Here is a 117,473-nt window from a genome sequence, read left to right on the forward strand (position 1 = left end):
TGTCAGGTGTAAATGGGAGAGTGGATAAGTGGACAGGTGTAATACTGATGAGCACTTCTCCTCAGTCTAATATGTCTGTATAATACTTGGCAATGCTGATCCAGCCTCTACAAGATTATCTCTGATCACAACAGCACCTTAATGTCAGTTCCTAGAATGTGCACGAGGACTCGATTTACTCAGAGGATGGATACAGGCAGAAGTAGTCGGTAAATTTACTAAAGAACTGCTTTTAAAGTGCCCATATAACACTGTTTTCTGATCTCTGTTATCATGTTTCCTCATCAAAAACATACCTGGAGTTGTCTTTGTGTGTAATATAGAGCTTTTGAGAAACTGGTCATGATATTGTCAAACTTTTTTCATTCCTGTCTCTGAAACTGAACATGACAACAAATATGCATATAGTATGCACCAAATTAAAGTTGTTTGTGGTCCCTTCATTCTGTCTTGTAGAGAGATTTTTTTCTTGTAGAAGAGATTTTTTTTTTTGGGTCGCCTTGTCATGATCTGCATGTCGGTCTGCAATATACAGTTCTGACACATGAGAGAGCGAGTGACAATTTTGTTCCAATATTGCTGGTTCAATTATATGTTGAAAAGAAAAATAAACAGGCCACATTTAATGTCCAAATAGGCGACTTATGGATCCTTCAATTACTGTTTTTCATTGAGTCATACTAATTGTTCAGAGAGACACAATCACTCAGTCAGCAATAAAATATCTTCATTAATGTTTAATAATGGTAAAATCAAACTTTATTTATTATTTAACTTTATGTTTATTGATTTGGGTCACGAAGGTTTGTGATTTTTAAAATATGCATCACCAGAAAAAAAGTATGGGAAACACTGTTGTACAGAGTTCAAACACAGGCAGTAATTCAATAATTCTAAAATCAATCATTAAAACAACAAAAATTAATTATATTTTTACGAGGATTGTATTTTTTTAGCTTAGGGATATACAATAAATGTTTAGTCTAACAGTGAGTGGACATTGTAATGGGGCCTCTTAAGATCTGGCCTTAGGTTTGGGTCAGAGTGACAGAAGAACCAAACCCTGTAAATGAATACCGGCTCGAACATCCCCCTGGCTTAAAAGTCCCATTCTCTCGGTTTGAACGTCCCCCTCCTCCGTCCGGGCACCCCTTCTCTTGGGTGTCACACTGGTAACTGCTGTGCCCGGGAGAGGGGGAACATTCTCACCGGTCTTTAGTCGACCGTGTCTTACACCGTGATGTGTTGTGTTAGAAAATCAGCTTCTATCCATCCATCCATCCATTTTCGTCCGCTTATCCGGGGCCGGGTCGCGGGGGCAGCAGCCTAAGCAGGGACTCCCAGACTTCCTTCACGAGGAGCTGGAGGACTTCTATATCATAATAAAACTAGAAAAGCACTCAGAGAGCGCAGACCTCCGCCAAGGACTACCCCCATTTTTTATATAAATTGAAATAAAATCAGTCTTCTGGATCAGATCCGGATCAGCCTTTGGAATATGAAAGAGGATCCCATTGTCCATCCCTGAGTCAAATTTCATGGGGTTTGATCAATAATTAACCGAGATATTGAGAAACAAAATTTTTGGCCCCATTTACCACAATGTTAACTAAAATTTCAAAGTGATCCAGAATCCAGGATTTCTTCTGGATCACCCCCAAAATGAAATCAGTTCTTCCTTTTCACATTTCCAACAAATCCTGAAAATTTCATCAAAATCGGTCCATAACTTTTTGAGTTATGTTGCTAAAAGACAAACAAACCAACAAACAGACAAACAAACAAACAAACAACAAACAGACAAACGCCGGCAAAAACATAACCTCCTTGGCGGAGGTAATGAAATGTGAATGTAGTGAGACTAAATGTCGGGTCTTGTTTATGTCATTTTACCGATCTTTCTGAAGCGACACACATTTTTTCAGTATATAATATTAATATAATCCTCATTTGCTGGCAGAAGTCTACTATGAAATTGTATTTTAAGGCATTTTTTCTTGTTCCACTTGTTCCTATAGCATCTGTAAATGTTGATTTGGGAAGAAATATTAATTATTTCCTTACCTGCTTTGCTATGAACATAATTTGTAAGAAGTGCAACACAAGAATCTTCAAAAGCTACAGAATTTGTTCAAAAATCATTATTTTAGGAAGGTCTTAACTATGCGCTTTATTGAAATATGTAAGATAAAATCCTGAAATAGTTGCGGCACAGTTGAGACCACATAATTTTTGCATGTTTTTTTTTTTTTGTATGTATGAACAAATGTGTTGAGATATATTGTAACTTGCGTGTGGACAATATATATAATGACATTTTTTTTTTATTTGATTTTTTTTTTTTTTTTATATATATGTATACAGATTAACTAACTTTGTTTCATAAAGGGTACAATTCAGGGGGACTTTCTACCTGGTTCCCCTGTAAACACTGCTGTCAACTTGGCTCAGTATCATAAGAAAACTCATTAATATGTGAACATTATTAATTGATTTGGGTGATTTTTTTTGTTTTTAAAGGAGGTTAACTAAGGGACAACTTGAAAACACACACTTACTGACTCTTCACGGTTTAATTTTCTTATTAATTTTGTGAAACCTCAATAAATTATGCTCATTTAAATGTATAAGGATGAATTTCTTAAACAAAATAACCCACAGTTGCATAGAAATAAACATGAGGCAACAGCACTATATCATATTATGTAAGTATTACTCAGCATCTGCCTCTGCCTCTGCCTCTGGTTTTGAGGTCAGAATATCGTCCTATACAAACAGCTTAGATAGGATTTCCTCTTTGTCGCCCCCTCATGGCCATCCCCTGTAACAACATCAACTTTACGACCTTTGATGATTTAAAGGGCTCATATTACGATATTTTCTGTGCTTCTGTTTGGAAAATTTCATATCCATAAATCCACATTCTCCAATTCCAGACTGCTTTTAAAAAATCCTAGATATTTAGAATTATCTTCAAACATTAAACAGTATTTCTAACAATAAATCTAGAATTTGGATACGATATCGCGATATTTCGGTTATTGTTACATCCCTAAGAGACTATAATGAGGATCCTTAAATAAACAAAGATGTCATGTGGTAATACAGGAAACTCTCCACTGTGTTTTTAAACTCCACACACCTTCACTAGAATCATTTGGATAATTTCAGCCCTGGAATTGCCAAACTACTTAAACTAAACTTAAAAGGAGCTGTTAACTTGGAAACTACCACTTCATGATAGGGCTGGGTATCATTAACAAGTTACCGATACGATACACATCTCGATACAGTGAGCTTTTGATTCGATACGATACATTTCAAAGCGATTCGATACGGTTCAGTGAAAATAAAGGTTAAATCATGGATGTGATACTAAAAGTCTTTGTTAAACCACTTCTTGTGCAAAGTTTATATGAAATAAAAACATTTTAAGTCATCAAAACAGTGAAAATGTCAAATGTGTCGCATAAACAAGTTTCCTTCCTCTGAACAAGCAACAAAACTGAGCTCTGTAACAAAATAATTTAGTAAAATATAAGAAAAAATTACTCTTGGCGATATATCGATACAGCAGGCCATGATATCGATACTGTATCATCACATTAAATGATACGATATAGCGATAGTTTGATATTTTTGCAGTTACTCAAACGTGTGAATGAAAAAAACACAACTCCAGGTCTGTTTTTGACGAGTTAACAACATTAAAGTTCAATTAAAGCCAATTTTGCGACCTTTAAAGTTGTGAAGACCCTCACAATTTGAGAAAACGTGATGAAAAGTTCACAGAAACAAAGCAGATTTAGTAAAATTTAATTATCTACAATTATATTTCCATACAGGTGTACAGATCCATTTACCTTCTGAGTGGCTCATAAATTGATAAGTTACACAATATACAGAAGCAGGATGCTAGAACTGGACAAAAGTTGCAAAAATATCTTTACATCTGTCGACTATTTTGCAGCATTATAGAGCTGTTCAGAAATCGAAATGTGGAGTAAAAACATGCCAACGTGAAGAGATGCAGGTGCAGGCAAAGACTTGGGAACTAATGGAAACTGTGGTGTGAACTTTAATGCATCAACTGTAGAAGCAGCATCGCAAAATGGATTTATGGAGTTACAAAAATTTAATATTTTATAGCTCCCATGTTACGCTGTTTTCTGATCTGTGTTATAATGTTGTTTCCTGGAGTTGTGTTTTGTTTCATTCACACGTTTAACACACAAACCCTGTGCGTTTAGGCTGAGTTCTTCTAAAACTCAAAAAACTCTGTTGCAAATCTGGATAATTTCAGCTCTGGAATTGCCAATCTCTACTGAATTTAAGGCAAAAGGAGCATCACAAAGTGGAACAGAGCGTTTTGCGCTTTGGAGATGAAGACAGAATAATAATAAAGAGTTACTCAAATATGTGAATGAAACAAAACATAACTCCAGGTCTGTTTTTGATGAGGTAACAACATTATAACATTACTTAAAGGTCACAAGAGTCAACTTTGCATAATATAGGACTTTTATAGGATTTTAAATTAGTTGTAGAATCCGTGTATCATTTGTTCATTAATTTTTCAATATAAAACCAAAAATAAGACAACAAAAAAAACAACAATTTTCTTCATTATTTGTCTCCAAAACAAAAATGAAAAAACGGATAATGATTTGTTTTTTTCAGTTTTCGATTTTGTGTTTAAATGAAGAATGGAAAAAATGGATAACGGCTGTTTCCCGTTTCAGTGACTTAAACTGGGATACTGGACTGAACCAGGTCCGGGACCAGACCAAGACCAGGACCAGAACAGGACTGAGACCTTGACCAGGACCAGGACTGAGACAGTGACCAGACCGTGATCAGACCAGGACTGAGACCGTGACCAGACCAGGACTGAGACCGTGACCAGACCGTGACTGAGACAGGGACCGGGACCAGGACCAGGACCGAGACCAGGACCAGACTAGGACCAGACCAGGACTAAGACCTGGACTAGGACCAAGACTGAGACCGGGATCGAGACCAGGACCAGACCGGGACTGAGATTAGGATCACACTGGGACTGAGACCGGGACTGAGACTAGGACCAGACCAGGACTGAGACCAGGACTGAGACTGGGACCAGACCAGGACTGAAAACATTTTAGTCCTGGTTCAGTCCTGGTTCAGTCCATATGCGACGCAAAAGTCCGGCATCGCAGTTTAAGTCACGGAAACGGGAAATTCATTTAAACACAAAATCGAAAACTGAAAAAATGATTTGTTATCCGTTTTTTCATTTTGGTTTTGGAGACAAATAATGAAGAAAATGATTGTTTTTTCATTTTCTTATGTTTGGTTTTATACTGAAAAACGAACGAACGAATGATACATGGATTTTGTTGCTACATTAAACTTCATCCAGGTGACGTCATACTTTGCTGCTAGCTTTGTTTTTGTAAATAAACAGAATAATGACAATGAACACTGTAGAAGTAAAACGTAAAGGGCTGTTAAGAAAATACTGTCACTTAAGGGTCCAACAGTTTCCTGGGACTCCCTAAAAACTCTGCATTTCGTCCAGGGAAACCATGGCGACCCACTTTCACACAGTGTTGTCCTATTCACCTGCCGTTTTTGACAAGAAAAGACTCATTTAAACCTAAAATTATAACAAAAACGCACGCAGCATCTTTTTTTTTTTTACTTTCCGTTGATGTGTCTGACCCAGTTTTCCCTCAAACGCAGTTATACCGAACAAGAGACGTTTTTTTGATAGCGGTAAAGCTCGCAAATGTTGATTTTTGACAATCAGCTTAAGGTTAGCATCAGAGTTAGATTTAGGAATGTCTGTGAACCTTAATATTTGCTGTAATTTGATCTGCTGACTGCATCTTCGTGGACTAAATGCGTTCGTCTCCAGTCAAATGAAGCTCATCGAGGCTAGGATTTTACAGGCGCGAACTTGGAGCTGCGTTACATATCAGAATAAAATGAAACAACTGAGACCCAGACGTGACATCGTACTTAACAACCCCATAACAATTTAAAGTATAATGAGAGAGGAATCAACTGAACAGCTACGGTGAACATGTGAACAAAAATAAAAGAGCGGCAGAGGAGAGTCGCGTTTTCCAGTTTTCCAGTTGTGTATTTTCAGTCAAACTCAAAATGTAGAACCAGACTGTAGCGTTTTCTCTTCAGTGCTCCTATAGTTAGTCTTCATTGTCTTCTTCGTCCTCATCTTCGTCGTCGTCATCCGTTTGGTCCCGAGCGTCCAGGTCATCTTCATCCTCCACCTGTGAACACAATGTCACAGTTTGACTCAAGTGAAACACACAAACACAAAATGCAGAATTTAGGATATAAAGAAAGTAAAGGTTTAAAAGAGCACATATTGCGATATTTTCTGATCTAGGTTGTTCATATTCACTTTAAAACCTGATAATTTGACTTAAAGGGCCTAAATTATGCACTTCTGACTATTGTTTATTGACTATTTAAGCCATGTTATAATGTTGTTACCTTGTCAAAAACATATCTGCAGTTGTGTTTTGTTTCATTGACACATATCTGATCCTTTGTTATTACCCTGCATTCTATTGAATATTCGATAAATCCGAGTCAGTTCTCCCGACAGCATGTCTGTCTACATCTACAAAGCTCAAAGCGCTCTGCTCCAACTTGTGATGTCATGAAGTAAGTAAGTAAATAAGTAAGTCAGTAAGTCTTTATTTATATAGCTCTTTTTCACAGACATATGTCACAAAGACGCTTTACAGTGCATTTATAGATTCATTATTCTTTTTCTCCACACCCGGTGATGTTAAGCTACTATTGTAGCCACAGCGGCTCTGGGGCATACTGACGGAAGCGTGGCTGCCATGCCATTCGGCGCCATTCGTCCCTCCGCCCACCACCATCACTCACGCACATACCACTTTTATACTAGGAAATGTGGGTGAAGTGTCTTGCCTAAGGTCACAACAAGGACTGGCACCTCACTGTGGCACCTGATTTTCCCTCCAGTCTCCCATCCAAGTACTAACCAGGCCCGGCTCTGCTTAGCTTCTGAGATCTGACGGGATCAGGCTTTGACAAGCCGGTATGGTCACAAGTTTTAGTTTTAAGTTAACAGCTACCTTTTACTTTTTTAAACATGTGTGACTGAAACAAAACACAACTCCAGGTCTGTTTCTGATGATGTAACAACATTCTAACATGGCTTAAAGCTGACGAGAGTCAATTTTCCATCATTTAAGACATTAAATCTTTATCCCTCAATCATGGTTCATATTAACTTGTTAGTCACAGATGGACAGAGAACTGATTAAGGGGGAATTTTTTTTAACAGCTTGTTGCTAGAGGTGAGTAATAAGAGTCTGTGGTCATACGAGAGTGACCAACTTAAAAACTGTTTATGTTCTTACTTATTTAACAGCATAAATCATCTCACTTATTGTCGTACCATCTAAGTCAGTCCTTTATGGTCAGATTGTGTTAAAATGATGACTGATGAACTTATTTTAATTCTATTTTTAACCTGTCGTCACTAAAGCCACTAAAAACTACCTGAGCTGGTAGAGCTGGTTCCTACGTCGTCTTCTTACCAACACCGTGCACTCAAGAGCTCATTCATAAATAATCAAGTTTATAAAAAGATACTGCAGAAGACGAGAGCCGAAAAGCATCTGAAAAACTAACCATAAATAAACCCCACACAAAAACACGTCATGATTCTAAAAATAAGTAGAGATCAGGTTAGTTTCAGTCTTGTCAAGATAATTTTGAACTTGATTTCGATACTAAGAAACAGAGTCAATACTGGATACAGATTCTGATATCACAATGATAGTAAAAAACAAAATCATAGTACTTTTTTATATATATATCTTTTACCATGTGGCATTATATCTGTGTAATCCCTCAGTGGTCCAGGTAGGTTCCAGAGTGGTCCAGTTTATGTGCTGTTAAACTCGGGTGATCAGGTTTTCAAAATAAAACACTGAAACATCCCTGGTTTCTTTATGTTTTTGTAATTTTTATGCAGCTTTTCTGTATTTTACCTAAACAAACTACAATTTATGCCTCTTTTTACCGTTGGCAGGGATCAAATTGGTCAAAAATAGGGACACCTGGGACAGTTCTTGTATAAAATTGGGAAAAATCAGTGGTTTTGGATAAATCTGCCGGGACAGGGGACACAGGGCTCAAAACTGGGACTGTCCCGGGTAAATGGGAACATCTGGTCACCCTATCTCAGGGGTGTCAAACTCAAATTCACAGAGGGCCAAAATTTTTATTGAAAAACAACATCCGCATGTTTTCTCCTCTTTCGAGATATGTAATGTTAAACCTTTTCTAATTAAAATGAATATTTAATAATAGTTTTGTTTAAACATTTAATCCAGTACAAGCATAATATAAAATAATAACAAAATTTTAAATAATCTCTCTATAGCCTATCTGTAACCAGCGGGCAGCTCTAATACATATTTGAAATGATCTCGCAAGCCAAATTTGGTCCCCGGGCCTGAGTTTGACATGTCTACCCTATCTTATACTTGTTCTGATAAAGCTCAATATCATTCTAAAGCTATTCAGGAAAGGTTCATTTCTGCCCTGTGACTTTTTATTATCAATTCCTGCTCAAATGAGTATCTAGTTTCAGTACTAGTTTTAGTATTGATTAGTATCTGATTTTTGATACTTTTGACAGTCCTAGTCTGTGTTTATGTACCGTCTCTCCCAGGTCCTTGAGTCTCTGTCGGAGGTTGTGTATCTTCTGGTCCTGGTCGGCGAGCAGCATGAGGAGGTCGTCTTGCTCTTTCTTGGACTCCTGTAGATCTGTCTGGAGTTTGGACTTCTCTGTCTGCAGGATCGCCACAGAGCTGGAGGCTGACGCTAGCTGCTGCTCCAAGTCTGCCCGGCCCTCTGACAAGCTCTTGAGCTCCCCCTGTGGCAGAACAGAAGATACACAAATTAAAGGTCCTGCATTACACAAAATCGACTCTTGTGAGCTTTTAGCTGTGTTTTAATACTGTTACCTCATCAAAAATATACCTAGAGTTGTGCTTTGTTTCATTCACACAAGTTTGAGCAATCCTCTGTCTACATCTCCAAAGCTCAAAATGCTCTGTTAAAAACCAATGTCCAGTAATTCCATACGGTTGTAGCAAATATTAAAGTCCATTTTATGTGCAAAATGCAAAAAATACATACAAAAAAATCACAAAAAAGGAGCACAGATACAGAGAGGTGAAGCCACTGTGTCTTTGTGTGCCGCAATTCAAACATAAACAATAACATAAACATAAACATAAATTTGTTTAGTATAGGGTGACCAGACATTCCTATTTACCCAGGACAGTCCCAGTTTTGAGCCCTGTGTCCCCTGTCCCAGCAGATTTATCTAAAACCAGTGATTTACCCCAGTTTTATACAAAAAATGTCCCAGGTGTCCCTATTTTTGCCCAGTTTGACACCTGCCAACAGTAAAGAGAGGCATAAATTGTCATTTGTTGAGGTAAAATACAGAAAAGCTCCTTAAAAATGACCATGAAAAGAAAATGTGACTATACTGACTCACATTCATGGGTTAATTTTCCTTAATTATGCACTCGTCTCACAATTTTATTAATGCAAACCACCCAAAACCAGGAGTGTCCCAGTTTTTTATTTTGAAAATCTGGTCACCCTAGTTTAGCAGAGACTGACAGTTCCAGGGCGGAAATTATCCAAATAAAAAGAAATTTGAGATGCTAATGGTTACAGGAGCGAATATGGAGCCAGCCAGTTATGAATACGATTTTTGTAACAGACAAAATAGCGAAATAAAAACACAAAGATCATGTGGAGAGGGTTAATACGAACATTTTAAGACCAAAAAGACGAGGCTCACAGCAACTGTTACAGACAGTGAGCCTAAAACTCAGTCTAAATGTGCATTGTTTGTGTATTAAACATGTGTGAATGAAACAAAACACAACTCCAGGTCGGTTTTTGATGAGAACATAGTGTAATAAAAGCCCTTTAAACCAGAACTTTCCCTTTACTTACCTTTAGTCTCTCTGTCTCCGACGTCTGTGCAGCGAGTCTGTTTTCCAGCTCTGTCACTTTGGCGCGGTCTTCTGAGCCGTCACTGCTTTGAACTGTGTCTGACGCCTGGATGAAAAGAGACAAAATTAATATTATTATGGTCTCCTGTTAAGATAAGTTTTAATAAAGATTTGCCTTCAGTTTCATGTGTTTTTACCATTGTGGCTTCAGCTCTTCTCAGCAGCTCTTGTCTCTCCGTCTGTAGTTGGCTGATTTCTGTTGACTGAGCCTGAACCTGACTTCTCAAAGCCTCCAGCTCCTAAAATATGAGAGTTAAATGTCAATAATATATAGGATTGTAGTCTAACATGTGTATTAGTTGATTAATAATGTTATTTAGATAAGGATTCATAAGGGACAGCACAAAGGAGAAGTTTTGGTTTGGTTTGGTAGTTGGTATTTATGTAAAGATGTAAAAAAGAAGCTCAAGATTCACACATTTAATCTGTTTCCTAGTATTTTTTCCTACATAAATAGTTGTTTGTTGTTTTTGCATGGACTCCCCCTGCAGGTGTAGTCTTGTAAGTGCAGTTTGGGTCAGATACACAGAGATACGCAATAGTTTTGAGAGCTTTTGCCACACCCTCTTTTTAATCAACTAATCAATTTGCAGGACATGTCTTTAGTCAACCAAGAATTTTTTTAGTCGACTACAGATAGACCCATCAATAGAAATTTGGGGGCCCGGAGCTAGAAACTTCACATGAGCCTCCATCTAATATAAATCAAGGGGAAGAGGGTCTAAGTTTTTCTCCCCTGACTACAGCCCTACAATCAAGTACAATACAAGTCTGGATAATTGACACAAACCTTGAGTAGTTCTGTGTTGTCAGATGGAGCGTCTGGTGATAGTGTTGCTTCTGATCTCTGGGTGACAGTGAAAACCATGATTAATACATGTACAATGGAAATAATATCAACACTTTTTGTTATTTGCTGTATTAAGGGGAGTATTTGTTGTATAGTTATAAGATGCTTGCTAAATCAATGCTTTTTTGCCAAGAGGGTGTACCGTATTCACACTATAGGGCGCAATTAAAAACCTTTAATTTCATCAAAAAACAACTGTGCACCTTTATAATCCAGAGCACCTTATACATTAATTTATTGGGGTGTCTTAGTACGACTTTAGTAAACTACAAAGCCGCACCACTTCCAGCATTACAGCTCCCGTAGTCGGAATCACAGTATGTATTACTCCGCGATGTTCCTTTTTAATATCAAAATGCATCTGTCAAGAGACACGCTGACAACGCCGACTTTAAACTCAAGACTATTATAAAGTGAAAGTGTGAGCTGCGTGGGAACAGTGGATGAGAGAAGGAGAACACACATTCACCAAGACAGAGAGACAGTGCCGAGCGACTTACACCACGATCTGCCAACGGATCGTGGACGCCTGGGCTAAGGATCAGTATCAACTGTGGTCCGAGCTTTCACCAAGACCAGAATCATCACTGAACTGCCAGGGAACAGTAACCACACTGACCGGATAATGACGAGAGGGATGCGGGCGTGCTGGACGCCGGAATCACCCAACTGTTTGAACAATTATGAGTTATTGTGAATAGGCTAACAATTTAGCGTCTCAGACAGTTGTTGAACAAAGTTGAGAGTTATTGTGAACATGTTAAATAAAGTTTGACTGACTTATCTAACTGTTGTGTTTCGTTTAATGCGCCTTATAGTCCGGTGCGGTTTATATGTGAAAAAAGTTTGCAAATAGACCATTCAATGACAGTGCGCCTTATAATCCAGAGTGCCCTATAGTGCAGAAAATACGGTATTTTACTTCTATGGGGTATTAACTACTAACACATAACATATATTTAGATCACCATATTACCTTTTATTGTTTTGAAAAGTATATTTTCTGCAACGTATTAACGTATTGTTAACATGTTTTATACTCTGTGTTTTATATGTTTTATATTCAGCGTGCTATCACGACACAATCAGCATGCTAATTGTGCACACCGCACATCGCATCACGTTTGTCAAGTTGTTGTGTACAAGTTTTGTATCATGTTTTTGTATATTTATGGAAAATTGCCATGTCGGAGCGTGGGCGATGAAGGCTTGTGGGCGGAGCATTGCACAGAATCTTACAGCTAATCGTAAGGAGAGTTTGAATAGGGCCCGGAAGATATCACCAAAATACTTAAACATTACTTAAACAGCCTTAGGACTTATATTTAAATAAAGATTTCCATATTCACTCTTATTTGACTAACCAGTGTGTTGATGAGTGAGTCCTTGTCCCCGAGCTGAGTCTGTAGGAGAGCGTTCTGTTTGCGGAGCTCCTCCACCTCGTCCCGAAGCTGCGTCATTTCCTCCGTCTGCTGCACCCCATTCACCTGAGACACGTCCCCCTGACTGCTCGACTGGCTTTGATTGTCTTTACCTGCAAATATGAGACACATACTTTAAAGAGTGGGTTTTAGATCACTCTGTTGCCATGTGTTGAAAACAATTTATTAACACGTCATTTTTTTGTACAGACTAGAGCTGCACAATATCAGAAAATTTGGCAATATGGTTAAGAAGTGACATATTGATATTATTAATATTTCTGACGATACTTTTTGCCTTAGTAATTTCAGTTATAATAAAACAAAATGCTTTAATTTACTAACAGGATTAAATTACGGCTAACTATGGACTCAGTAATGAAAATCATAAAATCTGCTTTATTTAACATATTGACAGATGAACAACCTTAGATAGATAAATAGTCTAATAGTCTAAGTGATAACAGCCTTCAGTTGAACCCAGACAAAACAGAGACTCTTCTTGTTGTTCCAGAAAGTGAAACTAAACAACTAAAACAACTTAAGAAATCGAAGAGTATTTTTTGATGATGCAGTATTTAGTGAGTTGCTTAGAGTGGTGTTCTAAAGACATCGCTTTTTCCAACTGCGAAACACATCTAAACTTTGCACGATGATTTCTAAAGCTGAGTTAGAGATGGTAATCCATGCATTTGTGTCCTCGAGACTAGACTATTGTAACAGTTTTTTTTACGTGCCTCAGCAAGAAGGAACTGACATGATTGCAGATGGTCCAAAACTCTGCCGCAAGGTTCTGACCCACACCAGTAGAGCACAGATCACTCCAGTATTAAAATACTTATATTGGCTCCCTGTTTTGTTTCGTGTCCACTTTAAGATCCTGGTGCTGACCTTTAGGGCCCTCCATGGCCAGACTCCCGCTTACATCATAGATCTGATAAAACCTTAGACCTTCAACAAGCGTTCCCGTCCCGTCAGGTTTAGAGCTGCTATGACTGATTTTATTTTATTATGAATGTATCTTCTGCTGTCTACGTTATTGATCTCCAAATAGATCAGATTCTTGGCGTTATTACAATAAATCAGAGGTGAGGACTTGCAAGTCGTGACTTGTACTCGAGTCAGATTTGAGTCACTATTTTTAAGACTTGAAGTCAAAGACTTGAGACTTACTTGAGACTTGCAAAACGACAACTTGGTCCCACTTCTAGTATAAATTGAGTATGCTGTGATATATTGTGTAGCCCCAGTATCGATACCTGCTCAAATGAGTATCTAGTTTTGTATAAATATTCTTAGTGGTGATGGGGACAAACCTAATTTAAGCTTGAGGATGTTGTACTGGTCCTTGTGCTGTTGGATCTGGGAGACCTGCTGTGTGATCGTGGTCTGGAGCTGCTCGTTCTGAGTCGACACAGAGGCCACCTGCTCCTTCAACTTCTGGATCTCAGCATCCTGGAAAACATTAAACATAAATCAGATTTGCATTGGACTATACTGGCACATTTATTCAAAGAGTTCAGTGATGCTCACCTGCTCTCTGATTAGTTCTTTGTACTGAGTTACAATGTTGTCGTGCTGTTCTAACGTTTTCTTCACTTCCTCTTCCTTCTTCTCTTCTTCACTGGATTTGTGAACGGCCTTCGTTATCATCCCTGTGAACAACAATAGATTAAACATTCAGATCAGCACTAGGTAACATTCCCAGGGGAAAGGTCTGCTGCCAAGATGTTAATTCTTTTGCTTGAAATTTTCCAAAGTATGGCATTAAATCCATCTACCTTGTCACAAAATTGGAGTTGCGACCCCAATAAAACACAGAATAATGCATGTTTTCTAGGGTATTTTAGAACAATAAAACACAGCTAATGAAATAAATGCTACAGAAAAAATAATGCCATACTTTGGAAAATTCCAGGCAAAGCACGACCCTCTATTAACATGTTAAATACTTTTCACTTTCACTCTTGATGCTCTGAGTCTAACTTCCCTTTGTTCTGTGTGCTAAGTCACTCCCCCTTCCCTAAAACCTTGTAGAAAGTTCTTAAAAGTCAATTTTGGCAAAACACCCCCTTTTAATGACCATACTGATATATCGATTATATGAAAAAGTTGTTACTGACCCTCCAGATCTTTGACTAGTTTGGTGAACTCGTGGTCAAACAACATTTGCTCTGGAGAGGGGAACACGGGCTGTGGTTTCTGCGCCGCTCGTGAGTACAGCTCGTGTTTCGTGATAAACCCCAGTTTCTCTACAAAGTTCTCTTTTCCAATACGCTTTTCTATCAGCTGCTTTAGCTTCTCTCTGGAAAAAAAACAAAAATCAAAATTAGACACATTATCATAACTTATCTATAAGATCTGTAAGATAAACCGTAAGCTCATATACCATATTTTTCAGACTATAAGGCGTACCGAATTATAAGGCGCGATATCAATAATGTTGAATTCTCTCGTCTATTTTCATTCATAAAGTGCACCAGATTATAAGAAGCATTAAGTGAAACAAACTGACGACACTTGAGACTGATCCCTTAGCCCAGGCGTTCACGATCCATCGGCATATCGTGGTGTAATTCGCCCAGCGTTGTCTCTCTGTCTTGGTGAATGTGTTTTATGAATGTGAATGTGGGTGGATCATTTAAATTAGTTTTATTTCCTACAAAGAGACCTCAAATATACATTGAGTAATAATGTGTTTAATGCAGCTTTGCACATTTGTTTATGTTTTACAGAAATTAAACATAAAACCACATGGCTAATTTGCATAAACTATAAGCACTGAAAAAAACAGCTCACTCCTTGTGCGCTGATGCAGTCAGCTTCTGTCGGACACTGCAAGGCTCCTGACTACAGTAGCCCTAATGCTCCAATCAAGCGGTGCAGCTTCGTAGCTTACCAAAGTTGTACTAAAACAGTCTCACAGATTTTTGAGCACCGTGTACCACATAAAATCAGTTCGAGGTCAGTAAGCACAACCAGAATTAATACATAAGGCATACCAGATTATATACTGTTGATTTCTTGAGAAAATTAAAGGATTTTAAGTGCGCCTTATTGTCTGAAAAATATAGTATTAACACTTTAAAGATCCCATATTACATTATATTAACTTAAGAGATTCAAGCCATGTTATAATGCTGTTATCTCCTCAAAAACCTGGAGTTGTGTTTTGTTTCATTCACACATGTTTGAGTAGTGATGCTTTAGTCTGTCTGCATCTCCAAAGCTCAAAATGCTCTGTCCCACCATGTTATGTAGTGGTAGTTTTCAAGTTAACAGCAAAATTTTACTTTTAGTTCAGTAGTTTGGCAATTCAAGGGCTGAAATTATATATGTGTATGGAGTTTAAAAACACAGTGGAGCACTTCCTCAACTCCAAAAAAAACACAGCTCCAGGTATGTTTCAGACGAGGAAACCACATAATAACATAGATCAGGAAATAGCGCAATATTTGCCTTTTAAGACATGCACGGTTTGTCTGAAATACACAATCGTCATATACAATCCCTTCCCTTCAAAGAACTAGTGTGTACTTACTTTGTGTAGTTCTCTAGTGAGTTGTCGTTGTAGTAGATGCAAATGCCGAGAAGCAGAGCACACAAACCCTGTACGAGCCTCTCATCCTCTCCCAGGTTCTCTGAGATCTGTGCTGTCAACTGTTTCATTCAAGTTAAGGATGTTTGAAGGGTCATGTTAATAAAGGATGGCCAAAAGTATCGAAAATCAGACACAAATCAATACTAAAACTAGAATTGAAACTAGACACTTATTTGAGAAGGTATCGATATTAAAAAAAGTCACATTCACTGGACAGAAATGAACCTTTTCTGAATAGTTTTAGAACAGAACAAGTTTAAGAGCACATAGGGAATATAAAAAAATACTATGATTTAATGTTGAAAACCACATTGTAGTGTCTAAAGAAAGTGTGTTTTTTTTAATAATCATGGTACTGAAATCGGTATTGAGTACAGAGTCTTTTTTCGAGTCTATTTCTTACTATTGAAACAGAGTTTGAAATTCTAGTATTGTGATTTGTTACAACACTATGATCACATCTTAAAGGTCCACTGCGTAACATTTCTGCTTGCTAGGTTACAGCAGTACGCTACATAACAACTCAGATGGCGCAGAGTCAGAATGATGGTATTTTTGAGCAATAAAAACACCCGTAATGAATAAAATCTAGATGGAAATGTTTGAAGCCATACCATGCAACATCCCAGGCAAAGCGATAAGATCTCCATGGAGACAAGCAAGAGAAAAGTTGCGCCGTGCACCTTTAAACAGCACCTTATCTAGTGCTTTGTTTACTTTAATTAAGGATACGAATGGAACGTTCTCCTGGTTGTGTAGAAAGTGTGTGACGGCGATGGGACAGTTGCTGATCCAGGTACAGAGCAGCATGAGGAGCCCCACTCTGGTCTGAACTTTACTGCCCTGAAGAAGACAAAAGAACAAATGTCAATCACACATCTAAAAGAGCTCATACTTGGCTATTTTCTGATCTACTGTATGTTATAATGTCATTTCCTCATCACAAACAGACCTGGAGTTGTGTTTTGTTTCAATCACACATGTTTAAACACACAAATCCTGCATATTTAGGCTGACTTCTTCTCTCAAATTGAAAACACTCTGTTCCACCTTGTGATGTCATGTGGTAAAACAGGTACTGCTCCATTGTGTTTTTAAACTCCACTGACCTTTACAATAAACATTTGGGTAATTTCAGCCCTGGAATTGCCAATCTCTACTGACACTAGTTCATTTATGGAATAGTCTTGACAAAGATATAAAAGAATCAAGTACAATGACGGCATTTAAAAAACACATAAAATCCAGTGTAATGTGCATGTATGAAAAAGGAAACTAAGTTATGGTGCATAAAAGTGAAGATTTGTGTTTGCAATTGATTAATATTTGTGACTGAAATGAAATGTACTGATTTGAAATGTTGTAAAGTAACTATCGGTGTTGATGTTTTGACTGGAAAAGTTGTCAGATAACATAAGATTACTCTTCTTTCTGCTCCTTTTCATTCATTTCTTGTATGTTTGATGTTGTGAAACTGTTAATGTCTTTTTATACATGATGAATGAAATAAATGAACGAAAGGCAAAAGGAGATGTTAACATGAAAACTACCGCTTCATGACATTAAGGTGGAACAGAGCATTTTGAGTTTTGAAGATGTAGACAGACTAATAATAAAGAGTTGCTCAAACATGTGTGAATGAAAAAAAAAAAACACTAGTCCAGGTCTGCTTTTGAGGAGGTAACAACATTATAACATGGCCTAAAGCTCAAAATAGTCATGTTTGTGTAATATAAGGCCTTTAAAACTAACCAGGTCCAACGAGAGACACATTATGACGGCAACATGTCCATTTTAGCCTCATGGTCAAAACACATCTGATCATGTTTTAGTTTCTAGTCTTATTATTTAGCATTGCATTATACTGTACACTACCAGTCAAAAGTGTGGGCAAACTTTTTAATTTATTCTTCTTTATTTACATGATTATTTGCATTGTAGATTCTTCCTGAAGGCATCAAAACTATGAATAGACATATATGGAAAGTAGTAAACAAAACTCTTTGCTTTCAACGCTAGTTTGAATTTATGACATTTCTTGACCCTGACATGATGCAGCTGTGAAGTGAAAACTTCATCTACAACAGGGCTGTCAAACTCAGATTCATAGAGGCCAAAATTAAAAACTGGGACTAATTCATGGGTCAAATTAAATATTTATTGGAAAATTTCAACAACATCTGCATGTTTTTGCTTCTTTCAAGATATGTAATGTTAAACCTTTTCTTATTAAAATAAATGTTTAATAATAGTTTTGCTTAAACATTGAATCCTGAACAAGCATCATATAAAATAATAACAAAATTTGAAATAAATAATGTATCTATAGTCTATCTGTAGCCGGAGGGACAGCTCTAATACATATTTGGGCCAAATATAATTATATTGCAGGCCAAATTTGGCCCCCAGGTCTGAGTTTGACATGTCTGATCTAGAAGCTCAGTGTGAGAAGGGTAAGGATTTGCAGCTCTGTCAACAAAACAAAGGGTTGATACTTGGAGGAATTTGAACCAAAATATAAATATTTTTGTTATTACAGTTTTTGTAGAAACGTAAAGAAAGGTACATTATGTAACTTTTCTGGCGGAGGCTCGGGCAGTTGTTTTCCTCTATGGAGATGCTATTGCTTTATCTGGAATGTTTCACAGTATGGCTTTAAACCTTTCTATCTTCATAGTGATCATACTAGTACAAAGTAACAGGTCAGATCTGTGGAGAGGCAACCTCGCTCACAATCAGAACGCCTGTTTTTGTAGGTATTTTTAAGCAATAAAACCACCTGTAATTGAATAAACGCAAGGTAGAGCTGTTTAATGTCATACTGTGGAACATTCTAAACAAAACTAAGACATACCCATAGAAACAAGCAGGTGATGGACTCTCTACCAGGAAAGTTATGCAATACACCTTTAAAAGAAAAAAAAAAAACATTGAATGAGAGTGTGTGTCCAAACTTTTGACTGGTAGTGTAGATCTGACTGTTTTAGTGTGTGGCCTTATCAGGACATGTAGCATTGATTGTATTATACTGTATGTAACATCAAATATTAATAAAAAAGGTACCAGAATTTATATAACAATGTACAGCTTCACAAACCAAGCTGCTTTAATGTTAACAGAATAGATAAAAAAATGTCCAAACTGTTAGTTATTGTTATAAAAACGATAAGCAGAACATGCATGCGTGTGTGTGAGCTTCATTTCATCAAAGCAGAAGCTAAAACTAAAACAGCACTGCAGCAGTTTCTTTCTTCTTGACCCATTTGTATCAATAAATCATAAATCATCTCTACATTAAAAATAACAGCACATGCAAAGCAATAACTCTGAAATAATACATATATTTCTTCATGCAATTTCATAACAAAGGATAATGTTGCTTCTTTGGTCCAAACGTCTCCATGGCAACGTGTTCATGGTCAAAAATCGGTCCGTCTCATGGAGTTTGGAGAGCCATTTATAAAGCAGCAGTGTGCGGTCTACAGCAGTGAAGCAAATCTAAGGCAAACAACATGCTTAAAGGTGCACTGTGTAACTTTTCTGGTGGATGGTCCGTCAAACACTTTTCTCCGTGGAGATGTTATTGTTTTGTCTGGAATGTTTCACAGTATGGCATTAAATGTAACGCCCCGTCCACACTATTTTCGAATTTTAATCGTTTTCATTGCAGATGCAGTGTTCGTCACACTAATCCGATTGAAAACGGCTCCAGAGACGGAATGATCTGGTGCAGCCAGCTCCCACGACTTCATCTTAGTACGGATCTGCTCCAGCACTGTGTGGATGCCTGAAAACGCTGATATGGTGATGTAGGTCTATGCACCGCGAAGTAGCAAATTCACCGCCAAAACACTAAGAGGCTAGAATATATTCATATATACGGCCTATGTGTATGACCAGCAGACATATAATCTCTGAAAAGCTTAATATGAACCTTCTCCAACGCGACAGAAGAACAGAACAGACTCACCATCAGCAGAACACCCCTCTGTCACAGAAAGAACATATAATCCACTGAGTTGTGTCCTTCAGTCCGACTGAAGCTGAACCGCATCAGCGCACAATAGCGAGCTGTTTTGAGGGCTCAATTTATGCTAATTAGACATGTGGTTTTAAGTTTAGTTTCTGTAAAATGTAAACAAATATGCTCAAAGATGTGTGGATAAGGATTGCAGACAGAGAAACGACGTGTGTGGACGCAGATCGTTTTCGATACGGTGATACGCGGATTTGTTTCAGTGTAAACGGGGTCTAAATGTAAAGAGGAGCTGTCTAATGTTCCACTGTGGAACATTCCAGACAAAGCAATGACATATCTATAGAAACAAGCAGGTGATGAACCCCCAACTAAAAAGTAACCAAAAAGTTACATAGTGTACCTTTAACAGTCCTCACAGTGCTCCAGCAGCAAGCTCATGTAAAATACTCCATATGTCCTTATTGTGGCTAATTTCATCTGCATTCCAACTTTTAATCAATCACCTTTTGAGATTTTGTCTCCAAATTGGACAGAATGCAACAGTGACAAAAACAAGAGGAAAATAATGACTAACTGTAAATGCTGAGAAAACTATCAGTGATACTAAACTCCACATCACATTACACCGTTAAATGACAAGACTGTTTTTATTATGTTCTAAGATGCCCTTTAATTGTGCTCATGAGAAACTACAGCTCTTCCAAAATCTATGTTTTTGCAAAGTTGAAAATGTGTGCTTGTCGAACCAGTGAGTCAGCCTTACAAGATTATTCTCAAGAACAGGAACAACTTGAAACCAAAGGAAAGACTGTGGTAGAAGAGCAGCAGAAGCTCTTCTTAAAAGTCACTTATTGTGCTTGAGTCTGTTATGAAGTTATAATCTGCAACACCCATGGATCATTATATTAAAATGTGCACATTTTAAATCGCAGTATTCATCTAAAAAGACTTAATTAAAGAAATATTCCTCAGACTACCACGGTGCCCAATGAAAGTTGACATTGCCGTAAACATCATCACAAACAGAGCGGGTGTTATAGATTTGTTGGGGCCAGTGTTTAAATAGCTCGTACTGCACACGCCACAGAGAGTCGCCCTCCGCAGACAGACACACAGGCATCTGCACAGACACCTGTCCCTGGGCCTCTGGGGGGCGCTGTCTAAATAAAAAGTAAACGTTCTTATCTGGCTTCCTTTCCGCCATGTCTAAAGTGGAGATGTGGATTTACGGACTCATTTACTAATTTACCATGTCGAGTGGCAGAAGAAAAGGATGCAGAATAAACATTGATCAGTGGACTGTTTCATAATTAATTTCATGATTGTAAGTAATTAAAAAAATAAAAAGTTGAGTAGATCTCAGATTGAATAATGCACACACTTTTGACTTTAAAGAGTAACGCTTTTGCCCCTGAGTGATTTGAATATTTGACCTTATTTCGTCTTAAACCCGAACAGTGAGCAACATTGATTCAAAGATTTACAGCATCAATACCACACAGAAAAGAGTTAAATTGACAGAAACCTTAAAGTTACAGTTGAAATTCACAGCAAACACTAGAGATTAGGAGGACACTAGGAGCAAATGAACCCTTAAAACAGCAGCATCGTGTCTCTATAATAACCCAGGACAAGAGGGAGGGAGTGAGGGAAGGGGCTAGGGCTGCACGATTTTGGGTAAAGACTGTATTATGATTTTTCTGGAAAGTACTAAGATAAGATATGTAATTCTTATTTAAAGAAGACCTATTGTGCTTCTGTCTGCTGTATACTTATAACCTCTGACGCCCATGCATCATTTTTATATAATTTGGACATTTAAACCACAATATTCTTCTAAAACGAGTTACTAAAAGAAAGAAGTCCGCTGTTAGAAAAATGCAGTGCCCAATGGAAGCTGATGTCGCCGTGAACTTCATCATAACAAAGAGCTGTGAAGTTATCAGCACCTCCAATGGATAGCTGCAGATTAGAGAGTCGCAGATTTCGTTTTTTTCATTTGTACCAAAATGACGAACGTTAAACTAATACAAGATTAGTTTGTGGAGGTCTAAACTACAGGTAGACCAAGATTTATCCATTCTGTTCTTTGAGGAGGACATTTTACGATCTAAATAACTGCAGTTTGTTTGCGATTTGACACGTGTGCCAATTCAAACTGCAATTTCGATTTGATAGTGACGTATTGTGCAGCCCTAGTTGGATCATACGAAGGACTAGGAACAAATAAGGGTTAAACATCAGTGGAAACCTTCAACAACTGGGTCAGAAAGACACCATGGCAACTAACGGCAAGCTCGCGTCGCCACCCCAACACACAAACACTCAGTACACGCGTTACTCACCCGTCTGGCGATCTTATCACCCTGAAAAACCACAACAACCAACAGGGCTCTGGTCACTGTGGAACAAAAGTGCATGGTGCCCCTCACATGCCCCTCATATGCCCCTCTGCCTGCCTCGGTCCCTCTCCCGGTCTTACCTGGGACAGGATGTTGGTGCACTGTTGGAGCAGAGACACGGGGGGTTTGCCCAGACTCGTGGCCAGTTGGACCCTGAGCAGCTGCTCCTTCTGCGTGTGGTTCTCCTGCAGCGCGTGAGCCAGAGCCACGGCCGCGCACCAGTTTGACAGAGAGTCTGCGGAGAACAGGCCTCCACACAGCAGCTGCCCCGCCGAGATGGAGTTAGCTGAGGACACAGGACAACTGCTATGAGAGTCTATTTTAAACAATGCAAACATGGTCCTATTACATTTACGCTACATGTTAAAGCAGGGGTGGGCTGTACAGCGGTTCCAAGATCAATATTGGAGGTTTTCCCAGATATTACTAAACCGGGTCATGTCAGATTAATGTGTGTAGCACTCTGAACTGAACCCTACACATTTATCACTTAATCTGCCTGTTTATTTCAGAAGAAGCCAAAACTTAAGTTAAATTCAGTTAAGAGAAAAGCACAGACATGTTTCCTGTCCACATATGCACAAAGCGCTTACCTTCTGCATGTTTAACCTCACACTACCCGTCAAAAGTTTTAGAACACCACCCTTTTTCCAGTTTTTTACCATTTATTGTTGACCAAAACGTATTCTAAACTTCTGATTCATGAAAGTGTCCACCTTTGGCAGATATAACAGCTGAACACACTCCTGGCTCGTTCTTTTTACAATAGAAATCAAACATTCTTCAGAAAGTACCGTAGTTTCCGGGCTATAATTTTCAAACTTTTTTCACAAATAAACCACACTGGACTTTAAACGAAACACAACAGTTCGATGGGTCAGTCGGACTTTGTTTGGCACGTTCACGGTGACTCTGGGCTTTGTTCAGTTGTGGGGTGTAGGGAGGGTGCTGTCTGGGATCGCTGGATTGTCGGCGTGTTCTCAGTGACTCAGTTGTTCAGTTGGGACTAGAAGTGGCACATTGCACTCGCTTTTTCGGTTCGTTCCTCCGTTCCGTTCCTCGTCTACGTGGTGTGATGAGTGTGTCTGTGGGTGTTTTTCTCTGCGCGGTCTCTGTCTGCTCTGTGTGTGTTTGTGTGCGCTGCGGGTGGTGCGGCTTTGTAGTTTACTGAAGTCGTGCTGGGACACCTGGATTCATGTATAGGGCGCTCTGGATTGTGGGGCGCGCAGTCATTTTTTGATAGGGTTGGAGGCTTAAGATCGCGCCTAATAACCCAGAAAATACGGTACTTCCCAAGTCTGTTGCAGAAGTTCCCATAAATGTGTGGCACTTGTAGGTTGCTTCACTCTTCTGTCCAGTTCATCCCAAACCAGCTCGATGGGGTTTAAGTCTGGAGACTGTGCTGGACACTCCATGTTTTCAAGCTCACAATTCTGAGATAGTTTTGGCAGAGCTTGGACTTGTGTTTTTTTTTTATCTTTTATCTTTTTTTCCCCTCTGGCTGTTCAGTACTTACCTTTGTACCATTTCAAGCTGTTCATTGAACTTGCACAACTTGAACTGCAATACATAACCGGAAAAATTGGGTGTTCTAAAACTTTTGACGGGTAGTGTACTTCTGTCAGCGTTGCCATGTTTATTTTGGTTGGTTTGGTCTCTACACTAACTCAATGCTGCTCTGTGATTGCTGAATTTGAATAAGGTTCAAGGTTAAGATATGGACATTATCAATCTGATAATCAAAATTTTGCCAATATTTGCCACCAACATTTTTTCTAAGCTGCCCCAGTCTCTGTGTGAGTTGAAACAAACAGCTGAATTTTCCTTACCGTCAATAGTGGAGGGCAGGAGTGTTGCTACGATCTCTCCTTGGCCTTTTTGGTTTTTGTATAAGAAACACTGGAAACAGTAAAGAACAGCACAGCGAAGCACAAACGGCTGTCGCTCATTGACCATCGACATGAGCAGCACCACAATGGCCGGTCTAAGGACAAATAGGAATAAAAGAGAGTAATTAATTTCCACTCGATCTGACATTATTTTCAAATAACAGTTGGTTTTATAAAATAACTATATTAGCCTTACCTTGGTGGGTTTGAGGGCGCGTTAACAGAAGCAAAGTAGTCCTGGTTGACTTGAGAGCCTCTTATAACTTCTGACACAGTGTTAATGGTCTGAAAGATAAAATCATGAAGCAGAAGTCAGAAATGTGTTTTTTCTCGTTTAATCAAAGCTGAACTGTCCAAATGTCCACACTAGCCCATGACCCCATATGCACTACACAGTCCTACTCTTTAGCACACGGTATAGTCTGGTTGAAAAAAGTCCACTAAACTTGGCAAAAACTTGATTTCTGTCACAAACAATGATCAGATCAGACTGGCACACATGTACTTTATGGACTAATAATAATCATGCAAGTTTTTGTCATGATGGATTTCACATAAACGGACTGGATTATTTGATTTTTGTCTGAGATGTGGAAATTATCGGTCTTTTAACAGCTCAAGATAGCACCTCATGTCGCAGTCGTATTGTGTCCATTTAAAGACCCCATCTCAGCTCTCCACTCTGACCACCAATATCCACTACTTTTCAAGATGCACTGTGGGAAATTTTGAGTGCACAACTTTTTCAACAACTGGACATTCGGACACTATTGAAAACGGCGTGAGCCCTAAATAGCTGTCCTTCTCAAACAGCGGGACGTGATGCCGGGGAGGGCGCACGTGACCTCGGGGAACATGCTTTTTTGCTGTACTAGAATAAAGTGTAATTGCACAACCACTACCGTAGTTGGCAGTATAGTGATGTTTTTTTTACGTGCACACAACGCAAAACAGGAGATATGAAATGCAGTGAACAAAACCTCAAGAGACACCATGGAAAAATATTTAACAGGGATGAAAAGAAAGATGGAGACAATGAAATAAACGATGAAACGAGAAAATACAACAAAGCATATGTAGCGCTTGGCTTCACTGTGAGTACGGTGGGAAACAAGGAAAGACCGGTGCATTTACTGTGTCTAAAAATGTTGGCAGAGGACAACATGAAGCCAAATAAATTAAGGCGTCACTTAAAGACATTACACCCAAATCACACTGATAAGCCGCTTGAGTTTCTTCAGCCAAAATATGCTGATTATTGCCAACAATCATCCCGCTTTCTGAATACAAATTATGCCATTTATAGTTGCAGCAGAGAGTGGAGAAGCACGAAATGTTTTCTTTTTCCTGGGGGGGTGTGACAGAAAATAAGTGAGAAGCACTGCCTACATAGTGCCTCATGTAGGTAATAGTGTGTACATTTGGACAGAGTCTGAGTGTTTTACCTCAGTGAGGATGTCTGCAGGGACCCCGGTGGCCATGAGGATGGTGCAGAGCTGCTGCAGTAAACCACAGGTGAACATGGCTCTCTGACAGCTCGCCGTGGCTCCAGGAGAGTTCACCGGAGACACCAACACACGAACAAGCTGCAGAGGAAGTCATTTTACATCACTTTTACTAAAACTGACACCCATAGTAACTGCTGAACATAGACATATATGAAGAACACCCCCAGAGAGATGGAACTGCAAAGTATCACTACAACAGTGGACAGAGCGTGCTTGTGGCTTACCTGCAGCATGAGGTGTAAATTTGTGACTTTCTGTGCAGACCAGCCGGCGTTATCGTCTCCAACCTCAAACCAGGGCTTCATTCTCTGGATGTACGAACCCTCCTTAAAGAAGTTCTGGTTGGAGCTGTTATTTTTGAGCAGGTTCAGCAGGAGCAGGAGACAGTCCTCCACCACAATGCCTTCAAAAGAGAGACACAGTAATATAAATAAGAATACAAGCTAATCACTGAAACATGATGAGCAGACAGAGTATGTAGCTTTATATTTTAACATTTTAACATGATGTATTTTACTGTATTGACCTTGAGTGTCTTGAAAGTATTATGTATTATTATTGTTATTATATATCAGGCCGATTTTTACACTTTTTAATCTATTAGCTATTGGCTTTAAATCTGTCGATATCTGGTTTGAGCTCACCAATCTCTAGTGATGAGTGTTGTGTTTACGGTTTGTTTGTTATCAAATGTCTGAAAGTCTTGAATGAATTTTGAAGAGGTAAGAACATTATAACATGGCTTAAAGCTCGCAAGAGTCAATTTTGCGTAATATAGGACGTTTAATATGCATGGTACCTTTCAATAAATAAATCAAAATCTAAAAAATTATATTAGTACCTCCATCACTGCTGCCCTCGTCAGTGATGATGTCTAAAAGGCGCTCGAAGGCATTTTCAAAGGCAACGATTTTCTGAATGGCAGCATTGCTCTTGGTCAGCTGTTGAAGAAGTAGAAGGCCCTGAAGGAAATACATAAAAATCAAATAAATATTTAGTTCTTACATTACATTACGCCGCTATGAGAAAGGGCAAAGCTCACATCGTTTCTTATGATTTCTCGAGAGTCGGCCAGTAAATCCATCAGCCTGGAGACACCTGGAGAGACAAATACACTGTAAATGAAGTATGTTCACATAGAGCAGTATTACAGTGTAAAACAGAGCAAGCCTCACCCATAGGACTGACGAGGATGACACCCTGCACCTGAGGACCCTGGTTCTTCAGTAGAGCTGTTAACAGCTTTACTCCAGGCCAGCGCACATGGAAGTCAAACTCCTATAAATCAAACCATTACAATTATAAGACAAATATAATTAACACATAAACTTCCAACAGCCTGGCTCCGGAGTGGCTCTTTAATTTCAACGATACTTGGTGGTTGGAATTCCAAATATGGAACTCTAATAAAAATTCTCCCCCTATAAACAAACAATAGCCTCGATGAGCCTCAGTTGACTGGAGCCGAACACCAAGGATGTTCCTTAGTCCACTTCTGACAAAATTTCCAAAATTTTTCCATAACATTTTCATGAAAAGTGAATTTTCCATGACCTTACGACACCTATATGTGCAGTATGTGATCATACTTTTAGGTCTAAATATGAAATGTGAACTCTTTCCACTCACCTTATGGTTTGGTTTTATAGTTTAACATTCAAAATAGTGTCAGTGCATTTATTGTTGTCTCTTTTAAACAAAAGGCGCAGACGTTCGGAACTAATCATAATAGCTTATCGAGAACTTAACAGAATGCTGTAGCTGCGTGAAAGAGATACTAAAATTCCATACCTTTTCCAGGCCTGGAAAATTATATTTTTAATTTCCAGGATTTCCATGATTGTGGGAACCCTGTATACAAAGTCTATGATTTAACAGCCCTTTGACACACATCAGGGGTGCATACCTCTAACAACGTGAGCAGCAGGGTCACATGTTCAGGATCCTCTATGAATTTCTCAGTGAACTGAGCTCCAAGATCATCGGCCTGTTTCTGTGCATTTTCATCTGTGAATGACAATTACAACAACGTCAGTCTCAAAACAACAATATGTAGGTGTAGAAAGAATGGAAACAAGAAGGTCTGTTCATACTAATCACCTCAAAACACAGCACCACAGTGAGTCTATGATACATTATAATGAAAACATCTGGACTTACTTAGCTTTTTGGAAGCCAACGTTTCACTACCAAACACAGAGCTTCATCAGGACAAGCCCATATCCTAATATCTTATTAAATTTGCATCAATTTATAATGTCTTTTATTGAAAAGTAAGCTATTGAAATCATTCATATACATAAGAATATTAAGACATGATTTTATGAACATCACTTCAAACAAAAAAGAAATGCAAGAGACACACTAAAACACCAGAGTTCTAAAGGGTCTAGTAAGGACAGGGAAACCTAAAAAAAATTATATTGAACTCTGCTTACTTTTTGGACACATTTCGGGTTCTATTAAACACCAGAAAACACCAGCGTTACACAGTGTTAGAACATTGTATAATTAAAATGTTAGAAGTGGTAAAACAATTGGACAATGTACAGCAATTAGTAAACTGTTGTTTCCACATGAAATATCCAGAATTAGTGAAGTTAGCCCTGAAGCAGAATTAGAACTGACACACAGATTACACCCCATACTAACCAGGCAAGGGTACAGTCTTTTGCTTAGGCTTAGGGGTTACAGCGTCTGCAAATGCACGGGAAGAAGTGTACAGCATAAACTACAAGCTGAACTTAAAGACAATTCATATTTAAAGGGCCTATATTACGCTATTTTCTGATCTATGTTATAATGTTGTTAACGTATCAGAAAACAGACCTGAGGTAACAGCATTATAACATGGCTTAAAACTCACAAGAGTCAATTTTGCGTAATATAGGACCTTTAATGCTACTTTTATTGTTTACACTTTTAATGGGCAGTGCAAATCTTGTGCTGCGTGGCAAAATAAACAAAAAAGTCCCCATGCCAGTGATCATGCACAGTCATAGGTCATTACCTTCTGATTCATCTGTAGCGTTAAACATGAAAAGGAGAGAAAAGGAGAATCTATGAATTAAAGGCACTCTCTTCATTCAGAATGTAAAGAGAATGATGTCTAATTTTACATGCAATCAGAACAATACAATTAAAAGAAAGTGGATTTGAATAAACATGTAGGCCTGTCACGATAACAAATTTTGTTAAAAAGTGCGATATATTGCTGAGGTAAATAGATAATGAACAATAATACTGAAATTAATTTATGCCACTGATACAAAAAGCCAAGAGCAGATTTAAACCACAAAAACTATTCTTAAGTATGCAATATTGTTTAAAAAAAATACAAACTGCAATGAATAAATGGCAGAATCAAACACTTTAGTATTTAGTTTACACCTGTAATGAGTCATAGAAGTTATTAGTTCAACCTTTTACATCTAAAAAGGTGTGTAACTTTTTGGTTGAGGGTCCGTCATCTGCTTGTTTCTATGGATATGTGACTGCTCTGCCTGAAATGTTCCACAGTGTGACATTAAATAGTTTTACCTTACATTTATTAAATTACAGGTGGTTTTATAGCTCAAAAATACCTCGAAAAACATGCATTCTGACTGTGAGATGGGTCGCCTCTCCACAGATCTGACCTGTAACTTGGTCTGGTTTGGTCTCCATAAAGATAGAAAGGTTTAATGCCATACTGTGAAACATTCCAGACGAAGCAATAACATCTCCATGGAGAAAAGCACAGACCCTCCACTAGAAAAATTACATAATGCACCTTTAAATCTTATCGTACTGCCAAAAAAAAAACCAAAAACCCACAATAAATATTGACCGTTAAAAAATATAGTTCCAGTTTTTATAGCTTATATAGTAATTATCATGACAGGCCTATAAACATGTTGCACAATATGATTCATTACATTGCAATACTTTTTTTTTTTTTACCTTGCTCTTCCTCCTCATCGTTGCAGATAATGTTGTATAAAGTGTCCAAAGCGTAGCCGACAATTTCAGAGTCAGACCTGTTTTGTACCAATAAAAATCTGAGTATTTTAGCCATGTCGTTGCCATGACAACTACAGAGACACACACACACCTATACAGACCTGTCAGTTTGGAGAATATTGATCAAATGGTCCATTGCCTGCGTTCCAACTTCCATTCGGTATTTCTAGAAGACAAACAAAAACAAAACTTGATTCTTGAATTGCTGCATTTCAGAAGACATCACTACATTCTATAGACTTAGATTTTTGAACTTGGATGAAATTTATTGATCCACAAAGGGAAATTACTTGGACACAGTAACTCACACATCACAATATAATATAATAACGAATAAAAAATATAAATGGTAATAATAAATTCTAAATAAGTAGCAAAAAAGAGCAAGAGACAGGTGTCAAATAAGGCATAATTATATAAATGTGTATGTACAAGTCAAAATAAAACTCTCAGCTCTCAAGACTCGGTCTATGTTGAAACGCATTCGCCCATCCCATATAACCAATAAAGAACTTTTATCATTTTTCCGCTGCTTCTGACCTTTTTTGACTGCTTTTTTACTCCATCATAAGTACGTTTTTATACTACTGGCATGGTCATCGTCACTGTCTGTTAGTTTCTGAGCCTTGTCCTTGAGCAACACCTGTTTTGGACTTTTAACTAAGAAAAAAATCCCCTGAAGCTCTCACTCCTTCTGTGTTTTATACAATTGACTCTTGAATCTTTAATCAATAACGGCACTACACCTCTAGGCAAAACAGGAAAGAGGAACGCACTAGTCAGCATCATTGATCTATGTCAAGCAAAACACAAATCACCCTATCAACAAATCAATACACTAAACCCTACTTAAAATGTAATGCCAAAAACTCATCAAAGCAGACACTAAAATGTACTGAAAGGCTTACTTACCCATATTGCCATTTTTCTTGAGTTTTCAGACAATCTTAAAACTTTTTGGGCAGTGTTTTCTAATGTGTGCATTGTGTCCCTGCTGAACATTCCACCATAAACATGCATACAGGAGTACCCACCTTAGACAGGGACTTCAGAGCTCTGACAGCATCCCTGCGGTCCTCCAGTAGTGTAGAGGAGGCCACCCGATCACACAGTTTTTGAATCTAAAACAGAAAGAAATTACTTTTAAACCTGCATTTTGCATATCTCACATATTCAAGCAAATAAGACCATTATTAAAGGTCTTATATCAAACAAAATGGATTCTTGTGAGCCTTAAGCCATATTATAATGTTACGTCATCGAAAACATTGTTTGAGTAACTCTTTATTATTAGTCTGTCTACATCTCCAAACCTCAAAATGTTCTGTTCCTACTTGTGATTTCATGTGGCAATTCCAGTGCTGAAAATTATCCAAATGATTCTAGTGAAGATGTATGGAGTTTTAAAACACAGTGGAGCACTTCCTTTAGTACTAGGTGTGCAAAAATATCAATATCTGTGGCTGCTCTATCAATATATCGCCAAGAGTGTTTTTTGGTACATTTGACTAAATAATTTTGTTACAACGCTACAATTTTGTTGCTTGTTTAGACGAAGGAAACTCATTTATGCAACATTTGACATTTTCACTCTTTTGATGATTAAAATGTTTGTGTTTCATATTAGTTATTAGTAATTATTATTAATATTAATATTGTATTTTATTGGCTTGTTCACCATTAATGACATCAACCTGTCCAGGGACTGAAGGTGGAAATTAACAATTTTGCTATAACCTAGCACAAGCATATGACATCTTTGTGTAGCTCAATTTTTTTATGTGCACTGTCCCTGACAAATAAACAAATAAACTAAACAACTTTGCACAAGAACAAGTTTAACAAAGACTTTTAGTATCACAGCCATGATTTAGCCTTTATTTTTTACTGAATCTTATCGAATCGATCTGAAATATATTGTACTGAATCATATCAAATTGAAAGCTCAATGTATCGAGGTATGTATCGTGTCATAGCCCAATGTATCGAGGTGTGTATCGCATTGGCAACTACTTAATGATACCCAGCCTGATACCCAGAGTTTTTGAATCTAAAACATAAAGAAACTACTTTTAAAACTACATGTTGCATATATCACATATAAGCAAACAAGACTATTATTAAAGGTCTTATATCACACAAAATGGATTCTTGTGAGCCTTAAATCATGTTATAATGTTACGTCATCGAAAACATTGTTTGAGTAACTCTTTACTATTAGTCTGTCTACATCTCCAAAGCTCAAAATGCTTTGTTCCAACTTGTGATGTCATGTGGCAATTCCAGTGCTGAAAAGTATCCAAAATGATTCTAGTGAAGGTGTATGGAGTTTTAAAACACAGTGGAGCACTTCCTGTATTACAAGGTGTGCAAAAATATTGATATCTGTGGCTGCTCTATGAATATATTGCCAAGAGTGTTTTTGGTACGCTTTACTAAATTATTTTGTTACAGCACTACAGTTTTGTTGCTTGTTTAGTGAAAGGAAACTCGTTTATGCGACAGATTTGACATTTTCACAGTTTTGATGGTTAAAATGTTTGTGTTTCATATTCACTTTGCACAAGAAGCGGTTTAACAAAGACTTTTAGCATCACAGCCAGGATTTAGGCATTATTTTTCACTGAACCGTATCGCATTGATTTGAAATATATTATATTGAATCGAATCGAAAGCTCAATGTATCGTATTGTTGCCCATGTATTGAGGTATGTATCGTATTGGCAACTACTTAATGACACCCAGCCTTAGTAATAATGATAGTGTTACAATTCAAGGGCACCAAGAACTGTCAAAACAATGAATGGACCCTTATTTAGATGAGGTTAAAACGTGAGAAGTGGTCTGCAGTGTTAAATATACGTAAGGAATTAAGTAGTAATAGCCTATCAGATGCTGTTAACATGACAATGACAGCTACAGCTAGGGTCCCAGTGGTGTGACAGGCTGCAGGGTGAGCTAATAAGGTTTTATGGAGCTAATGCTAACAGCTGCCCTTTAAACAGCAAAGATATGCGGTTTCAGTGTAGGTTTTAACGCTAACAAGGTCATATATGAACAGTCTAGTGATTAAGACATTTAGTGGTGAATACGAGGTGTTAGATTGCTGTAACACTGGTGCAAAACAAAGCTAACAGATGCTAAACCAGGCTAGCCGAGCTCCTCCTCACCGTCTCCGCTCCCGACGGCTGCGGCCCGGCTGCTTGCCCACCCATCACTCCCCTGAAGAAGTTCATCTTTCCACACGTCCCGCGGGTCCCTTACGCCGATGATCACCTCGCTTTTGAGAGACACTTATTCCCGGAGCTGTCGTTTGCTAAATAAACGTAGAAAAGCGGAGAAAAAAGGGGTACACAATGCTGTTTTTTACACTGTGTACACCGCCTGCTCTGACAACCCCGGAAACTCATGGATGATAAGCCACTGCGCATGCGCTCAGACGTGGCGATACGTGGCTGATCCTGGTTAAAGGGGCAATATTATTACGATCTGTATTTTTTATAATGTTATCTCATCACAAACACACCTGGACTTGTGTTTTGCTTCGTTCACACATGTTTAAAACACAAATACCTGCACATTTAGGAGTTCATCTCTCAAACAGAAAACACCCTCTTCCACCTTGTGATGTCATATGGTAATACAGGAAGTGCTCCACTGTGTTTTTAAACTCCACACACTTTCACTAGAATAATTTGGATTATTTCAGACCTGGAGTTGCCAATCTCGTCTAAACAAAAGGTAAAATTGAGCTGTTCACTTGAAAACAATGCTTCATAACGTCACAAGTTAGGGTGACCAGACGTCCCTATTTACAGTCCCAGTTTTGAGCCACTGATTCGTCCCAGTTTTTTACTAGAAATGTCCCAGGTGTCCCTATTTTTGACAAATCTGTTCCCTGTCAACAGTAAATAGAGGCCTAAATTGTCATTTGTTTAGGTAAAATACAGAAAAAGATGCAAAAACACAAAGAAAATGTGAGTATATTGACTCAGTTCCAAGTGCATAACAATTTTTCTTAATTACGCACTCTTTTCACAATTTTATTACAGGGATGTTCCTTTTTTCTTTTTTTTTTTTTAATCTGGTCATCCCAGTCATGTGGTAATACAGGAAGTGCTCCACTGTGTTTTTAAACTCCACACACTTTCACTAGAATAATTTGGATTATTTCAGACCTGGAGTTGCCAATCTCTCTAAAAAAAAAAAAAAAGTCAGTGTTAACTTGAAAACTACCGCTTCATGACATCACAAGGTGGGACAGAGCATTTTGAGCTTTGGGCATGTAGACAGATCAATAATGCAAACAAAACACAACTCCGGGTATGTTTTTGAAGATCTAACACCATTATAACATGACTTAAAGCTCACAAGAGTCAATTTTGTGTAATATCGGACCATTAAGTTGATTCCTGAAGTAAACAATTACCCCAGTATGATATAAAAAAACAGAATTGTCTTTTTGTTGGATGATTCATGGACCGCAGAGCTCCTCTTTATTCAGAATTGCTTGTTGTGTGGAATGTTTGTGTCACTGTGTTTTTTACAGCTCAAACTAACTGCCCCGGTGGGATTAATAAAGCCGTCTGAATCTGAAGATTAAACCAAAGGAATGTAAAAGAAACATTTCCATTTACTGACAACATCATTCTCACCCACTAAACAACTTTTTCTTTATTCTGAAAGCAGATGGTGTACAAGGTAATCCATGTTTATTATAGCCCTTCTTCGGGTAATAGCCAGGTCTGTAATGACTTATGGCCATATTTTTAGAAATTGTGCAAATTGCAGAAGTGAACTTAGATGAGTCAGTCACTAAAATAAATCCACCTACAGGTTTTAAAGGACACACTGCAGTTGAAGTGTTTGAACACAGAAACAGCAACGATAACTACAATTCTTCATTTACAGATCAATAATGCTGCTAAGTGCTTCTCTTTCTATACAATAATATTAAAGTATTTTTGTTTTGTTTGTTTTTTTGTCTGCAACAGTAACATTTGATGATTTAAGTTATAACTAGGATAAGTCAAATATTACACAAAACTGCCTATTGTTAAATTATGTTAAAATGTTGTTATCGTTTAATGTGATGATTCAGTATTGATATCGGGGGCTGCTGTATCGATATATCGATAAAGTATTTTTTGGTATATTTTACTTAATTTTTTTGTTACAGCGCTACAGTTTTGTTGCTTTTTTAGAGGAAGGAAACTCGCTTTTGCAACAAAGACTTTTAGTATAATTTATTTAGACACTATTTTTTGTTGAACCGTATCGAATCGTTTTGAAATATATCGTATCGAACCGAAAGTGCAGTGTATCATAGTGTTGTAGTCAAGACCACACTAATTGAGACCAAGACCAGTCCAAGACCACAGGGGTCCCAAGAACAAGACAAGACCAAGACTTTTAAATGTCCAGACTGAGACAAGACCGAGACCAAATCAAGACCATTTTTGTCATTTCCTACATTTACATACAGGTATTTTGGTACATATATATCAGTGTTTTTATAAATTTATCTTCATTCTATCTGATTTATGTTCATAAAATATAAGTCTTAAAATAAACCAAGCAAACTGTGCTGCACTCAAACACTCTGTGCCCCTTTTTTGGACCCTCACCCACAGTTTGAGAACCCTTCTTTAAGAGAACTTCCACTGGCACTTTACAAAACACTGTGAAGAAAGTAGGTAGGATTTCTAAACCTGTTATCCTATTCGCCAACAACAAAGGCTGTCATGAAATATGGTCACACTCCTCGATTTTCAAACCTCGAGTCCGAGACAAGATCAAGTCCAAGCGCCTTCAAGACTGAGACAAGGCCGAGTCGAAAAGCCTTCAAGACTGAGACAAGACCGAGTCCAAAAGCCTTCAAGACTGAGACAGGACCAAGACAAGACCGGGTCCAAGCGCCTTCAAGACCAAGACAAGACCAAGTCCAAGTGCCTTCAAGACCGAGACAAGACCAAGTCCAAGTGCCTTCAAGACTGAGACAAGACTGAGTCCAAAAGCCTTCAAGACTGAGACAAGACCGAGTCCAAAAGCCTTCAAGACTGAGACAGGACCAAGACAAGACCGAGTCCAAGCGCCTTCAAGACCGAGACAAGACCAAGTCGAAAAGCCTTCAAGACTGAGACAAGACCGAGTCCAAAAGCCTTCAAGACTGAGACAGGACCAAGACAAGACCGGGTCCAAGCGCCTTCAAGACCAAGACAAGACCAAGTCCAAGCGCCTTCAAGACCGAGACAAGACCAAGTCCAAGTGCCTTCAAGACTGAGACAAGACTGAGTCCAAAAGCCTTCAAGACTGAGACAAGACCGAGTCCAAAAGCCTTCAAGACTGAGACAGGACCAAGACAAGACCGAGTCCAAGCGCCTTCAAGACCGAGACAAGACCAAGTCCAAGTGCCTTCAAGACTGAGACAAGACCGAGTCCAAAAGCCTTCAAGACTGAGACAGGACCAAGACAAGACCGAGTCCAAGCGCCTTCAAGACCGAGACAAGACCAAGTCCAAATGCCTTCAAGAACGAGACAAGACCAAGTCCAAGCGCCTTCAAGACCGAGACAAGACCAAGTCCAAGCGCCTTCAAGACCAAGACAAGACCAAGTCTAAACGCCTTCAAGAGTCTGAGAAGAGACCAAGACCATAAAAAAAAAAAGAGTACTACGACACTTCTGTATCGAGGTGTGTATTGTATCGACAACTTCTTAATGACACCCAGCCCTAGTTGTTACCTCATCAAAAATCTACATAGAGCTTCATCCAGTCATGACAGTGGCTTGTGTGATTTGAACATGAAAGGTAAACACTTGATTGGAGAAATCTATGCACTTACAGAGGGTCAGTCTTTAAACTCCACCACAGCATGTTCTGAAAGAAACAATATGCACAACAACAGGTGTGATTATAATGTGCATATGTTTAGTTATGAAAGTTAATAAAAGTAGGATAATACAGTAAACTTACACAGGGTCTGTCTCTACATTTTTGGAACTTGGCCCAGCAGAGGGAATTCTGTAAAACATCAAATAAGAGAAACACAAATATCAGTTTGGATCATTTCAGGCCACAGTGTTTAATACAAGTGCAGTATTTACCTCCAGAGGGTCTTTATCATGCTGTTATGTCCATCTTCTTATTAACCATAGCATATTTTGAAACAGAGATGAAAAACATTATTTAACTCATAGGAAATACTTTAGCGCAGTAAAACTGAACTCTTTTGTTTTAGTATAAGCCTGAGTATGAACATGAGACGTATTTCACTGCTGTTAATACACAATACTCTACTACATTTACTTTTACCACAACATTTAAAATATAATAATCAATTTATGATGGTGTTCATAGTCAATATCAGTGTAATTTAGATGTGACACATTAGTGTTCATGTCAACATCTCTCACTGAAAGCCTGAAGCCCCGTCTCAAGTCCCATAACAGAAAGTTAGAGACAAAGTCAGATCTGGCTCTAAACTAAATCCTCACTGTCACAGAAATCATTAAAAGTACTTACTTCTGATCAGCGTGCCGGGCTCCTGATGGGGACATTCAGCAGAAGGACAGGGGCTCCTGATGTCATCTGGGGGAAAACAACACAAGTTTTGGTTGGTTAGCTAACGTTAGCTGTTGTTAAAAGTTGTGCTTTTTATTACGTTACGTTATTGTATTATGGCACGTTGCGTAAAATTATTGTATTAAGGCACTGACATGATACACTTTAGTCTCAACTTAACAGTCAACACTCTAGCCTACACAAATAATAATTATCTCTGGTTAAAAACACAATCAGATCAGACACCGGTGTCACCGTCGCTCCACAGCCGAAGGGAGAGCGCCGAGAGCGGCGTCCAGCCAGAACCGAGCCCGTTAGACACGACCAATGATCACGGAGCAGAATTACATTTCTGTGATCGTAAAAATATACAAGAATATAAGTAGCGTTATATAAAAATAGTATTTAGACTGGGATCTAGCTCAAGAGATGGAGTTATCCTGACTCCTGACCTCACATCGTCTTCATCACGTCAGCTGCTCCTGTCGCTAACTTTCCTACTGCACTCGTCAAAACTGATAAAACACACAGAGTCACAGATGTACACACACCACAATATAACGTTAACGTTATGTACATTAATGATGACTAATACAATTAACTTTTAAACTATTTCTTACAGTTAAATCCGCGGACAACAGGTGGATGCTGCTTCTTTCCACTCAGGTCCCGATAACGGCTGATGAGTCAGTGGCGCGTCCGCTCAGCGAATCCGAACCGGTTTAGCCGCGGATCCGCGCATTGATAGAACAAATCAGTGTGTCAAAAACAAAGTGTTGTGTTAAAAGTACGTTCACAGTGCGGATCTAAGATGATTTAACCGCAGATTCTCTCTGTAACAGCAGGCCATCCAAGGGTTAGGGTTAGCAACAGTCAGAAAGCGAATACGGAACAAATACGCAGCGGATCCGCAAAGCGGACGGACTGTGGGGCGGATTTGGCGGACCGAAAGCGAATCCGCTGCGGATCCTGATGCTAGTAGGGTATGGTTTCGAGTTTAGACGAAAAAAGTTGTAGTTGTACGAGTAGATGGAACAAAACACCTACATATATTGGGCTGATATGAGGGTTGACCTTGGTTCGAACAGTTTTTCTCAAAATCAGAAGTTGTGTCCAGTACTGATACTTTGCAGTAACATCAGGTTGGGGGTGTTATATGTGTATCTCTAAAGCTGGAATGTTCAGCAATTGACACAAAGCACACATTAACCAACGCAGATAGTCTGGAAACTCAAGAAAGAAAAAAAAGAAAGAAAGAAAATGGATTTAAACAGCATATTTTGACCCTGTTTAGGTGTTTGATTTTTAACAAAAAAAAGGTGATAGTGACAAACTGAAAAAAAAAAAAAATGTTGCTAATGCTAAATGCTAACGCTAGCTAGCAACTTTTTTATTTATTTATTTTATTTATTTATATTCCAAAACTTGACCTTTTTTAATGTCAGTACATTTAGGCAACCAGTTTTATTTCTTTCTTTTTTTTTTTTTAAACCAAACTTTATTTAATAACAATTTCCAAATATCAGCATTGTCACAATACTAGCTAGCAAGTTTGTTTTTTTCCCCCCCAAAACTTGACCTTTTTTAATGTCATTAGATTTAGGCAACTAGTTTTCTTTTTCTTTTTTTCCCCCCAAACCTATATAATAAGTTTAACATAACAATTATGTAACAATAACAATTTCCAAATATCAACAATTTCCAAATATCAGCATTGTCAGGATTCTAGCTAGCAACTTTAATGTTATTTCAGAGCAGGGTGACCAGACGTCCCTATTTATCCGGGACAGTTCCAGTTTTGAATCCTGTGTCCCCTGTCCCAGCAGATTTATGCAAAACCGTTGATTTGTCCCAGTTGTATACAAAAAATGTCCCAGGTGTCCCTATTTTTGACCAATCTGTTCACTGTCAACAGTAAAAAGAGGCATAAAGTCATTTGTTTATGTAAAATACTGAAAATCTGCTTAAAAAATGATCAATAACACAAATTAGTACCATTAGTGATAAGTGCATAACAATTTTCCATAATTACGCACTCGTTTCGCAATTTTATTATTACCAACCACCAAAAAACCATGGCTGTCCCAGTTTTTTATTTTGAAAATCTGGTCACCCTATTTCAGAGAGACTTGTTTAACACCACAAATCATCTCACCTGGTGTAACTAAACCAACTAAGTCCATTCTTTCTGGTCAGATTGTTTTAAAAAATAAAGCAGATTAAAGTAAAACAAAGCCGCAGACAGAGCAGAGCCTACAGTTAGCATCACATCCACCGGGGGAATGCGGGTGACGTCAGCTGCAAAGTATCGTTATTGATGCTTTGTGCGTGTCTGTCTGAGGCTTTGTTAGGCTTTAATCTGAGCTTTATTTGAACACAGTCTGAACATAAAGAACGGACTTGGCTGGAACTACACAACAGGAGAGCTGCTGATTTGTGCCGCTAAACAAGTCGGTATCAAATAATATAACAACAGTAGGGTGACCAGATTTTCAAAATAAAAAACTGAGATATCCCTGGCTTGGGTTGGTTGGTAATAAAAAAAAAAAAAAGTGAAACGAGAGCGTAATTAAGGAAAATTGTTACACACTTGGCACCGATGTGAGTCAGTATACTCACATTTTCTGAGGCACTCAAAAAATACAAATACAAATAGTTTGCACTGATGGAGGATGAATTTTAGCTTTATCTGCCATGTCGTATTAAAGGCTTTTCATTATTTTGTACTTTTTTGAGTGCTTCAGTTTTTTCATCTTTATATTTGAGACTTTCTGTATTTTACCTAAACAAATAACAATGTATGCATCTCTTTACTGTTGGCAGGGATCAGATTGGTCAAAAATAGCAATATCGTCGGTCTGCGGAACATAAACGGGCGTTTCTTCCCCTAGACCAGGTGTGGGCAAACTGCGGCCTCAGGGCTTCTTAAACCGGCTCCCCGAACTTGATAATATTCAATGTTTTTCAAAGTCATTTAAATAAATAGTAAATATCGTGGAACCTGAAAGACAGATATTTTGTTGTAATGCTTTGTAATGATTTTCAATTATGGGATATTTCAATAACATGGGATATATTTTCTACATGTCCCGTGTTATTTTTTTCTCTTATGAGTTGGATTACCAAAAACCTCCATCCATCTGCTCCTGGTCCAGCCCTTCCTTCAAATTTTAAAACCCTTTGTGGCCCTCGAGTCAAAAAGTTTGCCCACCCCTGCCCTAGACCCTACTCCAAAATAGGGACATTTCTTGTATAAAACTGCGATAAATCACTGGTTTTATATAAATCTGTTGAGACAGGGGACACAGGACTCAAAACTGGGACTGTCCCGGGTAAATCTGGTAAATGTCTGGTCATTGTAGTCAACAGGTTTTCAGTCAATCTCAGCATTTTGTTGAAAATCAAACCTCAAACCAGAACCATGAACGCTCCACAGGCTCCTGAAAATGTGTCGTTTATATCCATTTTGTGTTTTTTCTTGAGTTTGATAATGTGTAAATTGTAGGGATGTAACAATAACCGAAATATCGTGATATCGTATCGTCAGAAGTCTCACAATAATATCGAGAACTGTCACAATATATAGAATTTTTGCTTATATGCATTGTTCTTTAGTAGGAACAGCTAATAAACATTGGGAACTACATATCCCATGATTCATTTCAGCGCAGAAAACATGTAGAAATATGGTTTACTTGAATTCTTGGGATTCTGACAGTAATAATTTGCAACAAAATCTTGTCAAGGCATTTTAAAAGCAAAATATCGCAATAAATATCGTACCGTGAGAGGAATATTGTGATAATATCGTACTGAGAGATTTGGATATTGTTACATCCCTGGTAAATTGTGTCTCCACGGTAACTGGTGAACATTACGCTATCTTATTTTAACTCCCTTTAAACATGACAAGTGGTATAAGAGGTGATGATCAGTAGTTTATTGTATGTTAAGTCCAAAACATTCAAAATGGAAAAAAAAAAAGAAAATCAAAATTAAACTCAACATAAAAATAATAATTCTCCACCTGCATGTTTACACACGAGCAACAAGTAAAGGGTAAACAAACACAGTTCCTTAAAATGGCTGCCAACTGTTAATGAACCCGCTTTCAAGGTACTTTGTTCTATACTAAAGGGCTGGAATGATTCACAATGAGGACTTTTATTACTGCATTTTCAACATGAGAACATAACTTGTTTTGAGCTTTTAAAGAAGATGGTTGGTTAATCACATTTTTATAATATGAAAAATAAACTATATATGCTCAAATATTTTTTTTTTTTTTACCACTAGTACAATGTAAAGCACAGATTAAGCATGATGGCTCTTCTTCACCGCACTTTTCACTGTAATTACTGTTTAAAGTAGGACTCCAAGTGCCCACTGAAAATACAAATAGGGTAAAGGGCATTTTCCTTTCAGGATTCAAGGAGCAAAGGCTTTCAGTATTTGAGGCAACAGTCCTATTATACAGTAGTAAATTTCAAATCGAAATTCATTCAAAAAATATTTCTCGATAACAAGAGCTGTGCGTACAACTGTGACACTGCTAGACGGAGCAAATCTCTATTCGTATATGCCAAGACCAAATTATAACGTTTGAGTTGTTCTTTTTTTTTTTGTTTTTTTTTTTGGAAAGTCTCAAAAACAGAAAAGATTGTCCCAGTTGGTAATAGTGCAACACCACCAGACAAGGAAGACCTCATGAGTGTATTTGTCCAGAAAAAAATGCTACATCCACAAAACCATTTCAGTGCAAGACGACAAAGCTTTTCTTTTTTCCTTTCCAGCTGAGACTGAGGTCTTCCCTCCCTACCAAGTGGTAAACGTCAGTGGACTTATACTTTGGCAAACAAATTAAACTTGCCTAAAATAGTGGAAATAAACAAAACATAGCACAATGAACAGCATATATGAAAATACAGATTCATTAACCATTACAAAATTAATTGCCTTCTGCAGCTGGGACATTGGTTAGGTCCATGTCTTACAAACGTGGGCAGTTTACATCCTGGGATCGTTTTAACTAAAGGTGCACTGTGCAATTTTTCTGGCAGAGGGTCCGTCACCTGCCTCTCTCCATGGTGATTAGGGGTGTGCAAAAATATTGAAATATCACTATATCGTATCGTTTAATGTGATGATGCAGGATTGATATCGTGGGCTGCTGTATCGATATATCGCCAAGAGTATTTTTTTGGTATATTTTACTAAATTATTTTGTTACAGTGAAACAGTTTTGTTGCTTGTTTAGTGGAAGGAAATATATTCACTGTTTTGAGGATTAAAATGGGTGTGTTTCATATTATATTAGTGCTTTAACAAAGACTTTTAGTATCACAGCCATGATTTAGCCTTTATTTCGTATCAAATCGATTTGAAATATATCATATTGAATCGTAAGTGCGTGTCATATTGCAGCCTATGTATCGAGGTATGTATCGTATCGGTGACTTCTTAAAGATACCCAGCCCTTAGAGATGTAACGATATCCAAGTCTCATGATACGATATCGTCACGGTATGAACCTCACGGTACGATATTTGTTGCGATATCGTGGGAAAGCTCACAATTAGAGATGTTACAATATCCAAATCTCTTATGATATTTACGCAATATTTTTACAATATACATCTCACGGTAGGCTATTTGTGGTATTTTTTGGAGGCTAACAAAACTGTTATTATGCTACTTTTTCTTCTTAAAATGCCTTGACAAGACTTAAAAGTGCTTAGAACTGTTATTTCTTCTTGTAGTCTACACTGAAATGGAGCAAAGGATCATGGTCTATGTAGTTCCCTTTGTCTTTACCATAACTTAATTTAAGCAAAAAGGCTTGTAATTCAATATATTGTGATGGCCCACAATATTACTATGAGAACTCTGACGATACGATATCACGATACTTCAGTTATTGTTACATTCCTACCAGCCCTAATGGTGATGTGGCCTAGAATGTTCCACAGTATGTCATTACACTTATTTATCTCTATGGAGACGGCAGGCGACGCCACACTCACAGCAAGAATGCAAGTCAACAACAACAACCCATGTTACTGAGTAAATGCAAGCTGGATATTATGTTTAATGCCACACTGGGACATTCCAGGCCAAGCAACAACATCTCCATGGAGACAAGCAGGTAGCAACAGGCAGACCTTCCACCAGAAAAGTTACACGGTGCGTCTTTAAGAACTGCAATAGAATGAGTAAAGCATGGTTAAGATCAAGAACGTCGCAGCGTAAAGCGTTTTTTTTTTTTTTTTTTTTTTGAGTTTTTGCATCCAGATTAACTGAGCACGGCTGTGTGTCAAACCAAGGACCAAGCGATTGAAAGTCACGGTCTTTAATGTACCTTTTTGTGATTAATTCTGAACCCTCGTAACCATTTAACAGAACGCGAGGCACCTATAGTGTCTACAAAACCCAGAACAGACACGCACCATACAAAACAAATGTACAAAAATCACAGCAGATTCTCTTAGGTAGTAAAACAGTATGAAACATGAAATATGCACCTGAAAAGAAAGAATTTCTATCTTGTGAATACTGAGGATTATTCCATCTGCTCCCAGTAAGTTATAGTTCAATATTAGGAGGCGAGCCCAGAGCTGCAGAGCTGTAGACTCAAAAGGGTGAATAGAAGGCACCATCATGCTTTTATCAAGTTGACAAATGTAAAATTTACAAACAAATCAAAAGCGTAAACTATGAATTTGTTACTGTACATTTATTCTTTTTCTCTGCACTTGATGGAGGAATGACGAGAGGGAAGAGGCCGCTGTCCGTCCAATCGTCCATTTTGCTTTCTAGCTGGTCAGGAAAAAAGAAATTTTGGGAAAAAAAACTCAAAAAGCCACGGTCCTTACCACTACTTGTAATTGTACACTTTTGTTTCTACACAGTTCATTCCTCAAACATTTGGTGAAAGTCCAGAATCTGGGCTTTTATTCAGGTATAAACGAGGAAAAAATATGATGTTAATTTGCTTGTGATCTTGTCCATCCAGCAGAAATTGTAGAGTACTTTTGGGTCAAAGAGTGAAAAGTACATTGTCACAGCAGACAGGCTGTGAATGAGGCCTGCCCCAATGAGTCGTGAGTTTAGAGACGACTGCGTCCCTCCAGCTGCGTTCCAAACATGGATTTCAATGTAATACGACAAAAAGTACCCATTAGTGCATATTGATGAGTGCCTTATGCAAATTTCAAGCAGTGGTCTCTCATAAGGAAAAATGTAAAAGGCAAGATTTTCCCCGGATCTGCACAATTTTTGCATCTCGTTCTTTTTTCCGACAGAGGCCGGAAAACTACCATAGAAAATGTGCAATAGTGGGATTTTGTGAAGCAGCGCCCCAGTTAGACATAGGCATATAATCTCTGATCCAAATGATGGGCTGAATTATCAGACAAGTTTCAAACGAGTTTTATCAGTCCCTTCTAATGTGGCAGATTACTCCTGGTTGGTTTGCCTTGTTCACAAATTTACAAATTAAAAGTCTGTGAAATTCTTGAGATACCTGAAAAGGATGCTCAGCTCACAACTAAAGCAAAAAATGTGTTTGCTTATTTTGTTTCGTCTATTTGACAAACAATAGTGGACAGTCACATTCCAAAGCAAGGAGGGAACAAAAACGTAAACAAAAAACAGAAACAAATATACGTTTGTACATGAAGATTTCTTTTCGTTATTGAGAACGACTGAGGATGAAGAACACGGTACTACATCCGCACTGCAGGTGGCGCCGTTCCTAACGCCGCTGGGTGGCAAAGCGCCCGTCGCCCTGCCCCCCGGAGCCTCGGCCAGAGCCCATGCCGGGTTTAGGAGCCAGGCCTCCTCGAGGAGCCTGCCCCCTGCCCTCACGCTCCCTCATCATCCCGCTGCCCGCCACGCCCCGGGCAGCGCCAGGCCCACGCTCACTGCGCCGCATGTCCCTCCGGTCGTCACCGCCGCGCGTCTCACGCTCACGCACCGCCCTCGTCTTCTTCTCCTCCACATTCAGACGCACCTCGCCACGGAACATGATGGGCTGCAACAAGAACAAGGCCACGTTAGTCCAAAGAATAAAAAGAGATGAGGAAGATAGAGTGGAAAATAAAGCTTTTGTGAGAAGAAAAAAAGCAATGCGCTAGTGCAGGTCTTTATGATGTTACATGCATCATTTTTGTTTAATGAAATGGAATAAACCTAAAAATGTCTTTAACTTTACATCGATGTGTTTGGTAAAGGGTCAATGAAAAATTAAATGCTGAACAAAAAGATCTAAGTCTGGCAAGTCTGTGGTACAGATACATATTTTTTCCATCTTGGTTTTATTGATCTACTCTTTAAAAGTAAATCTAAATTTATCCATTAAAATGTTAAAGGGTGAAGGATGGATGGACAGATGAAGCACACAGCCACCACCAGATGAGTGAAATGGATAATGAAATGTTTATACATGCCCCGTCTACCTTGGCCCCCAGGATTCTTTGCACCGGTTCAGAGTCGTCGAAAACCACAAATCCAAAGTTGGGCAGTTTTCCACCCACGCCCTTCGTGTTGATCCGCAGTTCCACGACATTTCCAAATGCTGCAAAAGACGGTCATATATTAGAATTCAAAAAACAAAAACAAAAAAAACAGTCTTTATTATCTTTTATATGGTTATGAATATGGCTAAACTGCACTAGTGTCACATAATAGGGCCACCAGGGCATTAGACTCCAGCCCACTCTCTGCACGCGGCATGTCAGCCGTATTTTCAGTCTCTGTCTACAGGTGCGTGTGGACAGAAGCAAATTGTGTAAATGGCCCAACATGCAGCAAAATGAAATAAAATATGCTTCTTCTATATCCAAAATGAGGGGTCTCCAAACTTATACATATACAGAAAGATATTTGAAGTAGAAGGTGGTCACTACATTGAAATTACGACTATTCAAACAATTATTATTTTTTAGTTACACAATGCATTTATTCAGCATTTCTCTCTCTCAAAAGAAACACTTTGTTATAGATAAATTACTAAAAACTTTCAAATTAAAAATAAATATAGCTAAAAATATGTACCTTAGAACAGTTTTACAATGTATAAAACATAAAATGAATAAAATTTACTTTGAAAATGAAATCAGGCATAGAAAAACATAAATGTCTCCAAAATAAACTATATATACAGCTCTTCTCCATATTTAAAAAATAAAATTATTATACTTTCAATAATCTTTTTTTTTTAATAAATAATTTTATTTATTTATTTTTTTTAATAAAAAATTAACTTTGTTAAGCTTAAATCATTTCAACTCGATTATATGAGTTTGGAGAATGTTTCACACACTAATCAAAATTGCTATAAAAATTTTATTAATTGCACAGCCTTACACTGTAGCTTAAAAAAGCAAGTCTTAAAACACAGATTTGAGGGCTCTGTCACAATGCAGCAAGATGGTATTGAGGTAGAAGTACTTAAATTTGCTGCAAAAAGTACTGCCTATTATCAGTTGGGTTCATTCAACAGGACATTTGAGGGACAACAAAATAAGTAGCCTAATAATAAAATCTTTGAAAAAAAAAAAGTTTAGTTTTTTACTTCAATTTTTTGTACCAATAAGAGTACTGTTCCAAAATCTACAAGCAGAAGTACAAGTGATGCTTTAAAGGAGCACTATGTAACTTTTTCTTTTTCAAATTCTTGTCTCAATGGAGATGTTGTTGCTGGAATGTTTCACAGTATGGCATTAAACCTTTCTATCTTCACTGGGACTAAACTAGACAAAGTTACAGGTCAGATCTGTCGAGAGGCGACGGTCAGAATCCCTGTTTTTCTAGGTATTTTTGAGCAATAAAACCACCTGTAATTGAATAAATGTAAGGCTGAGATGTTTAATGTCACACTGTGGAACATTCTAGGCAGAGCAATGACATCTCGAAACAAGCAGGTGACAGGGCCCCCAACCAAAAAGTTACATAGTGCACCTTTAACAAGACCCATTCCTCATTAAACAGCTTTGGTGAGAACTTACTCATGAAAAAGTCCTTCAGTTCACTTTCATCGATGTCGTGTGGGAGATTTCCAACAAAAAGCTGGTGACTGTCGGGGTATCGCACCATTCGTCTGCTGTCCATGTCTCCAGCTTCCTCTCCTCGCCCACCTGTACAGCAGAACACACTTTAGTACAACACACAGGCGTTAGAAATAAACAAAGAATGACACATCAAGTAAAAGTGTCTACCTTTGTTTACAAAACTCAAATGTGGTTTTCCTGGTTGAGAGTCAGACGATGCAACACCATCTGAAAGTGAGATTTAGAAAGTATTATTAAAACGGCCCATATTGTGCCATTTCCTGATCTCTGTTTTAATGTTGTTCCTCATCAAAAACAAACCCTGCACCCTGAGTTTTTCTCTCAAACAGAAAACGCTCGCTTCCACCTTGTGATGTCTTGTGTTTTTAAACTCCATACACCTTCACTAGAATCATTTGGATAATTTCAGCCATGGTTTTGCCAATCTCTGGAGAACCAAGGCAAAAAAGTGGCTGAAAACTACCACTATTGAACATCATAAAGTGACAGTGTTGGGAAGGTTACTTTTAAAATGTATTCCCCTACAGATTACAGATTACATTAAAGTAAGTAACGTAATCTGAATACTTTGGATTACTTGGTTTGCTGTAGAGAAGAAAAGACCAGGATATCGTAACATAAGATGTTTTGTCTGCTAAAAGACAATAAAAAGCCCAGACTTTACTGAACCAAATTAAAAATATTATTCATAGAAGACGAGGAGACACGGTCCATGCAGCATGATTTAGTCCTGGGTTTAGTCCTGGGTTTAGTCCTGGGTTTAGTCCTGGGTTTAGTCCTGGGTTTAGTCCTGGGTTTAGTCCTGGGTTTAGTCCTGGGTTTAGTCCTGGGTTTAGTCCTGGGTTTAGTCCTGGGTTTAGTCCTGGTTTAGATCTAGAGGATGAGTGGAATTACCGAGAAAAAAGAAGGGAAAAAAAAAAAAAAAAAAAAAGGGATATAGCCAAAAATGTGAAAACAGGAAAATATCACCGTGTAATCCATTTATTTCAACAAAGTAACTGTAATCCAATTACCATTGACTGAAACAGTAACTGTAACTGAATACAGTTATTCATTATTAGTACTCTGATTACGTAACTCCGATACATGTAATCTGTTACTCCCCAACACTGTAAGCTGGAACAGAGCATTTTGAGCTTTGGAGATGCAGACAAACTAAAAGAGTTACTCAAATGTGTGTGAATCAAACAAAACAACTCCAGGTTTGTTTTTAAGAGCGTAACAACATTCTATCAACATATCAAGTGTCTGTTAATATGATCTCGTTTGCTGCGTTACCTGGCCTGGGACCACGAGAAGTGAAGGTTGGTCTGTCGCGGGTGCGCTGGTCTCTCGGCCGAAGAGGGGCAGACTGGCTCTCCTGTTTGGCTTCAAGTCGTGGCTACGTGGGAAAAGAAAATAAAGCTTAATTCATTCATGCATTATATGGTCAAACGGGCATTTTATAGGCAAAGTTATATTTTTACCTGTGAGCTCGGAGCTTTAACGACATGTGGGGAGATTCCAGGGGTGGTGACGGGTCCGGTGGGAGGCAAGTTCTTACTGGTAACTGAAGCCCAGGAGAAAGCCTAGAACATGTACAAGAATCATGTATGAGACATCTTAAATGAACACAGTGTACTCTGAAAGTGAAGATTTTACAGAGCAGTGAGGCGTATGGAGATGAATATAGAGATAGGTCTGTCATTTTGAAGCACGATATATTGTTATTGCTCATTGCAATATTTCTCTGTAATACTGAAAGTACTTTATGGCACTGACACAAAGCAGGACAATCCCAGTAAACCCATTTAAAATATAATACAGCATCATTAAAAAAAAAGGCCAGAGCTACTTCTTCTCAAAACTCATAGTAATAGTCTCCGCACTATAGCAAAAAAAAAAAAATTCTACACATGATAAATATGCCCATCAACAGGTAGGATTCATAGAAAAAGAAAAAACTCAATTCTGTCAACTGGACAAAATTATTTGAGTGAAGATGTTTCTTAGCTCATCCAAGCTGTTTCTTCAGGAATGGGGGGCTTAGACGTCATTTATCTCCTATTTACAACTCTTTCCTCAGACCTAAATTACAACAGGGAAAACAAAAGTGATATCTTGATTCTTGAATGCTCAGAGGCGTGAAAGGACCCATCAACACCTGAACGATTCAGTCAATAAAACTCAGGCACAGACAGCATTTAGAAAGGTCTATTGAATTGCACTAATAGACAGAAAGGGTAAACAAGTAGGTGTGTTAATTTCAGTTTCAGTGTGACCAGAACTGAAGAAGTTGTCCGATGAGCTGCAAAATGGTTTCACTCTAAAAAAAATCTTTGTCCATTTGACAGAATTCGGTAACACTTTATAATGACTACACATTATTTAGCCTTAATAAAGCATGAACAAAGACTTAATTAATAATGAACAAAGACTTAATAATGATTCATGCTTAGTAAATGCTTAATAAAGCATAATTAGTCTTCACTTTAGAAAAGCTCTCAAAAAGACTTAACTAACAGATAACAGCTGCCTGAATGATCATTGCATTGCATTATTAGTAAATCATTCTCTCATAGCTTACTAATCATTAATAAATGCTCAAATGGTTAGTCCATGAGTAATTAAGTATGAAATAATTATGAGTAACTATGTACAGCACAGGCAAATTAAGTGCAAGTGCTAATTAAGGTAGTAATTAAGTAGTTACTAAGTGTGAATCATTATTAATTAAGTCTTGTTCATTATTAATTAAGGCTAAATAAGGTGTAGTTATTATAAAGTGTTACCCAGAATTTAATTTTTTCTTTGCAACACAATAAATATTAAGGCCTGAAAGTTGTTATTCCTGTTTTCATACATGTATATTAAAGGATAAGAGGTCTTACTTTGGGTGGTTCCTGGGTGTGTGGGGGAGACTCCACGGGGGCTGGTGATGGAGCCTTCTCTTCCAGCTCATCCAAAACCTTCTCGTCGGTTTCAACTTTCGTTTCTTCAGCTTTGGGCTCTGGTTCGGGCTCTGGCTCAGGTTCTGCTGTTGGCTCTTCCATGGGCTCCTCCACACCATTACTGCAGATGCAAAATAAATGTGAGTTCAACATGGAATACACAGAAGAAACCAAGTATTACTATATTTCTAGATTTGTATCTTACTTGTACATAAACATTTATATAATTATGCCTTATTTATTTATTTGGAACCCAGTTAGCCTCCACAAAGGGGTAGCTAGTCAAATGTTAGACTTTATACTTAGCTTTCATAACACTAAACACTTAAATAATAAATACAATTAATTCATGTTCCTAACAGCATTAAACTCACTCCAGTCATCATCCATACAGTTCATTCATACATTCTTACATATTTTGAATGTATTATAACTTTTTTTTTGCTCTTTGTTATTATATTTATTGTGTTGTGTGAGCTTCTGTGTCCAAATAGCTAGTTCCAAATCTAATTTCTAGTTTTTCCACCTAAGACAACTGGACAAAATTAAGCCCATTTTGTCAGCAGAACATTTCAAAGCTGTCATACATGCATTTGTGACCAGATTGGATTATTGTAATGAACTTTATGTTGTGGTCAGCCAAAATGCACTTTGCTGTTTGCAAAGGGTCCAAAACTCAGAGGCTCGACTTTTATCTGGAACCCAGAAACACGAGAGCATCATTTTTGGTGTTGCTCTATGTTTTTGTGTTTTGTTTTTATGTTGATTATTGTATTTTGTTAAATGTTATATTCTGTTGTCTTTAATGAAAAAAACAAAAAAACAACACAAGAGTATCCCACCTATTTTAGCCTCTCTCCACGGTTCCCAGTGTGTTTTACAGTCGAATTCAAAATTCTTTTATTTACTTTTAAGTGTTTGCACGGCCTCGCTGACCTGATCCACCCTTACGCCCCCTCCCGCACTCTCAGGTCACAAGACCAGCTCCAGCTCGCCGGTCCAAAGACTAAACCTGAGCTTCATGGGGACTGTGCGTTTTTGTTGCTGCCCCAGTTGCCATTAGAGATTAGACACGTGGAGTCTGTATAAAAAAAGTTTCAAAAGGAGCACTTCCAGACCTCCAGAGGATAATACACAGTAGCTAGATCAGTACGGAGTCCGTACCCGTTTTTAAATCACTCCTAAAAACGCACCTGTTTTCACTTTCTTTTAACGAGTGAGACGCACATTTCTTGTTGTGGAGTTATCTTATCGTTTTGCGTTTTTCAGTCGTTGTATTGTGACTTTGACTGTGATTGTCCTTGTCTATCCTGTCTTTCTATACAGCACTTTGGCCAGCTGTAAAGTTTTTGAAGTTTCCTATAAGTAAAGTTGATATGGTAAATAATTTCCTTGTGGATCAATAGGTCATATTTATACAAACTTTAAAAGGTGAACTTTAACTTTTCTGGAAGAGGGTCTGCCACTAACTTGTTTCCATGGAGATATTATTGCTTTGCCCGAAAGGTTTCACAGTATGACATTATTAAAGTGATCTACGTTGCATTTATTCACTTAGACTTGTTTTACTGCTCAAAGATACAGTGAGTGAGTGCATCTCTCCAAAGTTCTCAAAATTCAATTCAAAATTCACAAAAGTTTATTGTCAATTCTTCATACGAAAGATCCGTAGAATCAAAATTGTGTTTCTCACTCTCAAGCATATAAATAAATAATAATAAATGGAAAAGACCAAGTTTTCTTTGGGGAGATGCATATTGCTAGCTTCCTGAGAGCCTGGCGTTTAGATATCTGACCTGTAATTTCGTCCGGAGGCATTGTGGGCTCGTCTCCATGGAAATAGGTAAAGTTTAATGCCATACTGTAGAACATTCTAGAGCAGGAATCTCCAACCTGTAGCTCAGGAGCAACCAATAGCTCTGCACCCTATTCCAAGTAGCTCACCAAGGGATTTCTGAATTATACCATTGCTCTGAATAACTCAAATTTGATTAATTAAATACCTATTTCCATTGTGAATGTATCATTTTGATGCCTAATTTTATGCACTGATAACTGGATCAGGTTATGTTTTATTGGAATCTAACTGTACCTCATCGACGGCTTGTTATGGCTCTTATCTCTACTAAATTTCTGACGACTGCTAAAATTAGTAGCTCTCTGGCATTTTTATTTTGCAAAAAGTAGCTCACAGGAGGAAAAATGTTGGAGACCCTGTTCTAGACAAAGCAATAACATTTCCATGAAGAAAAGCAAGTCGCAGACCCTCCAAGCTGAAGGTGTTTTCTGCTTACGTGACGGGGTGAGGTTCATAGTAGGTGCTGCTGTTTGGACTCTCCTGAAGGGGCTCAGGGGAAGGCTGTCTCTCCTCCGGCTCCTCTTCAACCTCCTCCTCAGATTCTAATGAACACAAGTGAAAAATATTTGTTAAAAATACTTGTATGTGTTGTTTTCACCGTGTCATAAAAATGAAAGCAGATCCATACCTTCATCAAGCTCAGCCTCGGAGTCTCCAAACACTTCATCCTCATACCGGAAAATGTCATTGTGGACGTAGAACTTGTTTGCCACCGAACCCTTAAAGAAAAACACAGCATTACTAACTTCGTACAACTATAAACTTTATTTTGTGGAATAAAACACAACGTTATATACTTGGCAGCTGACATCATTAACATTCTCTGGGGCACTGCGCTTTATTTTAACATAATCTGACCATAAAGAACTGACTTGGCTGGAACTACAGCAGCTGAACTGATCTGTGCACTCAAACAAGTCTCTCACGCATAAAATAAAAATTTGTCACAAGCTGGCAAACCTCAGCCAACAGTTTTTCAGTTAGTCACTCTCACATTTTGTTGGAACCACCTAAATGTAACGACTGACCACAGGCTCCTGAAAATGTGTTTAAATCCATTTTGATCTATTGAATTTCTCCTTTTGCCCTAGATTCTAGCTGGACGACTGAGGGATTTTACACACATCTTAAAACAATTTTGCATTTTCTTCAGTTTACACATAATTTTTTTTACTTTTTTAACAATGTTTGCAATGTGTGTATCGTGTCACTATGGTAACTCCTAGTCATTCCACCATTAAAGATAAATGTAGAACACCCCCAGCGTGAAGTCACTGTAAAGTAGCAACAGAACTGACCTTTCCTTTGACTGGATTATAAAATCATAAAGATTTATAAATAGACTTATGCGGCACGTTACGTTGACATCCCTCACCTCTGGAGCCAGGACAAACGTCTGCATGAACTTCCTCATGGGCTGACCGTTGTTGGACAGCTCCCCGAGCACCTGCACCACGACGCCATCGCTCAGAGTGGCGTGAGCGTCCACATGCCTGATTTTTGTGTGGCATTCACTGAACTGCAGGGACATCACCTTCTTGTGGATTTCCTACAGTGAAAAACAGAAAATTATTGTTTGTTGCCATCATAGACTGTATAAAGCAGTGGACTAAGGGAGTGTGTGTCAACCATTGCGTTCAAGTCCAGTCAAATGAAGCTTACTGGACTTAATACGAACATTTTAAGACTAAACTGAGTTACAGAGAGAGGGACAATATTTTTTTTTTCAATAGAAAGTCAACTGAAGCCGAAGTCTATGCCCCTTCTCACTTCCTACTGCAACACAGCAACTAGCAGGTTATCTGTGTTTATTTATTCTATTGGAATTACAGTGTATTTCCTGAATAAATTAACTTTGTGTGAAACTTACAGCTTGTCCATAAACTGCTTCAGCCAATTTTCCACTGGGATCCAGGCCTCCATGAACATAGGAAGAATTACGTCCATAAAATCTAAACAGGAAGATAAAAATTGATAGAAATAACAGATAACGGTGAGCAGCAGAGCCATTATGTTATCATAAATGTGCTGCATTTATGAGAGTATGATTCTTACCTGTGCAGGAAATCAGGCGCCTTGTTTAACAGTGTGTAATACTGCCTCACAAACTCCCGCCCTACAAGCAGGGGACTTGGCTTCTCCATCACCATTTCTTTGGTAAACAATATTAAGTGCTGTAAATAGAACACAAAATAAATAAACAAACTGTAAAAAGAAGTTCAAAAAAGGTATATTAGCTATATTATGCAAAATTGACTCTTTAAGTGATGATAGAAAATGTTTTGGATGAGGTAACAGCGCAAGGTTTTTTTGTTTCATCCACACACGTTTGAGTAACCCTTTATTATTAGGTTGTTTACGTCTCCAAAGCTCAAAATATTCAGTTCCACTTTGCGATTTCATGAAGTGGTACTTTTCAAGTTAACAGCTACCGTTCACCTTTAGTTTGGTAGAGACTGGCAATTCCAAAGCTGAAATGACCTGAATTATTCTAGTACAGGTGTATGTTTTCTGTTCAGAAGAAGAGCTCAGCCTAAATTTGTGCGTTGAACATGTGTGAATAAAACGAAACACAACTCCAGGAACGTTTCTGTTGAGAAAACAACATCATAACAGCTCCAAAAATAGCAGAATATGGGCTTTAAAGGCACAATGACATAACATGAACCAAAGTGGCCACTTGTAAAGCTTGAGTTGATCTGGCATGAGCACAGTTGCTACAAGCCAAGAGTAGACACAAACCAGACTCCTACACACCATCCATCTGTTAAACATGACTGAAATACATCTTATTTACCACTTAAATGGATTGCTATGGCCTTGTGCTCTACACCAGATGCGGAGCACTTTCTTTGTGTCCTAACAAGACCTGTTTGGGGTCCAGCCAACAAGCCATCATTCAACTACGCCACAGCCTGCCATGCATCCCACAGGACAAAGGGAAAGCGAAAACAATACGAACCCGAGCAACAAATAGTACAAGAAACAACGCTAATTAACGACAAAAGTTAACCACACGTTGTTATTTATGGCATAATGTTCGCGTTTAGAAGTATCAAAAGGCTTCCTGTGTGTTAGAAGGCCTGTCTAATGCTAACAACATAAGGACAACATGAGCAGTGTGTTTATTGGCGCTGTATGACATGATAGATTGCATTAGTTTCACAGTTTGCATGAGCGTATGTGGTCAAAACAGCTCGAGTTCGTACAGTTAAACCCTGCTGACTTCTCGTATTGTTGTGAGGGCATTGCAAAGCTAGTTTAATATACCGGTGTGGCCTCCTTCCGCGACACACAAGAAAGCACAGCCCATTTTTCACTGTGGCTAACCTCACTGTTAGCCACCTTAGCTCGACTTGTGGCGTCGTAGTTTTAGTAAAGCCGGCTGTCATTTTCTACGCCAATTCCTCTGCGCCAAATCGACCCGTGTTCACGAAAGCACGGGGCAATAACATGCTCGAAACGTGAGGCGAAATAGCTGTCCTGTGACGGTTAAGAGGAATAAATAATCTTTTCATTGATTCAGCGGTGGTGCGGTGTAAACACAAGAGGCATGAACTGTCGCAGCTCGCGTCAAAGTGCATTTCGGTCGATTAAAAACGAAACTCTGAGTGAAATAAAACAACGCAATTTAAGAAAAAGGCTTCGCAACGTCATTCACCTCGATCTGCAAACAAATACGTGACAGGAGTTAAGTTTTATGCGGCTAAAACCAAACAAAGAGCTGTAATGTGGCGTATCGATTGCGACTATTTAAACGAATGGAGCGTTTAGGAGCGTAAATGTAAACATGACAGCTCAAGGTGACTTTTCTAACACTGACAGCTGAATTGTCGTGTTTTTGATGAGACAATGCGGCTAACATTAGCACAGAGCTACAATCCCGTTTCATTTTTAGCCGTTAGCTCCTTTAAAGCGGAAGGCTAACTTTAACTTACCTTGTGAAGGACCTATCTACGTAGACAGATGAGTTTATAATAAATAGCTGCTGTTGGGATGTGATCTGCCTGAATTTAAATACAACCCGGGTACGAAAGGTGATATTTTCCACACTACTCTTTATAACTGTGCTGTAAACCAGAGATTGGAGGTTGTGTGGTCGCTCCGGCTTATTGTTTTACCCCTGCTATCCACACAGGGAACCCCCTACACGGCGCGCGGGCCAATCCGCGGCGAACACTGCGCACAGAAAGTAGTGCGTCACCCAGAGCCCGCCCCCTTGCATCCAAATGTGGAAGTAACACAAATATCACAGAAAGTAGAGAGAAAAAAAAAAACAAAAACCTAAATAATATAATGTTCAGTGCAAGCCCTTCGTGTATCTGTGGGTGAATATTTAATACAGATGAGGGCAGATAAAATTAATATTGTTTAAATACACATGATTTTGGTTGCAGAAATGATCAGGTTTGACATCTGTGAATTTGCTTCTGGATATTAGTGTGACCAGACGTCCCTATTTACCCGTGACAGTCCCAGTTTTGAGTCCTGTGTCCCCTGTCCCGGCAAATGTAACCAAAACCACTGATTTGTCCTATTTTTGTACAAGAACTGTCTCAGCTGTCCCTAATTTTGACCAATCTGATCCCTGCCAACACTAAAGAGAGGAATAAACTGTCATTTGTTTAGGTAAAATACAAAAAAGCTGCTCAAAAACGACCAAAACACAAAGAAAATGTGACTATACTGGTTCATATGTTAATCATCAATGGTGCCTGCATAACAATTTTCTTTAATTAGGGACTTAATTCACAAATTTATTTTAAAGTTCTGGTCACTCTAGGCAACGTGTAATGTAATAAGTAGAGAAAAATCATCTTTTGCCCCCATCTTGAATCACATTCTAGTATCTGAAAACTAGACGCAACAAATTATTGGTACATGTCTCACAAAATGCACAATGGTGCTAAAATCTCCCATTATATCCTTATATGAGAATGAAGGCTGCAAAGACTGACAGAATAATAAACAATAGAGGTTAGGTTAAATGTTCAGGCCCATTTGCCAAAAACATGGACAAATATGCCTTTATATAGGCATATTACACACAGGGATAAATGAGGAGTGTTTATGTTGGTACTGTATTGTCTTGGACCGGCACCAAGAGGTAAATGATGCTCTGCAGACTGGCAAATTGACAGAGCAGTGCTCTTAACAAGCTCCCACAGACTCCAATGACCTGCATCAACATTCTCAGACCTGCTTCCTGATGCAGATATCATTAAAAAAATAAAACTTAAAGTACCCTCACATGTGCAGATCCTGATGAAAGGCGTCTTTGCATGTGAGAGGGCAGTAAAGACAGGATCCTATAGCCAATGCAAAAGAGAAGTTGTTCTTCTCTCAGGATCAGGAGGGCAGGCTGCTGTTCAACAGGATTAGGTCACAGGAGCACACACACACACACACACACACACACACACACACAGAGCACAGTCTGTCTACGGCACAGACACAGATTTATCTTTAAAGCCACAGGAAAAGGAACATGAAAAGTCTTACTGTTTAATAGGCAACTGTATGTCATAATGTTTCCTTTTTACTGTTCCTGTGTGTTTATATTCATGCTGAATAGTCCTAAACTCTATGTAGGCCATGGACCTGGTCTAAGTGGCTCGTGCATTATGCTGCTCTGATGACATCATTGGCTGGTTGTCATAGTAACCACAGACCAAAACACGAGGCTTTTTAAACTGCGAAACCTCAGTTTTCTTTACATTTAGCTCCAAGAAATGTCGTTATCTAATTAATTCATTCATTAATTTCTAGATCTAAACACAAGAAAACCTAAAATTAACTTAAACAAGACCAAATTCTTTCTCTGCAAAATGTAGGCAACTTTTTCTTGCCAAACTTTAAGACCCGTTCGCGTGTTTGGAAGTGGTCTTAATTCATCCAAGGGAAATACTTTAGAGCGGTTTAGCTCTCAGACAGTCTCTGGTTTAGCTCCACAGTTTCCATAGATGTTTCCAGTCTCACCGCGACGCCATGACTCCTGATGTAACCTGAGCCCTTCAAAGAAACACGGACTTTTGGGGGAACAGTTCAAGAACAAGATGGCTGTCCTGCAGCTGGAAGACTAACTTTCTCCGACCACTTAAACTTTACTTTTTGCTTAGAAAATGTAAACTAGCGAGTGCTGATATTGTTTATTAGTTAAGATTGAATCAAGCGACAAAAGCCACTTTCTCTGGACGCTATGGATGCTTTGTGAGTTTGCTGAGGCTCAGATTTGCTGCTGGATGTAGGAGCAGCGCATCGCATTTAGAAAACAGTTTTTTGTGAGTTTTTTGCGTTGACGTTTTACTAAACCACCAGTCCAACACTAACGGAAATGCTTTAAAGAGTTCGTATTTGGGTAAAACTAAAATAATCATTTGGACTATGAGTTCATCCCGAGTCAGACCACAGCAGCCTGCGCAGAGCCCCGCGGCCAGGTCCCCGCACAAACTGGACTCTAACGAGGGCATAGAGATGGAGAACATCCAGCATCAAGACCTGGGGCTCGGGGGAGTCATCGGGACCCCATCACCTCCGTCCAGACAAGCGTGGAGCCGGGACAACCCAGGCTTTGAACCCGAGGATGAGATCATGAAAGCGGACTGGCCTCCATCGAGCCCCGGGCGCAGATCCGCCTCCACGGCCTCCAGCAGCAGCTGCAGCAGCGGCCTGGGCAGCTTCACCGGCGGCGCGAACGGCCACATGCCCCGAGGAGCCATGTACCCTACTCCCACTGTGGACAACCAGGACAGACACCCGAGCTGCATGAAGCTCATACTGCACAAGATCAGAGGTAATCCTGCGAGTATTTACTGTCTCCTGGCCCAATTACAACACTGACCCACTCTCACCTTTTTGCTTTTTGCATTTTCAGTTTTGTGGGGCACGGAGCTGATGGAGGACAGTGACAGCAGCAGGGAAAGATATCTGTGGAACATCTTGAGGGAAATGCTCACATATATTGCATTCCTCATCACTCTTTGTATCTGTGAGTAAACAACCCTGTAAACTTCCAAACGCATCAACAGATTTTAGAGTCAGTATTTATCATGTGGTCTTTTTTTTTTTTTTTTTTTGCACAGCTGGTAATTTTTTGTTATGTTTTGGCTGTACTATATGATTTGAACCGTAAAAGCTTAAATTAATAACTGCTATGACTCATTACAGATGCAAACTAAGCACTTAAGTATTAAGTCTGTGATTTATCTAGTGCAGCCCAGGATTATTTAACATTATTGAAGATTTAGAATAGTGTTTATGGTACAGTCTTCTCATTTATCATCTATATTTACTTCAGCAATATATCAGACTTCAAAATTTGTTATTGTAACAGGCCTATTAACAGACTATGTACTCTCATGACATGTTTATAAACACAAGAAGACGCGTAATAATCAAGATAAAAATCAGAGCAACACATGCCAGAGGTACAGAGTTTTGCCTTAAGCTGCAAAGAATCGCGTCTAATTGTGGTTTGGGGTGGATCAGGAAACGGTTTCCTGGTAAAGACTCCTCAATTTAAGTACGCCAACAGAGCATAACTATTAAATGTAATTTCCAGACCTAGTCACAGTTGAGTAGGTCACTGTTCACAAGCTCGACTCAGACTTAGACAAACTTTATTGATCCACAAAGTGATCTGTTATCTGCTATATAAGAGCGAATTGTTGTACAGTTGTAAGGAGTATTATCTGTCCCATGAGAGTGAATTGTTGTACAGTTGTAGGGAGTATTATCTGCTACATAAGGCTGAGTTGTTGTACAGTTGTAGGGAGTATTATCTGTTACATAAAGGTGAGTTGCTGTACAGTTGTAGGGAGTATTATCTGTCCCATGAGAGTGAATTGTTGTACAGTTGTAGGGAGCATTATCTGTTACATAAGGGTGAGTTGTACAGTTGTAAGGAGTATTATCTGTCCCATGAGAGTGAATTGTTGTACAGTTGTAGGGAGCATTATCTGTTACATAAGGCTGAGTTGTACAGTTGTAAGGAGTATTATCTGTCCCATGAGAGTGAATTGTTGTACAGTTGTAGGGAGTATTATCTGCTACATAAGGCTGAGTTGTTGTACAGTTGTAGGGAGTATTATCTGTTACATAAAGGTGAGTTGCTGTACAGTTGTAGGGAGTATTATCTGTTCCATGAGAGTGAATTGTTGTACAGTTGTAGGGAGCATTATCTGTTACATAAAGGTGAGTTGTTGTACAGTTGTAGGGAGTATTATCTGTTCCATGAGAGTGAATTGTTGTACAGTTGTAGGGAGCATTATCTGTTACATAAAGGTGAGTTGCTGTACAGTTGTAGGGAGTATTATCTGTTCCATGAGAGTGAATTGTTGTACAGTTGTAGGGAGCATTATCTGTTACATAAGGGTGAGTTGTACAGTTGTAAGGAGTATTATCTGTCCCATGAGAGTGAATTGTTGTACAGTTGTAGGGAATATTATCCATTACATAATGGGCAGCAGTAGCTCAGTTGGTAGAGCATTCGCCCACTGATTTGAAGGTTGGTGGTTGGATTCCAGCTCTCGACATAAACATCACAGGTTGAGCGGTCAGATCCACTGACCCACAGGTTTGGCTGGTGTGATTCCAGCTCCCACAGATGAATGCTGCCGTTGTGTCCTTGGGCAAGACACTTAACCCACCTTGCCCACAGTGTGTGAATGTGTGTGTGAATGGGTGAGTGGTTCCTTGTTGTAAAGTGCCTTGAAGGTGGAAAAGCGCTATAGAAAAATGTGACCATTTACCAACTGTTGCACAGTTGTAGGGAGTATTATCTGTTACACAAGAGCGAGTTGTTGCACAGTTGTAGGGAGTATTATCTGTTACACAAGAGCGAGTTGTTGCACAGTTGTAGGGAGTATTATCTGTTACATAAGAGCGGGTTGTTGCACAGTTGTAGGGAGTATTATCTGTTACATAATAGCGTGTTGTCGCACAGTTGTAGGGAGTATTATCTGTTACACAAGAGCGGGTTGTTGCACAGTTGTAGGGAGTATTATCTGTTACATAAGAGCGGGTTGTTGCACAGTTGTAGGGAGTATTATCGGTTACACATGGGTGAGTTGCTGTACAGTTGTAGGGAGTATTATCAGCTACATAAGGGTGAGTTGCTGTACAGTTGTAGGGAGTATTATCTGTCACATAAGGGCGAGATGTTGCACAGTTGTTGGGAGTATTATCTGTTGCACCTTTAAAATTTAATGTATTTTCTGATTAAATCCTCCACAGTGACATACGGGATGGTCAGTGCTAATATGTATTACTACACCAAAGTCATGTCTCAACTTTTCCTGGACACACCACTGTCTGCTGGAGATCCGGCAACGTTTAGAAATCTTGCCACCATGGATGATTTCTGGAAGGTAAAAACACTACACAATTTTAATAAATAATACAATAAAAATACTGAAAGGGCTCATATTACGCTATTTTCTGATCTATGTTATAATGTTGTTTCCTCGTCAAAAACATCTGGGATTGTATTTTGTTTCATTCACACATTTTTTAACACACAAATCCTGCATATTTAGGCTGCTTTCTTCTCAAAACAAAACAAAAACACTCTGTTCCACCTTGTGACATCATGTCGTAATACAGGAAGTGCTCCACTGTGTTTTAAACTCCATACACCTTCATTAGACTCATTTGGATGATTTCAGACCTGGAATTACCAATCTCTACTGAACTAAAGCTGATAATTTTAAAACTTCATGACATCACAAGGTGGAACAGAGCATTTTGAGCTTTGGAAATGTACTCAGACTAATAATAAAAGATTGCTCAAACATGTGTGAATGAAACAAAACACAACTCCAGGTCTGTTTTTGATTATTTAAAAACATTCTAACATGGCTTAAAGGAGTAATATAGGACATTCAATTATAGTTACAGTATAAAGCCACTTTGTTTTTCTCCATTTTTAGTTCACAGAAGGACCCTTTCTAAACGGCATGTACTGGGACGTGTGGTACAATAACAAAAGCCTGTCGACCAATCAGAGCCTTATTTACTATGAGAACCTCCTCCTTGGCGTCCCCCGACTGAGACAGGTCAAAGTGCGCAACGAGTCCTGCTCCGTTCACGAGGACCTCCGAGACATAGTCCAGGACTGCTACGACATGTACACCATCAGCAATGAGGACACAGCTTCATTTGGACCCAAGAATGGAACAGCGTAAGTAAAAATATTGTAATAATTTTAAAGTGCTGTCAGTCTTTAGTCATTTTAGTTGACCAGAATTTGTATTACTGTATTTTTCGGACTATAAATCGCTCCAGAGTATAAGTCGCACCAGCCAAAAGTGTGTAGTGAAGAAGAAAAAAACATATATAAGCCGCACTTTTTGGAGGAAATTTATTTTATGAAATCAGGGACCAGAAACCGACATTTCATCTTGAAAGTCAAGTTATAGTAAAAACAACAGAACAGAGAACAACAGATTGTTAACGTCACATATGAACAGTTCTTCAGATAACTATAACATAAACAAAAGAACAGAACAAGTTTACCAAACTCTCCATCTCACTCCAAATCACTAAATCCATTCAATTCTTCATCCTCTGTGTCACTTCTGAGCAACTCCACAACCTCTGGAGGTAAACAGAGCGCCGCTTCCTCTTCTGTGTCTTCTGTCGTCAGACTCAGCATCAGTTCCAGTTAGAATTATTCCGGCCTTTCTGAATCCCGACAGGATGGTTTCAGTTTCACTGAAGTTCAGGCTTTGTCCATCCATCCAGTGACTTCCAGGAAAGTTGCATAGCGCACCTGTCCGGTTGCTGTGAAGCTGTGTTCTCCGTCCCCGCTTTTTGCCAGTCCCTCACAAGTTTCTCGCTCACTCGAAACTTTCTTTCTGTTGCTCGATTATCATTTTCGGCTGCATATTTCACTACTTGTAGCAGGACAGCGTCTTTTTCTGCAGGAGACATGCGCAGTAAGGCGCCAAATAACAGTTGTTCAGAAGTAATGGTAGTAGCAAATACTGGCACACAAGCCTAGAGCGCCCTCTCGAGGCTCTCAGTGTCAAAATTTGAATACATAAGTAGCACCAAGTATGAGTCACAGGACCACCAAAACCATGAAAAAAAGTGTGACTTAAAGTCCAAAAAATACAGTAGTTAACTTCATTTTATTTAGATTATAAGGATTTTTATGACACAACAGCAGAAAAAAGAAGGTGTGAAGTGAGTTGGTTAAAGACTTGGTAGTGAATTGAGTTTAATCTGTGTTTTTACTTATAAACCACACACTGGACATGGCTAATCTGCTAGCCGACGCTTTCCAAATAGGAAGTAAGCATGGGCGCGCTTCTGACTCCATTGACTCTGGCTCCAATTGACTTCACATTGAAAAACTGTCGCTCCCCTCTTTATTACTGCTGTCATTTTGGTCTAAAAATGTTTGTATTAACCCGCTTTATATGATCCTGTTGCTTTTACTTTGCGATTTTATCTGTAAATCAGTTCCTGTTCTTGATATCGAGTTCCAGACTCACCCCAATAACTGTTAGCCTCAGTGAGCTTCATTTGACTGAGCCGAATGCTATGGGTGAAGTCACACTCCCTTAGTCCACTTCTTTATACAGTCTGTTTCTTAGTACTTTTTAGTATACATTGTTGTTTTTGCCTGAACTTCCATGCAGGTGTAGTCTTGTGAGTGCAGTTTGGATCAGATACATTGAGATACACAATAGTTTTGAGAGCTTTTTTATTTATTTATTTTATTTAAACAAGGACAGTGCACAGAAAACATTAATCAGCAGAGAGAAAAGATGCTCTTTGCCAGATTTAACTACAAGCTACTTTCCACCTGCAGTCCTTGGGCAGGTACAAAATACATTAAAGAAACTATTTACATATTTTTAAGACGACTAATCGATCCCCAAGACATGTCTGAAGTCGACCTAGAAATTCTTTAGTCGAATACAGCTACAGCTACAGGTCTTCAAATTAGGTTTTGTTTTGTTTTTGTTTCAGATTTGTGCACACTACAGAAAGTGACATGAACAGCAGCAGTTACTGGGGTCAAGTCTCAAAATACGGAGGTGGAGGATTTTACCAGGACCTGTCCCGCACCAAAGGGGAGTCCTCGCGTCAATTACTATATCTGAAACAAAACTCGTGGCTGGACAGAGGCACCCGAGCTGTATTCCTCGACTTCTCTGTCTACAACGGCAACATCAACCTCTTCTGCATCATCAGGTAAGAATCATAAGGTTTGTTTTTTTTTGCTAAATTGTGAATATATGTTTAATTGTATTTTATTTATATCATGTTATAATGTTGTTGCTTCATCATAAACACGCTTGAAGAGGTTTTAGACGTCATCCATGCATGTTTGAGCAATTCAGAAAAGGCAAGTTTATTTGTATTGCACAGTTCGTACACAAAGTAATTCAAAGTGCTTTACAGAATAAGAAATGCATTAAGATCACAATAAAAACAAATCAAAACATACATAATCATCATAAAATTAAAAAGAGAGAGACATTAAATTAGAGAAATGAGTGCAGAATGAAAAATGAAAATCTTTCAGTCACATGCAGCACTGTTTTTGGATTTAGTCAAAAGTAGAATCCCGTCTCACATCTTCAGGAAGACTGTTCCAGGTTTTAGCTTCATGAATCTAAAACGCAGACTTCCCGTGTTTAGTCCTGACTCTGGGCACCAGCAGGAGGCTGGTCCCTGAGCTCCTCCAGTGCGAGATGGTTCATACGACACTAACATGTCAGAGATGTACTTTGTTGCTTGGCCATGGAGAGACTTGTACACAAACAGAGTCGCTTTATTAAAGAGACAGTCCGGAATTTTGGACGTAGGACCTCATTTCCTAGTGAGTCAGAGTGTTGGAGACGTGTGGAGACACTTTTTTAAATATTCCATCCAGTCCTTGTATTTGCAGAGGTCGCTGGTGCTAGGTTAGTGCATGTCAATGGCCATAGTTATCCTGCCACTAAAAACAGTCTTACCCACTCCACAAAACACCCAAAACAAAACTATTGTTACACCAGACTGTCAATGTAAATGTCTGTGTTGATAGAATAATTTTAGAAGTAAATCCAACATTGCATTTGAAGGATTTATGTCTGAGCAGCAGCAGTGAGTTGTACTTTGTGATAAAAAGCTCAGCAGCGGCGGACTGATATCACCTAACACCTATCTTACCGGCAAAGTAAAATTCCGCTGCTGCTTAGAAAATAGTCCCTCAACATGTGACGATTCATGTGATGCAAGGTTAGTTTTATTTCAAATATTATTCTGTCAACACAGACATTTACATCGACACTCCGGCATAATAACAGATTTGTGTAGTAGTTTCATTTGCTGCTTGTGTTGTGATAGCGCTCTGAAGGGGGAGTGACTTAAAGCTGTCAATATCACACATACACACACTGAAATTAAATGTCATTATAAAGTAGTTTCATACAGTACTCATACTCACTCATTTCTTACAGTGTTGTCCTTTCAAGCCCTGAATAAAAACAGAAAACAAAACTATTTGAATCTCACACAAATGGAAAATCTAACCCAGAAAATCATCCTTAGCGTCATTATATTTTGTTTATTTTGATGAAGTTTATCATTTTACCACCTGATTAGACTAATAAAAATAGATGACACCTCTATGCCAGATAAATGCCTTCCTTGTGTGTACATTTTTGGTTTTGTTTTCTGGGTTGATGACTTGGGTAGAGAGAGCGCTGCTATCTGTATTTTTATATAATAGGCTAATAAAAAATACAGGAAATAGTGGTGAGTTCAAAGTAGCACTATGATTCATATTTACCACAGGTCCTATCCCATACACCCAAGTAATAATCACATATTACAACATCGACACCAGTCTGCTTTAAAGATCCTATATTACTCTAAATTACTCTTGGGATATTTTTTTATATACATAAGTATAATTATTTTATTTTTTAATATAGAGATTGTAGAACAGCTGGAGATATACTTTATTTTTTATACATTTATATTTTTTCTTTGCCTTATTTCATGTTCAAAGTGTATTTTATTCATTTAATGTTTTATACATCGCAAAACTGCTCTAAGGTACATATTTGTAGCTTATATTTATTTTCAGTTTTAAAGTTTTGCGTAAATTATCAATAACAAAGTGTTTTTGAGAGAGAGAAATGCAAGAATAAATGCATCCTGTAACTAAAAAATAATCATTTGAATAATCGTGATTTCAATATTGACTAAAATAATCGTGATAATGATTTTTTCCACAATCGAGCAGCCCTAAGTCTACGTCTCCAAAGCTCAAAATGCTCTGTTCCACCTTGTGATGTCATTAAGCAGCTATATTTTACTTTTTGTTCAGTAAAGATTGGCAATCCCAGATGTGAAATTATTCAAATGATTCTAGTGAATGTATGGAGTTTAAAAACACAGTGGAGCACTTCTTGTATTACCACATGACATCACAAGCTGAGAGTTTGAGAGAAGAACTTAGCCTAAATATTCAGGGTTTGTGTGTTAAACATGTGTGAATGAAACAAAACTCCTGGTATATTTTTGATAAGAAAACAACATTTTAACATAGATCAGAAAATAGCGTAACATGGGCCCTTTAATCTAATGCTAAACTATCTCATTTTCTTCTTCTTCTTCTTCATCAGGTTGTTGGCGGAGTTCCCTGCCACCGGCGGGGTCGTGACCTCTTGGCAGTTTCAGACGGTGCGTTTGATCAGATACGTGACGAGCTGGGACTATTTTGTGGGCATGTGTGAGATCGCGTTCTGCCTGTTCGTCCTTTACTACGTGGTGGAGGAAGCTCTGGAGATCCGCATCCACCGGCTCCATTACTTCAAAAGTCTGTGGAACTGCCTGGACGTCCTCATCGTCATGGTTTGTATAAATTATTGCACAATTTAAAGATGCAATATGTAACTTTTCTAGTGAGAGTCCTCAACCTGCTTCTTTTTTTACGCACATCTTTCCTGTATTAAAGGGCCAGTATTATGCTATGTTTTGATCTATTTTATACTTTTTCTCATTACAAACATATCAGGAGTTCAGTTTTGTTTCATTCACACATGTTTAAAGCGGTGTACAGACTGCGTGAACAAATCGCGTCAAGCATCCCTAGTTTGCCGCTTCACTTTTTTGAGTCATTCGCTTCATTCACGCGTCCAGGACCCTAGAGTTTGGCAATTTCGTTGCGCAAGTAAATCCGCTCTATTCGCCGTGTTCGCTCCAGAAGGATCAACTGCGGCTCATATATTACAACATGGAGACCAGTATGAACACTTTAAAGGTCCTGTATTACTTTAAATTTACACTTGTGAGCTTTTATTCATATTATAATGTTGTTATCTTCTCAAAACCTTACTTGAAAAAAATCTAGGAAACCGATTGCCTTGAAAAATCTGCCTAAAGTGGACTGTGAATCTAAAATTGAGCTACAAGCAATTCCTCAGTGTAGTGTACCTCAGTAAATTCCCCTTCAACTAACTAGGAACAGCAAGTTAAGTGTTAAATCCGCTCTATTCGCTGCATTTGCTCCAGAAAAATCAACTGCGACTGCGTGGTGTCCTCTGTGTTTGCTGTTTTCATTTGGAAAAAATGGCGGACTTGGACTGCATCGAGCGGGTTGACCGGACTGGGACCAGACCAGGACCAAACTGTGACCAGACAGGGACCAGAATAAAGGAGAGGGGGACAGAGACTGGTGTAGGTCTTGCTGTGTTGGCTCAGGCTGGTATCATATAATATCGGCTTGCTTCCCACGGCAACAATGAGTGTCTCCTCCATGTTGAATGGAAGTTCACGCCTGTCTCAGCAGTATACGTCACCAGAAAACGGCCCCTGATTGGTTGACATGACGCGAATATTTGCAAAAAGTTCAAAATTTTCAACTTTGGCGAATTTCGGAAGCCCCTCCTTTTTGGGAATTCGCACATCAACGCCAGTTTTGCAAATTCACGCTGCTCATTTCGCGTATTCACGTCGCTCAAAATGCTCATGTCTAATATTCTATGTGGCCGAAGTATTCTCAGATCAAAGCCCAAGCATCTTATGATATATGGGATCGCAAATATAATAGGGTTTCACATTAATATTACTCTTGTCGGAAAAGTGGAATGTTTGAAAAAATAGTAAAGTGCAGCTACTCCGACAATGAAAAAAAAAAAAAGATGAAGTAGTGGGACACTTGAAAAATAACGTTTATGCCACTGCTTTGACAATTAGACGTCAGTGTCTAAATAGCAGCATGTCGGAATAGCAGCATGTAACCCCCCTTCATGACATCACAAGGTGGAACGGACAGACTAATAATAAAGGATTACTCGAACGTGTGAATGAAACAAAACAAAACCAAAGATATGTTTTTGATGAGGGAACAACATTATGATCAGAAAATAGTGTGATATGTCCCCATTAAAACACAGCTCTTGGCAGTTTATTGAGTCGATTTTTGTGTGTTTTAGTTAAGCGTTGTCGCGATTATCATGAACATAACCAGAACAGCCATGGGGGGAAACCTTCTGAAGATCTTGCTGGAGAACCACACAGCTCATCCCAGTTTCGAGACCTTGGCAAACCTGCAGGTTCAGTACAACAACGTGGCTGCTGTCATCGTGTTCTTCTCTTGGGTTAAGGTAAAAAACGCTTTGATTTTCATGTTAAATTTTGCGTTTGAATGTTATAAAATTGTCGTATGCTCCGCAGCTCTTCAAATTCATCAACATAAACAAAACCATGAGCCAGCTCTCCAACACTATGTCTCGATGCGCTAAAGACCTGGTGGGGTTTGCCATCATGTTCTTCATCATTTTCCTGGCGTACGCGCAGTTGGCCTACTTGGTGTTTGGAACGCAAGTCGACGATTTTAGCACATTCCAGGACAGCATGTAAGAACAGTGCACACAAACAACCGATAGTTTGCGGCGAGATCACGCTGGGGGTGTTCTGCGTGTGTTTCTAGGGTGGAGTGTTCAGTAGTTACCATGGTGACGCAAACACAGCTCAAAGAAGTTTTAAGATGGTCTGAAAACTCAAGAAAAAAATACAAAATGGATTTAAACAGCACATTTTCAGGAGCCTGTGATCAATACGAGTGTCCATGGCTCTGTTTAGGAGTTTGATTTTACGCAAAAAACACGAGCGTGACTAACGTTTATTTATTACACCTATTTTATCCGTTTCGCATTGGCTCCCCGTTCATTTTAGACTTGATTTTAAAATTTTGTTTGTTTTTAAAGCACTTCATGGACTGGCCTTAAGGTACATATCAGACCTCATTGTTCCTCCACTGAGGTCTGAGGTCTGAGGTCCAGCTCCAACTTGTCGTCCCAAAAATGAGACTCAAAAGTCGGGGTGACCCTGGGGCGATCCTGAGGTGACTCTGGGGTGACCGGGCCTTTTCTGTGGTCAGCCCCAAACTTTGGAACGCTTTCCCCCCTCACATTAAGACGCCCCTTCAGTCGATTCTTTTAAGTCTCGTTTAAAAACCAGGGTTACAATGGTCATGGAAATCCTGGAAAAGTCATGGAATTTTGTAAATTCAATGAAAGTTTTGGAAAAGTCATGGGATTTTAGTATCTCTTTCACACCACTGCAGTGTTCTGTTAAGTTATCATTAGGCTATACTGATTTTTTCTGCACGTCTGCGCCTTTTGTTTAAAAGAGACGACAATAAATGCACTGACAGGATTTTGAATGTTAAAAAACTATAACACCAAACCATAAAGTGAGTGGAAAGGGTTAACAGTTCATATTTCGCCCTAAAAGTATAATAAATTCTACACATGTAGGTGCTGTAAAGTCATGGAAAATTCAATTTAGGTCATAAAAAAGTCATGGAAAAGTTTTGAATTTTTGTCAGTGAAAAAGAGTGAGAACCCTGAAAAACACACTTTTACTCACCGGCTTTTAACACGGCCTGAGAACTGTGAGGTCCTCTGACTGTTTTTTATTGATTTTAATAGCTATTTTACTTTAGCTATTGTACTTAAAATGTACAGAGTAACGCTCGTTTGCTTGTGACCGTCATGTTGTGTCAGGAGGACTTTTTTAAGAGCACAAATCAGTTCACCTGCTTAGTTACGCTCACTCTTTTGTTAAAAATAAAACACCTAAACAGGATCATGAACCCTCAATCGCTACTGAAAATGTGTTGTTTAACATTTTGTATTTTTGTCTTGAATTTTAAAACTTATTTAGCTTCAAAAAATATGCATTACACACCCAACGTGAAGTCTTTTCAAAGTGTCAATACTCATTGTGTACGTGGCAGTATCTAATAAAATAGCAATAATGTGTTGTTTTTTTTCTTTTTGTTTTTCAGTTTTACTCAGTTCCGCATTATCCTGGGCGACTTTGACTTTTCAGAAATCGAGGAGGCAAACCCAGTGCTTGGACCGCTCTATTTCACCACCTTTGTGTTTTTTATTTTTTTTATTCTCCTGGTAAGTGCTGAGTACAATATCGCTTTTCAGTTTATGTCATGATGAGGGATATTTTGAAATTCCACATTCATTTATTTATTTATCTATTTTATTTTATTCAAAGTCTCTGTGACAAACCACCTGTGATTTGTTTTTTCCAGAATATGTTCCTGGCCATCATTAATGACACTTACTCAGAAGTGAAGGCGGACATGTCGCAGCAGAGGTCTGAGATGGAGATGACAGATCTCATTAAGAAGGTAATTAACTCCTCCTAAAGACATTAAACACATTCTTTATCATTATTATTAGTTTGTACGACCATAAACGAAAGCAAAACTGGCATCTTTAAGAAACGAAGATAAGAACTAAAAAAAAGTGATTGTATTCCAGTCCGTGTATCATTCGTTCATTTGTTTTTCATAATAAAACCAAAAAAGGATAAAAACAACAGTTTTCTTCCTTTTTTGTCTCCAAAACCAAAATGAAAAAATTATTAGTAACAATTGTTTTTTTCAGTTTTCGATTTTGTGTTTAAATGAATAATGGAAAAAACAGATAATGATTGTTTCTTGTTTCCATGACTTAAACTGCGATGTTGGACTTTAACGCCGCATACGGACTGAACCCGGACTAAACCAGGTCTGAGACCAGGACCGGAACCAGACCGGGACTAAGACCAAGGACTTAGACCGGGACCAGACCAGAACTTGAGACCAGGACTGAGACTGGGAACAGGACCAGGACTGAGACCAGGACTAAGACCGGGACCAGACCAAGACTGCGACCATGAACGAGGCCGGGACCAGACCAGGACCAGAGCGTGATTGAGACCGGGACTGAGACCATGACCAAACCGGGCCTGAGACGGGGACCAGACCAGGACTGAGGCCAGGGCCAGACTGGGACCAGACTGGGACTGAGACTGGGACCAGATCAGGACTGAAAACGGTTTAGTCCTGGTTTAGTCTTGTTTTAGTTCTGGTTCAGTCCGGCATCACAGTTTAAGTCACGGAAACAGGAAACAGCTGTTATCCGTTTTTTCCATTATTCATTTAAACACAAAATCGAAAACTGAAAAAACAAATCGTGATCCATTTTTTTTTTGTTTTTGGAGACAAATAATGAAGGAAATAGTTGTTTTTTCATTTTCTTATTTTTTGTTTTATTTTGAAAAACAAATGAACAAATGATACACAGATTTTCTTACTTCATATATTTGATGATCTAAAATGTAGAAAGTACTAAAGATAAATAAAGAAAACATTGAACAGGATGGTGTGTCCAAACCTTTGACCTGTAGTGTATATCTGTAGTTTTTACTTGTTCACCTTTTTTCTAGGGCTGTAACAAAGCTCTGATGAAGCTGAGACTGAAGAAGACCACAGTTGACGATATCTCTGACAGTCTGCGGCAAGCTGGGGGCAAACTCAGTCTGGATGAACTCCGTCAAGATCTTAAGGGGTTAGTTTTTTTATTTTTATTTTTTCATGTTGGGAAAAAAAAAGTAATTACCACTAAGATAATATTATATATGTATTTTTTTTAACAGAAAAGGTCACACAGAGGCAGAAATTCAGGCGATCTTTGCCAAATATGACCAAGATGGCGACCAGGAGCTGACGGAGCATGAACACCAACAAATGAAAGACGATCTGGAGAAAGAGAGAGTGAGTAGATAAAAGTCATACACACTCACACTCTGGCCAAATTATAGACTGTATATGTAAATAGACATAGGTAACTGCTAGTCGCTGAGCACTTTGTATTGAAAAAACATCACCGCTCTCTCCGTAACTGCTTCGGTCATGCTCATTTTGGTCTTAAAATGTTCGTATTAATCCACTCTACACTGGTGTTCTTATTTCACTTTTTTGTCTGTAAATCAATTCCTATTCCTAATATGGAAATGTCTCCAAATTTGCCCCATAACTGCTACCCTCGATGAGCTTCATTTGACTGGAGCTGAACGATGTGGGCGACGTCACACTCCTTTAGTCCACTTCTGTATTAGGGATGGGACAATAAACAATAATAATTTATCGTGATTAAAAGGTTTGATAATAATTGTCTGGGGAATTTTATCTACAGTGGTCCCTCGTTTATCGCGGGGGTTATGTTCTAAAAATAATCCGCAACTTTATTTTTTTACAATTATTACATCTGTTTTAAGGCTGTAAAACCCCTCACCACACACTTTATACACTTTTCTCAGACAGGACAGTTACAACCCTTTTTACATCCTTCTTGAAACTTATTGCTGCTGTCGTCCTTTTCTTATTTTCCTCCTTCTTTATGTAACAAACCGAAGATTCAAAATTTATTTGGTAATGGCGCCCTACAGTTGCGTAACTTCTGGACACGCTGAAGGAAGATAGAAGTCCAACTTTTTGTGCGATGGTTTGCATCTTCCTCTGCCTTTTGGGTGCAACTGCAGGAGTCTTTGTCGGTGCAGAACGTTTCGTCGACATTGTGGGTTTTGTCGGGGAGAAAACTTGCAAACATACAGCACTTCAGAATCACACTGCAGTTGACAATGGTTTACAGTCCCTTAACCAATCAACAACCTCAAAAGGTGAACCGCATTACAGGTTTAGTCCTGGTTCACGCGTTATAGTCTATGATTGATGTTCTGTAGGTGATTATGAACGGTGTTAATGCTAATAACATGATTCCACATCATTATGAGTAAAAAAACATCAAATATTACTGATTACTGAGGGGTTTTTTAAAGGTAGGTAGGTGGGATTCATCACATCAATGACATCACGAATCGAGTACCCCCACTTTAAAAATCCTCACTACACCACTGACTATAAGAACAGTTTTACAAATATGGAGTTTATTCATTATTCAGTATTAAAAGTATAATTATTCATATCTATAATATTTTTAAATGTTCAGGAACTTAAATAATGATCTTGATATAATCGTTAATCACATTTATTTTGGTCGTGATAATTGTGGCACCAAATTTCATCATGGTCCCACACACAGAGCTGAGTGTGTCTGTTTCTCACACATTAGGAGGATTTGGATCTGGAGCGTAACTCTATGAGCCGACCAAGCACCGGGCGGAGCTTCCCTCGGACACAGGAGGACTCGGAGGAGGACGACGACGAGGACAGCGGTCACAGCTCTCGTCGCCGTGGCAGCAGCTCTGGGGGCGTGTCCTACGAGGAGTTTCAAGTGTAAGGAGCTCTTTCTGTTTAAAGGGCCCATCTCATGCAAAATCAACTTTTCAGACCATTCTACCTTCTAAGAGTGATGTGTGGGCCTTGTATATGTCACCGAAGTGGTTTTAAGATTGATTTGGCATTTTTAAAACAAATTGCAGAATATTTCTGCCACCTTCCCACATGACAACGAACTGAAGCTGCTACAACAATGACACGGCAGCTACACCTGTGATGGGTTTGACGTAGCAAAAAGCGCTTTGTACCTGCACATGTCCACCGATCCACCGCCTCTGCCCCGCCTCCACCTAAACAAAAGCGACAGCATAAGCTCATTGTTCTACACTCCAGTGTACATGATATAATAAGTTTATCTACTAGTGTTTATTAATACTTTACCAATCAGTAATGTTCAGCTGATGTCGACACGGTGCTTGAGCTTCCTGTACCTGAAAGTCCTCGTCCAATTCCAGGTCCAATACATGCGGCTGAACGCGCTGTATCACCGTGATGAATAAAAGATTATTCCTACCACTATCACGGTGCACGCCTGTCTCCCCCTCCCTCCCTGAGATGGTGGAGGAAGGGCGGCTCACTCGTCGCCTACGTCACGTTTGGAGTGCGGAGCCTATGCTTTCTCAGGACGGGCGGGGGGATGAGCAATAGTCGGTCTTTCATAGTTCCTGGTCTGTGACTGCCTCCAAGAAATCAGTAAGATTTCATAACTATTGTGTAATGAATGTTCTAAAACCCAGATTGTGCTTGTATATGTGCAGAAGATACAGTGTGAAAAGAGTTATTTTGCATGAGATGGGCCCTTTAAGTAAATTATAAGTGAGCTCTACATGAATGTGTGGTGTAGAGTTTTTCCTCATCGAGATATTTGTCTGTTTGTCTGGAATGTTTGACAGTATGGCATTAAACCTTTCTATCTTCATGGAGACCAAACCAGACAAAGTTAACCAGTCCAATTAAAACGATTGTAACGTGTGTTTGTGTTTCTCAGCCTGGTGAGGCGCGTGGACCGGATGGAGCACTCGATCGGCAGCATCGTGTCGAAGATTGATGCTGTGATTGTGAAGCTGGAGACCATGGAGAGGGCCAAGCTCAAAAGAAGAGACGTGCTCGGCAGACTGCTGGACGGAGTCATGGAGGTAACGCTTTTTATTCACATAGGTGCACTGTGTAACTTTTTGGTTAGGGTACGTCACCTGCTTGTGTCATTATGTCATTATTCTGCCTGGAATGTTCCTCAGTATGACACTAAACAGCTCTACCTCACATTTATTAAATTACAAGTAGTTTTATAGCTCAAAAATACCTAGAAAAACATGCATTCTAACGGTAAGCGGGGTTGCCTATCCACAGATCTGACCTGTAACTTAGCTTGGTTTGGTCTCCATGAAGACAGAACTGTTTAAAGCCACACTGTGAAACATTCCAGAGAAAGCAATAATGAAGAAAAGTTGCACAATCAAGTCTAAGATGTATAAAAATGGGTGGATTCTGGCTCCAGTGGCCTCTGCCAGTTTCAAGTACTATATGACATCACGCAGGACTGCCCTGATTACAGCAGTCAGGTGTTTCTTATACAAACGGCTGGCTGCAGGGCGGAGTTTGAAGTGTGGATAGACCAATCACACTATTCCTCCAGACTCCGCCCCTCCTCCTCCCTCTCCCCTTTAGTCCTCCAGGTACTGCCCCGTTTAGCAGCTCTTTGTGAAATATGGTTTCACGTGGAGTTTAGGTGTTCAGTCCCACTTTAAGTTAAATGAGTTATTTGCAGCAGAAACAGAATTTGTCCTGAAAGTCCTGAGTGCTTGTGTTGTTGTGCGGCAGGATGAGCGTCTGGGGCGGGACTCGGACGGGCACAGGGAGCAGATGGAGCGGCTGGTGCGAGAGGAGCTGGAGCGGTGGGAGTCTGATGATATGGCCTCACAGGTGAGCCACGCCCAGGCCGCGACACCAGTGGGTCCAAGGCCACGCCCCCCGTCCTCTCTGTCCACGGACGGGCCTGAAAGCACCCTCAGCAGTGGGCACGTGTGAAGGAGGAAACAACATCACTTTGCCATGGAAAAACTGAGCTGGACATTTTCCTGTATGAAGTAATAAGGGACACATAAACCGCCTTTTGCACAGTGCGCTCACTGAAAGAAACACACTTCTGTTCTCCTCAGACTGCTCTGCACTATGAGCGCATTTGGAAAAGTCTCTCTTGGGAGAAGTAGAGAGAATATGAAGGATGTAAATGCTGAATTATGAAGGTATTGTATATTTGGTACTATGCAATCTTTACCATAGAAATGTTTCGTCATAGAGAGTGTGCTCAGCAGCTTTCAGTATCTTCACATAATTATGAGCGTTCCACCAAAAGCCATTTGTCTGAATGTTAATGTTTGATCTTTAACTTACATTAGGTACGAGTGTGGCACTTTGTCATGTTTACTCACCTTCTGTTCACCTTAAGCTTCTGTTACAGCTTATTACGCATTTCTGATACATATTGTAACATTAAACAAACTTCAGTTTGGAGTGCATCTAGTGTTCATGGGAAACCCATGCATTTATTTTTTAATTGTGCCTTATTTTTTATAACGCAGTTTTTATCTATTACACCAATAAAGTAATAATACCTATTATTTGAATGTGTTTAGTCTGTTCTTATCCTGCATTACACAAAATTGACTCGTGAACTTTTAACCATGTTATAATGCAGTTACCTACCTGGAGATGTGTTTTGTTTCATTCACTCAATCAACACAAACTCTGCGTATTCAGGCATGTTTGTTTGTGATGAGGAAACAACATAATAAGAAAATAGTGCTGCATGGACTCTTTAAATTATACCATTTCAAAGGTTTAAAAATATAAATGTTTAGAGAGAAGAGAAGATAATATACAATAATTTTCTTTAAAAGGATTTGAATTAGAATTTATTACTTGTCATCTCAGTTACAGAAAAAAAAAAGATTAAATCAGCACTAATCAAACACTGAAAAAAAAAAAAAAACAGCTTCTTTTTAAAGGTGCATTGTTTAACTTTTCTGGAGGAGGGTCCGTCGAATCCTTGAGTCCATGGAGATGTCGATGCTTTGTCTGGAATGTTTCACAGTATGGCGTTAGGCCTTTCTTTCTTCAGGGAGACCAAACCATACGAAGTTACAGGTCAGATCTGTGGAGAGGCGACCCTGCTCAGCCAGAGTGCCTTTATTTCTGAGCTATAAAACCACCTGTAATTTAATAAATGTAAGGCAGATCAGTTTAATGTCACACTGTGGAACACTGAGCAGAGCAATGACATGAATGTGATGAACCCCCAATAAAAAAGTTACATAGTGCACCTTTAAATTTTAAGTCAACTTTTTCATGTAACGTAGCTTTAAATAGGCGATACTGAGAAACAGTGTCATCATAACAACCAGAGCCACATGATTCTTCCACAGGCCCCAGGCAGAGTAATCAATACCCTGGTGATCCAGATACTGCTCCCCCGTACACCTACAACAGAACAATAAAGAGATCATGACTGAATTATCATCAAGTCTGACAAATATAACAGTGTATAAGACCTTTTTTGGAAATTAAAGAGCTTATATTACACCGTTTTCTGATCATTATATAATTATTATGATGTTTCCTCATCAAAAACACACCTTCACTAGAATCATTTGGATCATTTCAACCCTGGAACTGTTAAAACCAAAGGTAAACTGGAATTGTTTACTTGAAAACTACAGCTTCATGACATCACAAAGTGGAACAGAGCATTTTGAGCTTTGGAGATGTAGACAAACTAATAAAAAAGTGTTACTCAAACGTGTAAATGAAACAAAACCCAACTCCAGGTCTGTTTTTGATGAGGTAACAACATTATAACATGTCTTAAAGCTCAAAAGAGTCAATTTTGTGTAATTTTGTGTAATATAGGACCTTTAATAAATTACTTGAAATGAAAAAATTGAATATTAAAGACACAACAAACTCACATCAGACCAGTCTGGCTCGCGGTGCTGTTCATCCAGGTTGTCGCCATGGTTTTAATCAAATCTTCGTCACAGAACTTTAAACCTACAAACTCGTTGATCTCTAAGGCCTAAACATAGAAGAAATATCTGATAATTGACAGAGAAGAGCAAGAAAACTCAAAAACAGATTATGCAAAGGTACTGATACTTCGCAGTGACATCGCGTTGGTGGTGTTCTACATGTATATCTATGGCGGAATGTTCGTAAGTTAGAATCCACTGATCTAAGGGTTAAATGTCCAGGCTTTGTCTCACCTTCTATGTTCACTGTAGTAGCCGTGCACCAGTGATGTGCGTATACCTTTTACGGTACGTTCGGAAGTTACCACGGTGGCACAATGCACATCTGAGTGGGGTCCGCCGGCTATTCTGACATCCTTTCATTTCGAGACGTCTCTATTTAGACATGCCGGTATTAAGACTAGGGTGACCATATTTCTGTTTGTGAAAACTCTGACACCTTACCGGGGGTGGGGCCTCGACATTGAGCTTCTCTCACCTCACAACCTGTGCACATGGCCTCCCGCTTGTCTCGACCGGGAGGGAAAACGGGAGAATTTCTTGTACAAGTCATTGTTGAGTGTGTATTTGCGCTTCGGCATGTTGCAGACTGACCGACTGTTTGTGTCTGCTCGCTCCTTCTGAGTGCACAGAGAGCTACGAGAGACGCCCAATGTAAAGGCCCAAATGAAAGATAATGAAAACCCAGACATTTCCATCACTTTAAAAAAACAAAAAACAAACCCAGACGCCCAGGACAGGATGCAAAAAATGGACATGTCCAGGGAAAAATGGACGTTTGGTCACCCTAATTAAGACACTTTTCTATATGGTGTTCTCCGCAGTTCGCCTACATGACAAAATGAATGAAACACAAACGCCCATGCAGCCTCCGTTTTAGATTAGATATTTTCCCGAACCTTGGCCTATGCTCTTTTTTAAAAATGCATGACTGTTTCCCATGGCTCAGTTAGGACATTTTCCTACTGTCTGAAATCCTATGTGGCCAAAGCATTCTCTGATCAAGTGTTCTGCAAAGGCCCAAGCATCAAGTATAATAGCATCACATTAATATTATTCATGTCGGAAAAGCGGAATGTTGTAAAAATAGTAAAGTGCTGCTACTCCGACAATGAAAAAAAAAAGACGAAGTAGCGGGACACACTAGTGGGACACAAAATAATATTTATGCCGCTACAACAACAATTAGATGTCAATGTTAAGATTGTCTGAAAACTCAAAAAAAAAAAGCACAAAATGTATTTAAAGAGCAAAATTTCAGGAGCAAGCGTTCATGGTCCTGTTTGGTGTTTGATTTTCTACAAAAAGGGGACAGTGACTAAATGAAAAACGGTTGGGTAATGTTAGCCAGTAACTGTAATATTATGTGAGGTAGAGTTCCAACTAAATCAGTTCTTTCTGGTCAGATTGTGTTAAAATAAAGGTCAGATTAAAGTCTATCAGAGCCTCAGACAGAGCAGTGCCTACGGTTAGCATCACAAACCCAGAGAATGTTGATGCAAAAGGAAAATCACACAACACAAACATCACAAAATAAGTTAATCACTCACTGCAAGACCGTAGCGAGGAATACTGAAGTACTGGAGCCATGACAAGAAGCCCAGGCTCGGGAGATTCACCAGGAGCCCCGAGAAAATCTATGAACAAAAAACATTACACTTTACATAAACAAAGGCTGTTGTTTTTAAAAATCACATATTACTAAATTTACACGTTAAAATGCTGTTACTGCATCACAAACAGACCGGAGTTGTGTTTTGTTTCATTCAGACATTATTAGTTTGTCTACATTTCCAAAGCTCAAAATGCTCTGTTCCACCTTGTGATGTCATGAAGTGGTAGTTTTCACAATGACAGCTCCTTTTACCTTTTGTTCAGTAGAGATTGGCAATTCCAGGGCTGAAAGTATCCAAATGATTCCTGTGAAGGTGCATGGAGTTTTCAACACAATGGAGCACTTCCTGTATTACCCAGGGTTCCCACTCTTTTTCACTGACAAAATTTTGAAAATTTTGCAATGACTTTTTCATGACCTAAAGTGAATTTTCCATGACTTTAGAGCAACTACATGTGTACAATTAATCAGACTTTTAGGGCTAAATATGAAATGTTAACCCTTTCCACTCACCTTATGGTTTGATAATAGGGCTGGGTATCATTTAGAAGCTGACAATACGATCTCGATACAGTGAGCGGTACTTTGCGATATATTTCAAATCGATTTGATACGGTTCAATAAAAATAAAGGCTAAATTGTGGCTGTGATACTAAAAGTCTTTGTTAAACCACTTCTTGTGCAAAGTTCATATGAAACACAAACATTTTAAGCATCAGAAGAGTGAAAATATCAAATGTGTCACATAAACGAGTTTCATTCCTCTAAACGAGCAACAAAACTGTAGCTCTGTAACAAAATAATTTAATAAAATGTACCAAAAAAATACTCTTGGTGATATATCAATACAGTAGCCCACGATATCAATACTGTATCATCACATTAAACTATACAATATATATATTTTTTAAAATATTTTTGCACACCCTTATTTGGTTTTGTAGTTTTTTTTAACATTCAAAATGCTGTCAGTGCATTGATTGTCATCTCTTTTATTGCTGATTATTGCAGAAATAATCTTAACAGCCTAATGATAACTTAACAGAAGACTGTAGTTGAGTGAAAGAGATAGTAAAATGCCATGAATTTTCCAAAACATTCATTTCATTTACAAAATTCCACAACTTTTCCAGGCCTGGGAAATGACATTTTCAATTTCCATGACTTTTCCAGGATTTCCATGAATGTAGAAACCCTGATTACCACATGAAGAACTCAGCCTCTTAGTAAATGTGCAGGGTTTTGTGTGAATGAAGCAAAACAAAACTCCAGGTAGATTATGTTTACAACAATGAAACAACATTATAACATAGATCAGAAATTAAACTCTTTACCATCATGAAGATAAATATAAGAGTTAAGAGGAGACTTGACACAGCCACTGTCCTTTGACCTGCTGCTATGGCCAGAGCCAAAGCAGAGGCAGTGCAGCCCACGAGTATGATCGTCAGAGTGAAGATGAAGAACGCCTCAACTGTGGATTTGAAACCTAGAACAAAAAACACACAAGAATTAAAGGTCCTATGTTATGCAAAAATTACTTCTGTGAGATTTTAGCCATGTTAGAATGCTATTACCTCCCAAAAAATATACCTGGAGTTGTATTTTGTTTCATTCACACATATTCAAACATTTCATCATTAACAGTGTCTCCCTAAAATAACCACAATCAATCAAATTAATTAATTCAAATTTCCATAAATACAACATTTCAAATTCATGATTATCTTCTAAAAATGTAATAGTCATCAATATTCTCTAGAGTCTAAAATGTACATTTACAAAATTCATCAGTTTTATGTTTTATGATGTCATGAAGCAGCTACCTTCTAGTCTGATTCATCAGCCGGTTTCACTTTGTGGAAACTGTCTGACCTCGCAGAATTAGGATTCGTTTGTGTGATGGTAGACAGGTACTTTTTTTATTCTTTATTCTTTTTTCAATCGCTGCTATTTGGTCATGGCATATGTAATGTGCACAAAATCCCGTGGGTAAGAAGGGCAATAACGTCTTTCCCCTTGATTAAAATTCACCAAACATTCTCTTTGTTCTGACTTTAAATCCTCGATCTCGGGAATCGTTGCCAACACAGAATGTCTGTCTTCGTCTACATCCATCTCGACGGCTTTGTTTACTGTTGTGCTGTTCCACAAAAGTGACCCAGACAGACGCTTGAGTTTGACGTCATGGCTTCACAGCTCTTCACTGATTGGTTAGTGCGCGGTCTACAACTTCCAGGATTCTTGCAAACATTTTATTCAATAGAGAACGGAAATTCCAGGGTTCAAATGATCCAAATGATTCTAGTGAAGGTGTGTGGAGTTTAAAAACACAGTGGAGCACTTCCTGTATGACCACATGACATCACAAGATGGAACAGAGAGACAAGAACTCAGCCTAAATATGCAGGATTTATGTGTTAAACATGTGTGAATGAAACAAAACACAACTCCAGGTTTGTCTGTAAAGTGGAAACAACATTATAACATCAGTATTAAATTGCATAATATGGGTCTTATAATATTTAGTCTTTGGTATCATTTTATAATAACTATAGTAACTTTAGTGACTATTCTAATTAACCTTAATTAATGGAACGGTCATGGCTGTGTCACTGCTCTGTCTGGAATGTCCCACAGTATGACTTTAATCATCTATATTTTACATTTAAACAATTACAGGTGGTTTTACCGATCATGAAGTACACGATGCAGCTGATGACGACAGAAATGGTGAGTCGAGTAATTAACTCAGCAGAGACTTTAGACAGGAAGTAGACTGAGACTCTGTAGTATCCGCTAATGTACTCGTGCCTGTGAACAGACACAACAGAAGACAAAACATCAGCAGCAGAAAGAACGCAGCAGAGCCATAGACTGTATAAATAAATGTATCCAAACAGGAAGTGAGCAAGGGCACGCTTCCAGCTCCATCGACTCTGGCTCTTATGCTTTTTCTATAAAAACGTCACCCGTCTCTCCATAACTGCTGCTGTCAAATGTGATGCATAAACGAGTTTCCTTCCTCTGAACAAGCAGCAGCTCTGTAACAAAATCATTTAGTAAAATATACCCCCCAAAAATCCTCTTGGCGATATATCAATACAGCAGCCCACAATATCGATACTGCATCATCACATTAAACGATACGATATATTGATATTTCAATATTTTTGCACACCCCTAACTAGAACAAAAACAGACCTGGAGTTGTGTTTTGTTTCATTCACAAATGTTTGAGTAATCCTGCGTTATTAGTCTGTCTACATCTCCAAAGCTCAAAATGCTCTGTTCCAACTTGTGATGTCATCAGTTGGTAATTTTCAAGTAAACAGCTAATAAAGGGCCTTTACTATACCTTCTATACTAAATGAATTCTCGTAACAAACTTTAGTAACAAAGTTTAGTACACTAAACAAAGTTAGTAACCCTTTATACTAAACAAAGCTGTTTAAATGGGCAAATCCAGGGCTGGAATGAGACACTGACATAAATAACAAATCAATCAGGCGCCTTTGTTCCTCAAGGTCCCTCCCACTAACGTTGCTATGCCCCCAGTTTCTACTAAACTCGCTGTGTGGGCAGCAGTGTTGGGGGAGTAACAGATTACATATACTGGAGTTACGTAATCAGAGTACAAATTATGAGTAACTGTATTCAGTTACAGTTACTGTTTCAGTGAGTGGTAATTGGATTACAGTTACTTTGTTGAAATAAATGGATTACAGGGCGGTATTTTCCTGTTTTCACATTTTGGGCTAATCCAAGACTAAACCAGGTCTAAACCAGGACTAAAACCAGAACTAAAACCAGGACTAAATCAGGACTAAACCAGGACTAAACCAGGACTAAAACCAGAACTAATCCAGGACTAAAGCAGGTCTAAACCAGGACTAAACCAGGACTAAAACCAGAACTAAAACCAGAACTAAAACCAGGTCTAAACCAGGACTAAACCAGGACTAAACCAGGACTAAAACCAGGACTAAAGCAGGTCTAAACCAGGACTAAACCAGGACTAAAACCAGAACAAAAACCAGGTCTAAACCAGGACTAAAACCAGAACTAAAACCAGGTCTAAACCAGGACTAAATCAGGACTACACCAGGACTAAAACCAGGACTAAAGCAGGACTAAAGCAGGACTAAACAAGGTCTAAACCAGCACTAAAGCAGGACTAAACCAGGTCTAAACCAGGACTAAAACCAGGACTAAACCAGGTCTAAACCAGGACTAAACTAATACAATATGACACTTAACAGTCGGGTGGACATAACTGAAGGCAGCAGTGATCTCATATAAAAATCATTTCTCTTTCAATAATATTTTTTATATGGTCAAATAGACTGAACAAACATGAATTTTCAGGATGTGGTTGATACATTCATGTAGTTTTAAAAAAACATGACAATATCAAGTAATCCAAAGTATTCAGATTACGTTACTCACTTTAAGTAATTTAGTATTTTACATTACAAACTACATTTTGTGGTATGTAATCTGTAATCTGTAGGGGAATATATTTTAAAAGTAACCTTCCCAACACTGGTGGGCAGTAAGGAGCATTACTTTCAACCTCCTTGCTCCTGATTGGCTCTTTGGTTGCTATGATACTGGTTACATATTTTACTTACTTTAAAAAAAAAAATTATATTCAAATCCTTATAAAAGAATGAGAGCTTCGCACATCACTTAATTGAGATGGGTGCGTTGGAGGAGACGGAGCAGCCCAAGAACACAGAGAAAAATTCCACACACTGTCTTACTTGCAAACTGTGAGATTTATTTGGACAAACAGTGCAATGTTTTCGGCACTAGGCCTTCATCGTGTTTACCTAACAAAGGCTTAGTGCCGAAACGTTGCGTAAGTATCTATCCTTTGCTTTGTTGACAGCGCTGCAATCCTTTGTCCTTCTCTCACTGAGCTTCTAGATGAAATCTCCTGAAATGGTTTTCACTTCACAGCTGTGTTTTCAAGGTCAAGAAATGCCAAAAGTGCAAATCAAGGTTCAAAGCAAAAGGTTTCTATTATTTTGACTTTATTTTTTGTTTACTACATTCATCTGCACCCATTCACAGTTTTGATGTCTTCAGTGAGAATCTACAATACAAATAATCATGAAAATAAAGAAGAAACATACAGTACATAAAAGTGTCTGAACCATTGACTGACAGTGTAAATTAATTAACTTTACTCACACAAATGTTTTCCTTTCAACAATCAAGAGCTCTGCTGAAGACACTGAGAGGAAACACTCATTGGTGGTGATGAAGAACAGCGCCCCCATCCTGAAAAAATGAAAATCACATATAAGTACAGGCTACACATTTAGACAATTTCACAATAATTTACTCCAGTGGTTTGACTTTTTTTTGGAAGAGTGTAATACTTGTCTCCATGGAGATGTTATCACTTTGTCTGGAATGTTCCATAGTAAAGAATTAACTGTATCTATCATTCATTTATTCATACATCTGTTTTTATTAATATTTGGTTGTGACATCATCCTGGGGGTGTTCTGCCTGTATGGCTATGGCAGAATGTTCAGAAGTCGCCATGGAGACACAGTGGTATGTAACCTGGATTAGTCCTGGTCTAGTATCTGCTTTAGTCCCGGTCTAGTCTCTGCTTTAGTCCCGGTCTAGTATCTGGTTTAGTCCCGGTCTAGTACCTGCTTTAGTCCCGGTCTAGTCTCTGGTTTAGTCCCGGTCTAGTATCTGGTTTAGTCCCGGTCTAGTACCTGCTTTAGTCCCGGTCTAGTCTCTGGTTTAGTCCCGGTCTAGTATCTGTTTAGTCCCGTCTAGTATCTGGTTTAGTCCCCGTCTAGTATCTGGTTTAGTCCCGGTCTAGTACCTGCTTTAGTCCTGGTCTAGTCTCTGGTTTAGTCCCGGTCTAGTACCTGCTTTAGTCCCGGTCTAGTATCTGGTTTAGTCCTGGTCTAGTACCTGCTTTAGTCCCGGTCTAGTATCTGGTTTAGTCCTGGTCTAGTACCTGCTTTAGTCCCCGTCTAGTATCTGGTTTAGTCCTGGTCTAGTACCTGCTTTAGGCCAGGTCTAGAATCTGCTTTAATCCCGGTCTAGTACCTTAGAGTACCTGGTTTATTCCTGGTCTGGTACCTGGTTTAGTCCTGGTCTAGTACCGAGTTTAGTCCCAGTCTAGTACCTGCTTTAGTCCCAGTCTAGAGCCTGGTTTTGTCCCGGTCTAGTACTTAGTTTAGGTCCAGTCTAGTACCTGGTTTAGTCCCGGTCTAGTACCTGGTTTAGTCCCGGTCTAGTACCTGGTTTAGTCCCGGTCTAGTACCTGGTTTAGTTAATGTTTTTGATGAGGGAACAACATTATAAACAAATCATAAAACAGCATCATATGGGCCATTGAAATTCTGACCACAAACACACTTTAAAATGACGTTTGTTTGAACCTCGGGGAGATTACAGCTGTAAGGAGCTTGTGTTTTGGCCTCATACATGACCCGGGCTCTGTGGGGAGGTGACAGACACTTAAGCTGCGTACACTGGGGTCTGCACACGGCCTGTAGTCTGACCGTAAGAACATTAAAGCCTTGTATTCCACTGAGGCGTGCACTGGACGGCGAGAGGTCTCTGTTGTGTTACATATGTTCAGTACCAGGCTTTTCACAAACGGATAAGAAGATTAATTCCTTTGTGTTATATTGAAACAAACAGTAAAGCCATACTCGTACCTGTTTTGTATACCGCTCATGTCGTTCTGGACTGAGAAGTAAATGACGCCCACGATGAAAGCCAGAACCATGTTAATAGCCAGCTGTGAAAAAGAGGAGAATAAAATCAGAGTTATGATTTAGAGCAGGGGTGTCAAACTCATTTTGGTTCGGGGGCCGTATCCAACCTACTTTGATCCCAAAGGGGCCGGATCAGAAAACTCATGACAAATAAACCCCCCCCCAAAAAAAAATAAGTTCAAATATTTGTGCAGTGAAACGCAAATCTATTACAGAAATCTTTTTTAATTGATGAACTCTTTCTTTTACAAAATATGATAATATTATGAACAACCTGAAACTTTAAGAAAAATTCTATTTCAACACAATGTTATACATGTTATATATTACATTATCTTGTATGCAAATAGGAATAAGTCAATTTTTCTGGGAAAATTCCTGCACTCAGCGTCCGCTTTTCTTATTTTTGACATTTTGCTGATGAGGGTGTCACGGTCAACAGTCAAAAAGGATTGTTTGGAAAGAGACAAGTGTTCTTTTGTGCTGCTCTGGTGGGAGGGGCCACGCACAGAGGCGCTGGAGATGCTGCTATGCTAAGTGACGCAGAAAATTACCAATATTTTCATAGAAAATATAATTCAAATATTTAAGTAGAAAATCAGCCGAGGGCCACATTAAAGGTCTTGGAGGGCCGGATCTGGCCCCCGGGCCTTATGTTTGACACCTGTGATTTAGAGCAATGAAAATGTTAAAACTATGTAGTGCTGCAACGTTTTTGAGAGCTTTTAGTATTGATTATTGATTCATTTTTGTTACATTTTATTTATTTATTTATTAGGGACAGTGCATATGAATGAACATCTACTGCAGTGTAAATATGCCAGATTATAATAAGAACGATAATTTCCATCTGTCGTCCCTTTGCAGGTAACACCACAAATTTTACAGAAAAAACAATAACAAGTGACCGTTCTAAACTAACAGTGTCCACAAGTCTGGTTTTCCTTTAGCCGCTGTTTCAAGTAGGATTTGAAAGTGGCCAGCGTTGGAGTTTCTCTTATTGATAATGAGAGACTGTTCCAAAATGTTTGTGCCTTTGACTGAGACACACTTTGTCCAGCTCGATTGATTTTGTCAGAACCGACGTCCTGAGAAATTCAGACCTTCATTGGACCTATCAGGACCACATGGCGACTGGACAACATCCACGCTCCCCAGTCGTATGCGCACTGTCACAGAATTAACGTAGATAATTGATTAGATTGTAGTGGTAATATTTCTTAACATTTGTTGAGTGGTGCCCCGAAATTCTAGACAGGCTGCCATCACCTAGTGGCTCCACTCAATTTCACTAGACGGTTTGCAAGAAGCCCGGAAGTTGTAGACCAGGCACCGGCCAATCAGTGAAGAGCTGTGAAGCCGTGACGTCAAACTCAAGCGCCTGTCTGGGTCCCTTTTGTGGAACAGCACAACAGTAAACAAAGCGATCGAGATGAATGTAGACGAAGACAGACATTCCCAAGATCGAGGATTTAAAGCCTGAAGAAAGAGAATGTTTAGTGAATTATCAAGGGGAAAGACGTTATTGCCCTTTTACTTCGAGATTTGGCGCATTGCACACGTCACGACCATATAGCAGCGATTGGTTTGATAAAAAAAAACTACCCGCCTACTGTCGAGTGAACGAATCCTAAAGCTGCAAGGTCAGACGGTTTCCACGAAGTGAAACCGGCTTATGAATCAGGAAACCGAAACTATTTCTAGTCAAATTCAAACATTCACAAAGGCCACGTAAGCGCTGCTTTAACTTAGAACTTTTAAATTCAAATCTTTAATATCAATCACTTCCCCTTTAACGGTAAACCTAACTACATCGCTTTGTGTGGAATGTTTCACAGTGTGATATTAAACTTTTCTATCATCATGACGCCCAAACCAGACCAAGTTATAGTAGTAATAGTAGTATCTGTGGAGATGCAACCCCACTGAGTTGCAGAATGTCTGAGCTATTGTAAAACCACCTGTAATTTAATAAATGTAAGGTAGATCTGTTTAATGTCATATTGTGGAACATTCCAGGCAGAGCAATGACTTATCCGTAGAAACCGTACATATTTGCACGTTGTTCTACCTTCATAAAAAAAAACAAAAAACACAATGAACACGTGGTCAGAGGCGATGAGAGAAAAGAGCGAGAAAAACAAAAGGCGACACGAGTTTTAATCCTGAGAGTTGACAGATTATGACAGAGCAAAGCGGTTCCCAGGGTGAGGGGATAAGCTGATAAGAGCCAGCCTTTCTCACCTCATTCCCCCTGGTCTCTCATGTGAAAACAGCCCACTGCACTCATGCTCATGGAGCCGTCATGTGATGGATTCACAGCGAGGCCAAGGGGCCCTGTCCAGATATGATATCAGTGCAGATCGCAACAGAAACGCGGCAGAGGGGTCACAACAGTCACCAAAGCGGATTACACGTCCACGCAGCCGAGAGCCACTTTTGAAGGATTATTGTGACTTATGTAGGGCCAATTAGCTGTTAATAATTCTTAAAGTGGGGATAGTTCTGATGGCTTTTTGACGCCATGAGGGGACTAATGAGCGCATTAAGTGTTGACCTTGGTCAGCAGTGTGCGTGTGCTGTTTTAAACTATAACATCAGTCTGTGTGCCCTGACCTGCCTCCCCAGGCCAATAGAGCCACAGAGTCACACTATATTAAAGGGACAGTTCGGAACTTTGGACATAGGACCTCATTTCCTAGTGAGCCAGAGTGTTGGAGACGTGTGGAGACACTTTTTAAAATATTCCATCCAGTCCTTGTATTTGCAGAGGTCGCTGGTGCTAGACTAGTGCATGTCAATGGCCATAGTTATCCTGCCACTAAAAACAGTCTTACCCACTCCACAAAACACCCAAAGAAAATCTATTATTACACCAGACTGTCGATGTAAATGTGTTGACAGAATAATTTTAGAAGCAAAATCAACCTTGCATTTGAAGGATTTATGTCTGAGCAGCAGCAGTGAGTTATACACTCTGATAGAAAGCTTGGCAGCGGCGGACTGATATCACCTAGTACCTGTCTTACTGTCCATCCGTCCATTGATTTTCTTCCACTTATCTGGGGTCACGAGGGCAGCAGTCTAAGCAGAGACTCCCAGATTTCCTTCACCTATCTTACCGGCAAAGTAAAATTCCACTGCTGCTGAGAAAATAGTCCCCCAACATGACATATCATATATATCGATATGATGCTTATATTTATTTCTGATTTCGACGCTTCGCTTGTTTGCCTTCTCTGTGCGCGCTCCCGCTCGCCAGGCACAAGGAGCGAGTTAGTTTATGCAAATGAGCCATGTGGTTTTAAGTTTCGTTTCTGTAAAACGTAAACAAATGTGCATAAAGCTGCATTAAACACATTATAATCTCAAATGGGCTGATGTGGCTCTATAGTCGCTATGGTTTATATGTTTAGTAATGTAAAGTTTATTTATGCAGAAGATTTTAATTAATAATCTGCTGCAGTGTAAAACTTGTACAATAGTGTTTAGAAACATTGGGTTTGATCTGCAGTGGATTGTGGGAGACCTCGTGGCTTCTTACCGCTGGTGAGGAACATGGATCTATTAAAATAAGGAACCTTCCGAGCTTCCTCTGCTAAAATAATGAGCTTGAGTTGCGTTGTTTTATTTTTGAATGAAAAGAAGATACGTATTATTTCTTCTTGTATTTTACAGTTAAATTATTATTTTTGTATACAGGGATTTATTTTTTTTTTTATGTCGCAGAAGCACTTTGTTTCACTGCCAACTTCTTTGCACTTCAATAAAAAAAAAAACTTGTGGAATTTGCCATTTTTAGTTTTGCAGAATTATTTTCCTGTACAGATATCGAGATATAAATTGTATATCGGGATATACAAAAATATATCGAGAGTTTTTGCTCCATATTGCCCAGCCCTAACTCAACATGCGACGATTCATGTGATGCAAGGTTAGTTTTATTTCAAACATTATTCTATCAACACAGACATTCACATCAATAGTCTGGCATAATAACAGATTTGCTTCGGGTGCTTTGGTAGAGTGGGTAAGACCTCTGCAAATACAAAGCCTGGATGGAATATTTAAAAAACTGTCCCCACATGTCTCCAACACTCTGGCTCACTAGGAAATGAGGTCCTATGTCCAAAATTTGAGCCATAGTTCAGTGGGCGTGATTAAAGGAAGGAACAGCACAAACGGAGCTCAGTGCGTTACCTGTGCCACAGACGTCTGAGGGTTTAAGGCCAGGTTCTGAAAGGTCCTCTTCATCACCCACTGGAGCTGGTGGAGGAAGGGGCTGTTGTAGTCAACGGAGTGAGACAGGGCTCGTGATGGGCAGCTTTTGCCCTGCACGATGCGTTCAAGTTCACTCTGTGTGTCGGTGAAGTAGGAGCTGTTCCTGTATTCTTCCAGTAAGTGCTCCTCGATACTCTGCTTCGACCTGCTCATCTCTTCAAAGTCCAACTCTGTGCACACACATAATGTAAACAAATAAATACATAAATATATATCATTATAATATTAAGTCTGACAAGTTAAAGATCCTATATTACGCAAAATTGACTCTCATGAGTAGCGTCGTATTACTCGAGACCAGTCTTGGTCTCGAGAATGGCCTCGCAACTGCTTTTTTACGGTCTTGATCTTGTCTCAGACTCAAGCTCATTTGGACTCAGTCTTGTCTCGGTCTTGGTGGTGTTTGGTCTAGGTCTTATCTTGGACTCAAGGTCTGACACTTGACGAGTGCGATCACACTTCATTACGGCTGGTAAATATGCAAAGGCTGCTAAATATCACTGCAAAAACCAGTAAGATAATGTAACTGTAAATGTTATGAACTTGAAAAAACCCACTTGATTCACTTTGAAGTTATTTTCTGTAAAGTGCAAGTAGAAGCGGGATTAAAGAATGGGATCTCAAACTGTAAGTTAGGGTCCAAAAAAGGGGCACAGAGTTTAAGTTTAAGTGCATGTCAGTTTGCTTGGCCTATTTTAAGCTTAAATGAACCTTAAGATCAAATGGAGATAGATTTATAAAAAAAAAACATTATAAAAACATTGACATAAATCGGCCAAAATAAGTGTAAAAACCAAATAAATGTAGGAAATGACAAAGATGGTCTCGGTCTTGTCTTGGTCTTGACCTTTAAAAGTCTCGGTCTTGTCTCGGTCTTGACCCTCAGAGGTCTCGGTCTTGTCCTGGTCTCGGGACCCTGTGGTCTCGGACTGCTCTTGGTCTCGATTAGTGCGGTCTTGACTACAACACTACTTGTGAGCTTTAAATGCTGTTACCTCATCAAAAACAAACCTGGAGTTGTGTTTTGTTTCATTTGTTTCATTGAGTAACCCTTTATAATTAGTCTGTTTACATCTCCAAAGCTCAAAATGCTCTGTTATGATGTCATGAAGCAATACTTATCAGGTACCTTTTACGTTATTTTCAGCAGAGATTTCCAATTCCAGGGCTGAAATTATCCAAATGAGTCTAGTGAAGGTGAATGGAGTTGACGTTACAAGATGGAACAGACTAGAATGTTTTCTGTTTGAGAGAAGAACTCAACCTAAGTTCAACTTCACGCATGTTTTTGATGAGGAAAAACATTATAACATAAATCAGAAAACAGAGTAATATGGGCCCGTACCTTCAGACCCCTGCAGTTTTATCATGGCGGTCGCTGTAGAGTCTCCATTTAAGACGTCCAAGAGGAAGTCTGCTGGGTTATTGTGTGGCTCACATAGGTATCCTGCATGAATATTTTGACATTATCACTCATTATTTCTTCTTGGCACTGTTTCTCTTTAGAACCTCTTGTATATTGCTAAGATATTCTTGTATTACTATATTTCTATATGTTGTTTTTACTTGCACATACAAATTTATATATGTAATTATGACTTGTTGACACCAGTCTCTTGCTATTTTTGCTACTTATGTTGAGTTTATTATTACCGTTTATATTTTTGCTCTGTGTTATTATAATCCTAAAATAATTGTGACGTGTGAGCTGCTGTGTTTAAAGGTGCGATGTGTAATTTTTTGGTACGGGGTCCGTCACCTTCTCGTTTCTATGGCTATGTCATTACTTTGTCTGGAATGTTCCACAGTATGACATTAAACATGCCTCAAGTGGAGGAGTTCAAGTATCTCAGATTCTTGTTCACGAGTGAGGGGAGGACGGAGCATGAGATTGACAGGTGGATTGGTGCAGTGTCGACAGTGATGCAGTCGCTGTATTGGACTGTTGCTCTCGATTTAGCGTCAGTCTACCTTCCTCTCCTCACCTGTGGTCATGAGCTCTGGGTAATGACAAAAGGACAAGATCGTGGATACAAGCGGTCGAAATGAGTTTCCTTCGCAGGGTTGCTGGGCGCTCCCTTAGAGATACGGTGAGGAGCTCAGTCACTCAGAGTAGAGCCGCTGCTCCTTCACGTCAAGAGGAGCAGTTGAGGTGGCTCAGGCATCTGTTCCGGATGCCTCCTGGGCGCTTCCCTCAGAAGATGTTCCCCACCAGGAGGAGGCCCCTGGAACACTCAGGAAAGGCTGGAGGGACTATGTCTCTGGGCTGGCCTGGGAACGCCTTGGGGTCCCTTCAGAGGAGCTGGAGGAAGTGTCTGGGGTGAAGGAAGTGTGAGAGTCCCTGCTCAAACTGCTGCCCCCACGACCCGGCCCCAGATAAGTGGAAGAGAATGGATGGATGGAATGGATGGACATTAAACAGCTCTACCTTACATTTATTCAATTACAGATGGTTTTATACCTCAAAAATACCTAGAAAAACAGGCATTTTGACTGTGAGCGGGGTCGTCTCTCCACAGATCTGACCTGGAACTCGGCTTGGTTTGGGCTCCATGAAGATAGAAAGGTTTAATGCCACACTATGAAACATTCCGGACAAAACAATAACATCTCCATGGAGAAAATCATTTGATGGACCCTTCACCAGAAAAGTTACACAATACACCTTGATTAAATGTAAAGCAGAGCTGTTTAATGTCATACTGCGGAACATTTCAGGCTGAGCAACGACATATCCATAGAAACGAGACAGTCACATAGCGGACCTTTGAGTCTAAGTCTATAAACATTACATAATAAACTTTAATTCATTATAAAGTGTTACCGATGTTGGCGAAATAGTCCAGGGCGTTGGGGGCGGGTCCGTGATAAACCATTTTGCCGCTGACCAACAAAGTGAGAGAGTCAAACAGTCTGTAGATGGAGTAACGCGGCTGGTGGATCGACATAATGATGGTTTTTCCCTGGCCTGCCATTCTGCAAAAGGATCATAACATCATAACTCAGAACATTTCAGTATTTAAACCTTTAAACTTACCTCTTGAGCAGCAGAAGGACAGAGCTGGCTGTGCTGGAATCCAATCCCGAGGTCGGTTCATCCAAAAAGAGGACAGATGGGTCAATGATCATCTCCATCCCGATACTGGTCCTCTTTCTCTCGCCTCCTGAGATTCCCCTGCTCAACGGACTGCCCACCTATTTTACAAATGCACAGAACATTAAGTTACTACACATTTAAAGTCCATTACACTGTTCTCTGATCTGTTTTACAATGTTGTTTCCTTGTCAAACCATACTTTTTTTGTGTTTTGTTTCATTCACACATGTTTAACACACAAACCCGGCATATAGGCTGAGTTCTTCTCTCAAACAAACAAAAAAAAAACTCTGTTCTACCTGGTGATGTCATGTGGTAATACTGGAAGTGATCCCCTGTGTTTTTAAAATCCATACATCTTCACTAGAATCATTTGAATCTCTAAAGAGCTAAAGGTAAAGGAAATGTAAACTTGCTCCTGGTGCAGACGGCTCCTCTGATGGTGCTTTCTCAACTGGTTCACCTGTATTCACCCTCACATTTTCACAGCTTTATGTATTTTAGCATGTTATTGTGTGTGCATGTTATTGTGTGTGCGTGTGTGTGTGTGTGTGTATGTGTGTGCGTGTGTGTGTCTGGGTTGTTTCGTTGTATGGGATCGAGCAGCTGAGGGGCTGGGTTGCTGGGTGGGCAGAAGGAAATGTGGGATTGTTTTTAATCACCGTAAAGCACTTTGTGTTATATTTTTGTATGAAAAGCACTTTATAAATAAAGTTTGTTTGATTGATTGATTAACTTGAAAACTACTGCTTCATGAAACAGAGCATTTTGAGCTTTGGAGATGTAGACGGACAAATAATAAAGTGTAACGGGGCTAACAGAGTATCGTTCCTCTGCCACTTTAAATGGGTGTGGTGTTTCTCTTTGTGTGATTTTTTTCCTGTTTGGGCCAATGGTCATGTAATTGGCAGCTGGAAAGGGGTGATGCTTATTGTTTAAAAACCCTGTGAACCTTCTACTTCACTTTCTCACACCCTGTTTTCTCTGTCCAGACAAGGTCTCCAGGCAGTTTTAAGTCTTGTCGGCCGCTCCGTGGGTGAAACTGGGGCATGTTGGGGGCATGACGCCAGACCGGTCTCTGGACAAGCTCTTAACAACCTGTTAAACAAACTTTTTAACCAAGTCCCTCACCCCTGGACATGTCGATTCCCCATTTATACAGTAACGGCTGGATTATTGTAATAAAATCCTTAAAACTAAATTCTGCTGTCCATAGTTCTCTGCTACCTGCTGTGCAAGGTGATCGAGCTCTTAGCGTTACAAAAGGGTTAGTCAAACATGTGTGAATGAAACAAAACACAATTGTCGTGGACTTCTCCTGGAAAAGGTTCACAGCCCAATAACGAGCTTTGTCCGTGGAGAAACAGTAGAAATGGTGAACTCTTATAAGTACTTGGGAACTGTGTTTGATTCCTCCCTAAGGTTTGATAAGAACACTGAGCAAATTCTCAAACAAGGACAGCGGCGGATTACCTAGATGCGGAAGCTCAGCTCAGTGTCGTTTTTTTAAATCATTTTTATCATTTCTTTTTCGAAAGTTTGCTGACCTTTTCTTTTATTTGTTGGTTTTATGGATTATCTGTGAAGGACAAGAACAGTCTGAACCAGAGAGTAAAAGTGTGTGGCAAAATCAGTGGTGTTCAGACGGAGGATTTGGAGTCTGTGTGGAGACATCGGGCTCCAAAAGACTCAAGCCAACCATATTGAGCCAGTCTAACCATGTTCTGCACTCACAGTTTGTGCAAATGTCCTCTGGGAGGCGATATGTCACCCCACAGCAAAAGACCAAGCACTGCACTAAATCTTTTATTCCTTTTGCTGTAAAGCTTTTAAATGGAAAGTAAATTTACTGTTGTGTCCCTGATGCTCTGAGGTTTGAATGTACAATGTGTGTTGCATGTATTTGTTTTTATTTAAATTTTATTATTTATAGACGACCAGAGATGTGCAAACTGAATTGCCCTTTGGGATGAATAAAGTTGCTGATTGATTGATTGATTGATTGACTGACAGCCACAGATGTGATTTTGGTGACACAGGAACAAGGAATTGTGAGAGATATAAAACCTTTAACTTTGTCTGCCAATGATGAAAACTTTCATCATAAATACTAATTAAAGCCAGATTCATTCATTTTAATATATTAAGATTTAAGATTTTAAGACCTTTGCACCACACTTTGCGGTCCACGGTCTATGGGGTTACCGTGGTATCTGCAACTTTAGTGAGTCCCAGCTCTTTGATGAGGAGATTGATCCGAGTCTCTTTCTCACTCTGTGGAACAGACGTGGGCAGGCGCAGAGCTGCAGAAAAACGCAGATTCTCCTTCACAGTCAAGGTCCCCATGACGACATCATCCTGTGAAAAATATGAAAGCGTGTTAAAGCTGCACTGTGTAACTTTTCTGGTGGAGAGTCCATCAAACGTTTTTCTCTGTAGAGATGTTATTGCTTTGTCTGAAGGTATGGCATTAAACAGTATGGCATTAAACCTTTCTATTATGATGGTGACCAAGCCAGACTAAGTTACAAGTCAGATCAGTGGAGAGGCAACAGTTGAAAGCCTGTTTGCCTGTTTTTCTAAGTATTTTTGAGCTATAAAACCACCTGTAATTGAATAAATGTAAAGTAGAGCTGTGACATATCCACTGAAAGAAACATGTGACGGACCCCCAACCAAAATGTGATGTAGTGCACCTTTAAATTACTGGCCAAGAAGAGATTACAGTAGAACAATTATTGAGAAAGTCGATTCACCTGCACGACGTATCCAGAGATACACTTGAAGTTTGGAGGCTGTGGAGCTCCATCAATAAGAACCTCCCCAGAGAGCCCAGCGGGGTCTTTCCTCGCCGCTAAAATGTCCAAGAAACTGTCAAAGTAAAAAGTAAAACGGTACTGTGACCTCACGCTGGAGGTATTGTACATGTATCTCTATGGTGGAATGTTCAGCACCATGGAGACACAACACACACATTAGCAAACACTGCCGAAAAAGTTCAAGAGTTCATCAGCTCTTTCTGGTCCCATGGTGTTTAAATAAAGCTCAGATTAAGTCTAACTTGAGTAACAGATCTTCAGACAGAGCAGTGTTTTCAGTTAGCTTCACACCCTCAGGGAATATTAATGACGTCAGTTTAGGGTGACCAGACGTCCCTATTTACCAGGGACAGTCCCAGTTTTGAGCCCTGTGTCCTCTGTCCCAGCAGATTTATCCAAAACCAGTGATTTGCCCCATTTTTATACAAGAAATGTCCCAGGTGTCCCTATTTTGGACCAATCTGACCCTGCCAACAGTAAAGAGATGCTGAAATTGTTATTTGTTAAGGTAAAATACATAAAAGCTGCCTAAAAATGACCAAAACATAAAGAAAATGTGACTATACTGACTCACATTTTAGTCTAGAATGGTCTCTGCATAACAATTTTCCTTTATTACACACTCGTTTCACAGTTTTATTATTATCAACCACCAAAAAACGGGAATGTCTCAGTTTGTTATTTTGAAAATCTGATCACCCTACATCAGCTGCAAAGTATCAGTATATTGACAGATAAAATTTTAGAGGTATCCTTTATTTCTGATTAAATAAATAAGCGTAAGTTTATTAGAATACTCACGAAGACTTGCCGCTCCCAGTAGGACCCAGAATCGCATTGAGACCAGGTTTCATCACCCCACTGTAAAATAAACACAACATTGGTGCACAGAGCGTATTATAAACCCTCTCGTAAATAGGAATATTAACCCTTCCAGACCAAAGGGCAATTTTAGTACATTTTTCCTCGCCTGGATTATTTTCTTAATTTTGCGTATAAAACTCCGTCTTTTACCCCCAGTGAAGTGTTATACATCATTTTTTTCAGTACAACGTGTTATTTCACAAGGTGCATACTGTTTTTGTGTCATATGGCTGTAATAAAAGCTACAGGACCCGTAATACAAATGAAAAAAACAAACAAAAAACAGACAGTAAAATTCACACTTTCATACAAAACACACAGCAGTGTGTATAAACAACTTTTTGGACATAAAAAATGCTTAATTCAGGGCCTTAGCGACAAAAGTGCAAAATATCAAGTCTGTAAGTAAACTCAAAATATACTTATTGCCTTCAAAACAAAACAAAAAAAGTGCATTCACCTCATTACTTTACTGCTGGTGTCAGGTCCAGGGCACAGAGGCACATCACTTCCCTCATTTCGAAGGTGTTTATTACATTTGTATTTGTACATTTTGAGTGACATAAACCTTTCAAATAAAAATAGCAAGGGATGCACAGTTACGCAGACCAAGATGTGTAATTTGCCATTTATTTAAGAAATAACTGCACTTAAAGCAGCTTTTTCAATTGTTACAAGCACAGACGCTCAGAGCAATCGATCACCTTGACTCACTACACTCTTTGGCAAAGTTTAGGCCAATCAAAATGGACGAAGCGCATGCGTTTGGCGGAAAACAAAGTTCCTATTGGACACTTGTTTTCCCTACTTCATCATCATCAAAAAAAATTAAGTTTCTATACTTTTTTGGCTTGAAAGTTAAGCACGGTTTTGTAAAACATGTTCGCCGGTATCGTATCGTACTGTCAGTCTAGAAGGTTAAGATGGTGTTGATTAGTATCTGAGGTTTTATACTTTTGAAAACCCTATAATTATAACTGAGACTTGGTGTGATCACTGACTTGAGTTCGTGCAGGATCTGGCGGCTGCTGGTCTTGCACGTACAGAAGGGGGCGCTCTTCACTTGCACCTTGTACTGGAGGCTGTGGAAACTCACGGTGGAACCACACGGCTTCTTCTTCTGCTCCTGTTTACACGAGCCGTCGCTGCCTCTGTCCTCCACCATCGCCATGTTTATGTGACTGGCTCCTTTCATTTTTCCTGTAGAATAAAATCAGAATAAAAATGTTAACTTCATAGTAAGTGTAAAGTATAATAAAAAAATGTGTTTCTTGTGTAAATTGTGCCAAACTTGTGGATATAATTCTCCTCAGTGTGATGTGTGATCTTTACTCTGTACTTCCTGTTGTTTTCATAATTTTTTTGTTTGTTTTGTTTTTTACTGTTCTTCACAAACTGCTTCTTGTCTGGTGTAAAACTATAATTTATATTTACAGCAGGTTATATTTCACCAACTTAAGTGGAGATTAGAGAATCATTAAAACATATCACTTTAATTCATAATGAACAAGAAAGATTCCAGTTTAGTAAATACTTTAAACCCTGACTCATTACAGCTCATTCTGGTGACGCACGGAAACGGAATGTTTACTAAAAATGTGAACATGTTTGTCCCTGATAACCGATAAAGTAAAACTGATAATATATATTTTTTATTTACTTAATTTCAAAACTGTAATATTTGGTTGTTTTTGTGGCTCCTGTCTCACACACGAAACAGTTTTTAATACAGACTTTACAACTGAACTGAACCTTTCTCTCTTTAAATAAGTATAATTAAGTATAACTACTAAAAATAACTACTACTACTACTACTGCTACTACTACTACTACCAATGGTGGGACATAACAAAGTAAAAGTAGTAAGTACAAGTACGTAAGTAAGTATTTAAGTATTATTTAATTATAAGTATATCTGTCCTTTACTTAAGTACATTTTAAGTTAATATTTTTTACTTTTACGTCATTACATTTGAGAACAGGTATGTGTACTTTTTACTCTTTTAAACAGTGGTAGAAAAAATACTGAATTTTGTTACTTGAGTACAAGTACAGACACCAGAGCAAATAAATACTTAAGAGTATCTCATGAAAATGCAACTTAACATATCCATTAAAACATTTACCTAAAAAGAGTAAAAAGTGAAAGTACTTTGCGAAGATTTTGAGGTTTTATAATTCTTCAAATGTAATGATTTTGATACAGATTTGTGCTGAATTTTGTTCAACAGAAAAAAATGAATTAATATTTTTTTCCCTAGCTGTTTTTATTTGTATATTTTTGTTTGCCCAAGCTACAAATGTGTTAGTTTTTTTGTAATTTAAATGGAGTGTTGGTGTGTGTGCGTTTTTTTCTTTTTGTGTGTCATTTTGTTATTAAAGGAAATTGAACAGAATGGCTTTTTAATTAGTTTTACTATTTGTGTCGTTAAATAAATTTTGTACAATTTCTGTATAAGTCAAATAAACAAAATTTGAAAAAAAAATAAATAAATAAAGTGTATAAATTGTCTTACTAGGAGCCAAGAGTCATAAAAGTATAGATACTAGAGCAAAAGTATTAACTATAAGTAAAAGTATTAAAGTAACTGTTTAAAAATGTACTTAAAGAATAAAAAGTTTTAAAAAAGTAAAGTAAAAAATATTTTGCACATATTTTGAGATCTAATGAAGCTTCAAATGTAGTGATTCTGATACAAATCTGAGATGAATTTTGTTCAGCAGAAACAAATGAATTAATAGATTTTTCTCTAGCTGTTTTTATTTGCATATTTTTATTTGCACAAACTAGAAGTGTGTTAAAAATAAACCCCTTAGTCTTTTCGTCTATATCTCTCTAATACAACTGAACAAAAATACAGCTTTATTGATCCACAAGAGAATTATTTGGACACAGAAGCTCACACATCACCATACTAGAAAAATTATAACAAAGAGAATAAATGTAGATGTTCTTACCTGGAGCCATAGCGAGGGTGAAATCACACTGAGGGTCTCGAGTCGTCTTTGTCGCTCTGTCGCTTTTCAGTCGCTGCAGTCCAACATCAGCTCATGACAGAGGAGACAGGTGCTTTACCACAACCAAATACTTCACTGGACTCAATGAGGAGGGACCAGGAGGGGCGACGAGAGACCAGGAGGGACAAGGAGAGACCCGGAGGGAGCAGCACCTTTAACCCTTGTGTTACCTTGACAACCCTGCAGAAACACGACTTTAGAGTTTACACGTTTATTTAGTTTATTTATGTAAAAATAACACAACAGTGAAGTAATTTTAACTGCTATTCTTGTTCATAAGCTGCACTGGTCATACTACTACTACTACTACTACTACTACTACTACTACTACTACCAGTGGTGTTACGTTACAAAGTAAAAGTATTAAAGTACTGTACGTAAGTATAAATTATATCTGTACTTTACTTAAGTAGATTTTAAAATGGATACTTTTTACTTTTACTTCACTACATTTGAGAGCAGCTATCTGTACTTTCTACTCCACTACTTTTTTGAACTGGACTAAAAAGTAAACGTTTTTGTTAGTTTGAGACCTGCTGAAAAGGCTGAGGGTTTATTTTTAATATCAATTTAATAGTTTTTTACTTTTTACTCTTTAAGTAAATTTTAAAACAGGTACTTAAATAGTTTTAGATTAGATTTTTCATGTGATACGTTTTCTTCAGATCAGGTTTCCCTGATCTGAACCCTAGCGGTGTTCTGTTATTGGACCTCTGTGCTAGTCACAATTTGTCCATAACGAACACCAGGGCTCTCTCTCTACCCTCACCTATGGGCATTCGCTCTGAGATCGCAGATACGAGCGGTCAAAATGAGTTTCCTCCGCAGGGTGGCTGGGCGCTCCCTTAGAGATAGTATGAGGAGCTCAGTCACACGGGAGGAGCTCGGAGTAGAGCCGCTGCTTCTCCACGTCGAGAGGAGCAGTTGAGGTGGCTCGGCATCTGTTCCGGATGCCACCTGGGCACCTTTCTCAGGAGGTGTTCCAGGCATGTCACACCAGAAGGAGGCCCTGGGGAAGACACAGGACACGCTGGAGGGACTATGTCTCTGGGCTGGTCTGGGAACGCTTTGGGGTCCCCCTGGAGGAGCTGGAGGAAGTGTCCAGGGTGAAGGAAGACTGGGAGTCCCTGATAAGCGGAAGAAAATGGATGGATGGACATTTTCTTGATCATGTTTTGCTCCAGTATCTGTTCTTTTACTAAAGGAATAAAAATGATTGATCCACCACTGACTTCTACGTCTACTACTAAATTATACTTTATTGATACCTCAGCATTAGTAAAGTATCTCTCTTTCTCTCTACTATTACTACACAGAACACTACTTTTAGCATAATTTGATCTGATCTTTAGTGACATTTAATTTGAGCAAAACCCAAAATCATAACAGACAATCTCAGTCTCTTTACGCTCATGTTTATTATGGGAACAGTTTTAACCAAAATTATTGTCACCATGAAAACAGACAAAAGGGAAATGTACAAACTATAAATGGAACATGAGAAGTTACGATGGGAAGACAAAAGATAGAAAATAACATTGGTTTGCACGATGGTGTTATAAAACAGTCTTAATATATGACGCCTGAAAAAACTGGAGGGTATAAAAGCAAACAGGGCTGTACAATAATGGATAATATATTGTTCATCATCACTGATTTCTCATTTGAAATCTGTTCTGAGGTTAGTAATTATTGTTAACAGGTATTATTTTAGGCTGATTCACTATTTTCTGATCTATCTGTGTTATAATGTTGTTTACCGGGGATGTAACGATATCCAAATCTCACGGTACGATATTTTAGAGAACCTAATAGAATCGTAGATATTTATTCCTTTTAAAATATCTTGGCAAGACTTTCAAATGATTATAATCCCAGAATTTAAGTAAAAGTTGCTGCTATAAAACCATGCATTTAATGGAAAAAAAAGTTGTGATTTGATATATTGTGACAGTCCGCGATATTATTGTGAGACTTTTGACGATACGATATCACAATATTTCGGTTATTGTTACATCCCTATTGTTTATGCATCAAAAAACATACTCGGAGTTGTGTTTTGTTTCATTCACATATTTGAGTAACACTTTATTATTCGTCTGTCTACATCTCCAAAGCTCAAAACGCTCTGGTCCACCTCGTGATGTCATGAAGTCGTTGTAGTTTTCAAGTTAACAGCTCCTTTCAGTAGTAGTTCAGCAGAGATTTTTAAAACGTTTCTAGTGAAATTAAAAAACACAATGGAGCACTTCCTGTATTACCACATGACATCACAAGTAGAGGTATGCAAAAATACCAAAATATCATTTGTATCGTGTATGATACAGTATCGATATTGTGGGCTGCTGTATCGATATATCGCCAAGAGTATTTTTTTGGTATATTTTACTAAATTATTTTGTTACAGAGCTACAGTTTTGATGTTTTTTTTAGAAGAAGGAAACTCATTTATGCGACACATTTGACATTTTCACCATTTTGATGATTGTGTTTCATATTCACTTTGCACCATTCACTTTTAGTATCGGATTTAGCCATTATTTTTTATTGAACCGCATCGAATCAAACTATATCGCATCCAATCTTAAGCTCACTGTATCGAGGTATGTATCGTATCGGCAACTTCTTTGTGATACCCAGCCCTAATCACAAGGTGGAACAGTTTTCTTAGTCTAAGAGAAGAACTCGGCAGGTTTGTGAGTTAAACGTGTACGAGTGAAACAAACACAACTCCTGGTCTGTTTGTGTTAGAACATAGATCAGAAAATAGCGTAATACGGGTTCTTGTCAGTGAAACAGATGTGTAATGTACAGCCCCATCACATTCACGATGTCAAAAATGGCTCACAGACACATCTTTAACGTTGCAGTAAGTGTGCTTTGTTTTCTAACTCAGCAGATTGTTGGACTTATTACAACGTAGGATTCAAACACAGACAGGTTCTTTTGGTACACATACAGTATGTAACAGACCGCTTTCAATGTACATAAATAGAATTATATACAAAACCTGTTTATTTTTTACATTTCTGTATTCTGAACATTTACACATTTAAAGATAGGACAATTAATGAAGCAACTATTAATACAGACTTGACTTTTTGGTGTAATTATTTCATTCGATGTACAGTTTTGTAATCAAATATTCGGAAAAATGTACAATTGATACTTTGCTGCAGATATCATCAACATTCCTTGGGGGTGTGATGCTAACTGTAGGCTCTGCTCTGTCTGAGGCATTGTTAGACTTTAATCTGTGCTTTATTTTAACACATTGAGCATTTTTGCTAAAAGTCGAACGCCTAAACAGAACCATGAGCCTGTACTGATCACAGGCTCCTGAAAATGTGCTGTTTAAACCCATTTTGTATTTTTGTCTTGAGTTTTCAGACAATCTTAACTTTTTTTTTTTGACAGTGTTTACTAACGTTTACATTGTGTCACCACCGCAACCCCTAAACATTCCACCATAGAGCTGCACGTAGAACACCCCCGGCATAATGTCAGTGCAAAGTACTTTTATTTTTTTGCAAAGTTATTAAATATAACCTCTGAAAAACACATAGTTGCAGCCTTAATTGCATGAGTCATAACATGGATAAAATACAGATTTGTTCAACTATTCACAAAAGCTTCCGTTTTTCAAAAATACAAAACATTCAGGCTTGCTAATATTTCCGAGGCCTTCAAACTTGTGCAATTCATTAATATTTCTGAGAAGGGTCAAGTAAATTAGAAGAAAAGCAGCAGGCGCATTAAAAAGAAGATTAGAAAATAACACTTGGAAAACTTTGATGCCTGCTGCAACTGCCAATGGAAGATACTCGAGAAAAAGAAGCTTGGATATTTCAAATAATTTACCTTAAAATACTGAAAAGACTCCAATAAACTCCACTGTCTCCATACCTGTTGTTTCCACTCTTTCCAAAAATCTGTTCTTTTTGTAAGTATTGCCGAATACTTAAAACACATCTTGCCTTATTACAATTTATTTTATTAGCTAATTTTTTTTAGACAATGTGACTTTTTAGAAGTGTAACTGTAATAACAAATAAAACACTTGGTGAGCAGTAATTAGTGAATAATAGGGATGGGACGAGATCAGATTTCAACAAGATGCAGGGGTGGTCCAAAGGGGGGGCTGAAAAGGGCCAATGCACCTCCACAGCTCCCCCAAAGATTTCTGCTCCATTTTGTTCGGCCATTTAATCTCGTAGTCAAATGACAACTACAGAGGGTTCAAAATGCGACTATAAAAATACAATAATTCCATGTTAGGGTTTATAAATTACTACATAACTACATTTATACTTGTTTAAAACAGTGACACAAACACTGTAGGGTTAATTTAAGTAACCAGTCAAGACGAGACATGAGATTCGGTCCATGAAATCGAGACAAGATGACATTTTGATATAATTTTAAATAAATAAATTGCGCCATTCTATTTAATTTTAGAGTTTTGTTGCAGCTGTGTTTTTAGTATTACAACTTCTCAAGGAGAGTTACTCATTAAAGTTAACCTCTTTTTATTCAAGACAAATGGATAAAAAAAATCTAAAAAGATAATTCTCCTCTCACAAAATCTTGTAAGTTTGTCACAATAATTACTATATTGACTTCTTGATCAGTAAAAAAAAAAAAGTGAAAAGTTATTTTTAGGTCAATATTTATTGTGGGGACTTTTAATTATGTTTTTGTTTTACAATAAGATTTGAGCTGTTAAATAAATAACTTCAATGACTCATTACAGATACAATATGTTACATTTATAAAAGTTTCAGGGGATGATTCCCCATGGCAATGGAGCCTCACACACTGAGCAGTTTTAGAAACTTTGTTTTTTGTACTCAGTTTTTAACATCATATCATGGGATTTTGACTATTTAAGAAGTAAAGCATGTGCAGGATTGTGAAATGAGCCGTTTGTTTCCCATATCCCCATGGAGACCGTGCCAAAGGCTGGCCAAGGGGCTATCTGTGGACATTTGAGATGCGACAGGCTTTTTACACCGTATGTTCCAGCAAATGTGGCACAAGATCTTCCAGAATATATACTTTCAGGGAATGGACAGTTTTGTCATCAAACAAAACACCAGAACGGAGTAAGAACAAGGCCTTTCCTGTTGTGTTCACCGAGCGCCCCCTGGACTCTGCTGTGGTGCTGCAGGACACAGAGGAGGGACACTTTTGGCTCTTCCTCTCCTCAAACTGCCCTGACACAGATCTGCTGACCCTCCCTGACCAGTCGCCCTGTTAAACTGCACTATGACCTTTGACTGAGACACAAACGCCACTGAGATGCACAGTGGGAATGCTGCAGCAACAGCAACTGCAACAGTTTGTTGCAGCAAAACTTGAATTTCTCTCATGATTAATAAAGTATCTATCTCTCTTTTACAGTTATTGTGCAAGTGCTATAAATTAGTGTCAATATTATTGTTTATTGTCTATATTTTCTTCAGCAATATATCTTCATGAAAGGTGCATTGTGTAACTTTTCTTATGGAAGTTCCTTCAAATGCTTTTCTCCATGGAGATGTTATTATTTTGTCTGGAAAATGTCACAATATGGCATTTTCTATCTTCAAACCAGTTACAGGTCAGATCTGTGGAGAGAAAGCCCCGCTCACAGTCAGAATGCCTGTTTTTCTAGGTATTTTTGACCTATAAAGCCTTGTATAATTGAATAAATGTAAAGTAGAGCTGTTTAATGTCACACTGTGGAACATTCCTGGCTAAGGAATGACATATCCAATTGCCGACAAAGTGGCTGAGTGACTAGCACTCACATTCCACAGCAAGAAGTTCCAGGTTAGATCCCGGATCGCCTGGGCCTTTCTGTGTGGCATTTTCATGTTCTCCCCGTGTCTAAGTGAGTTTCCGCGTGTGCTGTCCACTGCTCCTGAAGGACGGGTCAAATGCAGCGGACAATTTCCCTACATGAACAATAAAGTACCGCAAAACAAACAAACAAAAAAAAACAACACCCAATATCCATAGAAACAAGCAGGTGACAGCCTCCCCCCTACCAAAAAGTTACATAGTGCACCTTTAAAGTTTGACAGACCGAGTTGCTTGAGATCTTGTCCCATCCCTGTTAATATGCTGCTCACACTTAAATCACCCATCACTGTTATTGGGAACTATTGATAAGGCTCATAAATATAACTTCGTATAAATGCTCTGTTTAGTGCACATCATGAATTCACTGTCTTACAACACACAGACGAATAAATATGATGCTACTCTAAATGCTGGAAGCCTTAGATATTATTGTTTTGGGCTAACCATTTTTTTAGAAAAGCACACAAAGAGTACCATTGAGGGACTGTATTGCACAAATAGTTGGGTCCACGGACCTCGTTTCTTCAGTGTTGGAAAGACTACGCCCAGCGACCGCTCGATACAAAACTGCGACTGAAGGAGAAGCTGGAGTCAGAGCTCTTGTGTTTTCCCCACGCGCCAAAAGGAACCACGATTATTGTGCTGTTGTCCTCGGAGCCGTACTGAAGGGCCTGGAAGAGAAACATACAAAAGTCCATTGTAGTTGTGTTTCCATGTGCTACACTTCACTGCCACCTGCTGGTCATTCAGATACACACTTAAAAGGCCCATATTAGGCTATTTAATGATCTATGTTATAATGTTTCCTCATCACAAACGAACCTGGAGCTGTGTTGTTTCATTCACACAAATTGAAAACACAAACCCTGCATATATAGTTCTTCTCTCAAACAGCAAATACTTCACACAGGAAGTGCTCCACTGAGTTTTTAAACTTCATACAGCCTCACTATAATCATTTGGATGATTGACACTGACACTGACACTGAACAAAGTGTAAAAGGAGCTGTTAACATGAAAACTACCACTTCATGACATCACAAGGTGAAACAGACCATTTTGAATTTTGGACATGTAGACAGACTAATAATGAAAGATTTATTCAAACATGTGTGAATGAAGTGAAACACAACTCTCAGCATGTTTTTGAGGAAGTAAGAACATAACATGACTTAAAGCTCACAAGAGTAAATGTCATGTAACATTGACCCTTTAACAAAGGCTGTACAGTCCCTGACAAAAGTCTTGTCGCTTATCCATTTTGTACAAACAAAAGCTTATAACCTGACTTTAAATTAATCGATTAGTTTTAGAAATGTCTCATATGAAAGCTAAAACCCTCCCAAATCATGTTCAATATACTAAAATAAATTTGCTTCACTGAAGAAAGATTGATCATTTAATGAACACAGAAAGGTCAGATTTTGGCAAGACAAAAGTCTTGTCGCCTTGTCATATGATGCACCCAATCCTAGATTACAGCCTCATCTGTGATCAGTTACTGATCAATCAGTTAGTGGGTGTGTATAAAAAGAACCCCAGCACACCAGACCTTCACATCAACTGCAACTTGACCTCTGACAACATGCCTAAGATCCACCCTGAGACCAAAGCGTTAATTATCAAGAGGCTGAAGACCAGATCCACTGCTGAGGTGGCTGACACCTTCAATGTGTCTCAGCGTCAAGTACAAAGAATAAGAAAAAGATCTGAAATGGCTGGAGATGTTTTTGACAAGCCCATGTCCGGCAGACCCCGCAAGACAACTGCTCGGGAGGACCGTTTGTTGATTCGAAAATCCAAGGCCAGCCCCTTTTCCACTGCAGCAGACTCCACCAGGCCTGGTCACCTCAAGTCCCTGTGTCAACCAGAACAGTTTGTAGAATTCTGTCTCGAAATGGCCTCCATGGTCGAATCAGTGCACAGAAACCAGCACTAAACAAAAGGCAATTAAAAAAACGTGTGGCATTTGCCAAGGCCCACAGCCTGCTAAAAGGATGGACACTGGAAAAGTGGCAGAAGGTGGATTTCTCAGATGAATCCTCGATTGAATTACATCACAGCCGCCGCAAATATTGCAGGAGACCTACTGGAGCCCGCATGGATCCAAGATTCACCCAGAAAACAGTTAAGTTTGGTGGCGGAAAAATCATGGTCTGGGGTTCCATCCAGTATGGGGGTGTGCGAGACATTTGCAGGGTGGAAGGCAATATCAATATCCTAAAATATCAAGAAGTATTAGCTACCTCTTACATTCTCAACCATAAAAGGGTCAAATTTTGGGAGGCATGTAAGACGCTTTCTTTGCTATTCCTGATGACTTCATCAACAAATTGTATGAATCATTGTGGAACCGCATGGATGCGTCCTTCAAGCTCATGGAAGTCATACAAGATATTAAATATGGATCTCACAGCACCACTACTTAATTCACTGACGTTATGCAACATATTTTTGTATTTGAAGTAAATTATTTGTTCAATTTTCTGTAGGCGACAAAACTTTTGTCTTGCCAAAATCTGACCTTTCTGTGTTCATTAAATGATCAATCTTTCTTCAGTGAAGCAAATTTATTTTAGTATACTGAACATGATTTGGGAGGGTTTTAGCTTTCATATGAGACATTTCTAAAACCAATCGATTAATTTAAAGTCAGGTTATAAGCTTTTGTTTCTACAAAATGGATAAGCGACAAGACTTTTGTCAGGGACTGTATTTGAGTTTGACTGACCTGTTCTGAGATCCTCAGAGCAGCTTCCTTCGGGTCGTGGCATTGATTAATGACATTGCAGATTTCTTGGCTGTTCATTATGAAGTTGATGCCATCTGTTGTCAGTGCCAAGAACGCGTCATGAACGTGGTGCAGCTGAAGAAATTAATTGAAATCCTTAGTATTTTACAGGCTTAAAGCCAACAAGCCAATTCCAAGCCAATACATACTGGACATGATAATTAAAGCTGTACACTTTAGAGTAAAGTATTTTCGACTTCATACTGCTTCATACTACTACAGACAACATCTCTCCAAATGCCTCTAGTCGAATGCCTCTTTATTTGAGGGCCGACACCTGAAACTCATTGATGTGTGGTGAATTTTGCAGGAAGTTAAATTTTTTCTATTCTGGTGTCTGATGCCTGTGGCCTGTGGCTTAAAAGTGTGAACACTTGAAATGCGGCATGAAGCATTGGACGCACCATTACTGAAATATTTAAATTAAAAATAATACATTGGTAAACTTACATTAACTTTTTTGGTTTCAGGTTCAGCAATCACACCCATGTTCTTCAAGTCAAAATCTCCAATACTTCGGGTCATGGCCAACCTGCCATTGACATTTGGCTGCCCCAGGCTGTTCCAGGTGATGAACCCCCCACTCTGCTTCACTCTATTTACATGTGAGAAGAGGACGTGTTAATAGTTAACATCATGATAGATGCCATGACCTGAATTTATAAGCCCAGCCTGACCTCGACTTTTCGTCCTTTCTGTCTGGAGTGTGGTCATCTGTGAGCTTCAGGGCCTTCCCCCGGCGGCACAGCATGGCACGGCTGTCCCCCACGCTGCCCACCACCAGCTCTATGCCGTCTCTGAGCAGAGCCACAGTCGCTGTGGTGCCTGCGTTTGTGGCAGGCGCTACAGAAACATTCAAACACAATGAAAAACTGTTAAAAAAGCACCCGGGTTTGTTTAAACAAAGAGTTACTGCTCAGTGTTTTGGAACATATGATAAATCTCACTCTCACATATCCACAAATACAGGGGCAGGAGGGACACAAGAGCCAACAGCCAGTTTAACATGCACTCTTTCATTTAAACAATTAAACTACTATTTCACAACGTGTAGCTGAAAATTGATGTGACATATGAAATACTAAAAGACTATTTACATCCTGTAGACGTTTTCAAGAATTCACTAAAATAATAATTATGGAGTAAATGAGAATAGATGAAGAAGTGGCAATTGCCCAAAACTACTGGTGTGGGCTAATTGCTCATTGTTTATCATTGTTCTTAATGATAAGCAGGAATGATAGTACATAATTAAAAAGACGATCAAATTACAAGAGCATCTTTGCAGTTATAAATATAAACTGACACTGTAAAAGACAATATTAAACCTATATTCCACAAGACAGGGCATGGACTGGCTCTGACACTAACACATGACAGAATCAAACTGATGCACTGGATCTGGAGATGCTTGCATACTCTTGGCGAGAGAAGAAAAGAAAAGGGAGGATAGATAGAACTGAGAGAAAGATAGGGAACCTTCCAGTAGTCCAGGATTTAGGACCCGCTGGACTAGCCTCTCGTCATCCACATTGGTGCCAAGGGCCTCCAGCTCTGAGCTGGTGCAGCAACTGTCATAGATAACATGCACACACACAGGCATATTGGGACAATTCATATAACGTGGCCAATGAAGGGCCACGTACAGGTACACTAGCTGTCAATACAGAAAGGATAGCAAAAAGTTCTCAAAGTTATTTTAGTCAGTTATCTTAAAACAATTCAGTATGACTTCAACAGCAATACAACAAGGAGCACAGAGTTCATTTTCATAAATGGACTCAGGCAGCTACTCTGTAGTGCCAATACACTTGACACTTCAGTGTCTTCAGTGTCAGTGGTGGAACCGTTAATCATCAACTCACTGACTCATGGTGACTTGTGGGCCAATTTCACGTATTGTTTGTTTATTGAGTTTCAAGGAAAAAGTGGGTGACATTTTGAGTGAAAACATGTTTGCTATAAACAAAGTATACATTTCAACATTGTTGATGATTTAGACTAAGTGTGTCCTAAGAATGTATTATGAATGTATAAGGAATGTTTTTGGTGCATTTCCCAAACCATGATGATACAAAACATAATGTTTTGATAATCAGCAGAGATGTCTTTGTTCACCCTTGCTTCTTGTTGTATATGTCACTGCAAAGCTGCAAAACACAACTGCACGCTCCTAGAGGCCTAGGCCTATTTATAGACAGTAATCCAACCTTTAAGGCATGTAGGATATATAAAACATGATATGTAGAAATGACAGAACTTACAATTGGGAAAGAAGTGAAGGTGCTTGGCAAAAGCTTTATCGATATCAAGAAAAGCTTTAGTTAAAACCGTTTCCAAATTCTCCTCCTCTGAAACAAGGTCCCTGAAACGATCACACAAAAACATGCACTTTCACACTAGAGTTACTGTGACTTAAATAGACACAAATGCTCCAACAGAGTATAGTTAAAGTGAATTAGAACAAATTAATGCACTTCTTACTTGATAAAGGTCTCCATGTGTTTCTCACAATAGTCAGCTGCCTCAGGCCCTCCATGGCCATCAAACACCGCAAAGTACATGATGCTGTCAGTCATCTGAGACACTTGGAAGCGATCTTCATTTTCTTTGCGTTGCCCAATAAGTGAGGCACAGCCTACTTTGGACAAACTCACTTTGGGAATGGGTTTGCCATAGCGAATGCTCGGCGGCAGCAGGATCGGTTCATCAATGCGATTGTCCCAGATGCCAAAAGAGTCCCAGGTAGTGGGCCTGCCGCTACTGTCCGGGTCAAAGCGTGTGTTGCTCGGTCGCCTCTCTGAAGGGCTGTGAAAGTGTCTCCTTTGGATCTGATTGTCTTGCTGAAGCTGCTGGACTGATGGCGTTTGCAAAAGGCTGCTGCGGCCATGAGGCCTGGTGCACCTGGCCAGACGGGCAAGACAGACTCTGGACATCACCTTGTTGGTGCAAACAAAGGAGAAACTAGAGGAAGACGCAGTGTTTTCTGTTGAAACAGACAGACGCATGCCCTTCATTAGTTTATAAATTCCCCGTTACCACATTTTTGTTAAATATTCATGAAGTGCACTGAACTAGTTATGCAGATAAGGATTCATACTTCAAAAATATAATAAAAATACATCGAATTAATAACTGAGGACTGAAAATATAAAACAGTGGTTCATTGTACAATTATTCACACAAGCTAAACCAACAGCTACCATGCGTGTTGGTCTTTATCATAGTCTATTACGTAAACACAGATTGCTCATCCATAGCGTACCACAAAAGTGCACTGAATTGCGATCACAACGTATTGCTCACTAAAGGCTAAAGACAAATAAAATAAACAAATTAAGACAAATAAGACACTGAACGTAGCTAACCTCAGTGTCTGATGCAATACAACACAATAAGGCGGGACATGCATACGACATACGGTTCACAAAAAACGTGACATTTAGGTGTCCAATACGTGTACAGATCAGGGACTGTGTGCAAGAACAACATTTAAAACACATCAATAGAAGATCATTTGGAGGATTAAACGTTATTATTATTATTAGCTCGCTGTGTCCCGTTAGCAAACAGCCTAGCTAGCGTTGTTATTGTTAGCCTGAACGGATTTCGCTGTGTTTCATCCACCAACCTTCAAAAAATGACTCCTCTCTCTAATTTGGAGTAACAAAAACATACTTTACCCTTCAAGTATCCAGCAGAATCCCTTGTCTGTAAGAGAGAGAGGCGTACCCGATGAGAGGAGAACAGCGAACATCCGCCCTCGCCCCAGCAGCGAACGGTCTGTTATCAAACACGGCCTGTGATGTGACCGCGGACCAATCAGAGCGGCTCTAGCGGCGACGCCCTCCTGACGCCCACCAGCGATAAAGCCTATGATTGGTCCACGGGAGATGACTGACAGCTACGGGGACCAATCATTAATCCATAATAATTTTATTAATTCAGTGGAGCTATACACGTGAGTTCGGTTAATATAGAGTTAGACCGTGTACGCTTTTACATCCACAAAATGTAAAATTTAGAAGTGCCCCCCTTACTTTACTTGTTTTAAAAATGAACTCAAATTATATATAAAATCTCTGAAATATATAAATGGACCTAAAGCTCAAAAAGTGTATTCCTACATACGTGAAATTCCCTTGGACTTTAATGAACTCTACTCCCTTCGCTATTAACTTTTTCTTTTCTTAGCAATTTTCTTAATAAATGCACTTTTTATGTTGTTTTTTTAAATAATTGTTGTTATTATATAAAACGTTGTGTTTACTAGGGGTGCAAAGAAAGTCGATATATTGTATTGTTTAACGTGATGATACAGTATATCGATATCGGGGCTGCTGTATCGATATATCGCCAAGAGTAGTTTTTGGCATATTTTGTTAAATGATTTTGTTACAGAGCTACAGTTTTGTTGCTTGTTTGAAGGGAGGAAACTCATTTATGCAACATAAACATTTGACATTTTCATTGTTTTGATGATTAAAATGTGTTTCATATGAACTTTGCACAAGAAGTGGTTTAACAAAGACTTTTAGTATCACAGCTGTCATTTAGCCTTTATTTTTTATTGAACAATATCGAATTGACTTGAAATATATCATACTGAATCAAAAGTGCACTGTTTTGAGATATGTATCGTATCGTGGCGTATGTATTGGTGTATGTATCATATCGGCAACTTCTTAATGATACCCAGCCCTAGTGTTTATGTTCCCTCATTCTGACATGTAACCACTGACAACATATTATTATCTTTTATCTTATTATTTTCTAGTATTGAGAACTAGTCTATCTACAGTCTTTAATGCCACAGTATGCTCTGTCATTTGTTATTGGCCCGTGTTGTGAGCAGAGGCGTCAGTGTTCATTTTTGCCCCCCTACGCTGTCACTTTATCTGTGTTAGACTCAATAAACCCTCCTGACTTTACATTTTTGTTTCATGGTCTTCCTCTTTGACGCTTAAACTAAAAACAAACAACTATGCAGTCTTTCTAAAATCTCTATGTGCTAAATCCTCCCATTTCAGGATAGTTACAAGTATAGGGTGACCACACGTTCCTATTTACCCAGGACGTTCCCAATTTTGAGTCCTGTGTCTCCTGCCCCAGCAGATTTATCCAAAACCAGTGATTTGTCCCCGTTTTATTCAAGAAATGTCCTAGGTGTCCCTATTTTTGACCAATCTGATCCCTGCTGACAGTAAAGAGAGACATAAATTGTCATTTGTTTCAGTAAAATACAGAAAAGCTTCTTATGACCAAAACCCAAAGAAAATGTAACTATACTCACATTTTAGTCATGGATGGGCCGAGTGCGTAACAGTTTTCACTATTATTACCAACTGCATCAAACTGGGGGAGGAGATTATAATGCAGGGGTCCAAACTTGAAACTTGAAATGAAATATATTCATGGCAGAAGACCACAGGTGATTAAAACTGTGAGTTCATCAGATAGGTACATTTAACATATCTCTGACAGAGCCATTGATTTGAGTCTCTTTTTTTTTTTTTTAGAACATTTCTTTCTTGAGGTCATAGTGGGAGTATTATATTTGCAGTAAAAAGGTACTTCTATGATTATTGGTCATTTTAGGACACAGGTGTCAAACATAAGGCCCGGAGGCCAGATCCGGCCCTCCAAGACCTTTAATCTGGCCCTTAGCTGATTTTCTACTAAAATATTTTAATTATATTTTCTATTAAAATATTGTTAATTTTCTGCGGTGCTTAGCACAGCAGTGTCTCCAGTGTCTCTGTGCGTGGCCCCTGCCACCAGTGCAGCACAAATGAAGACTTGTCTCTTTCCAAATGCTCTTAAAGGATGATCGTTTTGACTGTTGTCCATGACACCCTCATCAGCAAAATGTCAAAAGTGAGAAAAGTGGAGCCAAGTGCAGGATTTTCCAAGAAAAATTTACTTATTCCTATTTGCATATAAGTTCATGTTAAAACATTGTGTTGAAATTGCCTTTTTCTTAAAGTTTCAGGTTCTTAATAATAATATAATATTTTGTAAAAGAAAGAGTTCATCAATTTAAAAAGATTTGCCACAGGGGGGTGCCAGTCACAAAAACTGTCATTGTGTCCTTAGGCAAGACACTTCACCCACATTGCCCAGTATGAAAGTGGTGTGTGTGTGAGTGATGGTGGTGGTCAGAGGGAACAATGGCGCTGATTGGTTAACTGATTAACAGATCTAAATGCTAATGGTATTACGAGATACAAAATAAAAATAAACAATAGTTTTGAATTTCCAAGGTACACATACTGCATTATTTGCTTCTCTGTTAAAAAGAATGGAAAAACAAACATTTTTAACCTCAAAATTGTGAATTGAGCTTCACAACAAGTATAATTTATGATGAAATATATCTATAAATTAAGTGGAAAACTGCAGTGAGTTCAACTTTGAAGTAATATTCTCTTTTAAAATTAACAAATAAAGGTAAAACACAATTGTAAATATTTTTAAACCAGGACATGACATCACTCACACATATATGAGTGGTTATCTATCTGACATATTTCCTTTAATTTAACATATTTTTTGATATTCAGGAATTAATTCAAGTTTTTCCATTGAAATCAAATGATGTGCCGCATCACTTTTGCCTCCAGTTGCTTCGATCCCTGAATGTTTACACTTTTTTAAAGGGTCAGTTCTGCCCTACATAAGCAGAACGCCTTAAAATCATGTCTGGTCAAAAATATATTTGTCATTTTGTTTGTATTTGAGACCTTCTTTTTCATGTGAATAAATATTTTGAAAAATATTGAGCTCAAAATTGTCCTTTGACCCTTACTTATCAGTTCCTGTTCTCTGCCTTTGCATCATGAGCCAAAAATAATGAGTCATGCAAAAACTAAAGGCAAAAGGCAGTAACAGTGTATGTTTTGTTTGTGATTTAGTTAATAAATACATTTTATTTTAAAATCCAACCTATCACCTCCTTCTTTTTGTTGCGGCCTTGGCACAGGGTATGAACACATTAAATAAATTTACCTTTGTATTCAGTTATACTTAAGTTATCTTTAATGTGAAAGTATTTTGTGTATTTATTCATACTGTACACACTTTACTGCAAAGTCGCTTGTCTGTCAAACTGTTTAACTGTGTAAGTGTCACCGCACTATCCTGATGGGCACTAAACAGGAAATCCAAAGCTCTTCTATATCATTTCAAACAAACACCATGATGACTAGAGCTTGGTGAGGTGTTCTCATGGATGGAATTCTGGGGAACATCAAGCAAATAATGATCATGTTAGTTCCTGCCTTTTGCCTTTGCATGACTCCTTATTTTTGGCTCATGATACAAAGACAGAGAACAGGAATTGACAAATAAAGGTCAATTTTGCTCAATATTTTTTCCATACAAATACTTCTTCATTATAGCAACTAGTTGTCACATTTTTATCTGGACAAAACAGAAAGTCATTTTTCTTAGTTTCAACTCTGTTGGGTTAAGGTCTTTTGCCTTTGTAGGGCAGTATATTCTCCTGAGAACCGACCCATTCATTTGTGTCATTGTGTTTAAGTCTTTTGAGATCTTCCTTTTAACAGGGCACTAGGTCCCGCTACCTAAATAGGGCTGGGGAATTATACTATCATGTCCAGGATGAAAGGAGTTGCACTGTGATAAAAAATAATAATAATAATAAGAAGAAGAAATTAAAAGGGAGTCTAAAAGGGTCAGTCCGTATGAAATCAGCAGTTTTCAAGGAGTCTCCCCTATGAGCCATCTCAGATTTGGCAGAATTTTTTTTTTATTTCTAAAATGACCAAATGAAACAATCTCAAATTTTAAAAAGGATGGCAGAGGCATTGTGATTTGCAGTGAATTTATTAATAGTCACGCCATCGCATTTCGACTACTTGGTCTTCATCAGGACTGATTGAGTAAGCAGCAGGTGTGACCATTTATAGGGGTTGCAACCCAAAACACGTGATAGTTAAAACAAAATTTCTCAAAATATTTGAATGTTGAATCCAAGTATACTGACAACATACCATTCATAACACAACAGATAAATCACACTGTTCTGTATATGTTGGAGTATAGTCAACAATACATAGTCCCTTAGATTACCCAGCACACTTCAAAAGTTATTTTCAATTGAAGAAGAAGAAAGCACCAGTAATTTCATAAGAAAGGTAATGAAAAATACCCTGGTATTTGGTGGCCAGTTGTCAAGGGAGGGAGGTAACCAGTCCCCTCTTGACAATTGGCAACAGTATAATAAACACGTTGGCATACGGTGACCATAGTTCCGTTTGTTAAAACCCGGACACCTTGGGGAAGGGCGGGGTCTAATCTTGGATTTGAGAGAGAAGGCCGTTTCAGTCACGTGATCACGATGATGCGCGAATTTCAGGTGGAGGGCAGGAAGTGAAGACAAACACGACAAACACGGCTCTGGAGAACACAGATATGGAGAAGAGTTCTTATTGTAAGGATTTAGAGCCAGTAGCAAGGCAAAAGTACGAGCAGTTAGTTGACAAATATATTGGGCATGACCCCGATCTTATTGAAAATGAGAGAATTTTCAACCGAAGTAAAAGATTTGCCGACAATGGAGGCAGAGAA

General features: G+C 38.8%; 5 protein-coding genes and 1 pseudogene across 14 annotated transcripts; 1 reads left to right on the forward strand and 5 right to left on the reverse strand.

The window, feature by feature from the left end:
• Positions 1-3,800: 3,800 nt before the first annotated feature.
• uso1 (USO1 vesicle transport factor) lies at positions 3,801-37,334 on the reverse strand. Of its 7 annotated transcripts, XM_055157919.1 has the most exons (30): positions 37,269-37,334; positions 36,851-36,887; positions 36,720-36,767; positions 36,589-36,623; positions 30,781-30,867; positions 29,848-29,912; positions 29,687-29,763; positions 28,755-28,766; positions 28,397-28,441; positions 27,651-27,751; positions 26,920-27,022; positions 26,787-26,842; positions 26,586-26,706; positions 25,969-26,147; positions 25,682-25,822; positions 24,433-24,521; positions 24,177-24,331; positions 22,428-22,633; positions 22,291-22,311; positions 16,699-16,809; positions 15,907-16,025; positions 14,489-14,670; positions 13,899-14,020; positions 13,682-13,820; positions 12,309-12,478; positions 10,885-10,941; positions 10,232-10,333; positions 10,036-10,140; positions 8,717-8,932; positions 3,801-6,275 (listed from the first exon to the last, which is right to left on the reverse strand). In XM_055157919.1, exons 6-30 carry the CDS (start codon positions 29,901-29,903, stop codon positions 6,192-6,194), a joined length of 2,769 nt encoding a protein of 922 aa, XP_055013894.1. In that variant the 5' UTR covers positions 29,904-29,912; positions 30,781-30,867; positions 36,589-36,623; positions 36,720-36,767; positions 36,851-36,887; positions 37,269-37,334; the 3' UTR covers positions 3,801-6,191. The 7 variants fall into 7 exon arrangements, with proteins under 7 accessions (XP_055013894.1, XP_055013889.1, XP_055013890.1 ...); XM_055157914.1 differs by lacking the exons at positions 36,589-36,623; positions 36,720-36,767; positions 36,851-36,887; positions 37,269-37,334 and adding an exon at positions 32,917-33,154; XM_055157915.1 differs by lacking the exons at positions 28,755-28,766; positions 36,589-36,623; positions 36,720-36,767; positions 36,851-36,887; positions 37,269-37,334 and adding an exon at positions 32,917-33,154.
• Positions 6,978-7,095, reverse strand: LOC129410479 (5S ribosomal RNA; annotated as a pseudogene).
• Positions 37,335-41,914: 4,580 nt separating the features above from the next.
• Positions 41,915-56,306, reverse strand: g3bp2a (G3BP stress granule assembly factor 2a). 2 transcript variants are annotated; one of them, XM_020917741.2, is made up of 13 exons: positions 56,104-56,306; positions 54,221-54,339; positions 54,036-54,117; positions 53,541-53,714; positions 52,794-52,884; positions 52,602-52,707; positions 50,248-50,428; positions 48,844-48,945; positions 48,656-48,758; positions 47,525-47,584; positions 47,315-47,443; positions 45,764-45,882; positions 41,915-45,339 (listed from the first exon to the last, which is right to left on the reverse strand). In XM_020917741.2, the coding sequence occupies exons 2-13, from the start codon at positions 54,313-54,315 to the stop codon at positions 45,061-45,063; spliced, it is 1,521 nt and encodes a 506-aa protein (XP_020773400.1). In that variant the 5' UTR covers positions 54,316-54,339; positions 56,104-56,306; the 3' UTR covers positions 41,915-45,060. The 2 variants fall into 2 exon arrangements, with proteins under 2 accessions (XP_020773400.1, XP_020773399.1); XM_020917740.2 differs by having other exon boundaries at positions 45,755-45,882.
• Positions 56,307-57,972: 1,666 nt separating this feature from the next.
• On the forward strand, positions 57,973-76,381 carry pkd2 (polycystic kidney disease 2). Its single transcript, XM_020917759.2, has 15 exons — positions 57,973-58,958; positions 59,040-59,153; positions 61,400-61,533; positions 62,095-62,345; positions 64,145-64,369; positions 66,796-67,024; positions 68,608-68,778; positions 68,849-69,030; positions 70,467-70,587; positions 70,728-70,826; positions 71,909-72,030; positions 72,119-72,236; positions 73,594-73,757; positions 74,749-74,896; positions 75,582-76,381. The coding sequence occupies exons 1-15, from the start codon at positions 58,550-58,552 to the stop codon at positions 75,786-75,788; spliced, it is 2,694 nt and encodes an 897-aa protein (XP_020773418.1). The 5' UTR covers positions 57,973-58,549; the 3' UTR covers positions 75,789-76,381.
• Positions 76,382-76,762: 381 nt separating this feature from the next.
• abcg2d (ATP-binding cassette, sub-family G (WHITE), member 2d) lies at positions 76,763-101,489 on the reverse strand. Of its 3 annotated transcripts, XM_055158669.1 has the most exons (18): positions 101,013-101,489; positions 100,184-100,423; positions 98,227-98,425; positions 97,163-97,222; positions 96,299-96,413; positions 95,748-95,900; positions 93,483-93,640; positions 93,270-93,421; positions 91,791-91,892; positions 90,365-90,615; positions 86,105-86,187; positions 84,603-84,692; positions 82,096-82,217; positions 80,738-80,892; positions 79,339-79,425; positions 77,729-77,835; positions 77,209-77,240; positions 76,763-76,972 (listed from the first exon to the last, which is right to left on the reverse strand). In XM_055158669.1, exons 2-18 carry the CDS (start codon positions 100,191-100,193, stop codon positions 76,950-76,952), a joined length of 1,899 nt encoding a protein of 632 aa, XP_055014644.1. In that variant the 5' UTR covers positions 100,194-100,423; positions 101,013-101,489; the 3' UTR covers positions 76,763-76,949. The 3 variants fall into 3 exon arrangements, with proteins under 3 accessions (XP_055014644.1, XP_055014646.1, XP_055014645.1); XM_055158671.1 differs by lacking the exons at positions 98,227-98,425; positions 100,184-100,423; positions 101,013-101,489 and having other exon boundaries at positions 77,084-77,240; positions 96,299-96,396; positions 97,163-97,925; XM_055158670.1 differs by lacking the exons at positions 98,227-98,425; positions 100,184-100,423; positions 101,013-101,489 and having other exon boundaries at positions 77,084-77,240; positions 97,163-97,925.
• A 2,288-nt stretch (positions 101,490-103,777) lies between these two features.
• ppm1kb (protein phosphatase, Mg2+/Mn2+ dependent 1Kb) lies at positions 103,778-112,676 on the reverse strand. The gene is made up of 7 exons (XM_020917764.2): positions 112,565-112,676; positions 111,366-111,867; positions 111,146-111,246; positions 109,559-109,724; positions 109,332-109,476; positions 108,822-108,956; positions 103,778-106,761 (listed from the first exon to the last, which is right to left on the reverse strand). Exons 2-7 carry the CDS (start codon positions 111,815-111,817, stop codon positions 106,630-106,632), a joined length of 1,131 nt encoding a protein of 376 aa, XP_020773423.1. The 5' UTR covers positions 111,818-111,867; positions 112,565-112,676; the 3' UTR covers positions 103,778-106,629.
• Between the last annotated feature and the right edge of the window lie 4,797 nt (positions 112,677-117,473).

The sequence above is a fragment of the Boleophthalmus pectinirostris genome, unplaced genomic scaffold (genome assembly GCF_026225935.1).
Source record: "Boleophthalmus pectinirostris isolate CB_2022bp ecotype Guang Dong unplaced genomic scaffold, ASM2622593v1 HiC_scaffold_22, whole genome shotgun sequence".
Classification (NCBI taxonomy): domain Eukaryota; kingdom Metazoa; phylum Chordata; class Actinopteri; order Gobiiformes; family Gobiidae; genus Boleophthalmus; species Boleophthalmus pectinirostris.

What these genes read in the sequence shown, in the direction of transcription:
- uso1 (XM_055157914.1), bottom strand. Translation starts at nt 32,982, where the DNA reads ATGAACTTCTTCAGGGGAGTGATGGGTGGGCAAGCAGCCGGGCCGCAG. An exon ending in CGAGGGCAGCAGTGATGGAG is followed by an intron (nt 26,148 to 26,585) that starts GTACTAATATAA and finishes TCTCTTTTGAAG; the next exon opens with GCATTGTGGTGGAGGACTGT. An exon ending in CTGCAGACATCCTCACTGAG is followed by an intron (nt 24,522 to 25,681) that starts GTAAAACACTCA and finishes TTTATCTTTCAG; the next exon opens with ACCATTAACACTGTGTCAGA.
- g3bp2a (XM_020917740.2), bottom strand. Translation starts at nt 54,315, where the DNA reads ATGGTGATGGAGAAGCCAAGTCCCCTGCTTGTAGGGCGGGAGTTTGTG. An exon ending in GCGCCTGATTTCCTGCACAG is followed by an intron (nt 54,118 to 54,220) that starts GTAAGAATCATA and finishes CTTCCTGTTTAG; the next exon opens with ATTTTATGGACGTAATTCTT. An exon ending in ACACCCAGGAACCACCCAAA is followed by an intron (nt 48,946 to 50,247) that starts GTAAGACCTCTT and finishes TACATGTTCTAG; the next exon opens with GCTTTCTCCTGGGCTTCAGT.
- pkd2 (XM_020917759.2), top strand. Translation starts at nt 58,550, where the DNA reads ATGAGTTCATCCCGAGTCAGACCACAGCAGCCTGCGCAGAGCCCCGCG. An exon ending in CCTCATCACTCTTTGTATCT is followed by an intron (nt 59,154 to 61,399) that starts GTGAGTAAACAA and finishes AATCCTCCACAG; the next exon opens with TGACATACGGGATGGTCAGT. An exon ending in ACGATCTGGAGAAAGAGAGA is followed by an intron (nt 72,237 to 73,593) that starts GTGAGTAGATAA and finishes CTCACACATTAG; the next exon opens with GAGGATTTGGATCTGGAGCG.
- abcg2d (XM_055158669.1), bottom strand. An exon ending in CTAAAGTTGCAGATACCACG is followed by an intron (nt 93,641 to 95,747) that starts GTAACCCCATAG and finishes TTTGTAAAATAG; the next exon opens with GTGGGCAGTCCGTTGAGCAG. An exon ending in AAAACTGCAGGGGTCTGAAG is followed by an intron (nt 90,616 to 91,790) that starts GTACGGGCCCAT and finishes GTGTGTGCACAG; the next exon opens with AGTTGGACTTTGAAGAGATG.
- ppm1kb (XM_020917764.2), bottom strand. Translation starts at nt 111,817, where the DNA reads ATGTCCAGAGTCTGTCTTGCCCGTCTGGCCAGGTGCACCAGGCCTCAT. An exon ending in CACATGGAGACCTTTATCAA is followed by an intron (nt 111,247 to 111,365) that starts GTAAGAAGTGCA and finishes TGATCGTTTCAG; the next exon opens with GGACCTTGTTTCAGAGGAGG. An exon ending in CTGAAACCAAAAAAGTTAAT is followed by an intron (nt 108,957 to 109,331) that starts GTAAGTTTACCA and finishes TAATTTCTTCAG; the next exon opens with CTGCACCACGTTCATGACGC.